Below are 144,179 nucleotides of genomic sequence, written 5' to 3'. Positions count from 1 at the left end.
TTTGGATTCAATGATCTTAGAGGTATTTTCCAATGATTAATGATTAAATGATTATTTATTAGAGTCAGGGAAAGGCTTTTCTGCAGCTTGCAAACACTTTTCTGGAACATAATTTGCAAAAAGCAGCAGTTTTCAAGTTTCCAAGTGCCAAACCTGCATTTTCCTCCCTCCAAGAAAAGATCTTCCCTCCACTGGACAAATTTTGTGGAACAGAGAACATAACAGACAAAGAAACAAAAATCATGATAGACCTAGATCTGACCATTCTGAGATTCACCAATCAAATGGTAACTCCTTTGCTTTTAAAATCTAGACAGTGAACAGAGACCCAAAAGCTGTAAAATCAAAGTAAATGGAAGGTTCTGGAGGGAGAAAGACACTTCATGCTCCCTAATTCTGAGGTGGGTTGTTACCAGGGAATATCCCTTTCTGTCCCACTCCCTCTGGTGTTTTTACAGGCAGTGGTTTAGATACCAAAACCCCCTTGCATTCCCAAAATATTTAAAAACATTCTGAATGAAATGAAATTGGAATACTCCAATAAAGCCACAGCAGAAATGGAACCCCAGATATGTTTGGTTGACAATGAAGGGGTGGTTCCTACCCATTCAAACAGTGATATTTCAGAGCAGTCTTTGGTTGGATTGAAGAGGGAACTGCTTAATTTTATGGGACATTTATATTTTCTGAGCTATATTTTCCTGCCATATTTTTTATATTACTATTTCCAAGCCTCAAATTGCTCTATCAGGCTCATGTTGTGGTACAGAACCAGTCACCACTTAAAACAAAATCCTCAGCCCTCCCATTGCTCCACCAAGGTTAATTTGTTCCTGGGCAGAGCTCAGAGATGGCTCGAGGCTAAAAAGTCTTGATAATAATTTTACATGTAAACTCCTGTAAGTAATTACAGAAAGAGGTTATGGAAGGGGTTTTCCAGGTCACCTCTCCACTACATGAAACCAGGGTCAGTGCAAAGTCCTTTGGGACACCGTGAGAAGGTGATTCCATCTCTGCCTTGCTGTTTCTGGAGAACACCTCGCGTTCTCAGCTGGGTGAGGCATTGCTGGTTTGGGCTCCCTGATCTCCAGCAGCAGCTGCCAGCTACAGGAGAGGGATTATTTTGGTGTGAAAAGCTGATGAAGCCTAAAAATGTCACTGCCCTACCAGACAGCTGTGAGAAAGCAAAGTGTGAGGATCTATGAGAGGAGGCAGGAAAGAAAAAAAATCTGTTTACAAGAGCTTGGTGAGTCACAGCATCCCAATAACTCAGAGATAGACGTAGTTATGCAAATGTCAGGCATCATGTTTGAACAAAAGGTTACTCACTCACATAACCTGAAGCTTTTACTGCTAATGAAGCATTAACTTCCATCTCAATATGGGACCATGAGGAATTTACGACTTTTTATAGCTTGAGTCTTGAATGATTGAGCGATATAAAAATAACAATATCCTGTATCTCACTCATCTGAGACAGAGGCTTTAGTTTCTTCTTTTCTTCCTACCTGGAGCTTCTAATTGACAGGAAAACTTAAATCTTGATTTTTTTGTTTGTCACTTTACATTGTGGGATGAGGCAGCTAGAGAACAGTGACAGCATGAGATGCAGGTTGTGCAAAATGCTGCCAAGCCTGTCTTACACTGGTGAGGAAGCTGGGACATGGGCAATTATAGACCTGTTTTGGGCACAGGAAAAAACGTGTTTTCTAAATGACTTAATTAAAAATGTAGGATAGGATAGGATAGGATAGGATAGGATAGGATAGGATAGGATAGGATAGGATAGGATAGGATAGGGTAGAGTAGACTATTTGGAAGAGTCAAGAATTCTACATCAATCAGCTAGTAAAAATGTCTGACTACTTCAGGGCTGGCCAAAGGATAAATCATGTTATTAAGTGTGACCATGTTCACAAGGGTCTTGGGATGAGGGAAGAGACAAGGATCTGACTCCATGTTTCAGAAGGCTGATTTATTATTTTATGAGATATATTACATTAAAACTATACTAAAAGAATAGAAGAAAAAATTTCACCAGAAGTCTAGCTAAGCTAAGAATAGAAAGGAAAGAATGATAACAAAGGCTCTGTCTCAGACTCCTGTCTGAGCCAGCTGACTGTGATTGGCCATTAATTCGAAACAACCACATGAGACCAATCCCAGATGCACGTGTTGCATTCCACAGCAGCAGATAACCATTGTTTACATTTTGTTATTGAGGCCTCTCAGCTTCTCAGGAGGAAAAATCCTAAGGAAAGGATTTTTCATAAAAAGATGTCTGCGACAATTAAGGGCATTTTCCAAATCCCTCCTTAACACTGACAGGCCTGGGGTGTTGACTGTCCCTCTAGGGAGCCTGTTTCAGTGTTTGACCACACTCTCAGTGAGGAAATGCCTCCTCATGTCCACTTTAAACCTTCCCTGCACAGCTTTGAACCATTCCCACATGTCAACACTGTATTCCAGGGAGAAGGTGTCAGCATCTCCCTCTCCTGTTATTCTCTGCCAAACAGCACCAAAGATCCCTCCCTGCAGGGCTGCTCTCTTCCTCAGTTTACATTTGTGCCTGGTGTTTCTCCATCCCAGGTGCAGAGTCCTGCATTTTGACTTGTACATGGAATAGAGGCAGTTGTTTTCCAGGAGAACTTCACCTGCTAGTCATCACTTCAGTCCAAACCGTGGTCCAGGGGACTGCCCTTTGTGGTCTGAAGCTTTTGTGCAAAACCAAATTAAGCACAGCAATTTGCAGAACTTGTCAGTCCTAATGAGCCTGAACCACAGGGAATTTTGGAGTTCACAGAGATCTGTGGTTGCTCAGAGGTTTGGGAGCCACTGGCACAGGGGATGCACTCACTTCATCCAATGGCAATCAGTGAGGAGGTGCTGATTTGGAAAGGTTTGTTTGTTTGTTTTTGTCAGATTTGAAAATAAGAAATAAGTAACAGAAGCTGTCTTTACACTCATGACTTTTAGAGGATTGAGCCTCACTGCAGGCTCCAAACCTTCCTACCCCTGCAGGGGGATGCAGACAAATGTTCCTGGTCACCTTGTGCAAATAAAAGAGATCAAATCCTACCCCAACACCCCCTCCCCAGCATGGCATCACTGCCTGATGAGAGCTCATATTGCTGAGATATAGAGTTTGCAGGGAAAATATATCTTCTTTAGCACCTCTGCACTGAAGGTGATGTGTTGGCAGAAGGGAAAATGAAGAGGTAGTTTTAAAGGCAAGATATTAAACAGAAACACTTTTGAGGGGGTAATGATGGAAGGAGAAGGGGGGAAAATGAGTTTTGCTCTTAGCAGGATCTACCTGGGTCAGGAGGCTAATGAGATTTTGGGTAAGGCAAGAGGTCTGCACACAAACATATCTGTGTCAGGGCTGTCAACCTGCTCGGCCCGCTGGGCATGGCAAACATTGCGCTCCGAGCTTCACACCAGCCTGGCTCAGCCTGACAATTGGGGGCTGCAAGTTGTCTCGGTGGCAGTGCTCACAGGGGTCTCAGGATGAGGGAAGAGATGAGGATCTGACTCCATGTTTCAGAAGGGCTGATTTATTATTTTATGATATATATTACATTAAAACCATACTAAAAGAATAGAAGGAAAGGTTTCATCTCAGAAGGCTAGCTAAGCTAAGAATAGAAAGAGAAAGAATGATAACAAAGGCAGCTGTCTCAGACTTTCTGTCCGAGCCAGCTGACTTTGATTGGCCATTAATTAGAAACAACCACATGAGACCAATCACAGATGCACCTGTTGCATTCCACAGCAGCAGATAATCAATGTTTGCATTTGTTCTTGAGGCTTCTCAGCTTCTCAAGAAGAAAAAAATCTTTAAAAAAAGATTTTCATAACAATATGTCTGCCACAGTCCCCCTCCCTTCCCTCCTCCAGCTGCCCATTCCTATCCATTCCTTTTGTTCCAGCTCCAGATTTCACCAGGTTCTGCTGCTTTGAGGGAGTGTAGGAGTGCAGGAACAAATCTAGTACCATCTTAAAAAATATTTAAAAAAATAAAGGGGAAATGTTTTTGGAGTGTGAGAATTGTTTTTGGAGCACGAGGTTGTCAGGTAGTCATCCCAGTCTGGTATAAACTCATGCTGAAGCTCAAAAAGTTGTATGACCCTCCAGTTCCTGCCCACTCCTCCCTTAGGTGGATCCTTCTGCCCCTGTAAGCACATAAATTTAAACTTGGAAGCAAATTAGGATTTGTCTGGCCATCCATGCTCATTATTTCTTGGCACATTCCATGGTGGGTTCTTAGCAGAGCCTCAGTTTTAGCAACAGTTTGTAAGTGAAGAAGCCTTGAACTTCATTTGGAGAAGGAGGCAAATTTAATTCTGTTGCTGAGACAGAAATATTCATTGAGATAGAAGTGGCTTAAAAGAGAAATCTCTCAATTTAAAGGTCACTCTCACACACAGAATGTTAGAAAACTTGCACAGGCAGAAGGGAAACCACCTACATTACAGTGATGGTTTCCAGGCTCTTTACAATTTGCACAGAAACTCTAAGAGTTTCTGCAGGAGGTCAATGAAGAGGCACAAAGAAGCAGCCACATTAAACATTTTAAAGGGTCAAACCCCAGCAAGAGTCAGCAGTTCAGCACAGTTTCTTTTAGGTCAACATAAGACAGAACTAATTTGAGCAACACAGAATCAAGCAAGCTTTATAAGATGTTCTATTTCATGATGGTGGGATAGCATGAAAAACATGGAGAGCAGCTTTAGGGAAGATCCAGGGTGACAACAAAGGACAGAGCTGAAGGCATCTTCTTCAGAGAGGTGAAATGTGGGGGTTGTTTCCACCTTTGTCCATAGAAAAATACCCCCAAACTTTAGATAATTTAGGATGCAGCTTCTCAGTATTGGGAGTCTTTGGCCAACTTTTTATTGTTTTTTCTTAATCTGGGTGATAGCATGAATCTGTGACGCGGGGAGCAAGGTGAGGCACATCAGTGCATCTACAGGACATGCATTCTCCCTCACAGAGAGGGAATTAGGCTTTGGAAATAATCTGGTCTCCTCCCAAACTAAAGGGAGATTGGGTAGCTAAACAAAAGCCCAGATTAGATGGGTTAGATGTACAAAGCTAGGTGGGTCCCAGCCCTAGGAGTTAAAATGTTGTGAGTGGAAGCGCTTTTGCTGTGGAAAAAGCGCTTTTGCTGTGTCCAGCCAGGGAAAACAGGACTGGAATGCTGAGGTGATGACAGCATGGTGAGTTCTGGGTCAGGAATGGGGTTTCCATGGTGCACTAACAAAAATAGTAATTGGAATAGGAGATAAGTGCCATAAGGCCTTCAAATAAAAGTCATCTTAGAGCCTGAATGAGCCTAAGAGCTTAAAACCTGCTCTCATCAGGATTTTTTCCTTAAGGTGAATCACTGTGATCCTCTTCAAATCCATGAGAAGTCAAATGTTTTCTTTAGTAGCCCACAGAAAGGCATTAGAGCCTGGCTGTTCTTTAATAGCAATGATGACAGTCACTTAAGGGAAATATTTAGCATTTGGTAAAGACTACAGATGGTCTTTATCTTAGCTAATAGCTAAAACTTGCAAATATTCAAGCAGAGAAAGACCTAAGCTGGTAATTTCTCAGGCTCCTATTGCCTGAAGTCCAGAGCCTTGGTCTGAGTAAAGACAGCTGGAGGCTTCCCTCAGATTTTCTGTATTTCATTAAAAAGTTTTAAAATAGAAGTGGAGAGTCTGTGTAGATCCTCCTTAACATCAACTTTGTGCCAAGGTAAGATATTTAAAAGTAATGGAGTTACTCCTCATTACTTCTAAGAGTAATTTTGAGCTGAGTGATTTTATTCATTTTAACCTTTTGCTGGGTGTTAGGAGGTGCCATTTTTCTAGGTATGACCTTTATCTTGATGAGAGTTATGGAAGTTATGGTAAATACATTTTTATAGTAAATAATTTTAAAATACCTCTTTATTATATCGTGAGAGCCAGAATGTGTAACAGCAACCCAGTGAAATTTTGTCTGCAGTGTCCACTGAGTAATATTCCATGTTTACTTCTCCAGACTGTTCATGATGCACTGAGGGAAGGCAAAACAAGTATTTTGTGCTGTCCTACTACACAAGACACAGATCTATCAAAGGTGCCACTCAAACCATGAGATCTTTATTGGAGATTCTGACTGCTGGCCACCAAAACCACCTGGTAACCACCTGAGCACCTGGCACTGAGTGCCTGGAGTGGCAGCCAGGAAGACATAAATAATAAACTTGGAAGCAAGCTTTGGGTTTCTGTGGTTGAGATGATCTTCAAGGTATTAAAAAGTTTTTTCTTTCCCAGCCCCATGACAGAAGAAGTTGAGATCTGTTGGTTCTGCTTTTCAAGGTTGTTTATTTTCTCTTATCTATTCCATTCTTTCTCTGACCTGCTGAGATCTGTCCAGCAGGTTGGGCTGTGGCACAGTCCCTGCTCTTGGGGTAGTGTTGGCTTTTTATACTAAAATTACATTATTCACAATAATTTTCCAATGCCTATCACCTATGTTAGATAGTCTGTCTCTACTCTAAACCAATCCAGAGGTGCCACCATCACAGCAGCAGATGGAGGACAGAAGAAGAAGAAGAAGAAGAAGAAGCAGAAGAAGCAGAAGAAGCAGAAGAAGCAGAAGAAGCAGAAGAAGAAGAAGAAGAAGGAAAAGAAGAAGACATGTCCAGATTCCTCCATCTTGCATTTTGAACCTCCATTCTAATTCTTCAAAATTCTACTTTTTCTCCTTGTGATAATTTCACTATCGTTCTACTCAAACTCTTGTGGTTTCTAAATCCTCACACAAAGTTGGGAATTGTTTCCATGGGCTAAAATCAAAGGCACAGCTGTTTGTGGCTCTGTGCCAAGGTCTCTGAGACCCTGCCAAGGTCTGGAATCTCCCAGGGCAGCCAGAGCAATGTCCTGGGTCCCGACACCAAGCAAGCTGTGAAAGTCATCCCTGAGACTGTCACATGCCAGACACCACAAGAATCTCTGATGCAAAAATGAGGACCCTGAGTGGGAGGGAAGGCAAGGAGTCAGTTCTGCTCTTCAGGCAGATGCTCAGGCTGAGGAGCACAAAAATAACCCTGGGAGTGTCTCTCTCAGAGCCGCTTGGAGAGGGCAAGCAGCAGCGCTGCTTCCTGAGAAGAGCTGAGTGCCAGGTGTGTAACTTATACATTCTAAAAATTATCCTCATCAAGGCTGTTCTGATTTTTTCTTTCTTTTGAAAACTTCTCCTGTGCTTTGTTGTTGGGAAGAAACTCTAAGAAGTGGCCAGAAGTGAGCACAGTGAGCACTTGGGGTCTTCTGCCTTGCTCCAGTCAAGTGATTCTGATGAGAACACATAAGAAATTATAAAGAAAAAATAAGAAATTACTTATTTTGTCATTATTATTATTACTTATTTTGAGTTATGGCTTAGGAGAGTTTGCCAGCTGATTTATCCTGAGATCTGATAAGAAGATGGGAGCTGGGTGAGCTCCATCACTCGTGGTTTAGCTTGAGATGAACCCTCAAAACACCACAAGACTGGTAGAGGTGAAAAACCAAGGTGTTCTGCCATGGATTTCACCTGGGAGTGTTTTTTCTGACTTGTTCAAGCTTCCTGCTGGACAGAAAGTACAAGAAATTAATCTTTCTTGCACTTTCTGTCCTGTAAAGAGAAAGAATTTAGGGTTCCTTGTCTCTGCAGTACAGAGAAAATAGAGCTGAACTGTTCAACTCTATGACCCAAAAAACACTGACACAATTTTTTGGCCACTTGGAAACTTAATTCAAATTTTGGGCTGAGTTCTGCCCTGTTTATATTGGAGATGTAGTAAAGAGAGGCAGGAAAGCAGTGAAATTTCCCCAGTGATGATTCCTCAGAGTGCACAGGGGTGGCTCACCCACCTGTGGATGCTTTTATATATTGGCTGATATTGCTCAAACTCTGTGCAAAACCTCTGCTCTGAGTGGGAAACCCTTCCCCGTGAGCCGTGCTCAGCTCATGCTTCATCAGGAGTTTTAACACACCCTCCCTGTTACACTTCCTTACCCCACAAAGGATTCAGCTGGAGCATCTGCAGCCAGAATTACCCAGAAGGGCACATTTCACACTCAGGGTTTTAAAAGGAATTCCAAAGTGTGAGCTGGTGCCTCCCAACAGGGGGGAAATTGTCATGCACAGAGGTCCCTCCCTGGCTCTAAATCATCCTGCTGAGATGCAGGGATCCAGCCACAAATCCTGTTAGCTCGGGAGGAATCAATGCCTAATGTTTCTCTACCTTTAAATTGTACACTGCCATGCAGAGCCACATCTTGAGATTGTTTGTAAGTGTATTTATTTGTACATATAATTACACAGATACGTGTAATATATGCATGAATGTATGGGTCATTAAATCATTGATATTTTACACTTATAGAAATACATATATATCTAATATATAGGTATTTTCCCCTCTTTATATATATATATATATATATATATATATATGTAAAAGTATACATATAAAGTATGTATAAATAAAATATATAGTTATATATTAGCATATAAATATATAACATATCACATATGTTATATATAAAATAATGTTAAATACATAATATGTGTATTTTATATATTATATGTACATATTAAAATATATGTGTATGTATAGTAGTATACATACAGTATATATGTACTACAGTAAAATATATAAAATATATATATTTTTTATATATATATATTTCCTGTACTACATGAAAAAATATATAAATAATATATATTATATATATATAATATATATAATTTATAGGCAATCTTGTAGAAATTAGCTTCACTCTTCTGCTTCATAACTTAGTGCTGTTGAATTTCTCAGGTTTGGTTTGTTTGTTTGTGGTTTTTTTTACATAAGGGAGTTTATGGAGAAACTCAAGATCCTTTCGCAGCCGCCCAGATTTAAGTTTTGTATTCTTATGGAGTAGGAAAGTTTGCCAACCCAGGCAGCTTCCCACTAGAAGCACCAGGGAATGGGAATTCTTAATCACGGGGTGCAAAACCAATGGATTTTTGCAATGGATATTATTCTGGGTCTTGGTTTATCATTTCTGAGCCATCCCAATTAAAGATCTTGTCAGCACAAATTATTTGTATTGAGCTGATGTCAGTGGAGAGGGATCTCTGCAGCTGAATTCAGCAGGGAAGGAGGCACAATCCCAATGCAATTCCCTCCTCCAGAAGCCACACAGTGTGGGGACTTTTCTAAAAGAATTGCTAACAAGATTCTTTTTCCTTTAGAAAGTTTTTCTGCTGTATAAAGAAGAAGAGTTTCTTATTCCTGGTGCTCCCCAGGGAAAGGCTGACACAAAAAGGTTCTGCAAATCTGAACTACAATTGTGGCACATCCACCTGGTGTCACAGTGCCAGAAAAAACACCAAAGAGTTTCCTCCTGCTTGAAAACTCCTGTTGACACAGGTTTCTGTCTCAAAAACCTCTTCTGACACCACACCAGTGGTATCTGCACTAAGCAAGCATTAAGGCCCAGAATGCTTCTGAAATACCCAAACCTAAACTAGCTAAGCCATTAGTCTCCAAGCAAAATCCTCTGCAGCTCAGACAGGTGAGACTTAACCTTTCTTACAGGCTTCTAAAGCTAAACCCAATTAAACTCAAAGAATGGACAGCACTTCTGGGACATCAGTTTTCTCACGTAGAAAAGCCTTGAGATATCTGTTCTCTGAGAGAGGAGGGCAGGAAAGAATGTTAAAGTAGCAGAAAATGTTTGAATTTCTGTTAAAGTTTCAAAACCTCACAAGTATTACTCAAAAGTGTAATAATTTCTCTGTCCTTGTGCATTAAAGTTTTGATGTATAAAAACAAATGCCTCTGATTTTTCCTTTTAACCTGTGAGTTTTGCTCTGTGATCCACAGCATTATTCTGATGTGTTAACTGTATAAATAAGGTTTATGAAAGGTTATTAGGAAGATCAGTGTTATATTTAATTGGCCAGAATTTGGTTTAGATGGGATTCTTCCAGTGGGAAAATATCAGGAGCCTATAAATAATGAAAATGAAAGAGATAAAATCTCTACAAATTAGGCAAAAGACCCAGCTTGTGTTTTCTGCAATTCCATCCATAGCAACAGATCACTTCATAAAATCTCCTATTTATGTCTATGGGCAAGAAAGAAAGAAGCAAATTTTAATGACCACAAGGGTCTGCTGAGTACAGTGAAGTAAATGGAATTTCCTTCCACAAAGGCAAACAGAGCTGATGGTGGGAGCAGAGGAGTCATGTGAAGTTGAGCATTTAATAAGCTTGGGATAAGATGATTTCACAGGTCCTTCTCAAGAGCAGTGCCCAGGTTCCTGAGGAGCAATCCTGGGATTTAACCTCAGGCACCTGCAGGTTATGAGGATCATAACTCAGCTCAGCCTTCTGGAGGTCCCTTCAGACCTTCAGGATTAATAATTCTGGATGTCTAAAATTAGTAATTCTCACTGGTTTGGTCATTCTCTGGCTGCTGGGTGCAGCTTCATCCTTTTCCACACAGCACTTCCAACACATCACATCCCTCATTTATTTATTTAATACTAATTTTAAAAAATATTTATTTATTTATTTATTTATTTATTTAATAACATTTTTGTCTGACCCTTTCCAAAACACTGGGAAGTTTTGTTCTGCTAATTGCTTGTCAATTATTTAATTGCTATTTAATACCAGAGCAGTCCTCCTCCTGTTTCTGAACATGTTGGGTCACATGCTCAGCCAGTTTCTATGTTCTGAATAATCCTTCAGGCTGGAAATAGGGATAGTAACCAGAGTAACTGTAGTAACTACACCGCTCTAGCACAGAAATGTCTGAACAATCTTCTGTAGAAAGAAACAAAAAAGAAAATCAAGGGGATAACGAGTGCCTTTGGGTTTTGCAGCTAGTAATCTCCAACAGTTTATATTAAAAATTTTAAATAAGTTTAACACAAATATTTGAAAGACAAAAAAGCCTGTGAGTTTGTCATGCACATTCCCTCATTTATTTATTTAATAACGTTATTTTTAATATTTATTTATTTATTTAATAATATTTTTGTCTGACCCTTTCCAAAACACTGGGAAGTTTTGTTCTGCTAATTGCTTGTCAATTATTTAATTGTTATTTAATACCAGAGCAGTGCTGTCCTCCTCCTGTTTCTGAACATGTTGGTTCACATGCTCAGCCTGTTTCTATGTTCTGCTATTTTTGAATAATCCTTCAGGCTGGAAAAAGGGGTAGTAACCAGAGAAACTGTAGTAACTACATTGCTCTGATGAAGCACAGAAATGTCTGAACAATCTTCTGCAGAAGGAAACAAAGAAGAAAATCAAGGGGATAACGACTGCCTTTGGGTTTTGCAGCTAATAATCTTCAACAGTTTATTTTTTAAATTATTAAAATAAGTTAAACTGGATCATAAATATTTGGAAGACAAGCCTGTGAGTTTATCATGCACATACTGGAAGTTTGTGGGTAGAGGTGCTCACAGGAATGTCTGTCTGCAGGCTCAGTAAAACCAGGAGAAAGCAGAAAACCACCAGTATTGGCATTATCTGATATTTTCTTTATACTCCATGATGATTCTTTATTATGGTGAAAATCGAGCAGTGATGCTGCTTGGTGTAGTAGAAAATGAGTATAGAGTGAGCAAACTTTTCACATCAAGAAATACACAGAAAGAAGAGGAACGGCAAACCAGAAAATTGAAGAGATGAGATGCTGCAGAGATGTTAAACACAGTCTTTGTTTTGTGGAGATTTATTATGCAGTTTAAGTTAATACAGCTTTTCCTACAACTCACGAAATACCATAAATACTTACATTGGCTTCCTGAACAACCCTCTCCAGGTGCAGCTTCTTTTCAGGGATGCCAATTCACCTGACTGAACCTCTTGACTTCAAAGTAGATTATTTAAGTATTCAGAAGAGAAACATCTCCAATATTTAGCACTGAAATGGGGAAAAAACCCAGACTGACCATTAAGGCAAACCCAGAAAACCTCCAGTTCCTTTAAATTCCATCCTCACCTCAGGCTGGGAGTTATTACCCATGACATGTGTCATTATGTCACATGAGGTTGCCTGGAGTTTTTCTGACACTTAAATAATTAGTTATCTGCTATTGCCAGCTATTTATAGTCACTGTAAATGCTGTTTTATTGGGTGTGTGTGCTCTTTGAATGGTGCATGAGCAGCTGCTTCAGATGCTCAGCATTTTATGTCTTTATATCATACCAAGATCACTGTCTCACATGTCACACAAAGCCAGTGAGCAATAAGAGGCTGGAGCAGAATGAGATTAACCCATGGAAAGACAGATTTCCCAGGGATGTGGATGGTGTTTCTGTGATGTCACCTGATGGCAAACATGGTCACTGGTGTGAGGAGGAATACAAGCTCTCCCTTGGGTTTCTCAGCAATATTTCAAAAACAAAATCCATCACCCCCCCCCCAGAAACGAATTTTCAAGATGCTGTGCCAAGGCTGAGCAGTGCTCAAGGAAGATGTGGGTTTTGCTGAAGGGATAAATTGATTGGAGAGATAAGAAAGGATGCTGCCAGGAGAAGAGACTGCATCTCTGTCAGCTTTAATTTACACTCCCCTTGCCGGACTTGATCATTTTGAAAATGCTTCTTAACTCTAGCAAATAAAACAGGCCATGGCTGATTTCTGGGCTTCAGGGGAACACAGTGACAGCTGAACTCTCTTCTTCTGAACCCAGAACGGGCCAAGCTCTTCTGTGCAGTATTCACACCTTCCTGGGTTTGTTGTGAGACCTGGAACAGGAGCAAGTCAGAGCTGAAACATCCAAACAATGGCTCATGTGACAGTGTTCACAGGGGTCTCAGGCTGAGGGAAGAGATGAGGATCTGACTCCATGTTTCAGAAGGCTGATTTATTATTTTATGATATATATTACATTAAAACTATACTAAAAGAATAGAAGAAAGGATTTCATCAGAAGGCTAGCTAAGAATAGAATAGCAAAGAATGATAACAAAGGTTTGTGGCTCGGACAGAGAGTCCAAGCCAGCTCACTTTGATTGGCCATTAGTTAGGAACAACCACATGAGACCAATCCCAGATGCACCTGTTGCATTCCACAGCAGCAGATAATCATTGTTTACATTTTGTTCCTGAGGCCTCCCAGCTTCTCAGGAGGAAAAATCCTAAGGAAAGGATTTTCCATAAAAAATGTCTGTGACAGACTCAGACTGGCCTGAGTAATCTCCTGGACATTTTTAGTTCACTATCAAATGTAGCCTGAGAGACACAGCACTGGAAGGTGATGGATGCTGACCTACAAGTTGCAATCCTTCTCATACCCTTCCCTTAGGACATAAATCCATGTTTGTCACCTCCCTTTTCCCACTGCATCTTCTGTGCAAGCCCCAAAGTCCAGCTCAGGTCTTGCCTTTGCCCTCTGCAGCTACAAAAGAAACAGTTTATTCTCACCAATGGTGAGAAGGTTTTTGGCATTATTCCCCACAGCAGCAGGGTTGTGTATCCTGGAAAAACAAAGAAGGGCCAAGTGGCTTTGCTGAGCTTTATTTAAAATAATAAGTCTGGCCACAAAAAGTTAAAGAGTGATTACACAACACCTTCCTTCTTCCCAAACGCTGCTGCTGCCTCTGGTCCAGTTCCAACAGGGATGGCTGAGTGCCAGGAACATCAAAAAATGCATATTAGAGTTGGTTTATAATGAGATTTTTTCCTTCATAACAAATGCGCAGGGTATTCCACAGCGTTTGTCCAAAATGTGATCCCTCAGGTCCGTGTGGGAAACTGAACTGAAGGCAGCCCATTCCACCCTGCCTTGTGGCCCTAATTAAACAAAAAAATCACTGCACATGACCACATTTTTGCATACTGTTATTGTGGATGAAGACAACCCGGTGCAATGTGGAAGCTTTTTATCATCCCCAAGGCCAGAAGTGGGATCAGACCCTCTCCAACCCAACCCCATCTGTATGATCAGGGCAGGAGCAGTGCTGTAAAACCTTAAACTGCAGCAGTGGAAGCAGGCAGAGCTGCCATTCTCTGAAGGGGAGAACTGACAGAAGTTGCATTTTAATACCTGATTTTACACCACTGCTCCTTGTTTAATCAGATCAGCACAGATCAGGCTGATCATACTGAGGAAGGAAAAAAAAAAAAAGCCCAACCAGCTCAGAACAAACACTTTTGTTGGAAAACATCAGAGTGTTTGGCAGATTATATAATGCTGCAGTAAGTAACTGCATAGCTTAATTTTATGGTTTCCATGGAAACCATCAAAATGAAAGGTAAGAGTTCAGTGTTCTTGGCTCTGAGGAGCAAATCTCTTCGTTGAGATGTGAGTTTGGGGGAGAAGGGATTTCATCTGTCCTGCCTGGCTCTGGAGTGGAGGGAACCTTTTGGAAGCTGTGGAGATGAGGTGGTCTGGGAGGTGCCTGAGCCATTCCCAGCCCCAGCTGGGCTGCACAAGTGCCTGGGATGCACACAGAGCCTCATGAATTTCACATGTGCTGTGGCCTGCTGGAGATCCCAGCCCTGCTCACACAGGCTCCTGGTGTGGCAGTGGGCAGCTTGTTTTCCTGTGGAAACTTCTTACTAATGCTAAAAGCATCCACACTCACCTCATTCAGGGGGGAAAAAAACAAAAAACACCAAAGCTGCCCAGGGTCACTGTAGAAGCAAAGGTTTCTGGCTGTTTTTGTGGCTTTGGGAAAGAGCAGAGCCAGTTTTGCTCTTCTCTTGGCTGGGGCTTCACCCTGCAGATCCCAGTGGTGCTGATCTTGTTGAGGTGTGGATCTGATGCCCTTGGGTGAGATAGTTTAGGTCTATGATTACATTTAATGCAAGATGGAGACAGGGCTGAGAAGGGGCTTGGGCAGGTCAGACCCATCTGTTCTGCCATGGCTTTGTCCCTGACACAGACACAGAGAGAGGCTGGCACGTGGATGGAGAGGCTGTAACACACTGATCCAGCCTCTCCAGGCAACCTGGGCAACAAGAGGCTCTGTTTCCGTCATAAAATCATGTAATTCTTTAGAGTTGGAATGGATTTCTGTGTTGTCTCATTCCACATCCCTGCCAAGGGCAGGGACACCTTCCACTGGACCGAGATGCTCAGAGCCCAATCCACCCTGGCCTTGGACACTTCCAGGGATCCACAACTTCTCTGGACAACCTGTTCCACCAGTTCGTCCCCTTTGTTATGTGATGCTGCACTGCTGCCAGCAAACACTCAAATAAACTGCTTTTCTGGGGCACTGAAACTCATCCAAACCATGCACACAGGTGGATCTGCAAGGAATTTGGGGTCCAGCTGTCCTTGCCTCTGCTGAGCAGTGACAAATGAGTAAAGTAGCTCTCAAGTGCTTCTAGAGCCAAGCCCTAAGGGGTTAATTCCTCACTCCAAATTGCCTCCTCACCGTGCATTCAGCTCATTTCTTGTTCCGCCCTGTTGTCATCAGAGCTGCAAGTGAGCCACCACTTTAACAAGTTTTCTTTTCCAAAGAACAGAATCATGAGGCAATACCAGTTATTAGGCTGTGTTAGTACATATTTTTCATGGGGCCAGAAGAGACAGGCTGGCTGTGTGACAAAAAGCTGGTCTGGGAGCTCCCCAAGACATGCTGAGTCCTTCCTGCATCTGAAACCTTGGGCTGGAGCCTCTTTCCAAGTGAACAGAGAAAAGCAGATGTGTTACATTTGCATTTTTGCCTTGAACTGCTGTGAAGCACCTCACTCCTTGTTAGTGCTGTGCTCTGATATATTTCTTTTGGAGTGTGGAAAGTAGATGCCCAAAACCATCTGAGTGTCTGAGCTGTAATACCTACACTTGCAATTACTATTTTAAAAGGCTGAGAAAATTGGATTGAAGCAGATGTGCAAGTATTTTGACCCTTATTTACATAATATATCTTCCAGTCTATCCCCCAGTGTAACTCTGATGGCTGAGAAGTGCAAATCTTTAAATCTGACACAGGTTTGATCAGGGTTTTTTTGCTCTGAGGCCGTGTCTTGCTTCATCATTCAGTGTTGCTGCAGTCTTGTCTCCTCTTCTGCTGCTAAGTCTCTTTTTGCTCTGTTAATGTGTTAGAAATCCAAAATGCATGATGCTCAAGGTCACAGGACAACCTGGAGTCAAAGCTAGGATCTGAAATTAAGAACAGTTGTGTCCTTTTGCAGCCTTGTGGCACTGCATGGAGCCTCTGCTCCTTCTCCCATACATTCATTTAGGTTGGAAAAGAGCTCCAAGTTCACCAAGTCCAGCCATTAACCCAGCACTGCCACAGCCACCACTAAACCATGTCCCCAAGTGCCACCTCCACACAGCTCTTAAATCTCTCTAGGAATGGTGATTTCAGTGCTTGGACCATCCCTGCAGTGAGGAAATTTTTCCTGCTATCCAACCTGAATCTCGCCTGGTGCAACTTGAACCAGTTTCCTCTTTTTCTGTCCCTTGTTGCCTGGAAGCAAAGCCTGACCCCCACCTGGCTGCACCCTCCTGTCAGGGATTGTGGAGAATGTTTCTGGATGAGTTGGGGGATTCTTTTTATCACCTCTTATTGGGGGGTTAATCAAACTTCCTCTTCCATTCCCAGCAAAACAAGCAAGTCTGGTGTTGGATGTAAGAAATGAAGTTATTTCTAGGGACTGGGCCCTAGCACCAACACATCTGTGTGCCAGAATCAGAAACTGCTTCCCTATTTGCTTAGAAGAAATCAAAATTAATGGAGGGAAAAAAATCTGACAGAAACCTGATAGTTCTGTGTATCTGCAGCAAGTGCACTTTGCAGCCAACACAAAATAAACACTCATAATTAACCTTTATATAGTTTATAGTGCAGGATGGGTTTCAGTAAGAGATGGTCACCCCCTGGTGCTGCTGAGCATTGGGAACTTTTACTGATCTCCAGAAAAACTCTACAAGGCTGAATCTTACAGCAAATTAAACTGGCAGATGCCAGTGGGATCCCAGGAGAGGAGAAATGTGTAAGCTCTTCTCAGAACCTGTACCAAGTCCTGCAATATTTTCCTCGGGAGGATGTGGAAGCCAAAATGTTACATGGGGTCAAAAAAGCAGCAGGAAGAACTTGTGGAAGAAAAAGGCATTGCAGAAAAATGCATTGCAGAAAAAGGCCATCAAGAGTCTGATTCTGGCTTGTAATACTTTGAGGAGCAAGATGTTGGAGGGAAAAAGGAATACCTTTTCCCTGAAATACCACAAGGGATTTGTGCTTGACTTAGTGGTGGAGATGAACTGCTGGCTCAGGACAGAATTAGCTCTGGAAAAGTCATTCCTGCACTACCCTACTTCCTTCAAGAATAGCTTTGAGACCCTCAGAGCATAAAAGGGGCTAAAATGTACCTTAAGCTAGGTGGGTTATCTTAGCCAGGTGGGCTCTTCCACTCACTCCTCACTTCAAAAACTCTCACCCAACTCCAAATACTTCCTATTTAAGAGGTCCCAAAGGAAGGACACAGATGGTAATGCTGGAGGTGAGAGTGTTCCTGTCTCTACCTAGTCTTGTTCACCCATCAGCCTGATTTTATGGATGGGAGGGGTTATTGTCTTCCTTGAGAAATTTCACATGCATGGTGGACTCTTTGCCAGGGAAATTTAGATCATATGTTCACACCATTCTCCAAGGAATACACAGCCCTGTTGCAAAACATTTGTTGCCAGATATTAAAGCAGGAGATCTCTTCTGCCAGTGGCATTATTAAACAGCATGGGGAGAGTTTTGCATCCAAAATCCACCTTAATACTGATGTGTTTGTAGGAACAGATGTCTGCTTGCTTCCTGCACAATGTGTTATCAGATTAGAGATTTTGCAGCAACAGCCTTAATTAGAAGAATGTTATTATTCAGCACTAAAAGCCTCTTTTGGAGGTGTAAATCCCTGCAACACAGGGATCCAAACCTGCCTCCTCTCCAGCCCATCTACTTCGAGCAAGAGACTTTTGTCCAAACATTTTGCACTTCAGAGATACACATATCCTTATTTTCAAGGTGGGTCTGGGATTGAATCTGAGCTTGCCCAGGATGGGGGAGAAAATCAGTGTACAGCAGGGCAAGGAATTCAGATCCATGACCTAGAAGGGCTGGGAATTCTCTGGAAGTTTCCTGCTGTTGAATAAAGTCAACACCGAGTGAGGGAACAGTGCTGCACTATTGGGATGGTAGCAGTGAATTCTTCTTTGAAGGTGGGGCTGCCCTGACTTTATTCTGTCCTTGCTGTGAGTATTAGAAAGCTGCTCCCTATCACCTGTTATTTCAGTCTCTGCAGCTGCTTCTTTGCTTTCTTTCAAGGAACAGTCTCTGGAAGAAAATCTGGCAATGGTGCAAGTGATGGGGAAAGGGCAGAAGGGAGAGGCATTGAACACCAGCTAATTCTGTAAGGTGGGGAATAGTGTATGTGAGCTTGAGTAAGAAGCCTTTTCTGTGTGTGTCCCAACTGAAAATATTTTAAGACAGGAAAAGTAATTTCCTTGGTTTTCCTACAGCATCCACTAGTCGGTAGCTCTAATGCTGTGTAATGCCTCTAGACCAGACCAAAATACAAGCTTCAAGTCTTTTTTGTTTCTCTTTAGAAACATCAACTTGGCACATACAAAGACATGAGGAAAATTGAAGAAATGCATAAGGTGACTTGGCAAACTTCTTTTTTTTTTTGTTCTCTCATTTTTCTGTGGGAAGGTTTGTCAGTTTGTAGCACGGAATTTTGTAAGAAACTGCTTTTAGTTAGAAAGGATTTCAGATGGACATGTGTAAAGAAGAAGGTTTTACTTCTCAAATGGGTTTTTAGTTCAGATTTCTTTCCATTGATCATTTTCTCAAAAATGCCTTTCCATCTAAAAGAAAAATAAATCCTTCTGACCTTAAGGAATTTATTTGCTGTTATAAAATACAGCAGAACTGAACATCAAGATAACAAAACAAATAAAAAACTTAGTTGAGAAAAACCACCAAAAATATCAAGAGAAGAAGTCAGGAGAAATATTTCTGGAGATGTTCTGCAAAATGTTTTGATCAAATTTGATGTCTGAAGCAACCTGGGATCACCAGAAGTTGTCTGAGCATTTACCACTCAAAGCTGGTATCAAGAAAAGAGAGTCCAATCACTGCACTGTTGTCTCTGGGTGAGAAGATGGGGATGTTCCTTGGAGGGAGAAAGATTTTCAGCCCCATGGGAGCAAAGCTTGGTTTGAAGGTGAAAGGTTCCATTAAGTCTGAAGAGGAGAAAAGCCTGGCATGACCTTCAGTAAGAAGGGAAACATCTTCCCAGATATTTCCCACATGGACTTTCCAGTCCCAGCACATAAAGACCAGAAGGAAGTTGCAATGAAGCATGTGAGACCTCCAGCCAAGAATGAGGCAGGATTTGCTGTCTCCAGGTGACTGTGATCCTGCACAAGTCACTTTTTTCCTGGGGCTCCATGGGCTTGGTTCTTCTGGACCTTGATCTGTGCTCCTGGTGTCTATACTGAGGTTCAGGTCCAGGGAATGGCTCCATATGGAACCAGGTGAGCCTGGAAAGGGCTCACAGGGAGGTCTGAAGGCTTCGTGGAAATACATATCCTGATACAAGCCTGAACTGGTAGTGTGGTTTATCTCCACAAGTTATCTCTTGCTGTGATTATCACAGCAATCTAAACTTCATCTCTTCACTGGCAAGTTTCCAAACCCTGCCATGTTTTCCTTGGAAACATTAAGATTCAGTGCTTACACTGGCTGAATCCTTGGAAGAATGTTGTCTCTCCTCTCAAAAACTAAGATGTGCTGTTTATTTGATTTTCTTTTCTTGTTTTTAATCCAAGCTGGTTTCTTGTTTCAAATCTGTAACAACCCTGGTAGCTCCCTTACAAATGCACCAGCACTTTATAAATAGAAACAAAGCTGGGTTCTCTTAGACTTTCAGAAGTAGTTTGTTCATTTGAATAGTACTTAGAATGCATTTGCATTTCCAAAATGTCTTCAAATGATTTGACAGATGCCAGGAAAGCATCAGCTGTTTCAACCTCCTTCTGACTCCTGATCTTCTGTCGCAGACATCTTTTATGGAAAATCCTTTCCTTAGGGTTTTTCCTCCTGAGAAGCTGAGAGGCCTCAGGAACAAAAATGTAAACAATGGTTATCTGCTGCTGTGGAATGCAACAGGTGCATCTGGAATTGGCCCATGTTGGATGTTTCTAATTAATGGCCAATCACAGCCCAGCTGGCTTGGACAAGAGTCTGACACAGAGCCTTTTTTAATCATTCTTATTCTGTTCTTAGTCAGCCTTCTGATGAAATCCTTTCTTCTATTCTTTTAGCATAGTTTTAATGTGATATATATGATAAAATAATAAATCAGCCTTCTGAAACACGGAGTCAGATCCTCGTCTCTTCCCTCAACCTGAGACCCCTGTGAACACGGTCACACTCTTCCCTCAGAAGCTGTGAGAGGAACAGCACCATCACTTCCCATCCTCCTGGAACCAGAGGGAAACTGTAGTTGGTGTTTTCTCTGCTGGCCTCGCACTAAACTCTCCTTTCAGAAGTGCTGGATGGCCTCACCTCCCACCAAAGTCAAGGCAAGGTGAAGATGCTCAGCCCCTTTGCTGGATCCACTCCCTGGTTTCCAAGGCAACTGTTCCTGGGTGAGATTTAATGAGAAAGTGAGGACAACCACCAGGCCCTTTGAACAGGCAGGGGAAGGCAGAGCTCACAGAAATGATTGTGCTTTTCCAGGGAAAAGGACAGGCAGGTGGACGGAATGGACAATAAATTATCTGATATTTTAATGGGTTAACATGATATTGCAGAAAATTACCTGGATAAAGTGGCTCAGTCCCTGTGGAGAAAAGTAAAATAAAAGAGGCATAATGGAAAGAGGGCCCATAAAAGGCTGAAATGGAAGTTTATTCAAACTGTCTGAATGGAAGTGAAAGGAGCAAGTTACAACCCTTGTTACAACCTCTTAGCAGCAGTTGGTCTCAAAATGAATTGGGAAAAAATGTATCTGTGATAACCTGACATAGCAAAGCTGGTAGGGTAAGCTCCATAAAACACAGCCTTTATATCAGCCACAAATCAGAAGCTATTTGCAAGAGATTTTACAGCAGAGGCAACAGGTGCTTCTTGTTCTAATGTCAAGAAGTGTCATCTGTTACAAGAAAAGTGGAATTGTTGCTTGTATCCAAAATGTCTCAGATCATGTTTATGCTGTCTCATGCATTTCTTCACCCTGGAATTTTCCAGGTTTATTATAAGATGAGTAGACTTGCCTAACATCAAGAAAGATCTTGTGAAAATTAAGACCTATCTATCCTGTGTGTGGTGCAGGAGGGTTAAGCAAATATAGACTTTTAATTCTGCAAGAAATACTGACACTTTAATACTTTTACCATTGTAATCATTCACCTTTTTCACTAGGATAAAGTCTGAGCCTTTTCAATTTAGTATTAGAAACCTTCTTTATTTAAAGTCAGTCTTGACATGAAAGCAGCTCTGTCCACCACATCTCAAAAGGTTTGAGCAAACTGTAAGAGTAATTGAGTCTAACCTTAATAATAATGATTTTGTGATTTTGAAAACTCTATTTTTGGGAGATGAAGGGAAGAGATTAAAATAAAATCAACTTAAGGATTAATAAAGCATTTTTTAAAATTAATTAAGAGATGTTCCAAGTCAAAACATTTTTTATGTCTAATGGGGCATTTGTAATGATTTTTGTATTCCTTTTAAATGAAGCACTGGTGTTTTCAGATTGGAAACAATTATTTCACAACTCAAAAGGAAGTATATATACCTTCAGAAATACTGAAATAAAATGTTCTAACTGGTGGATGGCTGGGAAAAAATTTTAAAGGGAATTTTTGACAGAAAGATCTTCATCCATTCCACCCAATCAGAAATAATTATAGCCCTGTTGTCACCCTTTGCTACTCTGGAGTTGGATTTTGATGAATGAAGTGTTTATAGAGCTTTAAATAGAGTCAGGAGCTTCAACCTCATGGCAGAAAGACACGAAGCCACTGTAAGGACAATTAGAGAGCCAGTCTGCCTGGTGATAACCAGAGATTTTGGGGGGAATGGTAAATATATGCCACCCTGAGCCAACAATAGAATTATTCAAGTACAATTTCCACCCAAGAGCCACAGCCCTGCACAGCTTAAATCTCCGGGTGCTGCCAGGGTGAAATAAGAGAAAAGATGGAGATGAAGAAAAAGCTTTTTCTATTGTTTTGGTGGCTGTGGTACCACTGAGCCCAGGTAAGATGAAGGTAAGGTGTCACCAGGTTAGATGTCACCTCCTCTGCTTCACAGGCAGACCCAGAACACCCAAAAAACAAAATGCACACATTGTTGGTCAGAGACTCCTGCAGGCTTCAGTGCTCTGTCTTTCAATTTGCAGGCCAGGCTTTACCTCCTTGTTCCCAATCTGATATTTCATGTATTTTTATGAAGGGCTCCTTGTTACCAGTTCCACAGAGGGGTTGTGCTTTAATGCAGTCACTGCAGGGAGAGAAGCGAGCGAGCAGCTCTCCCTTCAAGCACAATCCTGAAGGTCACAATTTTAGCATCCAGGAAATGTTCTTTTGGCCATGTCAGCACTTTTTTTGCCCATGCTCCTTTATGGATGACTTTAAAACAGTGTCTCCAACCGTAAAATTCCAGCAGTGTTTAATCTCACTGAGTATTTTCTTGGATGCCGTAGCCAAGATCACTTGGCTAATTCAGCTTGCAAAGTACTACTGGGAAGGAGTATTTATGGTAGTCCCAGCAAGGACAACCAAATTAGCTGTAGCAAGCAGCCAGCCTGAAGAAGAAATAAAATGAGGGAGCCAGATAATTTGGAACAAAATGTAAAAGACACACAAATCATTTAATAAAGGTTTTCCCCGGAGGAAACTTTCCAAGCAGCTGAACACCAGGACAGCTGAGAGAAATGAGGTCAATTGTGTTTAGACACAATGTGTACATTTTATTTTTTAATATGATCATCATTTGTCAAACTTTATGGGCCAGGTTCTTTCCTCAGATTAGCTGATACTGGAATTTAAGTCATTACAATAAGGTTTTGTCTTTAGCAGACAGGAAGGTGGAGAGAGTGATTTATTTCAAGGAAACTGTAAAATATTCACTGAGGTGGAATTGCATTGTCTAGAACTGGGAAATAAAAATGGAGTAAAAACAAGGAGCAGGATGAAACAACTCTGCTTTCCCAAGAAGTGCAGCAAACAAACAACAAATACCTGTAATTCTTAAGCAGGAGCCTGGGTTAGACAACTGTCTTGCACATAGGTTCAACATTACATATTTTACATTCTTCTTGTTGAACTCATAAATCCAAGTCCAGACACACATAATAGAAGCATTGGAGTCCAGAAGTACAAGAGGTAAAAGGAACAAATGCCCTCATTCTCAGAGTAAAAATGCCTTTTCCATTTGCACTGGAAAGGGAGCATTTGAAGACTTGCTTTTATACAATGCTTTTATATTGCATTAGCCTAATAATAAACTCTGATTAAGGAAGAAAAAAAAAAAAAAAACGGAGCCAAGAACCAGAGAGAGCTGAAGCTTATTCATCCCCTCTGAAGCTGAGATAACACAATCTTCAGCAGAAAGCACAGTGGTATCCATGAGACAGATCTGCTGCAAAATTCCAGCATGATTTTGTCCTTTCTGGTTTGCATCCTCCTCAATTGCCCCTCCTCTAAAATGAAAGTAAATCAAATTCTTTTTTTTTTTTTTTCATCCAGAAGAGGGGGGATCATATCCACCAACATGGATATGATTGGTGTCCAATCATAGAATGGCTTTAATTGGAAGGGACCTTGAAAATCATCCGGTGCCATCCCCTGCCATGGGCAGGGACACCTTCCACTGTCCCAGGCTGCTCCAAGCCCCATCCAGCCTGGCCTTGGACACTTCCAGGGATCCAGGGGCAGCCACAGCTTCTCTGGGCACCCTGTGCCAGGGCTTTACACCCTCACAGGGAAGAAATTCTTTGGTCTTGGCAAGAGACACTTGAGAAGTTTATGGATACATGGATCTATGGATGGATATATGGATATAGGGATGGAGGGGACTCCACAACACCCACCAGAGGGATCAGGCCATGGAGAATGGGGTCCCTGCACAAGAAGAGACATTTCAGCACGGGAGTCGCCGTGTCCCTGGAAACTGCTCAGCACAGAGATGAAAAGCTGTGAAATACAGAGCAGACAGAGCCAAGGCATGGCTGGGACTCATTTACTGTGAGTTTTTCCTCTTTTCTGGGCCACCAGGAAACAGCCAGTGAGAGTTCTGTTAATTAAAGAGGCTTTGCTGGCCATAAATCACATGGGCATTCCTGGGAAGGGGAAAACTCCTTCAGCAGCCATGGTTTCTCCTGTCTCATGTTGGAGTTAAAGTGGCATCAAGGTGAGTCTGTGTTTGGCATAGAGGGTGAACTCTGATGGAAATCTGTCACAGATATCTTTTATGAAAAATCTTTTTAGGATTTTTCCTCTTGAGAATCTGAGAGGCCTGAGGAACAAAATGTAAATAATGATTACCTGCTGCTGTGGAATGCAACAGGTGCATCTGTGATTGGCCCATGTTGGTTGTTTCTAATTAATGGCTAATCACAGTCAGCTGGCTTGGACAGAGAGTCTAAGCCACAAACCTTTGTTATCATTCTTTCCTTTTCTATTCTTAGCTAGCCTTCTGATGAAATCCTTTCTTCTATTTTTTTAGTATAGTTTTAATATAATATACATCATAAAATAATAAATCAAAGCCTTCTGAAACATGGAGTCAGATCCTCATCTCTTCCCTCACCCTCGGACTCCTGTGAGCACGGTCCCAGAAATCCAGGGAGAAGGGAAGGGTTCTCACAGGGAAGAAACAAAAGCCAACAGCATCACTCCAAATGCACATCCCCCTGTTATCCTCCTGCCCACTGCCTTGTTGAACACATTGTGTGTGTGTTTGCGTTCTCTTTGAGGCCCATTTTTATTTAATGCCACAAAGATGTGCTGCTTGGAGAGAGCACGAATCCTTTGAACGTGTAATTAGGGATGAGGGGGGCACTCTCTGCCTCTGCCCACAGACTCCCAGCTCACATCTGGGTGTGCCAGCTTCCCCAGGCACTGGGGGGAATGAGGATACCCTTGAGACTGGGAAATGAAAGCAAAGCAGCCTCAGATCTGCGCCCGCACCGAGCTGCTGAGGAACAGCAGTTTAGCTATGCTGATTATTTTTTTTCTTCTTTTTAATTGACATAGCCCTACATCCTTTGATCTTTGAAGGGCATGTTTATCCAACATTGTTCAGTGCAGCTATACTGCTTCTGGTTACAAATTGTGGGAGTCGTGTTCTGTTTCAGTGAAACAATAGGATTTAATTATTAGCAGCCTTCAAAGACAAATGCAGGGCTCGGAGTCTTCTCTGATTACAAGGTCAGAGCAGCAGATCAGTGGTTGGGAGCAACAGACTTAACAGTATTGTTTACATTATTCTGGGGGAAAAGACTTCACTTCCTAATTTTACATTCACTTTTCTAATTTTCTGTGTTTGCAAAAAGAAAAAAAAAAAAAAAAACAAACAAGTAATCAACACATAAATCAGAATCTTGATTGGATTTCACTTAAAGGTGAGATTTATTAAAGGTTGGCTGTCCTTATGAAATGCATGTACTGTGTCTGGATGCTAAATACAGGAATAGAGGGGACAGCTGCTGTCAGAAAGTCAAACAAGGTGGGCAAAATATTTATTATGGGCTTTAAAGATGGGGAAAATATTAGTTTAAAACTTTAGAAATACTGCTTAAAGGGGAAGGTACTGACATACTCTATTCAGAGGAGTAATTCACCACAAAATTATTGTAGGCATAGAATTAAGTCACCCACATGTGATGGATTCTCCGTTACTGGAATTTTTAAGAACAGGCAAGGTAAAGATCTTCCAGGAGCAGTTTGTGGATGTGTGGGTACAGTTTCTGAAGTGAAGCTTGACTCAAGTTCCCCGACATAAACACAGCTTTGCTTGTCATGATAACCCAAGGAATATCAGCTTTTACTGCTAATAATTGTAGATCCTAATCATTTAGGCATATGTGTCATTCCAAGCACAAGATGTGCTCAGTTTATGGCCCAGTGAGACATTAAATTAAAGATAAATCATCTCAGACATCAGTCTCTGGAGAAGCGTGTGTTTTCCCTCTGTCTGTGGCTACTAAAGATAGAGGCAGACTAGGCTGAAATCCACTAAAGAAAGTGAAATGAATCTGAAACTTAGCTTGCAAATTGTTGTTTCCAACTAATTTTTGGCTTGAAAGTTTTCATAAATAATCTGCTAATTGTCTTTCATTTATTTTCCTTTTTCTCTTAATAAAACAAGGCCTGAACACACCACACAAGGAGCACAGAGTATGAGACAAAGCACAGAAAACTAAAAAGAACTATAAAAGTTCCTTAACTCAGGGAAAAAAAAGGTTATTTTAGATTAATATTTCATTTAATTGGAGTTATTGGAATAATTCATCTTGTCCTTTGACCATCCTGCTGTGATAATAGCACAGGGTGAGGAGAGAGATGTCCTCTCCAGATGTGAGAATTCATTATCCTCATCAGATAATCCTCATCAACAGAGCCCAGCAAGGATTTTGTCCATTGGCTCAGGGACCCCATTCTAACCTGATTTTCACCACTGAGTGGCACCCAATGCTACTCTATAAAGGATAAGAGAAAAGCAGGACAAGAAGCTTGTCTGGATAAACTTGGTGTAGAGTGTAACCGAAATGGGAAAAATGGGGGAAAAGTGAGCAGAGTTATGGAAATAAAAGAATTTGCACCTCGTGCAAACCTCAGCTTCTGGACTGGTGACACCAAAGGTGTAAAGAATGACAAGCATCAGGGAGAAGAAGCTGATAAAACTTTGGAGTTCCTGTGTGTTTATTATTTCAGACACAGGCCTTCCCTCTATATGCTGAATTGTGTTCTCAGTTTATAAGGTTTGGACTTGATGATGAAGGATGAAGGTTAGACTTCATCGTGGAGTCTGTTCCAACATTAATGATTCAATGGGTCTATGAAGGTTTTGGTTTCGCTGGTTTTGGTTTTTTGGTCGGTTTTTTGTTTGTTTGGTTTGGTTTGGTGTTTTTGGGGTTTTTTTTGTTGTTGTTCATTTGTGAGTTTTGTTTGGGTTTTTTAGTTTGCTTTGGGGTTTTTATGGGGTTTTTTTTTGGTTTTGGTTTTGTTTGTCTTTTTTGTTTGTGTTTCCTAATTTGGTGTATTTGGTTTTTTGTTTGTTTTGGTTTTTTTAATTTCCAGCTGAGAGAAATGAGAAATTGTTGTGCTTGCTGCTTTTTTATCTTGACTGAGAGCAAGAACAGAAGTCTGGGCATGGAAATATTTGGATGGAATGGTAAGTAGCTAACAAAATTTTATTTCTATGTCATCATATTAGGCAGAGGTGTCTAATTTCCACTGAGACAAGCACCTTTCCCCACTTCTTTCCTCATCTCTGGAAACCTTTGGACCTGTTTGAAGACATCACACGGCACAGTGTCTTGTTCTGGGATTAGTCCCACTGACCTGCTGGGTTAGAGGAAATCAGGTTAAAGTAAATCAGGTAATTAAGACCCCAATCCACTGAGATTCTTTATTCATTAGCTGCCCAAAGCCTGGTCCAGCAATTAACATTGTGTTCCCAATACAGCCACCAGAGCAAACCATGCCAGGGATTTTATTTCAACACACTGAGACAGTTCCCATCCTGCTGGCACACCCAACATCCACATTTCTGTTTCAGGAGGTGAAGTCCTCAAATCAGCATTCATGGCTTGGGCTGCAATTCCGTGGCAGAAGGGAGGATAAAACTTGGAGATTAAGCAAAATCCCCAATCATATTTACTGCCCTGAAACCACAGCTGGACAATGTCTGGGTTTTTGCTTGGTCAGGCTTTTCTTTGCTGTGTGTTTTGTCTTAGTGGAGTCCTGTGACACAAACCAGCCTCATTCCACAGAGCATCTCTCATAATCCCAGTCCCCAGAGACATGATCATAGTGGAGATTACAGCAACAGGCAGTGTTGCTGTTTCAAACACTTCAGTCACTTTCCCACCATGACTTTTGATGTTGTTTGTGCTGGGATTGCTCTGTGTGTGTCAGGCTGTGAAATCTCACAGCAGGAATGATGATTCTTAGTTGATTACACCAGTTCACAGATCTGTATTTAGCTCCTGTCACACATTTACCAACAGGATCATGGGCAAGGATCAACTCTGTTGGGTTTTTCTTTTCAAGCACATAGGTTCCTAAATCTCATTAATTTCAGCGCTTGAAAATCTTGTATAATTTGGCTTTTGGGCACAAAGCACCCTATGGAATTTTAAGCACCTACCTGAGGATATTATTTCTGAAAATCCCTCTCTGCTGCTGGAGAAAACAGCTATTTTCAGAGGGCAGTGCAAACTAACCAAGAGATCACTGTCCTCTTGGTCTATAGGTGTGCTTTGCACACCTGATATGCACCTACAGACTCATAAATAAAGCTAAATTGAAGGAAAACATGTTTTTTCTCCCTCAGAATTTATGAATTCATCCTATTTTTAGGTTGCTGAAGGGTCTGGAGCTCCAGGAGTGGCTGAGGGAGCTAGGAAGGGGCTCAGCTTGGACCAAAGGAGGCTCAGGGGGACCTTGTGGCTCTGCACAAGTCCCTGCCAGGAGGGGACAGCCAGGTGGAGTCAGGATCTGCTCCCAGAGAGAAAGGACAAGAAGAAAGGGCCTCAAGTCATGCCAAGGAGGCTGAGATGGAATATTAGGGGAAAATTCTTCACAGAAAGGGTTTCCAAGCATTGGAAAGTGGCTGTTCAGGGAAGTATCATCATGAATATAGGGAAGATATATGTAGGGAAGATGGTGGAGTCACCATCCCTGGAGGGATTTGAACAAGCCATGCAGATGTGGTGCTTAGAGATATGGTCTTGTGGTGGGTTTGGCAGTGCTGGGGGAATGGTTGGACTCAAGGAGGTTGGATTCCTTTTCCAGCCTCAATGATTCTATGATTCTGTGAAATGGGAAGGTTGAGGCATCGCTGACACCTCCTGCAGTCACTGAGAATGTGGAGGGGAGCTCAGCTCAGCTTGGACAGCCATCCCCAACTCCTTGCAGGCAGCTGAAGAGAACTCAAGCACATGGCAATTAGTACTTTAATTAGGATCAGCCTGAGCAAATACTTAGGCAAAATACACTGCTCTTCCTGAAAGGCTTCAATCTGAGCTGGCATCAACGTCAGTGTGCAGAATTGTTTGTGCTGGATCATGGACAAAGTTACCAAGAAGCCAAATTCAAAGGAATGAATGGAGCTGGGCTGGGAGCAGGAAGAAGGCAGTGAGTATTTTTGCAGGCTAAAGACAATTACTTTAATTATATCCACTCACAAAAAATAGAAACGTTGCTGAGAAACACTCTGTTTCAGGCTTCTGTTTTCCAAACCTAAATAATGATTTTCATATTCACTGACAAGCTTCATTAGCTGGAATTAGAGGGTGTTTCTTACACACTCTCCTGTTCCCTCATCCCCAGTACTTTGTCCCTCAAGAAACAAGGGGAGAGAGATGTTTGAGATTCCTGTGTCGGCATCTCAATGGGAAAAATAGAGACGTGTTTTTCCTGGAGAATGAAAACCACAGCAGTAACTTACACACACAAAAAAAGAGCAAACACTCAATAAAATGAACTGGAGAGAAGAAAGGAATATCCTGAGATAATTTGGGGGGGGGGGGGGGGGATGAATTTAGCCCAACAGCAGGAAAAAATTACCAAGACCTTTGTCTTTGTCCCAACAGTGAAATGTGTGCTGTGTCTAATTACAGCAACTTTGGGGTTTTTTATGGGGTTTTTTCCGCCGCCATCCATCCATCCCCTCGTGCTGACGGACAGCTCACACTGTCCCAGATTTGTGTCAGGGAAGGGAATGCGGTGCCAAATGCTGAGTAAATGTCTGCTGCCCTCCTGTGTACATCCTCAAAAAGGCACAGGCGAGGATGTCAGAGCCCTGCATCTCTCTCCCAGCGCGTCCAGCTCCCGGGGGAAGGGCTGGCATGCAGTGTCTGTTGTGTATTTACTCCTGATTTGTGTCGCTGATTCATCCTCGAGTTGATCCAGATTTCTGCTAATGGATCCGGGCCCTTGTTCTGCCGCCATCTGCTTGTTGTGCCCGCTGCTCCCCGTGTGTTTAGATGCCATTTGTTGCTCCATGTGTGCAGTGGGGAAAAAGGGCTGGGACTGGAAGAAAGGCTGCTCTGGATTGTGCTCTGCCACAGTGTCAGAAGCCAGGACATCCCTCTGGCTGTCCTGGATGGCTCAAGCCCCTGCCAGGGGGCTCAGAGACCCTGGCACAGAGCCCAAGACCCCTGTGACTTTGATTTTGACCCATGGAAAAACAATTACCAACCTGTATATGAATAATTGCAAGTCAAGAGAGCTTAAGTAGAATAATAGTTAGTTTGTCACAGGGTGAAAAATAGATTTTTGGGGTTTTTAGAATGGGAGTTTGGGATCCCAAGATGGAGGAATTTGGGCATACCCTGTCCTTCTTCCTTCTTCTTCCCAGCCTCCATCTTCTGGGTGATGGTGGCACTTCTGGATTGGTTTAAGGCAAAAACTCACTGTCTAACATAAGTGATGGGTATTGGGAAGTTATGGTAAATAATGTGCACCTAGTTTTTAGTATAAAAAGACAACACCGCCCTGACGGTGGTCAGTGTGCCTCTGTCTGACCTGCTGAACAGATCTCAGCAGGCCAGAGAAAGAATTTTATAGACAAATAATAAACAACCTTGAGAACAAGAACAGAAAAATTCTGACTCCTTTGACTGCCGGGCTGGGAAGAAGAAGCTCGTACATATCTCAGAGTCACTCTGAGCAGCAGAGATTCTGAGACCACAGCAGACACAATAAGGGTGGGTTTGGAGCCACCACCAGCAGCCCAGAGTTGTCCAGAGGGCTTTTTCCCAAGGGGAATGGGCAGCAGTTTCCATCAGGAGACTGACAAAGCACAGAAATCACCTACCCAAGGCAGTTTTGGCACTTCCACCACTGGAAAAAACACCTCAAGTCATATTTTCAAGAGCCACTTCAACAGAATTCACCAGGTAGTTCCCAGCATCACTGCCCCTCAGCCCTGAGATTTGTCTGTGATTATTTACTTGCAACACAATTGAATGGAAACTGAGTGTTCTGTGTGTTCATTTCTGACTGTGAGAACTCTTGCATGAAGTTCCCTGCTTACCTAAGCTCAGATCAGGGTTTAGGGTGAGTGCCTTGATGGTGACCATTTGGCATATTATTCTCAGCACTGGTTGGCAGTAAGAAAATAACGTGATGCCCAAAAATACTATGCCAGTGAAAATGCCTTTAGACCTTATTATATATTAGCATATATATTCATTTTCTGCATCCTTTCAGTGCTTATGAAAAATAAGGAGAGTGAATTTTCACATGGACAGATAGGGGAAGTAAAAGAGGAGATATTTAGATTAGAAATAGGGAAAAAAATTCTTCCCTGTGAGGGTGATGAGGCCCTGGCACAGGGTGCCCAGAGAAGCTGTGGCTGCCCCATCCCTGGAAGTGTCCAAGGCCAGTTTGGACAGGATTTGGAGCAATGTGGGATAGTGGAAGGTGTCCCCGTCTGTGACAGGGCGTGGAACTGGATGGATTTTAAAGTAATTTCCAACCCAAATTGTTCTATGTTTCCTTGATTTTTCTCAGGATAAACACACATACACACATGCACAAAAAAGTTGCATTACACTATACAAAACAAATTTCTTTCGTCCTTATTGTTTCCCAACCATGGGGCAAATTTATTTTATTTCAGGCACCTCCCTTCTGCATGGTTTTAGCTTTGGAAGGTGAGCAGGTTTTGAAGAGTTAATTATAAAGCTCCTGCTTGAGGAGCATGAGACCAAATCTTGTTCTTAGATGTGCTGCCCCCCTTGGTTTCAGCTGAGTGATTTCAATAGGAAACCCAGTCATGCAGGTGTAATCATGGGAAAGAAAAGCACAGCCTAAGGGTTCAACAGTCCTAAAACATCCTTAAAAATGATGACAGGTAAAAAAAACCAAAACCACTAAGCCTGGGAACCTAGGTTTTCCTGTTTGTTCCTGTGTGGTTGGGATGAATTCAAGTGTTTCATCACAAATACATCTAAAATGAAAATAAAACTAAACTTACACTTTTATTTTATTTTACTTTGGTGTCAAAATTCATGGGTTAGAGGGATTTCTTTTATAGAATAATTGTTTACATGGCAGAGCTCTGCAAAACACCGAGACCTGGCAGTTTGATCCATGAATTTCCTGAGCTGAAAAGCTTCCCTGTGGAATAAGATCAGGACAGAACAGCATGACATTACACAACTGTCGTGTAGAGTTAAATAAACAGTGTGGGGATTAAATGCCATTTCTCAGATAGGAGTGAGCTGTAATGGTGCTGGCTGCTTTCATGTAGGGTTTTTTATGAGTTGTTGGATGGAGAACCCAGCTGACAAGGACAAGTTTCCAGCTCCATCCCATTTCCTATTCAGCTGCTTTGGCTGAGGGAGTTTGCAGGGCTCTGCTGGGGCAGAGTTATGGAGCTGACACTTTCTTGGCTCCACGTCCCTGCAGAGGGAAGGAAAAAAGAAACCAGGAGCTCTGTGCCAAGACTTTGCAATGCTGTCACATCCTCCTGGCACTTCTGCCAAGGGTGACAGGGAGGAGAAGGGTGAATGGAGGGACCAAGGCAGTGCCTGTCTCTCTCCTCCAGGGTCTCAGGTTAGTGTTGATAATTGCTGCCCTGAGATGTGCAGGATGTCTCTGCTTCAGCCTGTGCAACTGAAGAACGAGTCTGGGCTCTTCACTTTTTGGTCTTGAGGTTGTTTATTAATTCTTATCTATAAAATTTTCTTTCTGCCCAGCCAAGATCTGCTCTGCGGGGCAGCCACAGGCACTCTGACCACCCCTGGGGCGGTGTTGTCTTTTTATACTACAAACTACATATAACAAATTTATACTTAATTCCCAATGCCTATCACCTATGTTAGACAGTGCACTTCTACTCTAGACCAATCCCAAAGTGCCAGCATCACTGCAGAGAATGGAGAAGGAGAAGAAGGAGAAGGAGAAGGAGAAGGAGAAGGAGAAGGAGAAGGAGAAGGAGAAGGAGAAGGAGAAGGAGAAGGAGAAGGAGAAGGAGAAGGAGAAGGAGAAGGAGAAGGAGAAGGAGGAGAAGGAGAAGAGAAGGAGGAGAAGGAGAAGAAGAAGAAGAAGGAGGAGGAGGAGGAGGAGAAGAAGGAGGAGGAGAAGGAGGAGGAGGAGAAGGAGGAGGAGATGGAGAAGGAGAAGGAGAAGAACAAGAACAAGAACAAGAACAAGAACAAGAACAAGAACAAGAACAAGAACAAGAACAAGAACAAGAACAAGAACAACAAGAAGAACAAGAACAAGAAGAACAAGAAGGTGGCGGCGGCGGCGGCAACTAGACATGCCCAGATTCCTCCATCTTGTCCCCATAACCCCCATATCAAAAATCCTAAAATATACATTTTCACCCTGTGATAATTTTATCCCACTATTCAAACCTGTGTGACTTTTTTCATGTCCTCATACAAAGCTGGTAACTTGCTCCAAGGGTCACAATCAAATCCCCAGATGCTCTGGGATGCATGCCAGGGTCTCTGAGCCCCCCAATGGGGTCCTTGGCAACTCTGGACACCTGGAGGGATGTGCTGAGCTCCAACACAAGGGCTCACCCAGGGTCTGTGATCTCCATGCCCAAGCTGGGGGGTGAGGATGAGCTGTGAAAAGCCTTGAATAAGCCGCCACAGTTGAGGGCACTGAAAGGGCAGCTCAGCTCCTCACACTGGCAGCAGCACTTGGTCCCTAGAACGTCCTCAGGAGATGAAGTGACTCTGCTTTGGGCTCAGAGAGGCACAGGGATTGCCTCTACCCCAGAAGATCTTTGCCCTGGATTTTTTGGGGGGTTTGGTGGAGCTGGCTGACAAAGTTCAATATATCCTTCCAGCAGTGTCTGCCTGCATTGAGCTTAGAATGCAACGGGGTGAAGCAAGCCTGGAATCTCCAATTTGTTCTTTCATGCAGCAGTGCTCAGAAATTCTGCTCAAAAAGTCAATTCAAATTGAAATTCTGCTTTGAGGGAACCCGTCCTGACATGTAGGAAAACTGTACTGTGGTTGATGTGCAGACTTGTGTAAGGGAAGAATTAAAGTATTGCTTTTCTTCTCCCAAGTACACTAAAATGTCCATAGGGAGTTTCCATGGAAAATAGCAGTAAGTGAACTCTGGAGAGCACAATACTGAATTCAACGGGCCAGCCTATGTCATGAAAACCAGAGTTTTCATCAAGACATTTGATGTGGTGGGACTTGAGGCCTCTTCTCTGTTTGTCAACCAATTTGGGATAATTCTGAATCAGAATGAGGGGAGTCACATGAGGAATTGTAAATGACTCAAAACTGTTGACATGGCTACAGAAATAAGAAGGCTGGTTGGATTTTAGAAGGATTAAATTACATTTATTTATCTCCTGCCTCCCCAGGAAGGAAACATTTTGGTTCTGTCACCTCTTGCTCACTCACATGGTCCTCTCTTTACTAGAAGGACCTTCCTGTTACTATTGGGTGTAGTTTACTACCCAACACATAAAGGACCTCAATCTTTCTCTTTTAAAACGCAATTTCCCCATGAGTAGGACACTCCTTTACTCTCAGACTGGTGTGGGGTTTCTCAACATGACAGGCAAGACTTTTACCACCTTAGAAGTGAAGGAGCAAGACAGGAGAGGCTCTCCCACTCAGGGAAGCAGAAGGAGGAGATGAAAGAAGGAATACAGGCCCAGGATGAATCCTAAATAAATGGGTGGCTTCTCTCCTTGTCATAGACATGATGATTGCTACTGCAGGTGGCCACATTTAATGGTCACCAGCCCAAAAGTCCTGGCTGTGCCTTCAGCAGTGGCTGCTTTCCTACCTACTTCATCCTAAACAAGTCCTCTTGTCACTTCTGGTCGCCTTTATTTCTGTTGGAGCTGGAAATACACATATGGGATTCTATCACATCCCCTGGGAACATCCTGTGGGGGTACAGGAATAGCTGAAGGCAAATCCGGTACTCAGGGGATGGTCCAGTCACATGAAAATAATTCCACACATATGTTCTCGCAGGGTGACTCCTTCCTCTTCTCTCTCTGCTCTGGTTTGAATAAGGAAAACTTGCTGAACAGGCACCCCAGGGGGTTGATGTATCCCATAGCCAAGGAAAGCAATGCTAGCATCTTCCCAACAAATGCTTTTTCCTGCACATGCAGCTCTTTCTTCCAGCAACTGGTTGCAAATAGGCTTTATTGCTCAATGGCTGGCTCAAGTAGACGTTTAACAGGCTTTAATTCTTCATCAGGCTTCAGATTTTCCACCCAGGAAATCTTCCTCCTTTTTATCGCCTCTCTTTTCTTTCCCTTTGTTAAAAGGGGGACATGACAGCCTGCAGGGTGATGTCTATTGTTGTGAGTTGAAAGATCTAGCACACTCCAGAGTCTGAGAGCATGAATGAATTATTAACATCCTTCCCCACTGCTATGGGTAATGTATGCAGCACTTGAAAAGCCTTTTCTTCCCTCTTAAAGCAGCATAGATGTTTAGCAGCTATTCAAAAGAGCCTGGCAGATGCTGTGTTAATATTGCTCAACCAGGGCTTGACAGGGGTGAATTTTGGATCCTTCCAGTTGGACAGGAGAAGGACCTTGGCCCAGGAGTGGAAGCAGCAGCATTCCAGCAGTAATTAAACAGCTTGTCCCGCACTAACAGCCCTGCTAATTAGTGTGAGAGAAGGAAGGGTTGCACTACCCAGTGTTCAACCATGGCTGCTGCTGGCTAACTTCTCCCAGATGACCAGGACAGGCTAAACAAGCACAGGCACCTGTAGATCACTCTGTGGTCAAAGGGGTGCTAATGTACAGAATCACACAAATGGCTTGGGTTGGAAGGGACCTTAAAAATCATCTCATTCCATGGCAGGGATACCTTCCACTATCCCAAGTTGCTCCAAGCCTCATCCAACCTGGCCTTGAACACATCCAGGGGTGTGGCAGCCACAGATCCTCTGGGCACTCTGTGCCAGGCCTCACCCTCCTCTTAGTAAAGAACTTCTTCCTCATATCTAATCTAAATCTACTCTTCCTCAGTTTAAAGCCATTCCCTCTTGTCCAGTCACCCCTTGCTGCTGTGAAAAGTTGTCCTGCCTTCTTGCAAGCCTCCTTTAGGTACTGGAAGGCTAATTAGCTCCCAAAACTGTTTTGCACCATTCTTCAGTTTTATCTGCTGTTCTCCACTGAGTTTATGGAGTCTCATCGTCATAGCCTGTCTCCTTCTCCTCCTCAGTGGCCCGCTTGCACCACATCTCCAGCTTCTGCTCTGCTTCAGCTGTGATGTTCCTCTGCTGAGCCGCCCTGCCTGTGGGGATGGTGATTCCAGGCAGCCTGAGCTGGGAACCTTTCCTGGAAGCAGTGAGATGAAAGCCAGCAGACTCAGTGTTAGGTTGGTTGATGTGCCTTCCATCAGGCTGCCATGCATGATGGCAAAGTTGTCACGTCTCACTTGTTGAGGACAGAGGACTCCAAACACACTTGGAGCACTTTCTAGCATGTTTTGAAACCAAAACATGGCCATTGTCTCATACATCAAGAAAGGGAAATGTTGAAAAGTTTGTATTGCAAGGGATGAACACAATTGTTACTCTGTAGGTAGGAAAAGAAAATACCATGAGAAAAATTGTCACATGGGTTCTTTGTTCCTGAATTTCTAGGTAAATGTGAGATAAAATAACAATCATGATCTCTTCAGGGACAATTATTCTCAATAAGGAAGTCTGATTCCTCGCAGTTTGGTGTCATGGCCTCACATTCTCTATTCCACAGTCAGCCCCACTTACTGTCCAGTCCTCTATAAACCTCATTCTCCAAAAGTTTCTTGCCTATCCTCTGCTACCTTAATTTTCTTCCTGCATCACATTTTTGCCCTGAAACACCTCAGCTCTCCTCATGTCCATGAGCTATTGAGTCATGGGTTGTGGAGAATGGGTGTGATGGTCAGGGGATGCAATGACAGCAGAAAATCCAAAGTTCTTGTGTTCTTCTCTGCCCCCAGCTATGAACACCTGCAGGGCTGCTTGGCAGCACCTCTGAGGCTGCTGTCCTGGTGTTAAGCTCAGTTCCACCTTGCTGGTGGTTCCACGTGTTATCAGGGAATGCTGGAAGCAGATATGTGCTCTGACAGGCACTCTGTGCTCTCAACCACATTTCTGTCAGAAAGAGATGAAAGAAGTTGAATTCCCCTCAGTTTGTCTCTCTGTGAGAGATGCTGTTAGCTGACCTGCTGAACCACAAAGTTTTGTTCCTCAGACCTTCAGCATTTCACTTAGCTGCGTGGTCAGAAATATTTCTGCTCCCTGGGCTTTCCTTGTACGTGGGAATAATGTAAACATTTTCTTGAGAGAAGAGGCTGGAAATGGGAAAAGAAAAATCACAAGCCAGAAACATTGACAATTTTTTCATGCTGTTTTTCATGCTGAAAACCAAATAATCTCTGCAGCAGCTGAGTGTTGGCTTGGTCTGTGATTTCACCTTGAGGGCTGAATTTGTCAAGGCTTCATGAGGCTTTAAACCCCCAGGCTGAAAGTTCTTGTGGTAGTGAAGGAGGATGGTGTCAGACCAGCAGGTGGTATCTGGAAGGTTCCTGAAAGAGAGTCCTGTCTGCACTGCCCTGACCTCTCTGCTATGGCACAATCAGAAAAATCCAGTGTTTCTGGTCACAGACACGTGGTCAGAATGTCACAGTGAGATGCGCCACTCTCCATTTGTCCTGCTCCACACTTGATCCAGATCACAGGTGTGAGAATTACTGAGAGCTTCCCCCAACAAAACTAAAGTGGCCTCTCCAATGGCTCTCAGCAGTGCTTGCTCATGGCCAAGCAGGCAACACCAACACAGATATTCCTACTCAGGGACAGAACTGTTCTTGTCCCTGTTCCAGACTGCAAGGCAAGATGTATTTTATTGCCATCTGTATGGCAGTTGTCTTTTGTCAAGTGGGCAGTTTGCCTTATCTCTCTCTCTCTGAGTGACCACAATCACTCCTCCCTCCAGAGGGGACATCTGCTGATAACAGACTATTGAGTGTCTTTGCATGGCTGATAAGAACTGCAGCATCCCATTGGGAGATGTGACCAGAGGGAGGAGCCAAGCATTCCTGCCTGGATACAATCTGGAGATTTTGGAACACCAGCAAAGCTTCTCCACTGGATTTCCCAGAGGAACAGCAGCTACCTCTTCTTCCACGGGATCTTCAGAGGAAGAATACATCCTTCTCTACAGGATCCCCTTGCTCCAACAGAACCACCCCTGACACTGCAGGAGGGCTGCAGCCACAATTCCAATGGGACTGCCACCAACACCCTGACCCACAGGGTGTCAGGTTGGGTTCTGACTCTGTCAGTGCTGTTCTAGTGTACTGCTTTGTTTATTTTATCCTTTATTTTTTTCTTCCCTATTAAAGAACTACTATTTCCTGCTCCCATATTTTTTTTTTTCCTGAGAGCCCTTTAATTTAAAATTTCTAGCAATTCAGAGGGGTGGGGAAGGTTTACATTCTCCATTTTAGGGGAAACTCCTGCCTTCCTTAGCAGACTCCTGTCTTTCCAAACCAAGACAGTCCCTTGCAATGTCCATGAAGGTGCTGCTGCTTTGTGCTGCAGGAAGGTGACACCAGGTGTCACCAGCTTTGTTGTGTGGGACAGTCTGAAGAAACAAAGACAGGGCTGGTGAATGGGGACCCTGACACACCTCACCCTGGGGACCCTGACACACCTCACCCTGGGGACCCTGACACACCTCACCTTGGGGACCCTGACACACCCCCCTTTGGGGACCCAGACACACCTCACTTTGGGGACCCTCGGCACGCTGTGGAGGTTTGGACTCTCTGTGGTGCCTTGTAGATAGCAGTGCCAAAAGTGTTTCTTTCCCTTTCTATAGAGGACATAAAATACACAGGAAAATGGGGGTTTGTTCTTCAAACACGCTCAGCCTTTAGTCCTTGTTGGAACCTCACATATCCTCCTTCTCTATGCCCTGTGGACTTAAAGCTAATAACACAAATGGGAACTTTGTTAGCAAACATCTCACCCAGACTACACAAATCATCAAGTTTCCTGAAGAAATTTGGATTTTCCCTGCTGCTTCAGGTCAAGGTAAAGCATTTGGTGGACGCAGAGGCTTAAGGAGGCTCCTTGAGGGTGCACAGGCTCTATGAGATGGAGCAGCATGAAACTGCCTGGGATCAGAGTAAAGATCTGCTCAGCCAAGTTCTGCCTCCAGCAATGTCCAACAGAAGATGTGAAAAGAAGACCAAGAATATCCTGGCATCAAGCAGCTCTGAGTCTTCAGCAGCTACCAAGATATTATGTTTTCTTTCCAGAATATGTTCTATCACTTTTTGAGGTGTTCTCATCCCCTTGTCTTTTGGCAAAATGTATCAGAGCTGTACTTCATCCTGCTACAAGAAATACATCTTTTTTTTTTTTCTGAACTAGTCAGATAGCAGTGTTATTTGATGTTCCCCTGGGGTTTAGTGTTAGGAAAATTAGATACAAGTTCCTGTATTCATTTGTATCAGATGCCCCCTCAGCTACCTTTTTTTTTTTCCAGACAAATAAGATCCTAGACTTTGTAATTCCTAATTACAGAGAAATAATCCTAAATTTTAACATTTTGTCACACTGCCACTGTTTCCAGTCCCAGGATATTTTGCTCACAGGTGGGGAGACAGGACAGCAACAATAAATAACATCAGCTGAAGGCCATGGAAAGATTTATATAGTAGTGTAATTATGATTTCTGATATTGTTCTGTTAGCAAATGCTGCATCACAGAACACAAATGGCATTTTCTTGGTCATAAAATTTTTGTCTTAGAACAATTTTAAACCCCAAATTACTCTCACATCCATGCCACAATTAGTGAGCAGGAGTTGTGGTTGCCCATGAATTTCACTGGTCTATTTGAGTGTCCTCAGCAGCCCCAGATGGTTTGTTCTCTGACACAGCAAGAATTCTGGATAAATAGAAGTCCTCAGGTCAGTGCAGCTCTGGAGCCTGTCTTTCCTCTCTCCCAAAGTGAGTAAAAAATCTCTTTTTAACAATTAAAAAAAGGGCATTTTTCATTAAAAAACAAGCATCAAGACAGCAAGCTGAAGAGCACAGAACTAGAAACCCAGAGGACAAATCTCGATACCTAGAAACAGATACAAGACAGTATTGCTGTGACTCTCTATATTTCCTAACTCCCAAGGGCTTCATATTTTTCAGACAGTCCCAAATTGTCCCTTTTGTCTGAAACATCAACCTAGTGTCTCATCAGCTAAAATAGCTTCATTTTCAGAGAAATTGGGGGTAGAATTCATACCACCTAATATCATCTCTGTAGGTGTTAGTCACTCTTTCCCCACTTACAATTTAAGAAAAATATGGTCATTTTTAAGACATGATTCATCTGACCTGATTTCCACGTCTGCGATTGTCTGAGTTTGATGTGTTCTGGAGGGGCCTGTTTCTCTCAGGATAAAAACCCTAAACTACAGTGGATGCTGAGAGCACCCATCAAATTCATGGGCTGGCACCTGCATTCCAAATTTAAACATCTGGATCTCTCAGGGTTCCAAAAGAGAGATGCACCATCTCCTTTTGCTCTCTGTATTATCAGCTTTTCCTGGTGGTTTCATCCAATTTCACCTAGATTTCTGTGTGACAGAAACAGTCTTTCCTGAAGAAAAAAAAAAAAATCAAAAAAACCCCAACTTCCCTGCAATGCACAGACACATTTCCTCAGTGCTAATGCATGTTTTATGTCAGGTAGTAAAACCCTGGTGTGTCACTGTTTACACATCAACACCACGTGCAGGATTAGGCTGTAAAAGGAACGTGCTGATTTTGGTTCCTTTTGCCAACAGGGGTAAATTACTCCATATGTCAAGTGGCAGTGAAGTCTTGGTGTGGAGCATTAGTGGAACTATCCTTTAATACCTGGGGACCATGGCCGGAAGAGGATGAACATTTGTTTCTTGATTGTCGGGCAACAGCTGGGAATTAACAGAGTTAATAGTGCTCAGAGAAAGAAATATTAAAGGAAATCACAGGGATAAAATGAACACAGGGATTTTAATGGTATTTTCAGCTTTTTCTTTTTTTTTTCTTTTTTTTTTTATGGTAGGATATACAATCCAGAACAAATCCAAGCAGGAGGTGACATCAATCCCTCCCTGAGACAGCCTGGAGCCACTGGCTCTTACCCACTGCCATTTATACTCTGGTCTAGTTCTGAGCCAGGACTAGTTAGGAGTGACTCAAACCCTCCCAGTACAAGGGTTTTTCAATAATTGTGAGCTACTGAGGGAAAGACAGATGCATTACTCAGAGAATTTTGATAAACTAACACAAGTTTGCCCTGGTGGAAAATAAGATAAAAGTACAACTTAAACAATCACAGATCCAAAATGTGGTTCTGGCTCCACCATCACCCAGTTTGAAATTGTCTTCTTCCAGTTTGCTGGAACTACAAGTCCTCATCTCAGACTTATTTTCACTAGCCATTGGCTCCCCAACAGCTATTTAATTTATTCTCAGAAATCTAGGAATAACTCTGGGAGCCCCAGCTGGTAGGAAAGTTTATCCATCCATATTGCCATGAAGATGATAACCTAAAGGACAAAAACTTGGAACACAGTGCTCCTCTTGGCCCTCAGGAAAATCAGTCTATTAAGTGAAAGCAAGCCACACACATTATTAGTATTCATTAAAAGTAAAATAAAGCTGGTATGTTTTTGAGAAAATTGGGGACACCTAGGAAAGAACATGTTCTCTTTTTCTCACTCTGAAGACGAGGTGACTTCAGATTTTGATAGCACAATTTTTTGACCTGTGAAATGCAGCACATCAGATCTGTGGCACAGCTTTCCTTTCAAGCTCTCATTTTATAGGATGATCACTAACATTCCATAGGTTTGTTTACACTGAAATGAAATATATGGCAATATAAAGGGCATAACACTAAACTTATCACAGGCCTTGCCTGAAGTGCAGGCCTCCCTAGTTCATGTTATCTACTTTTGCTTTCATTTATAAAAGTGTGCCTTGTGGTGCATCGAGGAATTTACATTATCTTGATAAACACCTTTTTTTTTTTTTTGCTTGATAAACACATTGTCTTGATAAACACCTATTTTTTGTTGTTGTTGCAACCGTGAGTGCCTGCAAGACTCACGGTTGATGAAGGAAACAATGGAGAAAAATCAAGAAGGTGGTCTTAAGAAATAAATGCTCTGTAAGGAGAAAAACTCTGCTAGTGCTCAGTTGAGCTCCACACTGCTGTGCACTTCAAGCCTCCTTTTCTTTGGAGACATCGCCCAGGAGCATTGAAGGTAAGGTGAGGGCACAGTGCCCAGCTCTGGCCCCTCAGCTTGGGAAGGACCTTGGGACACTGAGCACATCCAGAGGCTGGAGAGGGGCTGGGAACACAAACCTGAGGGAGCCCTGAGGGAGCTGGGGGTGCTCAGCCTGCAGGAAAGGAGACTCAGGGTGCCCCCAGCACTCTCACAGCTCCTGAAAGGTGCCTGTGCCCAGCTGCCCCTGGGCTCTGTCTCCAGCAGCACTGGCACACCCAGAGCACACAGCCTGAGCTGTGCCAAGGGAAATTCAGCTTGGAGAGCAGGAAAAAGCTTTTCCATCACGGGGGATAAAGTTCTGGAATGGCTGCTGGGGAGGGGGTGCAGTCACCATCCCTGGGTGTGTTTAACCAGCCTGGATGTGACACTGGGTGCCAGGGGCTGGGCTGGACTCCATGGCCTTGAAGGTCTCTCCCAACCCAGGGATTCTGGGAATTCTGTGAAGTACCAGCTTAGGCAAGACAGAGATGGCCTGCGTGAGGGTAAAAGGAGGTGATTCACTGAATCATGTTCTAAGAATGGGAATCTTGTATCCTGACAGCCAGAGGTGTGGCTCAGACCACCAATTACCCTCCTGCAGACCTTCATCACCTCCTCGTGTATTTTTGGTCAGAGGCTGGACCTGCTTTCTCTGTTCACACCCTGCAGTGATCAATTCACATCCCACTCTGTCCTGGTTCAGGGCAAATTTTGGAGAGAACTCCCAAAGGGGCTCCTCTGGGAAAGAAGATTCAATCGGCCCCTCATCCAACCGGTTTGGGAGAAAATACCTCCTTGGAGAAAAGTGGGAAAAAACTGTTTATTAAACAATAAAACCTAAACAATATTAAACAATAAAACCCCTTGCTGCTCCAAATGAGAGACAAACTCAGAAAAGTTCCCTCCCCGGGTTGCAGTTCAGCTCACTGAGTCTCTTATCAGCCCCTCTGGTGCTGGAAATGTCGCAGGCCTGGCCCAGCCCAGTGGGCCACAGGTGGGAGCTGCCGGTGCTCCCCTGGGTGTTCAGTCCAGAGCAGGTTTGAACAGGTCCAAAGAAAAGGAAAAACAACCCCAAGTCCAGGGAACTTCTTTGCCTCATCTAGCTAAAACTAACTAAAGCAAAGGAGAGCTCTGTCCCACTGTCTGTCCATCCACGGACAACGCAGGCCAGGAGCAGGAATGTGGAGGAGTGAGTGCAGTGTCTGAAAACAAAGTGCTGCTTCTTCTCTCCCCCCTTCACTCTCTGGAACAAGTCTTAAAGGTGCAAAACTTCTTATTCAGCATAAACAGAACAAGATGATTGGGGATAAAAGCATTATATAGTCAACTTAGGACACACTCCCATATCAGCCCAAGTACACAGCCCCTGGGGCCAAAACTGCTTAAGCTGAATTGATTCCTGATGCACCTTTCCTCTGCTCTTGTCTTTGTGCCTCCCTGGCATCTCTGGGAATACAAAGAATACAAATGCTTCCATTTGCCATGATCCTTTCATCTTCCAGCGGGTGAGGCCCTGCTATTACAACCCTCTGCATGTTGTGTAATTATTGTAACAGCTCCCTTCGGGCTCCAGTCATTAGAGCTGTCATTTGATTAGGTTTTTGTCACGGGTCTTTTAAAGAATGGCTGTACCCTTCACACATAACATATGTTAATTTATTTCCACAAACATCCAAGTGTCTCTCCTCAGCTTGACAGTGACTTGCCTAGATTTTGTGTTTCTTTTGCACATATTACTCTCTTTTAACTGCTGACCAGATGGAAAAGACAATTCCATGCTTGATCATATTTTTGCTCATAATCTAGTCTTATCAACAGATCCAACACATGCATTTAACTTACACATATGAATCAGCATGGGTTCTTCAGACAGCTCTGAAATCATAAGATTAACATTTAACAATTAGTAATTTTCCTATAAAATTTTATTTGTAGGAAGAAATTCCTCTTTGTCATTTCTAAGCTATCTCAGTGTGCTTTTACAGGATGTTTAAGTTTCCACTGGCTTCAGTAAGTGTTTAACTCTTTCAGTTTGGCTATCAGCTCTTTGATGGAGCCACACCTGGAACATCTGTAAGGAAAACACACTCAATTCCTACGTTATCTTCTACTATGGATGTTCTTGAAGAGCTTCATATGTTTGAGAAATGCTCATTTCACTTACACCATCTTGGCAATTATTAACCTACTACACTCTGACCACAATACCAGTCACTTAAAAGTTGTATAATATTCCTTTATCTGTGTTTGGACCCTATTTGTTACTAAGATGACAAACCCACCACAGAATTTATGCTGTCCTGACCCGTAAACTCAAGTTATTGACCTGTGAGGAGAAATTGTTCCTATGTTTTGAGCTGTTGTGGTCATTCAATTTTAAATAACATTTTCTATTCAAGCAGCTGTTGCCACAGAACAATCTTGATTAGTTCCCTGGTAGAAGAAAAATCAGAGGAACAGAACTAATTCCCTCCAGCCGTCACAGCTCAGCACCATGACATTGTGACCATCACAGCTTGGTAAGAAGGTAAAAAGCTAAACAGAATGGTTTGGATGTCTGGTATCATTTCCTCCTAAGGAAAATACAGGAACTTGCAAAGTCACTCAGTGCCTCAATAACTGTTCAGCCACTAAGAACCTGATATTCCTGCACAAATAAAATGAATTTGCTATTTTGATGTCCTGCACTGCCAGTGACAACAGCCATCATGCCAAATACTCAGAAGTCAGGTGCATCTGCCTTTGGCTCCATGTTGTGATGCTTTGAGAAGGCTGAGCTAGAACAGAAGCTGGGCAGAGTTCCAGAATAAAGCAGGGATTCATTCACAGGATCTCCTCCATGGCTGCACCTTGGGCAGCACCAGAGCCCAGCCAGGGCTGCGCCCAAGATGAACCAAAACGGCCCCAAAATGCACGAGCGCTGCCGGGGTCTGTCCCTGGGATCAGCTCTGCTCCATTTGCACCTTGCAGTTCATTGTCCCATTGCAGCTTTAGCCCAGGCAGTCCCACCCTGCTTGTTTTTCTCTCTCCAGCCCACGGGGTTTGTGCTCCTGGGCTGAGATTTGGGGCATTTATCCTTGGTGCCCAGCTGGAGCAGGAATTGTTTTGTCTCCCTGCTCTGTGCACAGAGCTCACCATCCCGTAATATGAAGCTCAGAACTGCACACTAAAGCAGTACAGAAAGTGAAAAATATAAAAACTGAAACCTGAGGCATCATCTAAACCAAGCACACTGTATCAGGAACAGGAAAATGCAACAGGAACTTACAAAATGGTCCCTGCTGAATCTTCAGGCCCTCAAAAGGGATGAAGAAAAATTGTTCCTTTAACTTTTCTCACTGATATGGATGGGTGAGGCTGCAGCACTGAGAGTTTTTGTGATCTGTTCAGCTGCAGAACAAAAATTGTGGTGGCTTCCTGTAAAGGAGCCGTCTGCTGAGGCAGAACATGACAATCTGTGCCCACTTCAAACACTGCCTGCTCCCTCCTGCAGTTTTTGTTCCAGACACCCAACAGTAAGTTGGGAGGAAATTTTAGGCAGGTTTTTTTTTTAGAAGTGCTAATTTTATTTTCATTGACATATTTAGGAGCAGACCTTGCTGCATACTCATTATCTCAACCAGTTATCACTCTTTGGTGTTGAAAGAAAACTTGGAGTATAGGAATTGTCCTTTCTTCTGGGTCCTGGGTCATGTAGAGTCCCAATAAGGGAGCCAATTACAGGAAATAATTTAAAAGAGACCCTAGATAGTCAAGACAACATAAAATCAAGGAATTACTAAGGCTGGAAAAGCCCTCTTAGATCATTAAGTCCAACCATTAACCCAGCACTGCCAAGGCCACCACCAAACCATGGTACCAAGTGCCACCCTAAGTGCCATACGTCATTTGAACACTTACAGGAGTGGCAATTCCATCACTTCCCTGGGCAGACTGTTCCAGTGCTCGAACACCTTTTTGATGATAGAAGTTTTCCTGATAGCCAGTCTAAATCTTTCCTGGTGAACTTGACGTCAATTCCTCTTTCCCTGTCTCTGTTCCCTGGGAGCAGAGCCCAACCCTGCAGCTGTCCCCTCCTGTCAGGGAGCTGTGCAGAGCCACAAGGTCCCCTCTGAGCCTCCTTTGCTCCAGGCTGAGCCCCTTCCCAGCCACCTCAGCTCCTTCTGGAGCTCCAGACCCTTCCCCAGCTCTGTTGCCTTCTCTGGACTTGCTCCAGCACCTCTGTGTCTTTCTTGTAGTGAGGGGCCCAGACCTGAACTGAACATACAGCCCTGTACCTGTACAGTGAGATAAATAGGTCAGGACACCTCCTCTGTCTGTTGGCACAGCCTGTCTGCTGTCTATGATGCCTTGAGAAGGCTGAGCTAGAACAGAAGCTGGGCAGAGTTCCAGAATAAAGCAGGGATTCATTCACAGCATCTCCTCCATGGATGCACCTTGGGCAGCACCAGAGCCCAGCCAGGGCTGCACCCAAGATGAACCAAAATGGCCCCAAAATGCACGAGCACTGCTGGGGTCTCTCCCTGGGATCAGCTCTGCTCCATTTGCACCTTGCAGTTCATTGTCCCATTGCAGCTTTAGCCCAGGCAGTCCCACCCTGCTTGTTTTTCTCTCTCCAGCCCACGGGGTTTGTGCTCCTGGGCTGAGATTTGGGGCATTTATCCTTGGTGCCCAGCTGGAGCAGGAATTGTTTTGTCTCCCTGCTCTGTGCACAGAGCTCACCATCCCATAATATGAAGCTCAGACCCACACACTAAAGCAGTACAGAAAGTGAAAAATATAAAAACTGAAACCTGAGGCATCATCTAAACCAAGAACATTAAGTCAGACCAACCCCTCACGTGCTAGGACAGCATGGGGAACATCAATTTGGGATTTTGGGATGGTGAACAGCTCTGCACAGAGCTGGCAGTGGTGGGAAGGATGTTCCTCTGGTCCAGGCTACAAAATAATTACAGACAGTTCATGCTTGTGTAATGTAAAGTGATTGTGTGCCAGACCATGCTTATTTATCTCACCCTGCTTCGGTTTCACACGTTGAAAAAAAAAAAAAAAACCAAAAAAAGAAAGACCAAACACTTCTTTTTCTTAAAAGCACAGTCAGAAAGTCTGATTTTCAGGGAGCTGCTTTGCCCCTGCTGTCTGTCCCACTCCTCCAGCACCATGGGCTGCTCATCAGGGAGGAGAGATGCCTGAAACCCCCAAAGGTGGAAAAGTCTGCAAGTATCCTTCTTCAGGAGGCAAACAGCTGCATTTGGGTGTTACAATTTTCCACCTCAAACCAGCCCTAGGTGGGCCAAGCAGATAAAGCTCCACCACAAGCTACGGTGCAGCTCATGTGACAATTTTTTCTACTGAAGACTCGAAGGCAAACGTTTGACACATGTCTGGTTGTTCTAACCACAGAGACAGTATCTCCTTCCTCTGGGCTCCGCGGGGAGGCACGGGCTGGGGAGTTTCTCACTCTTCCCTCAAGTGCCCTGAATCATTCACCCTCAGAGATACCTGAGCAAGAGGAAGATAAACTCAAGAAGAAACCTCAAGAGCAGTTATTTTGTGGTCTCCCATCCCAATCAGTCCCGGCTAAGTTTTGGGGCCTTGATCCATGGGACTCTGCAGTTTTCCCAGGTGCAGAAGTCCCAGTGAATCCACAGGATGGATCCATCTGCTGGTTTCCATCTTCCCCCTCATGCCTTCACCCCAGGGAAGAGTAATGCAGTGCCCCAGAGGCTGTTGGGGTCTGATAGGTGCTACTGAATCATCGTAAACAGGGTCAAAGAAAAACAATAAAAATGTGCTCCCATACTTCTTTTCTTTTGTTTTTACTTGCCACAGGAAATAGGCATCAAAGGGCTGCGCTGAGGAGGCAGAGTGAGAGCAGAGATGCTCTCATAACAAAGGCCCTTTGTGATTCACCATCTTCTGCTTTTCCTAGAAGGAAAGTCAAATATTATGGTACTTGTTTATGAGGAAGTTAAAGAAGAGCCAGCCTCCTGGATGCCTGCTCAGAGGAAAAGTCTGTGACTCAGAGACTTCATGCCCAAATTTGCCATGGTCACATCATGCTCTTGCATGGTCCCTGCACAAAAACATCAGATCACATAATCTCAGAATATCCTGATTTTGAGGGGACCCACAAGATAATGTTTGAAAACCTGCATGTACCTATAGCTGTCCCCTAAAGCAAGTAAAAAAACACATTTTAGGTTCTGCTACAGTTTCTCTCCTCATTGGAAAAGTTCTCTGCTCAGAGTGGCAGAAGGATGTAAAGACATGGAAACATCTTAATTGAAAAACAGTAAAAATGAGAAGTTATGTAGATCCATTCAGGAAAACAGTGGGAGGTTTTGGAGTTGCTTTTTTACAATATAGGATTTCTTAACCTCTTGCATAGCAAAACAAAGTTTGAATGAAACAAACAAAACAAAGAACATGCACAGGAGCACAGTTTTAAATATTATAATGTCACGAGATTGGCCAACTTTCTGCTCAATTTTGCCTCGTGTCCTCAGCAGTCTCACACTGCCATCCAGTATATTGTAAACTTATTTCTATAAGAAATAAAATAGCTTAGTAAATAGAGCATTACAAAAATAAAGTGAGGAATTTAGAAACTTGGCTCTGGGAATTATACTCCCAAGAGAGTCTTGAAGAGTAAAGAATGGGAGATCATCATCTCAGGAGAAGCCCTGACTCTTGGTCCCTGGACCAGGTCATTCCAACCAGACCTTTGCAGCCCCTAGGCCAGGTGGTGCCAGTTCAGATTCAGGATGAATGGGACAAGAAATGGTGACTGAGACTGCTGGGATGGGTTAGCAAAAGACATGGAAATGGACTCTGACTGATGAGTGGGAGTGTGTGAGGAAGACAACAAAAGGAAAAATTGGCATGGACAAAAGTGCATAGCAACCTGGGCAAAATTCAACAAAGAAAGTCACATCTAAAAAAAAAAGAGGAATTAAAGTGTTAAGGTTTTGTATTTCTGCCTCTCTAAAAATGAAATGTTGGGGCTCTGAGCAACCTGTTTGCTCTGAGAAGCAGAGATAACTGTGAACACAGCTAGGGGGTTAAATAGAGGGGAAATAAAAGAAACCACTGAACCTGACAAGGAACAAAACATTTCAACCTGACTTAAAGAGACCTTCTCTGGGCAGCTTTGTTGATTTTCAAAGAACTCCCCTCAACACCTTTCTTCTATGAAATCTCTCATTCCCCACCTGTATTTTTAAAAATTTATTAATTTCATTTACCGAGCCCAGAAGTTTATGAGTTCTGTCCACTTCTTAATTCAACTTGAATTCCTTTTCTTTGCAGCTGAAGGGGCAGCTGGGAAGTAAAAGCCCTTCTGCACCTCTTCAAAACACAGTCCTGCACTTATTCCTTTCCCAGGCTCAGATGTCCATAATACCAAGAGAAGAATGACAAGAGTACCTATATTCACTATTAACAGAAAGCAGAACTTGAAATGACCTCAGCAGGAGATTCATGATGTCAAGTTCAGCTGTCACAGTTCTGGCTGTGTCTCCCAATTTTTCCTTAATGTGTCCTAGCCACATAGTCAAGGCTTGATTCTCAATCTGCCAATACTTTTCTCTTTCTGATGTTTCAGTTCCTGATTGCCACCACATTCTGAGCTCCTATCAAGGGATCTAGCCTCCCACAAAGCAAGAATTTCTCTTCAATTTTAGATCAGCCATAAAGTCTTCCATGTTTTCAGCTTCTTTTGATAAGAGCTGGTTTAAAGGATCACTCCCACATGTCTTGATGTGGAGGGCAGTACTCCTTCCATCCCTGCTGCACACTGTTGTTGTTAACTCCCTCTGCCTGAGTTAGCTGAAAAGCCTCAAAAGAATGAAATGTTTCATGGCCAGCTGCTGTCAGAAATGTTTTCCTTCCATGGCATGCTTATCTAGATGATGCAAAATGAGGCATTTGCTTTCCTCTCTCCCTAAAGATGTAGTTCCATTAGTGCTTATACCCAGGCTCATATTCCAGGCACCGCATTATTCCCTTACATTACTTTAGTTTACTCTTTACACCATTAAATGTTCACTAATCACTCTCAATGGCTGTGCCAGGGCCCTGCCTTCTCCAGGGTCTGAGTTTCAGTCATTTCTCATTGTGCAACCAGGATGTTTTCACACTTGGGGATTACTGTGAAAACATCCTGTTACCATGCATTAGCTCCTTCTGATCGATTGCTTGTGTTTCCACGTTTTCCAGTTCATGGGAGCTTGCCAAACCAGAGCTTTCCAAAATGTTTCCTTTATTTAGAACCACTGAGGTGTCTCGCTCATACCTGGTGGTTTTCAGTAGTTGTGATGTGGCTACATCTCCGTGCTCATCCTAGAATATTGATTGCAGGATAAAGGTTCTCATTGTTGGGAAAAAAGGTGTAAAACTCGCTTGGTGTATTGATTGGCTCGTTACTGTCTTGCGAAATGAGATTCATGACCCGACTTCTGCTGCTGTGCTCAATACACGTGCTGGAATAATGTTTGAGCTGCCTGCCAGCCCTGTCAGACAATAAATCAAGGCCAGAAGAGATCTCCAAAGTTTGGAAAGCTGAGAAGAGTTTCAGTCCTTCATTCCCAGCTCCTCAGTCCCAGCAGAGTTAATCTTCACAAGAATTTTCCTCCAGCACATCTCCCAAGTTCTGATAAGCTGCCAGTGTTTAGGGAAGCTTCAGTTTTGGGTCCTCAGCAAAGAATTTTAAGAAAGCCTCATTTTCAGGGGTTGACACTCAGCCTTTTTTGAAGATTATTCCCATCATACCCACAAAAATCCATCAGCAGCTTCAAAGTATTTCTGAAAGTCCTATCCTAAGAGGACTGCTTAGGTTCCTACCTTTTGCTTTGACTTCCAGGATTGGAGCTCTGGCTTTCCAGACATGTTCAGAAAGAATGAGTTTGACTCCAAGTGAACAAGTCTCTGACATTTCATGGTCAATCTATTTCAATGACAATTTCAGTGTGACCTCAGTGCTGCTGACCACGTCCCTCAATGCTGCCACTTCCTCTCTAGTGCCCATCTTTCTGAAACAGAACATCACTCATCTTAATAAGATCAAAAAGGAGAAACTCTCCCTCATTGTCAGGAGAGAAACTTTATGAAGTTCAGAAAGAAAATGAGTAATTTACATTCTGCAGTAAGTTTTTCATGCAGTGCTCCTTTGTCTCATTTAACTTTAGACAAGTTAAATATTACCAGTTTTAGGATTTTGAACTCAGGATTTACCACTCACAGGCTAACAGCAAAACTTTGTTACATTAATTGTAATTCAATCTTTCTTAATTCAACATCCAGATGTACAGGCAGTCTGCAAACATATTTTATTTTCTGTGGTGTAGTTTGGTCTGTAACTCAGATGCATAATTTCCACTGAATGTGACGTGGGTTGGAACCTTACGTTGCCCACTGAAACCCACTGAGGTTCCCATCTACAGTAATTTCTCTTGTTCGTGCTGCACACAAATATTTACAGAAAAATAGAAGTCCAAACTCAGAGGTGGTGTGTGTGTTCAGAAAAATCACAGAATCACAGCAAATTGGGATCTTAAGATATCATCTCTTCCATCATCTGTCTCAGAGTAGGATCAACCTTACCTGTTTCAGCTCTTTACACACAGAATCACAGAATGGGTTGGGTTGGAAAGGACCTTAAAGACCCTCCAGTGCTACCCCCTGCCATGGGCAGGGACACCTTCCACTGTCCCAGGCTGCTCCAAGCCCCATCCAACCTGGCCTTGGACACCTCCAGGGATGAGGCAGCCACAGCTTCTCTGGGTAACCTGTGCCAGGGCCTCACCGACCTCACAGGAAGAATTTCTTCATAATATCTAGTCTAAATCTCCCCTTTTCCAGCTTGAGGCCGTCCTACTGTGGTATTTTCGGGGTCCCCCGTCATGGCGAGGAAAGATGAATCTGACTCCATGTTCTTAGAAGGCTAATTTATTATTTTATGTACTTATATCAAAGAATGCTATACTGAACTATAGTAAAGAATAGAGACAGAAGGCTTAACAAGACACTCATTAAAAACTCGTGACTCCTCCAGAGTCTGACACAACTGGACAGTGATTGGTCATTAAGTAAAAACAATTCACATGTTGGATAAACAGTCTCCAAACACATTCCAAAGCAGCAAAACACAGGAGCAGCAAATCAGATAATTGTTGTTTTCATTTTTCTCTGAAGCTTCTCAGCCTCCCAGGAGAAGAATCCTGGGCAAAGAAGATTTTTCAGAAAGCATGACAGTGACAGTCCTATCGCTGACCTTGTTTAATTCCTCATTGAACTCTCCCACAAGTTTTTGTACACGTGCAGGCTAACCTGACTTGTTCTTCAAACCTCAGGTGATGGAGCATCTCCAACCAACCTGCTCAGACTGTCTTGGTCACCTCTGATGAAACAGCCTCGATGTGAGCCCTAATTTCTCCTTGCTGGAATTTAAACCCATTACTGCCAGCCCTGTTCCTGTCATCAGAACCAGTGAATGCACCTCTCAGTAAATGCCCTTTTGGTGTTTTAGGGTAATAATTGCCTTATTGTGACTCTTTTTTACAAAGGAAGAATGTATGATAAGGCACCATTTTTTTTCTCTCAGGCACTTGCTGTCAAAGATAAACAGAAAGTGATACTCTGACAGCCAGGTGATGTGTCATACATTACCCTGTATGACTTCTTATTTAATTAATAGCTCCATCCTGCAAGCATTTGCACAATTTTATTCCAGTAAGCTTGTGGACACATAAATATTGGCAACATTCATTCAAAGAAACATATTTCTTCCATTTTTTAAGATTATGTACTGTTCATGTGCTTCAGGCCTGATTTAGAAGTCCAAACAGCTGAAGTCTGAATTGATCCTCATATTTCTGTAGAAATGTGCTAGAAAACAGCCTTTCCTTGAATTATTGCATTAAAAAAAAAAAAAGAATATGCACATTTATACCAAACTCTACATGAATAATAGCTTACCAGGATGTGCCATTATCCAGTCAGTTTCAGAGCTTGTATCATCTGCTTTATTTTGGCATGTCATGCTGTCAAACAATCTTCAAAATTTCACATTTGAGATCTACCTCAAACATAAATCCTCTTTAAGTGGTTCATTTCAAGAGTCTGTCAAAAAAGCCCCAGGATTCAATGTGTTTTACAGAAATTCAAAAGAAACTACACATCCATACACATGCAAACATATATATGTGTAGGCATATAAATGTGTCTATATATAAATATTTAATTTATGCAGTTTGGAATCCAGATTTAGCCATAAAAACTCAAATCACTGTTTTTCTCTTTGTGTGGGAAAGGATGAGTCAATCTTCAATCCAGTGCTTGGGTCTGAATCTCTCCTCCCCAAATCTGGCACAAACAGAAGTAACACAAATGAATTATTTGGAGTTACACCAACATGAAAGTATAGCAATGGAGAAAAGAATAATAATCCTCTGTGCATGAAGCTGAAGAGGTTTATTTTAGTTTCATTTATTCCCAGGCTTTTCAGCTGGGAGTGCTGGAGTTTTTCTAACTTCATATGGTGTAACTTGAGTCTGCTGTAAAGACTCCTTTATTCTTTTAAATTTCCTTTGTGTCATCTGTAACCCTTGACTCTCTCATGGAAAATGTGTCCCTCAAAGACTTCTCACAAGAGGGATTGATTGGTTTCATCTTGATTGCATTTTGTAGGACAGGAAATATAAGCAACATTGACCTAATCCTATGACCTGAGGTATGAAAAAACAAATAAATTAAAGGGAAAGATTTGCATTTGGCTGTTTGCCCATGGGGTCAGCTTTAAGGACTTGATGGCCCCACATCCTGCAGGACCTGGGAGCAATATCTACATGGCTTTTGCATAAGCCCAGGTCTGATTTATCCAGTTTGGATCCACTGCACCCAGTGCAGATATCCAGAGCTCAGCTCACTCAGTACCCTGCTCTTAGCTGGTTCATTGGCAAGTCTCCCAAAAATTACCCATGTCACCTTCCTCCAGTTACATCCCAGTGTTGTTTAAGGCCATTTCTGCAATTTCAGGCCAAAATGTCTTGTCCCCAGGAGACACAGAAGAGAAATATATCTCTTTGCTTCTATTTACTAATTTGAAAGAAGTTGGTGTATTATGCTTTGCTGCTCACTTCTCTTGACCTGAACATCCTCCATGGCTTCCATCTATTTCCATGGCCATGGTCCCTACACCCTAATCCCTGTTATCATCCTCTGGCCTCCTCAAAAATCACATTGCAGCCCACCTGGCACTCACTGCAGTCAAAATAAAGCTGAAACCTAAATGGTCCAGCCTTTTAATACAGGTTTCCCAGTCTGCATTAAACCAGCAGTTTTTCCTTTCCATGAAACCTGTTTCAGTGGGATTTGTCCATTACATTCAGTCTGGCTGGATTTTCATTGTTCAAACTGCAAACTAAGGTTTGGTTGAAAGTATTTCCCCAATATTTTGCTTTCCTCTTCCGTTCCTGACTCCCTTGTTTATTTTGCTTAATTTAATATCTCAGGATGATTCAGGAACTCACAGGAGCCCAAGGGAATTCCAGCCACCAGGACTGATCTGTGTCAGCAGCCCTGGAGGCAGCACAGAGCACCAGGCTGAGAGCTGTGCTGTGTTGCAGATCCTGCCCTCTCTTCCTGCCTGTTGCTCTCTTTCCACCAGATATTCCCATCCCTGGAGCAGAGCTGGGGGAATGAATGGCAGGATGGGTCCTGATCCTGTGAAATCACACTCTGCAGTGATGTCATCTAGTCTAAAAATCTCTGTAGAGAAAGCTGTGGGGTAGAGTGGTAAAACCAGATGGAATTTTTAGCTTTTGAAAGATTTATAATCATAAAATCAAAGGAGGGTTTGGGACCTTACATGCCATCTAGCTCCAAGCCCCTGCCATGGGCAGGGACAGCTTCCACTAGACCAGGTTGCTTCAAGTTGGTTTGATATAGCATACAATAATAACTCATCACAAACATCAGAAAAAAAAAACCAAAATGGAATCTCATTACCACAAAAAAAAACCCAAAATCTCATCTCATTCTTTATAAAGAAGGTTCACTTTAAGCGGATTTATACACTGTGGATCTTTTTACTTTATTTTATTTTAAAATACCATTAATTTTATTTGCTTATCTTCTGACATGACATTCTTAGAGTATGACATGCATTTATCTCATCACCACTTAATACCATCAGTGCAGATCCACAGGTCCAAATTACTCAGCATGAGGATGCCACTGTGACACTGCTGAAGGTGCAAAGCGGAATCAACAGAGCAAGATCAGTACAAATTTTGTAAAGGACGCTTATTTTGATGCAGGTAATCTTCCCTGGCAGAGTAAATCCATGAGAAGAGGTTAATGGCAACCCAAAATACATCAGCCTGTCATTGAAAGACATGCACCATCCCAGCAGTTTGCACTGACAGGAGTGTGAGGTTAATTAGCTTGGTAGCCAACAGCATTGCACAGCTTCTGACCTTTGCATTGAGCACCTTTTCTCTGGGAAAAAAAATAAAAAAGGAAAAAGCAATGCTGGGGAAAGATGTCAAATCTTGTATGACTCCAGCTAGCAACTGGAATACAGATGAGTTCATACTCACAAAAACCATTCTCAAAAGGGTTTTAAGTTGGGCTTCTTTGTTGGTGTGGTTTAACTTGGCAGGGTGAGTGAGCTGAGCTGCTCACTCACTCCCAGAGGGATGGGGGAGAAAATCAGAAAAAGGGTAAAATTAATGGTTAAGATAAAGACAGTTTAATACAAAGAAAAGGGAGGAAAATAAGAATAAGAATAAGAATAAGAATAAGAATAAGAATAAGAATAAGAATAAGAATAAGAATAAGAATAAGAATAAGAATAAGAATAAGAATAAGAATAAGAATAAGAATAAAGATAAGGATAAAAATAAATACAAAACAAGTGGTGCACATTGCAATTGTCACCTCTTACTGACCCAGCAAGGGTTGGAGCAGCAGCTGCCACCCCCTGGACCATTCCCCCTGTTCAGTTTTCCTGTTCTGAGATGCTGTATGGTCTGGAACATCCCTTCTCCAGTTTGGGTCTCCTGGCTCTGTTCCCTCCCAATTCCTTGTGCCCCCAGGCTCCTCCCTGCCAGGACAGAATGAGAAGCTGAAAAGTCCTTGACTTAGTGGAAGCACAGCAACAACTAAAACATCAGTATGTCATTAACTCATCTCATCCTAAATCCAAAATCCAGCCCTGTACCAGCCACTAGAAAGAAAAACAGCTCTATCCCACCCAAACCCAAGAAATACTCAGTGTTTTTTTTACCTCTTTAAATCTATCCATTGCTCTAATAAAAACATTACCTCTCTCTACAAAACCTCTTGTTACTGATATCCTCAGGACATCAGGGCTACAGAAACACTTCTAGTAAAAAGTCAAATGAATAATACATTAAGGAGAATTTCTCTGTAAATATGTCTTTCAGGTCTTGTGTTTACTCACTTGTAAAAAAACATGAAAGAGAGAGCTTTGCTTTACAGCTCAAGAAAGGTGCAAAGAAAGATGACAAAGATGATAAAAAAATAACCTTGGACTCACTTCCAGGCTGAGGAGGTGGCTGAGGAGTACAAGAAGGGTCTATCACACTTATACCCCTCTCCTAAATGTTTTTCCCTTGTTTGACATCAGACTGATACTCTGCAAGAACCCCCAGAGCATCTCCCCTGGCCATGCAGATGTTGTAAAAATGAAAAAAGCACGGGGAATAAGCTCAAGAATGAGCTGCTGCTTGCCAGCTTCATGCCCACCAATAAATCCCCATGCCACATCCCAAGGGATAAAACACTCGTTATGGACAGGTTCCTGCTGTGGAGCACAAGTATATCAGACCCCAATGCAGGCTGATTGTTGTGACCTTGGCCTGAAAATAAGACCCTAAAGGGACATCTGAGAACCACAGGAACATAAGACATGTCATGGAGAAGAGCCAGGCCCAAGGGCAATGTGGTGCGGACATAGCCAGGAACATTCCCAGGACAGGCAAACAGTGGGCACAAGGGTTGCAGGTGAAGAGAGAGGAGAGAATGTTGACCTCATGTTCAGAAGGCTTGATTTATTATTTTATGATATATATTACATTATGACTATACTAAAAGAATAGAAAGTTCTCGGAAGGCTTGCTAAGCTAAGAATAGAAAAGAAATGAATAACAAAGGAGCTCTCTCCGACTCTGTCCCAGAGAGAACTCGGTCCTTGATTGGCCATTAATTGTACACATCCAACATGGGCCAATCACAGGTGCACCTGTTGCATTCCACAGCAGCAGATAACCATTGCTTACATTCTTTTTCTGGGGCCTCAGCTTCCCAGAAGGGAAAATCCTAAAGAAAGGATTTTTATGAAAAGATGTCTGCGACAAAACAATGCCTGGTTTGGTTAGGTATTAACATTTTTAGGTGTTTCTCCACAGAGCAACAATCTCAAATGTTGTCTGGGAGAGACCAGATTCTGGTAAAAAAAAATAAAAAAAAAAACTTAGTGAGGGCACTCTACAGCCCTCACTATTTTATTTCCCCTACCTGTGGTCTGAAGACTCTGTCAGGTGCTGAAGTTGACTCCCAGCTCCCCCTTCCAAGCCACTGCTATTTTTTAAATGTTACTCTCCTGTGTTTCCAAACACTTCTATATGTGCTACCTTTTGGCCATGCAAACATTTTGCTTCCTCAAGACAGACCCATGGTCCTGGGCATCTGGTTTTAATTTCAGCCTCACAAGGGGGCCTGTGATACTGCAACAGTGGAAACAATTCATTATCACAATTAAACCTCTGTTTCATCTCTCAGTTTAATCTGATTTTTCCTGGCCTGCAAAGGCACCTCTGGGATTTATTTCAGTGTTGGGCATGGCTGAGGAACTTTCTTTTGCTGTGTGCCTGACTTACAGGCAATAATTCCTCTGGAGCACATGCTTGGAGCCACATTTCAGCCTCATTCCATATAAAAATGGGGCTTGTGGAGCCATATCTTGTGTGCATCCCTTGCTGCACACCTTTGGGTCAGTTTGAAGGTCAACCAGGTCTAAGAATTTCACATTTCCCAGAAATGCAGAAGATGGGGATCCATCCCCACCTACAAAGGTTGTAGCTGCAAACACAACCTTTATCAGACCTTGGAGAATCCACAACAGGCAAAACCCCTGTGCTGCTCCTTGCACCTTGCAAGTGGGTGAGAGAAACAAGTTCCCCACAGCAAGTCCACAGGTAAATCATGGAATGACTTCTTTCCTCCACAAACTGTCAGCTCTGAAATCACCCAGCCCACCACACTCTGCTTCTGTGGGAAAGAAAGGGGGAAATGGGAAAGGGGGAAATGGGAAAGGGGGAATGGGATAGGGGGAAATGGGAAAGGGGGAAATTGGAAGGGGAAATGGGAAAGGGGAAATGGGAAAGGGGGAAATGGGAAAGAGGAAAATGGGAAAAGGGGGAAATGGGAAAGGGGGAAATGGGAAAGAGGGAAATGGGAAAGAGGAAAGGGGGAAATGGAAAAGGGGGAAATGGGAAAGGGGGAAATGGGAAAGGGGGAAAGGGGAAAATGGGAAAGGGGAAAGGGGGAAATGGGAAAGGGGGAAATGGGAAAGGGGAAATGGGAAAGGGGAAAATGGGAAAGGGGAAAATGGGAAAGGGGGAAATGAGAAAGGGGGAAATGGGAAAGGGGAAATGGCAAAGGGGAAAGGGGGAAATGGGAAAGGTGGAAATGAGAAAGGGGGAAATGAGAAAGAGGGAAATGGGAAAAGGGGGAAATGGGAAAGGTGGAAATGGGAAAGGGGGAAAGGGGAAAGAGGAAATGAGAAAGGGGGAAATGGGAAAGGGGGAAATGGGAAAAGGGGAACTGAGGCAGGGATGTTCCTCTGTGCTGTTGAAGGGAAGAAGACCCCAGATTTCCTGAGCTGTGTGCTTTATCACCTGATCTCACTGTGCCACACCTCGAGCTGTAAATTGCCATCTCTGTTTTCATGGGACACTGGTGTAGGGGGTGCTTACAGAGAACAGCCCCAAAAACCCCTTTTGGCAGCTCTGCTGTCATCTGCCAGCACCAGGACAGCCCACAGCTTCCCCTGTCTGGAACAATTCCCCCACCAACATCAAACACTCATTTCCTTCTGCTGGGGGGAGGCCATTGACTTTTGTGGAGAGGAGGAAGGCAGTGCTTGGCTCGAATGTGGGAGGAGGCCACATTTCTACAATGGTAGAAATTGTGGTGAAAACCCAGAAGAAGACAGGATGTTATCTACACCAGACATGGGTAAGAGCTTTATTTGGATGTCAAAGAATTGGTCAATCAATTTTTTTTTTTTTTTTTGCCTTCCAGGAAAATTGTGTCGCAGGATTTCGGTTCATACCTGAGAAAACAAAGTTATTTCTAACTGCTGGTGTAAGACTGAGAGGTGTGACGGACATTTGAACCCAAGTGATATCCTGCATGTTCATGGAGTACCAGGGAGCCTTTGTGCAAGGGAGTTTGTGTCATTCCAAGACTCTCTGAAGATTAGCGATGACTGGCTAGAGTCAAAAAGTGTGGGGAAACATCTGGAGATTATAATTTCAATGAAGAAGATAGATCATGCTTTAATTGCCTGTTTCATTTCTATATTTCAGTGGAATGCTCCTAAAGCAATCATTAACAAATTGAATTCTCATGAGAAAAAGGCAGGGCTTCTCTCACTGAGCTAAACTGAGATGTCTGGAACCATCTAAGGATACCTGAGACACTCAGGTGAGGCTGGCTATGTAGGACCTGTGCCTTTCTGGACATGTGGCACTCAGAAACATCTAAAATTGCACTAGACACCCAGAGAACAGCAGTCTGGCACCCTCAGAGTCCAGGCTCCACAAAATCATCTCCATTTTCTGCTGAGGGTGTGACATTTCAGTGCAATGCTGAGCCTCTAAATGCCGAGGAAAGTTAAAGAGCAGTCTGGCACTTCACAGCCAGCCATCAAATCCCTAAAGCAAAGTATTTTACTAACTTTTATTTTAAGCTTTCCTTTAGCAAACATAGCATGTCTGAATACAAATTATCACAAAGATCAAGATGTTCAGATCTGAAAATACCTCAAAACAACTGTCTGCTTTAACCTTTGCATATTTTACATCTTTTTTCCTGATAATCAGATTCCACCCACTAAAGGATTTCAGAAGGCAATGCTTCTATAGAGGGTATTTGGAACATAATGTCTCCTATAAAATGTAGCTGGGAATTATTAAATACCATCCTGAAATAGATGTTCCTCATTAGACCTATGCTAATTCAGAGGATCCTGCCATTTTTAAACAAGATGGTACATGCATGTAACATCTGTCTCATTTCTAGAAAATGGTCCCAAGCTTAAAAATTTGAGTCTGGATCTAGATCTTACACCTCGTGAACTCTCAAGAGCTCCAGGCTTGGGATCTTGATGAATAAAAGAAATAAAGAAATAGAAATAATATTAACACAGAGGTCCCAGCACCCAAGCTCTCTGATGAGCCCAGAAAGCAAGACAGGTGTGGAGTCACAGGTACCAGATAAATTCAGTGATCAGGAGTCCATTCATGGAGCCTTTCTCAGCTGCAGGAATTAACTGCAGATGTGCTGGACCTCTCTGCTGGGTTTTTCACCATATAAGTGACATTTCTTCCCAGATTTACCAGAAATGAGGTGATATGGGGTGAGGAGAGCTGGATGACTACACCTTCCCAGGAATGAAAAAACAGAAACATGGTAAATTCACAGGACTTCAAATCCCTCTATTTTTTCCCCCCCATCAGCCTTAAAAAATCCTAAGGTGAGATAAACGTCTTGTTTGTGGTATTTTCTTGGTACCCATGAGGGTGAGGTCCAGCCTGGAGCCTGCTCTTTTAGAAAGGTATGGAAAAGGAAAGGATGGCAAAAACACCTCAGAGGCTAAGAAAGCATCACCTACAAGAAAAATTAGAATGAGTTGGAGCAATTTAGTGTTAAGAGAAGACAACTTCAGTGCAGGCAAGATGGTTTCCACTCTGTGAGAGTTACTAATGCCCAAAGAACTAAGAAAAATTATAATAAGCCAAACACACACGTTTCCTGTGATATTTCCCACCTCCAGGAACTTGCATTTCCAGGATTTCCTACACTAGAGAGTCTACAGATTCTACACTAAAAATCTACAGATTTTTATCTGTGCATTTGTCTAAGTGCTTTTTGAACCTGCCTAAGATTTCCGTGGTCACAACATCCTCCAGTGAGAGGTTTCATTACTTATTTACAGGCCTTGCATGCTGCAAGAAGAATTGTATCTGCACATTGGTCTGAACCTGTTTATTTCATATAATTTGATGTCAATTTGGTGTTCTTGTGCTAGAAAAGACTGTGGGCAATCATCTCTTACATGTTGTCTCAATGGCACTCGTGGTTTTTAGAGGTCTGCATCACAGGATGAGAAGTCAGAGGCTTATCATGATGGATTTGGATTGCACGTTAATGATAAATTGTCTTTCTAGTGGTGAAGGGAATGAGGTGCTGAAACAGATTACATGGTAGGAGGATAAGCTTGATTGCATGTGTCAAGAAGGCAGACAATCAATGCTGTTCATGATGCAGTTTATCCCATTCTGAAGTAAATGTCCACATTCAGTCAATTAAATTGCACTTTAAATTCCACTGACTATTGACTGGGTCTTCAGTGACAACCATGAAGCTCCAGAAGCCTTACCTACAGAGAGAGATAACTAAAGTTAGAGGAGAAAAACACCACCCCTTTAGGTCCACCCATGCAAAGCAGGACTGACAAACTTTCATCTTTAGCAATGCTAAACTGTAGAATCATTGGAAGCTACAAAAATGCCATGAGGATTATCTGAGTTATTGCTACAAGGACCAGCTTTTCCTGTGTGTTCTTTGATGCTAGGCTCACAGCACCAGGCCAACTCCCATATATTTTGATTGCACAATTTGTGCAGGGCAGCAGAGCTCTGCCAGGTCATGGAATGGAAGTGAAGACAAGAAACTGAACTGTGGCAGGAAAAGATGGAATCACTTGGGTTCCTTGCTCTCAGCAAGGCTTGTAACAGGTATTTTTCCCATTGAGAGCCCAGTGCTGTGGGTCTGCACTCCTTCCTTTCCCAAACCTCCAGACTTGAGGGACCAACAGCTGAGCTTCCCTCACAAGGGCAGGCATTGACTTTGGGTGGGCTTAGCTCACCCAAAATTATTTCCATTTAGTGGAAATTACTAAAAGATGACCTTGGCTTTGAGAGGCACCACCATCTGAACTGTGACACAGCCACGGAGATCAGCACCAAGGCCTGCCCTGGACTCCACAGCCCACATCCACATGAGTACTCAGGTTTCTGAATCACAGAATCACAGAATGATGAGGTTGGAAGATGCCTCTCAGATCATCGAGTCCAACCCATGTCCTAACACCTCAACTAGACTGTAGCACCAAGGCCCATGTCCAGTCTTTTTTTAAACACAACCAGAGATGGTGATTCTACCACCTCCCTGGGAAGAGCATTCCAGTACTTTATTATTCTTTCGATGAAAAATTTCTTCCTAATATCCCACCTGTACCTTCCCTGCCATAGCCTGACACTGTGTCCTCTGGTTCTGTCAATGCTGCCTGGTGGAACAGACCGACCCCACCTGTCTGCAGCCTCCCTTCAGGAAGGTGTAAAGAGCAATGAGGGCACCTCTGAGTCTCCTCTTCTCCAGGAGAAGATGCTGCATTCACAGCAGCACAAGGGTGAAGCCTCAACAGGTGAAGCCTTGGACCGTTCCATGCCCAAGGTGCCCCATGAGGCTGATTGCTCATCCAGTGCCATCACTGTGGCTAATTCCATGCCAGCTGGTTATTTCACCTCCTTTCCACTCCTTCCTGGTGCATCTCATTATCCCTACATCTAATTAGCCAGATCTAAAGAAATGCCAATTTTTTAATCTCTTTTTTTTTAATTTTTTGGTGAATAATGTCCACTCTTAAATCCATGTACCATAATAATGGCAAGTAATATGAGCAGCATTTAACAGTCATTGAGCTCAGCACAAGCCCAATTGACATGCAGGAGCCTTTTATAACCAGGTGCTCTCTGCACTATCATCAATTATCTCCTAATTAAACAACAAAATTCCCCTGAAATGCCCTGGTTAGACATCATTACTAAACATTTTGCCATCACTTAGTGGATTAATGTGTCTAATTAAATAACTTGCAGCGTGGAGGCAGGATCATGGCATGATACTTGAAATGAGGTGTGCAAACCTCCATAAATTGTTTGAAGTCAAAACCTGCTTGGTCTTGTATTGACAGAAAGGATTACTTTAAAAATCAATATCTTTCTTCTGTTATTTTTTTTTTCCCATCTGGGTGAATGAAAACAAAGAAACTGCACAAACTCCAATGACAAATTGCCCCTGGAAATGTTGGATTTTCCATGCTCAGAGGAGAGACAGCTCATTTGCTCAGTGTTCTCGGGGGTGGGAGTCTGAAGATTTTACAGCAAGGATTTGATAAAATTTTCCAGTTAATTTTCCATCAGTGATGAAATCTGAATCCTTTATACACCTTCTGGGGTGTCACTCCATACTGGAGCCTAACTTCACCTGTGAGAGGGAAATCCTGCACTGTTCATATGATACTAATTACACCAGAAAGAATTTGGGGATGATCTTCTCCTGGGAGTGACCAAACCCAGGTTACTGGGTTATTTCTAGTTCCAATCTACTTCCAGGAAGCTTGCTGGTTTTCAGGTCCAGCTTCAGCAGTTGCCAGCTTTCCAGTTAGTGATGCAGGCTGTAAAAAAGCTTTTTTAGGATGAGATTCCCCTTTGGAGCTGGAGGGGCTATTCATATGTCACAGTGACCCTGATGACAATGTTGACTCTCAAATCCATGTCAGCAAAGGGCAAACCCAAATCACCCTTCCTCTATCCTAGGAAATAATAAACCAAGAGTCTGTCAGTGAAGAAAAAAAAAATAATCTGAGAAAAACATGATTAGGTGGTAAGTTATGTTTGTGTCCTGAGGATGTACAGAGGGTTCAGATTTGTATTCAGATAAAGTGATCACAGTGAAACTGAAACTCCCTGCATGGTAACTACTTCTGAATAATGGCAAGGATGCTGCCTGAATTATTATAAACTCTGAGGCACCTACCAGAAGCAAATGTGCCCCAGATGCTGTTTGGTTGGATGGGGTCCTGAGCTCTCTGCTCTCGTGGAAGGTGTCCCTGCCCAAAGCAGAAAGCTGGAACCAGGTGATCTTTAAGGTCCCTTCAAACCCAAAGCATTCTGTGATTATGTTGTTGGCTGGCACTCCAAAACTGCTGATGTCATGGCTGACACACTCTCCACCAGGAGGCAGACATTAAATCCCTTCATTTTGCAGCTGATGATCTTGAGTTTTCACTTGATCTGCCCTGCTTGGTTGAGCAGTCTTGCCTGTTCTTCTCTTTCTGCCAAATTGAGAGCAGAAGGATTCAAAGTGAAAGTCACACACACATATATGAAAATGATCCCTTTGGCTTTCCTGTGGTCTGCATTTTGATCACTGCATTGCTTTGGAAGATTGATTGTGCATCTCTGGCAGGTTGGACAGAGATATCCAGGTTATCCCTCACTGTTCTGCTGTGGTTTTCATTGTGCTCACTGCCCCAGGGTGCCACTGCCTGCCGTCATGCCAACGTGGTCATGGTCACATGAGTTAGAATCAAACCTACTCATCTCCAAACAAGCACTTCCTGCCTTCCCTTCAGCCTCACATGTGTCATCATCTTCTGCTTATTTTACTGCCCAGTGCCTGTCACAGTGATCAGTTCCCCTTCCTCCCCTGCACTGCACATACCACACCAAGAAAAAAACAGAGGGGACAAACCCCTGCCCACAGGGGACAAACTGCTCACAGGGAGGTGGCATTTCATTTGGGGTAAAAGGGGTAAAAGCCCTTGCTAGTGGGGTTAGCACAGCAGCCTGATGAAAAGCAGGCAAACAAACCCGTGCAATAACCAAAGGGATGCCTCGGGGTTCAGGCTGGAGGAGGGAGGTCACATCCAGGCTGTGGCTGCTGAAAGGTGTGACAGGGTAAGTCAGTGGCACAACTCCCTCAATGTGTAGGTGACAGCCCTCTCTTCAGTCAGCTGGAGAGCAGGAAACCTGGAGAACAGAGTGTGGAAGAAAACTGGAAAGCGACTTTTGTACAAGGGCTTGTAGTGATAGAACAAGGCACAGTGGCTTCAAACTTCAAAGAGGAGACATTTATATCAGATATTAGGAAGAAATCCTCAACTCTGTGAGGTTGGGGAGGCCCTGACACAGGGTGCCCAGAGAAGCTGTGGCTGCCCCATCTCTGGGAGTGTCCAAAGTCAAGTTGGATGAGGCTTGGAGCAACCTGGGATAGTGGAAGGTGTCTCTGTCCATGGGAAACAGAATGGTGTTTAAGGTCTCTTCCAACCCAAACCATTCTATGTTTGAGGACACTTGGCCAGGTTAGACAGGAGCAGCCACCTCCTCCACAGCTCCACAGACCACAGCAGGAACAGCAAAAGCAAAATTACATCAACCCTGTTCAAGTGGGAAGGAAATAGCTCTGCAACTCCAACCTGGAATAGAGCTATAGTTGTTGGTCCTCTTCACCTCCTGCTCCACATCTTCTAGGTTATCTCCTCAAAATCAGACTCTCACCTTCTGAAATGTCTCCTACATCATCTCTGGCTGCACATGGCTGTGCCCATCTCTGCATTTTGTCTCATTTTCCCTTGTGGCCATCAGACTCCTCAGCTGAGGGACTGGAGCTGACTCAGACCCTGAGCTGAGGTACCAGAGCAAGGACTGCAGGTTCAGGCATGGAAGATCGATCAGTCCATCCATTTCCGCAGTTCTTTCATGTTAGAGAGGGGGAAGTGTCTGTAAAGGAATAAGCGCCTGGAACAGCTCCCCTGGCTCTGTGTCACTGCCATGGCACAGCACATCCCCCCTGGCTTCCAATGTCTGGGCAAATGCATTGAGAACATTTGCAAAATTAATAGTGAGACTGGTGGGGAATACAAATAAACACATGCACAGATACTCACACGGGCAGATGGGACACAAGACTGTTCTGTTCCTGCAATTCTCTTCTATTATCTGGGCATCTCTAACTTGTTGTCACCTCCTGCTTGCCCTGCTGCTGGGGGTGACCAGGTCCTCTCCCTGGTTTTAGATGTGGTCACACCCTGAGGTGTCTGGGGCTGTACATCTGTAGGACCTTCTGATATCCTGGGTAGATTACGACCCTGCTACATCCCTGCATGTGAACATTTCTGCAGAGTGCATACGGATGTGGCTTGGCAGGGTTAGGGTTACAGTTGGACTCAATGATTTAAAAACTGTTTCTCCAACCTAAGTGACTTCATGTATGAATATGGATTTGCATGCATAAATACCTTGGGGTTTGTTACTTGTATGCCTCCAGATTAATGAGCAATGGTTTCAGCATTCAGTTTTCTGGCTCTTAAAAGCATGTTTTTACTCTTAAATTAAGCTCTTGACCTTAAGTCTTAAATTAACATATCACTCTTAAATTAAGCTCTTAACTTGCTCTTCCAGCAAACCTCAAATACAAACCAGTCCATGTAACTTCTTGTTCCAGCACATTCCTTCTGTCCCCTGACTCAAACAAAACAAAACCTTCCAGTGACACTGAAGTAAACCCATACCAGTATTCCTCTTGATCCAGACTTCTAAAATGATTGGAGATGTTAATGCTGTGGTTTAAATGAGCACAAAGCTCCTCAAGTCAATGAACTTTTTCTGATTTGCAAGGAGCTGCCTTTTTGACTTCACTTTCTCAACAATATGGATCTGAATCTGACTGGAATCCACGCTGGAATCTACACTGACTGGAATCTACACTTCATGGAAATGAAATTCTACATTAATTTCAGAAGGAAAAGACATGATTCCTGAAGAGAATATATACTGTCTTAGCATCACAGTTATTATTTAGCATTCATATTTCACCAGCACCTTGGTTAAAAACCCTCATGCTAGGATGAGTCCAGACCTGTAGAAGTGAAAATTGCTGCTCCAAAGAGCTCAGAGATCCAGATCAAAAGAACTGGGGGAAGAAAGGCACTCCACTGGAATGAAATTTCAAAGATAGATGCATAGTCTGCATACCCAGTGCTAAGTGTAGTGACATTACCAAAAGTCAAGGCCCCCTGCACCTCATGACCTTCCAATTGCAGCACAGAGCTGATTCCCCATTACTGAACGTGCAAGGGCATAAGAAATAACAGGAATTAGGAGTTTGTGCAGTGACATTTTTAAACAGTCACTGACTTTTAGGGAAAGCCCACAATGAATATTAAACAAGCCCCTGCCTTTCCTAGGGCTGGTGGGTAAGACCTGACTTTCTCAGTTATGTGAGGTGACCTTTCAAAATCATTTTTGTCGCTGCACCATTCCCCTGTTCCCCTGGTTCTGCAGCCTTATACACTCTGGGACTTCAAAGAATTAAGTCTCTTTTGCTGTTAATAAATGGAGCCCTGCATTCCCTCACCTGGAAAAGGACTTTTGACAAATGCTACTGTGCACAGAAGAGTGCTCACAAATTATAAGAGCATTTGAGTGGAAAGCAGAGGCACCAATATAAAGAATTGCTGGTTTCAATTGTTACTTTTAGTGCTACAGCACCTTGATGCCTTACACAACACCCAGATTAAGTCCAAATCTGCAAGGCTGTACTGGAAGATAAAACACAAAGCCTTCTTATCACCAAAGTCCCACTTGAGCCTTCAAAATAGATTTCAGGTGCAACTGGAGTGCTGCACTTAGCTCCTGTGTGGAGGACCCTCTATAATGCAGTCATTTAATTTCAGGGCATGTTTGAGCTTTTTCTAATGCATCCTGAAGGAAATCATAGGATCAACCACTTGGGATGAGAAAGCAAGAAACAGATTGTAGTTTTGTTTTTGCTCTCCATCTTTTGTTTCTCCTCTCATTAGCAGGCAGTGCCAAGCAGCCTTCCAGCCAACTAATCCTCTCTGAGAGCTCTCTCTAAGAATCAGACAAAGCTGGAGGTTAAAAAATGATTCATATAGGGATGTGTTTGTCATTGTCTGGAAAGCAAAATGTTCAAATCCACCAGTGACAAAACAGCCCGAGCTGACACCCTCATGACCCACTTTTAATAATAAATGAAAATTCCAGGACTGTGTGTCTGGGGTAAATGTGTGAGGACCCTAGAGCCCAGCTAGGAGAGATCCTACAGGAAGGATGCTCTGGGATATTTTCACCCTTCATGTCCTGACCTTCTCCAGAAAGAGAAGATAATGCAGCAATACCATGGTTTTCACTTGTTACCAACATACAACAAGAGCACTGAGGGGCAGAGAATCATTAAGACTAGAAAATACCTCCAAGACCATCAAGTCCAATTTTCAGTGAAGCAGCCCAGGATGTTTTTCATGCCAGATGTCCAGAATAGTTGCAGCCAATTGTTAGGTTATCCCAAAGTTGCATTTCCATGGCTGTAGTGTCAAGGACAGTATATGTTATGAGTAGAAAAGTTGTCCATTTTCTTTTAAAGGCTGCAGAGTTCACAAGTTAAACCACTTGCTGCCAAGTTGGAGTTCTAACTATTTGCTGTTAATAATTTCATGTTGTATTAAAGGAAAACTATTAACTTGTTAGTAATAGTTTTCCTTTAATTACCTGTTGTTGATAGTTAAAAATCCCCTTTATCGAGTATCCCCCTGCTGCTTCCTGGAAGATGGCACCTGGGACTGTAAGGAGGTGACATCAGGGTTGACATGCAAATGAGGAAACCCCTCACCAAATCTATCAAGAAAAACCCCTAAAAACAATGAGCTAACACAAAATTGAGGGATTGAAGCGATGTCTAGACATGAGTAACAGAATCCAGTATCTGCCAAGACCCTTTGTACCCCTCACCCTAACCAAAAAGACGTTGGCTAGAAAGAGGACCTCGAGTGTCAAACCAAAAAATTGGGGAATCTCCTGATGCTCTCGTGAGGATGGAACCTCCAGCTCTGCCTACAGACCAGTGGACACAGCTGCACTCTTCCTCCTCCTCCAAGTCACTCCTGGGAGCAGCCGTGGTGTGAGCGTGGACCCGTCGGTTCTCCCCCACCTGAGCTGATCACTTTTAATAAAGGCATTAAAAAGGAGAAAGATTTCCTGCCCTGTTTATTTCAGTATACAAAGATTGTGAGGCAATGCACAGATACCAGTGATCAACCAGCCCTTCCTCCACATCTGTCGTGTCACAGAGCAGCTCCCTGAGCTGGTTTCAGCCGAGCTCAGGGATTTCTGCACTGCACTGAGGGCAGCAGCACCGGCATCCCCAAAACCACTCTGAGCGAGGTGACATCCTCTGTGTTCACACAGTGTCCCCACTGTGTGGTGCCCCAAACCCTCACCTCCTGACAAGAGCTCTGCCTGTGCCTCCCTCACAGCCCTCTGCTCTTCCCATGGCTTACACAGGGCGCTGGAGGTCACCTACAGCAATAATCTGTCCTTAATTTCTTCCCCTTTTTTCTCCCCCTGGTGTCCTAGCAGGACTGTGGAGGTTTCAGTGCTTCTGTCCCTCCTTGGGCAATGTGGACATGAGTGTCACTCCATGTTGATGGAGTGGCCTTCAGCCATTTTTAGGAAACAGAAACAGTGAGCACCACGGCCCTGAAATGCCCGGAGATCTTGCATTTATTTTTACCTCTGCCAAAATCCCATTTCTACTGCAGCCAGCAATGCTGCAGACACTTGGGCACCTAGGCGGGTTACAATCAGCTGTGGACAGTGACAGAGTGAGAGGATCATGGCTTATTTTAACTTCAGGTACCTTCCTAAAGCTGGAATTGCTCAGGACATTGCCCCAAGTGTCTCCTCCTGAGCCTGAGAACTCTGGAGCCTCTACCTCTGCTGGTCTGAGGGCACTTGGTTTTCAGAGAGAAGGCGACACATTTGACACCATCTTATTTTGTTCTTTCCCATACTGCTAAAAATTGAGTCCATTTTGTTTCTTTCTGTGTGTCCCACAGCTGAGATCATTGATGGAAAAAGTATCCTGCACATCCAGTGTCTGGTGTGAACTGAGGTTACTGTGGTGTGACAGTGTTCACAGGGGTCTCAGGTTGAGGGAAGAGATGAGGATTTGACTCAATGTTTCAGAAGGCTGATTTATTAATTTATGATATTTATTATATTAAAACTATACTAAAAGAATAGAAGAAAGGATTTCATCAGAAGGCTAGGTAAGAATAGAATAGCAAAGAATGATAACAAAGGTTTGTGGCTCGGACAGGGAGTCTGAGCCAGCTGAGTGTGATTGGCCATTAATTAGAAACAACCACATGAGACCAATCACAGATGCACCTGTTGCATTCCACAGCAGCAGATAACCATTGTTTACATTTTGTTCCTGAGGCCTCTCAGCTTCTCAGGAGGAAAAATCCTAAGGAAAGGATTTTTCATAAAAGATGTCTGCAACACTGTGTCAAGTCATAATTTAGAGAATTTTATGGACGTAATAGAAAGGATCACAGAATCACAGAACCACAGAATCACTTAGGTTGCAAAAGACCTCTGAGATCATCAAGTCCAACCTATGACCACCAATCAGCACCTTGTCAACACAGAATCCCAGAATCAATTAATGCAGGGTCACAGAATCGATTAAAATGTGTGGCAGTGATGTGACAATGGTTGCCTTAACCATTGTTCCCTGATGTGTTTCCACCAGCCAGCCCTGATGGTAAATGCGCTCACTTCAGAAATTTTCATAGCACCGAGAAAACGTTTTGACCTTTCACCTTAACCACTAAGAAAAAGCAAGCCAGCAAACCCACTCCTCACCCAAAATATTCACCACACAGAGGTCAGGTCTGAAATGTTCCCGTCAGCAGCCTCTGCTCGCCCTGACTTACATTAACCCTGCAGCAGAGGGGGATGATTTCTGGGAAACTCAGAAGGAGCGTGCAGACAACAGCACCCAGCCAAACAACTCATTATTAGCACAATTTCACTGGGAAACAACAACCTGGCAGCACCTTTGTTTCTTGTGAACGGGGCACTTCACAAGAATTAATAAACGAGCTCACATGAGAAACAGAGAGAGAATTCGGAGAAGTCAAACAAGCGCCCTCACAGATCCTCTGTGGCTCCCAGCTGCCTGCAGTGGGTCACAGAGGAGAGGTGAAGCTCACAGGAGGGGCTGGGGTTTGGGGAGCTGGTCCTGGCTGAGGGGTGGCACTGGCAAAGCAAGCAGAAGGGGCAGATCCAAGCTCATTTTGCAGCACACAGGGGGGAGCGGGATGCGAGTGGAGCAAGGGGCTGCTCAGCACCCTGGGTTGGGTTGGGGGAGGCAGAATGGGCTGAGTCAGGGTTAGCACCTTCCAAACCCTGTCTCAGTTTCAGGGACCCATTTCCTAAACTGCTGATGACTTGTCTCAAAGCCTTTCTTGGAAAAAGCACTACTGAGTGTGAAGGCCTCTAAAGCGCCTGATGCTGTTTTGGTGAAGGGTTTGGTGCTTACATCTTCATCAGTGCTGTGCGCACATCTACTACCTCCTGATACATCTCCTCAAGCTTTTCCCTTGCTAAATCAGCTCTTCCTTTGCCTAAACCTTCACCATCTGCAGCAGTTTCCCTCATTCTTTAAGCAGAGGGTGCTGAGGCCCTGGCACAAGTTCCCAGAGAAGCTGTCCCATCCCTGAAAGTGTTCAAGGCCAGGCTGGACAGGGCTTGGAGTAACCTGGGATAGTGGAAGGTGTCCCTGTCCATGGCAGAGGGGTTGGAAAGATCTCTAAGGTCCTTTCCAACCCAAACCATTCTGGGATTCTGTCATTAACTTACGCCACACCTCAGGAAAGACTCTCCAGTGGGACAAGTCTCCCTTTCTCCTGTCAGGCCTGACTGTCAGTTCTCACCATGTGCCTTACGGATGTGCCCAAGTGCAAAAGACACCTGGGAATAAAATTTAGCAATATACAACAAATAATGTAGCAAAAATACAGCACTAATCTGTCCTTAATTTCTTTTCCTTTTTTCCTCCTCCTGGTCTCCTAACAGGAGTGTGGAGATTTCAGTGCTTCTGTCCACACTTCACTAAATTTTTCGCTGTATATTGCTAAATTTTATTTCCAGGTGTCTTTTGCACTGGGACATGCCTGCAAGGCACGTGGTGACAACTGACAGGCCAGGCCTGACAGGAGAAAGGTGGAACTTGTCCCACTGGAGAGTCTTTCCTGGGGTGTGGTGTAAGTTAATGACAGAATCCCAGAATGGTTTGGATTGGAAAGGACCTTAAAGATCTTTCCAACCCCTCTGCCATGGACAGGGACATCTTCCACTATTCCAGGTTGCTCCAAGCCCTGTCCCACCTGGCCTTGAACACTTTCAGGGATGGAACAGCTTCTCTGGGAACTTGTGCCAGGGCCTCACTGCTTAAAGAATGAGAGAAACTGCTGCAGATGGTGAAGATTTAGGCAAAGGAAGAGCTGATTTCGCAAGGGAAAAGCTTGAGGAAATGTATCAGGAGGTAGTAGATGTGCATACAGCACTGATGAAGATGTAAGCACCAAACCCTTCACCAAAATGGCATCAGGTGCTTTAGAGGCCTTCACACTCAGTAGTGCTTTTTCCAAGAAAGGCTTTGAGACAAGTCATCAGCAGTTTAGGAAATGGTAGCTGTGCACACAGCACTGATGAAGATGTAAGCACCAAACTGACCTCTTCACCAAATTGTGCTGTCAGTTCTCACCACGTGCTTTACAGATGTGTCCAAGTTCAAAAGACACCTGGGAATAAAATGTCCTGGGATTTTTATGTAATGTGCCTGATTGCCCGAGAGCCAGAGATTGCCCTTCTGTTTCCCAAGGCTTTGATCTCTTATCTATAAAGGAGGGGAAGGTGATCCTTTTCAGGAGAAGTAAGGATAAATGCATTAAAAACTAGGAGATAGTAATATAGTGGATGTGAAAACCTTTGGTCCTGCCTTAAACATCTTGTTCTCTCTGGCTTTCCCCATCCAGATTTTTTGCTGTCAGAAGAAAACAGCAATAACAAGTGTCCCTTTTAGGACCCAGTACAAGAGGTTTCTGTATTGGACACAGCATTTCCCAATTAATGAGTGATAAACTGCTTTGATTTACTACAGTGTATAGCCCAGAATCAAAGTTATCAGGCAAAGCCTCCCACCTCCTCACCATTACATGAGATGGGCAGCCATCTAAGATCCAAATTTGGTGTCTTACTGCTCTTTCTGGCAAACTCTTTCAACTGTGTGCCTACTGAAATTGTACAGATTAAACAAAATAAATTTGATTCCCGGGAGGAGTTTTCAAACCTGCTGTGAGTGCACACTCACTACATCAAATGCAAGAGCCTTTAACAGCTTTTCTTTTGAAGGAGGTGACTCCAAGAACCTCTGTCCCACCTCTGCAAGCATCAGCAGCATCTTCCAGCCACGATGTCCATTTCAGATTCCACTTATGCTGCAGATTCAATCTTAATACAGACCTCAGACATGGGAGGACACAATGGTGAGGGCTGTTGGCAGAAAGAAACAAAATTCAGACATCCAAATCTCAAACTGAAAATTAAAAAAAAAAGTCAGCCTCACAGTCATCTTGCCTTTAGAGTACCCTCTAGAGGAGTGAAAAGGATAACAAAGATAAATGCAAGCATACTGGAAACCCTGGTGATCTCTTAACTTCTGTGACCTCCCTGGGCAGTGCCTTCTACTGATTACAAATGAAACCAACCAAAAAGTCTTTCAATTGGCAAGACAGAAGATGTATAAATACACAACAAAAAGATCCCAATGTCATTGAGATGGATTCTCCATCCTTGGAACCATTCAGAAGCTGCCTGGACATGGTGCTGGGCACTCGGGTCTCTGTGGCCCTGCTTGTGCAAAGAGTTTGGACAAGGTGACTTCCAGAGGTGCCTTCCCAGCTCAGAGGTTCTGTGTCTCTGTGATTTCTAAGCTGATTTTTGTCTGCTGATTTTGCTTCAGGTTTTCCCTGTGCTATTAATTAATGTCACCAAAAGGGACAGAAGTGGTCCTGCAGCCCTCCAGGAGCAGGCACTTTGTCTCCAGTTGTGGTTAAGAATAATTGGAGTGGCTTTGGAGTGGCTTTCCATGGTCCCCATTTCAGGGGGAATTATCAGGGGTGGTGTCTCTGCAGGAGTCAGAGGGGGGATATTGATTTCACACAAACAATGGGAGACTGTTCTCCAGGACAGCAGAGGAGCTTCCAATCACAAGGGACTTTGCATTTTCCCAGCAGTTCCAAAGCAGCTCACCTCTCATGCAGTGTCACCTGGAGGCATGCTCACACACCACGAACCTTTTGTGGATGTCTTCACCCACTCCCACCCCTCAACCTCTTTGCCCCCATCACTCTGATCACTCAGCCCTTCACAGGGCCATTTCTATGAAAATGATTCCTCTTAGAGGCAAAGGGCAGCCCTATTTTTTTTTTTGTTGTCTTTTCATTTGTTGGTTTGTTTTTTTTTTTCCTTTTCAGTTTTGCTTTGCTTGTGTTTCTTACATGCAGGCTGTTGTGCTGCTCTGGCTGAGAGCGCTGAGGTGATGGGTTGAGTCAGCAAAGTGAGGAAACCATAGCCTGGAGTGACAGGCAGAGGGTACCTTTTCTGGGCAAAATAAGCCCGAAAAAGGACCCACATTAACAGAGGATTAACCCTTAAAAACCAATAACCTGTTGCATATTCATACACCTCATACATGATGCATAAATGCCATTCACACACAGGATTCTGTCTGGTCAGTGTCAGCTTCTTCCTCCTAATCCTGACAGTGTCTTCAGAGCTGAGCAAGGTGGGAAGAAGTTAATTTCTGATAATGGAGCAATAAATTCCCTTTCTCTGAAAGAGTCAGGTGTCCTGTGACTGCTATCTCAGAGACAGGAGACAGGCAGAGGGTGGAAACCAGCAGGTGAAGGCAGGCAGAGGCTTTGCCTCCCTCAACCTGTGCCCTAAAATGCATTTTATACACATGCTTAAATTAATTATCTTGAGTGCTGCTGACAAACCAGAGTATTGAGCCCAAAATGACACATAAAAAACGTTGAAACTTTATAAAATCAGAGATGAGCAAACTTAATGGGCTGGGAACACATTTGACATCATATATTCAGCTGATCCTCAACATGAGACGAACAGCCTGAAGGATTTTTTAACACCATCGCCACAGCTTATTTATTTCTCTTTATGGCTTGAAAGGGACAACACAAATCTCCAGTCAAGGAGTTCCCAGGAAGTCAAGTCAGGCTGGACCCTGTGGAAAGATTTACTCAACGTTTTCTGGTGAAGCCTGGCAGATGGGCATCGTCACACGGCATTTTGCAAGCGGTTTGATTTGCTCACTGCATTTCCTGTCCTCTTCTGGGCATTGTGTAACCTCCAGCTGGGCAGACATCTCATGGGAACAGAGATTTGGGAGTGCTGGACCTGCTCTATGGTAAAAGGGATGAAGTGCTCTCCGCTCCTTTCTAAGCAGTTTTGTTTTTTATCACTGCTAGAAGAGACTGAAGTGTAAATTAAACCTCATGGTAACATGCAGTGCACTCTTGTGGAAGAAGTAGAAACCTTTGAGGATAGAACCAAAAAAAAACCCCAAAATACAAAAATCTCTGAAAATAACTTGACCTGCTATATTTTTTCTTTATTCTTCAAACACATTAATTAATTCATTTCAATTAATTCATTTCAATGAATTCAAAGCACAGACCAAGAAGAATATTATATCTGCTTTCACAGCAGTTATTAATTATGTTCCCTTATTATTTCCCCCACCACCTCCTCTAAATTAAGAATAAATTACAAACAACTACCCTTAAAAAACAAAAAACAGAGCCCAAATATTTTGAGAATGAAACTCTTCAGAAAGGCCCACTGCCCAGGCAAAATGCTCAATCAGTTTTGGATTTTTTTTTTTCTTACTGCACATGTGGGTGGTTTTCAAATACAGGAAAGAAAACACGATGGCTTGTGGTGATATTTTCCACCAGAAAGATGCAGCTTTAAGGGCTTTTGGTTTCCAGATACCTCCACCCACAGGAGTGGCCTCACCTACTGTAGAACCTGATTAGTTGTAGAGTCGAGTTAAATGACAATAACAATGCTCAGCAGTCGTGGTGTGGTTCAGTGGAAGCTCTGTGTCAGCTGGGTAATTATCCTGAGTCTGGGTAATTAATATGGCAGCTGCCTCCCAGACCACAGAGCTTTTAAATATGATAAAATGATATGCTGTGGGAAAAAAAGAAAAAAAAAAAAGGAGTGGAAAGAAGTGGAGAATCTGTTCTCTGTATCCCTGGTGGACTGGATGGAGTTGAAGATGTCCCTGCTCATTGCAGGGGGTGTGGACTTTACAGCCTTAAAAGATCCTTTCCACATCCAACCCATGCTCTGGTTCTGTGATCCCATAAGGAGAAATGGGTTTAAATCCCACCAGGGAAAGTTTAGGCTACACACAAAGGGCAGTGAGGGGCAACTTTGGGACAGACAGGTGTGGACCTCACCAGAGGTCTGCAGTGACAAGATGGGTGAATGTCCCTTCAGAAAGCGCTCCTGCTGATTTATTTTCCCTTGCAGCAGGTGTTGGAATCCTTGGCTTGTCTTGCCAACAATTTTCCCTGATCTGAGATCTTGTTCTTGCACAGTCAGATGTTTTGCTGGGGGAGGATGCAGGATCAAACCTTCTGCCAGATTGGAGGTGTGAAAAATGCGTATTTTATGATTGGCTTTTCACAAATATTAAAATGAATGTTATATGTGTTGTGTTAGAAAGTAATGCTGTATTAATTCTCTTAAGTAGTCTGTTAAATATAGTTTTAGGTAATAACAAAATGTTAAAATAGAAACTATGCTATGTAGGATACTTTTTTTCTAAAGAAAGGACTCACAGTGAGACAGCAGCCACAGGACACCTGAATCTTTCAGAGGAAGAGAATTTATTGCTCCATTATCAGAAGAAATGAACTTCTTCTCGCCTTGCTCAGCTCTGAAGATGCTGTTAGGATTAAGAGGAAGAAGTTGACACTGCCCAAACAGAATCCTGTGTTTGAATGGAATTTATGCATCATGTATGAGGTGTATGAATATACAACAGGTTATTGTTTTTAAAGGTTAATCCTCTGTTAACGTGGGTCCTTTTTGGGCTTATGCTGCCCAGAAAAAGGTACCCGGATGTCCATAACTCTTTGTTTCTATTGTCTCATATTGTCCTAATCCAAATTGTCCAAATTATTATTACTCTAATTATATTACTATTGTTATAACCATTTTATTACTATTAAACTTTAAAAATTTTATGAACAAGTGATTGGCATTTTTCACAGAGATAAGTGGCCTGGTGCACTGTCTTGTGTGTGATGCATGGACAGTATCTCTGAGCCTCAATATTTGCACAGCTGCCAAGTTGCTAAAGGCAAAGGGATCCTCATGGAGCCACCTGCTGCGTCGTGTTCTGACCCCCAGATCATGGAATCACAGAATCCCAGAATGGTTTGGGTTGGAAAGGACCTTAAAAACCATCTCATTCCAACCCCCTGCCATGGTCAGGGACACTTTCCACTAGACCAGGTTACTCAGAGCCCCATCCAGCCTGGTCCTCAGCGTTTCCAGGGATGGGATGTGACCCATGTGAGAGAAGCAATGGGGTCAGGGAATGGGGGACAGACCGTGGGGCTGCATCCCAGCTGGGGATGTGCCAGTACAGCACCCAAAGCTTGCACCCAGCCCAAGGGCAGGAGATATGCTCCTCTAAACATCAGATTCCTGTGCAAATTTCATCAACTGCATCAGCAACCAGCAGAGCTGAAAACTGAAGCTTGGGATGGGAATACATGGAGTTTTGATTATCTACAACTTGCCTTCAGCTGGGGTGAAAGAACCTATTATTTTTGTATACTTTTGGTATCAACAGCCCAATATAATGGACTCTGATGCAGACAGGAAGGATGATGTGTAAGTTAATGGGGTGTGAGCAATTAAAATGCAAAATCATCTGCCTCACTAAATGTCTTTTTCTCTCCTGCCAGTGACAGGAATAGGTGTTACAGACTAATTGTCTCAGAAAATAGGAAAGAACCATGCTTTGAAAGCAATTAATTTCCCCTGATTTCCAAAATCCCAACAGGCTTTCCCTTTGCCTCACCTCCCTTTTCTTTATTTTAATGCATAATTTACATTTTAGAGACCAGCATCAAGGGCAAAATAATCACAATTATACTCAAAGGGCCATCCCAGCCTGCTCAACGTGAACACTTACAGACCCTTAAGTTTCTAAGTACCTCATTTGGGTGATCTCAGACAAAACATCTTTCACAGAACCGGCATGTGTGGTGTTCTGTACATCAGCCTTGTAGAGAAACACTATTTGAGATTCTTCACTGAAGCCTTTGGAGCCACAGAAGGTGGCTGAACACGGCCTCATGTTTTCTGTGGGTACACCAGGGAGCTGAAGGACATTTTTAGGTCTCCTTGCTATAGCTGTGATCAAATTGATCTGTCTCTCAGCAAAGCCCACGGGTCTCACAGAGCTGGTGTGGCCTGTAGGATAGGGGAATTTCCCACTCTCTTCTCCAGAATCCCTTGCCGCCACATTTCTGGGGTTTCCTTTCCTTCCTGTGGCTCCTCTCCCATGTTCCTGGGCCCGTTTCCTGCTCCAGATCCGCCCATCCATGACCTCCAGCATCCCACCTTTTCTGACAGCACAGGAGGACACCAGGATTCCTGGGGAGCTCAGAAGGTCTCCTAGGGAACATCTTGAGCAAAACTCACTTTTGACACCCTCAGCCCCTGAAAGGGATGCACCAAACAGGTACCACCCATCCTTCTTCCACACAGCAGCCTGGTCTGAGGTTCCTAACAGAGCCAAGGACACAACACAGTGGGAGAGATGAATGAGGAAAGGACTTCTCTGCAGACACTCCCTCTGCACCCCTGTGGAAAACGCCAATCACTTGTTTTTAAAATTTTAAAAGTTTAATTGTAATAAAATGGTTATAACAATAGTAATATAATTAGAGTAATAACAATTTGGACAATTTGAATTAGGACAATATGAGACAATAGAGACAAAGAGTTATGGACAGTCCAAGTACCTTTTCTGGGCAGCATAAGCCCAAAAAGGACCAAATTAACAAAGGATTAACCCTTAAAACCAATAACCTGTTGCATATTCCTACACCTCATACATGATGAATAAATTCCATTCAAACACAGGATTCTGTCTGGGCAGTGTCAGCTTCTTCCTCTGAATCCTAATGGTGTTGTCCTGGCTGAGCCAGGCAGGAAGAAGTTCATTTCTCCTGATAATGGGGCAACAAATTCTCTTTCTCTGAAAGATTCAGGTGTCCTGTGGCTGCTATCTCGCTGTAAGTCCTTTCTTTAGGAAAAAAATTATCCTACATAGCATAGCTTCTATTATAATATTTTGTTATAACCTAAAACTACATTTACCACACTACTTAAGAGAATTAATACAGCATAACTTCCTAACACAACTCATATAACATTCATTTTAATATTTGCGAAAAGCCAATCATAAAATACGCGCATTTTTCACACAACCCCCTCAGCCAGCCACGACAACAACGCTTTGCAGCCTGGACAAAAAAAAAAAAAAAAAAAAAAAAAAAAAAAATCAGATTGTCCTGTTTGATTATTTTGGGAGAGATCACTGCAGGCAACAGGGACCCCAGCCCTAAGGGACATCGCGCCCAAACAGAGTGGACACCGGGGGCGTGGAGGGGGTGGTGCCGAGGAGGAGGAGGAGGAGGAGAGGAAGGGCAGCCAGGGCAGCCCCCGTGGTGGCTGCGGGCGGCCCGGAGAGCGCTGCTTCCTTGCGGGGGCGGCGGGAGCGCTGAGCCGGGCTGGGCTGAACCGAGCCGAGCCGAGCCGGGCCAGGCCGGGCTGGGCTGAGCCGGGCCGGGCTGGGCTGGGCTGTGCTGGGCTGGGCTGTGCTGGGCTGGGCTCTGCTGGGCTGGGCTCTGCTGGGCTGGGCTGTGCTGAGCCGGGCTGGGCTGGGCTGGGCTGAGCCGGGCTGGGCTGGGCTGGGCTGAGCCGGGCTGGGCTGGGCTGGGCTGGGCTGGGCTGGGCTGAGCCGTGCCGGGCCGGGCGGAGCTCTGCAGAGCCGGGCTGGGCTGTGCTGAGCTGGGCTGGGCTAGGCTGGGCTGTGCCGGGCGGAGCTCTGCAGAGCCGGGCTGGGCTGGGCTGTGCCGAGCTAAGTTTGTCTGTGCCGGGCTGAGCCGAGCCGGGCTGTGCGGGCAGGACTGGGTTCAAGCCAAGCCAAGCCAAGCAGAACTGAGCCGAACAGGACTGATCCGAGCCGAGCCGAGCCGCGCTGCGCGGGCAGCAGGTACCGCGGGCGGAGCGGAGCGGGATGCGCGGGGGATGCAGGGCCGGGCCGGGCCGGGCAGGGTGTCCCGCTGCAGGGCGATGTGCCAGGGCCGAGAGCACATCTCCGAGAACAGCAGAACCTGTGCAGCAGCAGCACCGGGAAAGTTGAGGGCGCTGCTTGGTGCATTTCAGCGTCCCTTGCTCCGCTGCAGCCATGGGCGCTGCTGTTTCGGGGTTTTAAAGGTGCTAACTTGGCGTTTGTCCGGAGAGCTGTGTTTTATTTATCATTTTACCTTTAAATAAGAGTTTAAGTTGCTTTCGGCTTCTCCACCTGGTGCCTCTTGCGAGTGTTTGTGGTTTCGCCATCGCATTTTCCTGCCTTTAAAAGAGAGCGTTGTTTTCTCCCGTGTAGCTTCGTGTAACAGAGAGAAGGGGAAAGTGAGAAACATAGTGAAACAACTACAATGAAACAACGAGTACAAACAGCTTTAGTCAACAGAGTGAACCAACTGGGGAAGATATAGAGGGAAAACCCTTTCTCCTGCTGGGCTCAGCGATGATTTGTAGGTGTTTCACGGTTACAGCAGTGTGTGATAGGACAGACAGACAGAAAAGTAGTTTTAGAGGCTTTGCTGCAGTTCAGCGGCTGGGTATGTATCACTTCGGGGTCGAGTTTGTAATGTTCTTGCGATAAGTTTGAGGGCAGATTTGGGCAGTTTAAGAGGAATGAAGCCTCCATCCCTCCGGCACCGCTCGGGCTGCGTTTCCTTTCGGAGGAGGGACTGAAACCCAGCCCGACTGAATTCTCTGCTACACACTGAACTCGAGCACAGCTAAACTCTTGGGTGTAATCAGAGCCTTTCTACCAGCAAGTAATCAACTTCTCAGCTGCACTTTAATCTCCAGGAGTGTGATACTTTTCAGAGAAGAAAGCTTTTTTTTTTTTTTTTTTTTTTTCCATTTGTGCAGATGAAAGAACAGTAGCAAAAAAAAAAAAAAAAAAAAAAAACCAAACCGACTTCAGCAGCTGAAAGCCACTCAATTGAGTCATGCTAACAGCAGATTATTTAGTAGGGTTACTAGGACAGGAAGAGATAAAGTTTCACTGAACTTGTTATTAAAAAAAAAAAAACCAACAAAGGCGGGGGGAGCAGCAGAACTATTTGCAGTGAAAAGGGCAATGTTCAAACTTTTGTGTTCTTGAACAGCCAAGTCCTTGAGGCCCTGCATATGTGGGGTTCTTTTGCATTTCTCTTTTTATCCTTCTTTCTAATTGAAGAAAGGACTTCACATCCCTGTTGAGGCCACCAGGCACTGTGAGTTTCTGGGCAATGAGCTTTAGGAGCAGAGTTGAGGGAGTAGCAAGGAGCTCCTGCTCCAAGGAGGTTCTTGTCCCACCTGGATGTGGTGGAGCAGGACTGAATCCAGCTGGAGGTACCAGGATGCTCCTAGGATGCTGCTTTCCTGGAGTTCACCAGGGAGCTGCCCTTTCTGAACTCCTGACATCAGAATTGAATCTGAATCCCAGCATTGGTGCCTCTGCCTCTTTTTTGCTGTCTCGGCTGGACATGAGACTTTGGTGTCTGCCAGACACCACTTTGGTGTCTCTTTACTTTCCAAGGCCCCCTGAGCCCTGCTGGACCCCTCATTTCCTTCACATGCCTCTTTACCCAAGCCCTGCGTGGACATGAGGTGAATTAAGCAAGTGATGCTCAGCCTGTGCAGAGGTTTTGACCTGGAAGGAGAATCCCTGCCTTAAAATGATGCCACAGTTGCACTGGCACAGGCAACACAGAGTTTACTTAGGCTTTCCCCTCACTTTTACATGTATTTTATTATTTATTTTTTAAGGCCCTATTGAAGATTCAGATCTCCCTCCTGAACCTCTACCCTGCAGTTCAGCAGCCCCCTGTGCCCAGGCTGGTTTTGTGCTCATGTTGCTACACTGGGGAAACCTTTTCATTTTCTTTTTCCACCTCGAGGTTATTACACTGCCAGGGTGGAGCTAACTAAGCTCTTTTGTCCCTGCCTCGAGTGTGTTTCCTCTCAAAGAAGGTTACTTGCTTGACTCTCAGAGCTTCTCACAGGAGCAACATGTGCCTCAGAATCCCGTCAGAGATGGAGAGCTCAAAGGAAAGAGGGAGAGGCAGGGAAGGAGGGATGGAGGGAACAAGAGAAGCAGCTTAGCTTTCCCAACCTGCCAAATTTTTCTTTTTCTTCATTGGGATATTTTGCAGCTTAGTCTCTTTTTCCACGTGCTCTGAAGGAAGTGATGTGGTGAATATAACTTCTGATGGCAACTTTTTTGGTTTCTTCTCTTATTACCTGAGTTTAATAGCAGAGAGCTCTGCAACAGCTTAGGAGGGAGGTGAAGGATGAAGCATTTTCCAGGGTTTGGCCAGGAGAGCTGTTCTGCTCTTGGCTTTTTTAATGCATGTGTTTGTGGATCCAAGTTATAACACTTGGCTGCAAGTTCTGCTGTTGCTTCCCATTTTGCTGAAGCCAGTATTTGTGTAAACAGAGTGTTGTTCTTTGCTCAAGCTTTGAGAAAGTGACTCCTAAACTGGAAAAGGAAGAGAAAGTCAATACAGGAATATGAACATCCTAAACCTGTGTGTGTGAAACCATGGAAAGGATTAATCAGAGCCTTGTGCCTGTGGTCACAGGTACCAGGAGCTCTGCACAGCTCCCTCCCAGGGCTGCTCACGGGCCTGTTCTCACACAGAAACGTTCCCCAGGTCACTCTGGTGATTGACATTGGAAGCAGCCAGCAAACACTCACTGACAGTGTGTTTCCATCCCGTGCTGTTGTTCTCTCTTTGCCTCCTTGCCTTGCATCCAGCTCCTGCTTGGGAGGAAAACATTGGCAAAGGCAGCCCAAGCAGCAAACCCTTCTCTGTAGCCAACTGCACAGTTTTTATTGTATCATGGCTTGTTTGTGTCAGTTTTGTGATTTATCTGCATCGTTGCTTCCTTGTGTTAATATTGTTATTTATCGGGCCTGTTGGAGATTTTTCATCTCTCCCCACCAGCCAGATCACACCCAACAGAGATAACATTTATTAACTGTGATGGTGAGGGTGGAAGGGACCCAAATTACTTTGGAAATCACACCCAGCTGTGTTAGCAATGGACAATTCCTCTGGTTGCTATCATACCTTTTAGCAACACCATTGCTTAGGAGTGGTTTTCTGGGCAGAGTGGTGAAATCCCTTTTGGGGGTGTTTTTATTTCTACCTATGTGTAAGAACATGTGCTGTGTTTGGGGCAGAAATGCTGAGTGGAGTAAATGTGCAGTTTTAAAGGATGTACCCAGGGTGAGATGAAAAGAAGCTGGTGCAGCTTTCACTAAACTGTGCCCCGTCTCTGTCACCACATGTGTAGTGAGGATGTAGGGCTCAATTATCTCTCCAGTGAATTTCCTGGTATTTATATGAACTGTAAAGACCCATGAGATGTCCAGGGGATGAGCTCAATGTGACATATTTCTGGTTTGTTTCTTTTTTTAATGGTCATTTCCACCTCACATTTGACCCATTTTGGGCTGGATTATTTCTCAGTAATCAGCTGCATCAATTGTTACAGCATTTCATTTGCTTGGCATTCATTGTGGAACAGGTTATCCTCCTTTCCTGATCATCCCACTTAGTCTGCAGGAAATAAAAATAGCCAGAGCATTTGTGTAGGAAATACCAGTGCTAAAAGACAAAAATGTTTCTGGTTGATAAACAAGTGAGGAGAGGGAGGTGATGGATCTTGGGCCATCACGATCATGGATGATATTCAGCCTGGTTCTGTTAGAATCATAGATCACAGAATGGTTTGGGTCAGAAGGGTCCTTAAGTTCATCCAGTTTTCCCCCTGCCATGGGCAGGGACACCTCCCACTATCCCAGGTTTTCCAAACCCTGCTCAACCTGGCCTTGGACACCTCCAGACGTTCTTAATGAGAAATCTGCATCCATTTACCAAAATATCACCTCCTGACATAGGCAGGGAACCCACAGACATGAAAAAATCAGTTTTCATCCAAGGTTACCAGACCATGGAGAGTTAAAGGAAAGTATTTGATGTGACATCTAGAGGAGGAAGTTAGAACATCTTCCATGATACTTAAAGAAATCAAAAAATGGCATTTAAAAAGTTTTTGTACTTTTCACGTGATAATTATCAATACATTTGTCAGTGGGAGGACTGTTCCTAGAATTAAAACTGCCCTGAGAGGAGAGAGGGGTGAGATCACACATGAATCCATAAAAATAATTCTATATACATCCACATTCTTACCTACAATGTGTATGAGTGAAAGCAAACTTAGCACAGATAATGGTACATATAGAAGTAGAAAAGGTGAAAGGAGGAGTTGGGAAGAAGGAGGAGGTGTTGCAGCCTTGTGTGTAGCCAAATTCCAGCTCTTCTTGGGCACACTGAGCTGCTCCCTGGTGAAGTGTTACAGCAGCAGGATCTAAGCTGGAAGCATCAGGGTTTACAGACTCAGATGGCTTTGGAGGACAAGAGAAATTGAGGAGTTTTCCTTTCCAAAACACTGAAGATGGTCAGTTTTGGGGGTTTTTTTTAGGTTTTTTAATGGAAAATATTTTGTTCCACAACAAAGATGTTTTGATTCTGAGCTGTTACTGTGTCTTGTAGGAATTTAGTTAAAGATGATGGGTGCATTTCCATTCCGTTGTTTCCTGCAAAGTGCAAGGTGACATCTTCATGTGGTGCAGAAAGGTGTTGGCTCTGTCTCCAGTGTCCATGGCAATAGTGATCAGGGAAGATGTGGATCTGTGGATAAATCTGGTTGGCAGAAAGAATGAGGATATGTGGGAATCTTAGGGATGAGTCATTATGATTAATTTGCTTTGTCAAAATATTCAGACCCTACAGCAAAACCCATCATTTTCCTTCAGAAAATACCCATATTTTTAGTTGGAAAAAGGAAAGTCCTTATGCTTGCCAGAATTTTCTATGGCAACAAAAAGCACTTCTCACCACCTGCTGCCCATGGGTTTCACCATTTAGAAAGGCAGGAAAATGACGTTTGGAAAGGTGATCCCAGACATTGGTAGTAACTTGGGAGAAGGTGTGAGTGTGCCTGCAGAAGTGAACCCTGAGCTGAGGAGGTGATCTAGACCTCACACTCATCAGGAATGCAATCAGAGGCAGGAAAACATCTGAGTGGAAAAAAAAAAAAAAAAAAAAACAACTGAGAAAAAGGTGTAAGGAGGTGGGTATAAGATAAGTCTGTGGTGAGAGGAGTGTGTGGGGCTGGAACAGCTTGTACAGGCCTCCCTCCTGCAGAAACATGAAGGTTTAAGGTATAGATTCAGCTGTGTTTATGTTGGAATTCAAGACATCCCTCTGGCTGTCCTGGACTGCCAAAACCCTGCCAGGGGGCTCAGAGACCCTGGCACAGAGCCCAGCATGCCGGTGGTTTTTATTATGACCCACGGAGCAAATTACCAACCTTAGATGAAGATCTGCAGGCCACGACAGTTTAAGTAGAATGATTGTGAATTTATCATGGGGTGAAAAATAGATTTTTTGGCACTTTTAGAATGAGGGTTCAGGAGGCAAGATGGAGGAATCTCAGCGTGTCCAGCCTTTCTCCTTCTTCTTCTTGGCCTCCATCTTCTGGGTGATGTTGGCACTTTTGGATTGGTTTAAGGTAGAAGCTCACTGTCTAACATAGTTGATAGGTATTGGGAAATTATTGTAAATAATGTACACATAGTTTTTAGTATAAAAAGATAACACCACCCCAAGGCAGGCAGAATGCCTCTGTCTGTCTTGCTGAGTGGACCTTATCTGGACAGGAGCAAGAATTTTATAGATAAGATACAATAAACAACCTTGAGACTGAGAAATTAAGAGCTCTGACTCCTTCTTCGACCATTGGGCTGGGAAAAGAGACTTTCTAACACATCTTGGGGTCACTCTGAGCAGCAGAAGCCCCAGGATGTTTGGGTCTGGCACATGTTACTGAAGGGCTTTGGTGGTAAAGATATGGCTGGTGAAGCAGTGGAGGATCAGAGCAATGTACAGGAGCAACCTGCTCTACTCCAAAGTGTCCCTGCCCATGGCAAGTGATCTTTAAGATCCTTTCCAATCCAAACCATTCTATGATTCTGTGATGTGTGAGGCATTTGGAAGATCCAGGAAGAGTACAGCAGACAGCTCAAACCCTGAAGATCATCACTAAACCAAGCACAGATTCCTCCTCTGTCATCACACTGGGGTGTTTTACTGCAGAGCAGCCACCCACCCAGGCCAGGAAGTGCAATTCCTGCCTCAAATGTCATTGCACCACGTATTTCTGGACAAGCAAATAAACCCAGTCCATCCCAACAAGCAGAAGGGCTGTCCCACCACTGCCAATGCCCCCATTTATGGATATGTGTATGGATTTGGTGTAGCTCATCTCAGGGATGCAGGGATGGAGCGTGGAAGGGGATTCTCAAAGCAGACTAGTCATAGGGCTTTGGCTGAGTGAGTTGTTTTGTGAAGTTGTTCTGGGGTTTTCTGTGAGTGAGGAACCCTTCTGACAAATGTTCTTGCAGCTCTGGGCTGACAGCAAGGTTTTTCTTGGGTTTAGTAGGGGGATATTTCATCTCTGTCTGTCCTCATTGGTGCAGTAACTCATCACTTTGTACTCAGTCCTTTGGGATCAAACACACAACAGCAGTTGCCTCATTTGGGCTAAATGACTGTTGGAGAGGCCCTAATCTATACAAACTGCCCAGATATGTGGCCTTAATTTTATTTTTTAACCCAAAAAAAACCCCCAAAAAAGTAAAACAGAGAGAATTGCTAGAGCGTGGCAGCATAACTGTCATAGAATCATTGAATCACAGAATGGTTTGGGTTGGAAGGCTTCTTCAGGACTGTTCCAACCCCCCTGCCATGGTCAAGGACACCCTCCAGTAGACCAGGTTGCTCAGATCCTGGCCTGGAACCCTTCCAGGGATGGGGAAGGAGATCACACCCTCTCACGTAATTTCCTGAGCCATGCAGGTGTGTCAAGGCTTTGTCTTAGTACAAGTGAAGACCTGATTCAGCTGAGTGTTTTAATGGCCTTTTTAATGATTTTGTAAATAGCAGATATATATATTTTATATATATATATATATATAAAAAAAAAATTAAAAATATATTTGTATATATAAATATATATATAATATATAAATAATATGACTATATATATAACTATATATATAATTATATATAACTATATATATAACTGTATATATAAAACTATATATAACTATATATATAACTATATATATACACACACACACACACACATATATATATATATATAAATAATATAACAATCCCCAGGGATACTCAGGGACACCAGACCCAGCAGCAGGATGGGTGTCACCTTCCCATAAGGGCCAAAATTTGGGATCACCCAGTGCCATAAATCCCCAGGAACCTGACTCTAGATTGTTCTGGGAGCAGAAGTTTAACTTCTATTTTGTTTCAAATCTAAACTTATACATGATTAATTTTACACTTGGATCTGAGCATTTTCTTCTGAGGAGGTTTTTGATGTGGTGGTTTCACTTTGCTGTGCAGTTTCTGTGCGCTGGTGAGGCTGCTCCTCTTCCTCACTAAATCAGGAGCAAAATCAGGGACAGCTGAGGTGGGAGGAGAGCCTGGGTGAGAGGGGAGGCATTCTGGGGCTATGTCCAGAACAGAAAGAGCAGCTGAGGCTTGTGGAGATCTGCTCTGACTTGTGAATGGGATTTGAACAAGGTTATCCATGGAAAACAGAGGCAAGTGCAGCTGTGGGAGTCCCTGCTGCTTGTCTTGAAGGATTTTGCATGTGCTGAGGGCTGAATTTACCCAGGTTTTCCCCTCCCACCCTTACAGTAACACTTGCTATTTATGTTTTGATTTACAGCATGGGTGAAATAGTAAAAATGTGCATCCTCCAGCTTCCGTTTTCAGCTGCCCTGTCCCTCCTCCCCCTCATGCCAGGGGAGGGTGTCAGCTACAGACATTGTTATTAAAACAATTAAAACACTGGTTGAGCCAATAAAATTCCAGAGAACAGCCCTTTTTCTCCCTGTCCCCCTCCATCAAAATGAGGTGATTCTCTGCAATGTATTTTGCAGTGAAATTGGAAAGGATGGTGCTTTTACCAAATATCTTCATTAGAAAATTCAATTATACAGCTTCTGTCAGTTTTCCCAGTTCCTGGTCATTAGCATTGTCCTTCTGCCTTATTTATAGACCAGATTCAAACCCCATGGAAAGCAAATAAAGAGCATTTTGGTTGTACTTAGGGAGAACTGTAAACCATCCTGTTGTTTTTTTTTTTTTAGCTCCTGGGGGTTTCAATGCAGAAAAAACAGCCACGAGCTGATCCCTGAATTAACTGAGCTTATTGCAGGTGAGAGCCATCCCCTCTGGTGTCAGGAGTGGGATTCTGTGTGAGGACACACACCTCCACCTGAACCAGGCTTCCCCCAGCCCTGGGGGAAGGAGGCATTTGAAGTCACCAGGTATTTGACCCATTTCTTCATTAGAAAATTCAATTATCCAGCTTCTGTCAGTTTTCATAGTTCCTGGTCATTAGCATTGTCCTCCTGCCTTATTTATAGACCAGATTCAAACCCCGTGGAAAGTAAATAAAGTTTTCAGTGCATTTTGGTTGTACTTTGGGAGAGCTGTAAACCATCCTGTCCTCAGCTTTTTTTTTTTTTTTTTCTTTTTTTTTTTTTTTTTTTTTTTTTTTTTGTCTCTGTTTGCAATACCTGGGAGTTTCAATGCAGAAAAAAACACCCATAAACTGATCCCTGAATTAACCGAGCTTGTGGCAGGTGAGAGCCATCCCCTCTGGTGTCAGAAGCTGGGGTATCAGATCCACACCTCCACCTGAACCAGGCCTCCCCCAACCCTGGGGAAGGAGGCATCTGAGGTCACCAGGCATCTGACCCATTTCAGTCAGCGAGATGGGGACAATGGAAACTGAAAACCCAGCAGATCTCTTTCTTTCTGCTGTTTGTGGAGGGGCCTGGGGTGAACAGAACTCATGCAAACGTGCGTGGAGGAGGTGGGAGGGTGAATGTCCAAAGCTGGGGGTCAGGAATTGGTTTGTTTGGGTGAAGAGCAGAGGGAAGGGACCTCCAGTGTGTCCCAGTTTGGGATTTTGTGAGTGCAGCTGGATGTCTGGGTGTGTGACTGAGCTTTTGAGGAGGAGCAGCACATTCCTGTGCTCTGCACTGCTGAGGTGAAGCAGATATTGTCTGCGTGTCCATGATTTCCCTTTCCTCACAGCGTGAAGATGAACTCACAAAGGTTTGCTTAAGCAGCCATATGGTGATATAAAAAAAAACCAAAAAAATAAAAACAAAACAAAACCCCCAGAAACTAAATTAGAAACTAAAACAACAGCAACAAAACAGCCCCAAAACCTGATTCTCGCCACTTTGGTCTAAAATTAATTTTCTCTGTGTTTTATATTTCCTTCTTCATCCCACTGTGTGTGCTGTGTCCCTCCCAGTCAGGGAGATAGCTAAGGGCAGAAGCACAGAAAGAAACTGGTGGGTAAATGATAAAGTTGATGTGAGTTAAATGGTGAGTGGAGTGGGAAGATATGGAGAGCTGGAAAGTCTCCCAGGAACTGATCTGGAGCTCTGACACCGAGAATAGGACACCAAAATATAAATGGGGAGAGGACTTTCAGCATAACCGGAGCCAGAGCTTCTTTATTTAAGTAGAAGTGCTGTTTTAAATTTAAATTTAAATTGAATGTGACTGAAGAAGAGGAAATGATATATCAGAGTTTATTAAAGGAGGTGGAGGCTGGAGTCCAGAGGCATTGGAGGGAGTGGGAAGAACACAGGAGGTGGAGTTGGGATGGTGCTGACAAGAGATGGCACAGATGTGGCACCTGAAATTGATGGGAGCAACACCAACAACAAATTGGGGGTGATTGTGGTGAAGCCATGGCAGCAAAAATTGGTGGAGCAGAGAATAAAGGCAGACACTGTAGCTCTACAAACATCTGCTATGCAAAAGAAAGATTTCCGATTCTGATATATATTTATTTATATATACTTTCTAGATAATCTTTTTGCAGTTTCTATCTGCTGAACTTGCTAAAAAAGCATCCACTGCTGCAGAGGAGTGAGGAGGAAACAGTGATTTTCTTTAAATAATGGTGAGAACTCTGGAGAAACATGGGACAATCCTAGATCAAAATTAGTTTCCTAAAATACATACAATTATAGAATGGTTTGGCTTGGGAGGGACCTTAAAGATCATCTCATTCCAAACCCCTGCCATGAGCAGGGACACCTTCCATGGTGAAAAATGCCAATCACTTGTTTTTAAAATTTTTAAAGTTTAATAGTAATAAAATGGTGATAAAAATAGTAATGCAATTAGAGTAATAATAATTTGGACAATTTGGATTAGGACAATATGAGACAATAAAGAGGAAGAGTTATGGACAGTCTGAGTACCTTTTCTGGGCAAAATAAGCCCAAAAAAGGACCCACATTAACAGAGGATTAACCCTTAAAAGCAATAACCTGTTGCATATTCATACACCTCATACATGATGCATAAATTTCATTCAAACACAGGATTCTGTCTAGGCAGTGTCAGCTTCTTCCTCTCAATCCTAACAGCATCTTTGAGGCAGGAAGAAGTTCGTTTCTTCTGATAATGGGGCAATAAATTCTCTTTCTCTGAAAGATTCAGGTGTCCTGTGGCTGCTATCTCACTGCGAGTCCTTTCTTTAAAAAAAGTATCCTACATAGCATAGTTTCTATTATAATATTTTGTTATAACCTAGAACTATATTTAACACACTACTTGAGAAAATTAATACAGCATCACTTTCTAACACAATACATATAATATTCATTTTAATATTTGCAAAAAGCAAATCATAAAATATGCATTTTTCACATACTATCCCAGGGTGCTCCAAGCCCCATCCAGCCTGGCCTACATCTCCAAATTGCATTTTGTCACACAGAAATCAGGTATGCATGTCCAGTGTGAACTCCAGTTAGGATCTGAGTCTCCTGTGACAAATTTGCCCATTTTTTGAGGAGTGTGTGGTAACACCAAGCACAGGGGAAGCTTCACTGCTGACAGATACCTCAGGGATGAGGTGGACTCAGTCTGCTGGGTGGCAGAGGAGTGAATGAAATGCTCTTTTCCAGCCCAACATTTCTGTAATCCAGGGTCCAAACACCCTGAGCAGATTTCTGGATTAAAGAAAGACCTTAAATGCCTCAACTGCTGAACTAGGTTCATCACAGCATGAAACTGTGCCTGCACAAGGAAGGATGTTCATAAGTCTGTACCCCTCTTTGGGATTTTTTAAATTTGTTTTTAAGAGAAAGAAAATAAAAAATAGGTGCAGATGCTGGCACTGGCAGGAAGTCAGTGCATTAAAAAACATCCTGGTACAAGATGGTGAGGTATTTAAGGAACACTCCACCTGTTAAAAAAGCATTTAAAAAAAACACCAAAAAACACCCAAAAGGCCAAAGAAATCTGTGAACCAGTGCCAAAATTATGCAGAAATAGAGAAATTGCTGTGCTAATGAACAAGAGGAACAAAAGGAAAGGACATTGTAGCTACATCTCAGTTTGGGATGTTTTTATTTCCCTGATTACATTGAAAATCTCTTGAAAGAATTTTGTGTTCAGTGTTTTTAAACAGTGCTCTGCCACTTCTGGTTTGTTCTGTGTTAGCAGACAATTAAAACCTGAAAATATAGTAATAAAAATTATAGATAAGTATAATAGGGATAATAACTTTGAAAACATTTCTTTTGAGCTTGTGTGGTCCAGATGTTACAGAAATCAAGTGACACAGGAAAATAAATTAACCATAAGTTTTCCAGGAAAATAAGGAAGCAAAATTGACAAGTTGCTCTTAATACACTGGACCCCAAAAATGCACAAAAAAAAAGATAAAAGTTTTACAAAGGAGAATAAAATAAATAGCTGGGAATTTTTCCAAGAGTACAAGTGACAAAGATTGTTTTGTTTCAGGACCACACATGACAAAAATTCATTAAATGTGAGGAAAGAAAAGAGATCTGACCTGGCTTGAGGGACAGGACCTGGAAGGGTTTAATGCAAATAAAGATTTGGTGTGTCTGCTCTGCTTCTCTTTCCAGTTTGCACAAATAACAAGGGTTTCAGCTTTAAACACCCTGCCAAGGTAGACAAATTCACATTGTCTGCTGGAAAACAAAAGGCACGTCTGAGAGAGATTCTCCTTCTGGCGTGAGAATTTGTGTCCTCTGAGCAAATCAAAAAGTACTCAGGGCTGTTCCTGTGCCTTGGACCCTTTTTCCATTTCTAAGCACATTCCAGAGTGGATGGTTTTGGTGTGGGGTCCTCCCCCAGATGTTTTTCACTGTCTCTCCAAGCTGTCATCGCTGTTAGACAGGAATGCACCCAGAAAAATCTGGATCCTTTTACCCTGGGCAGCTGAACACCAGTGCTGGGATTGACCTTGTCCATCTTTGTGTAACCATGGGGCAGAAACAGCAATTCCAGGGTGGGTTTGGGTTTGTTTGAAATACCTTCTTTAGGATGGGAAGATGCACCCCTAGAGAGGTTTATATCTCTGTCCTGGCTGTTCTGGGAGCTGGGCTGGCAGCCCATGTGTGCAGGGCAGTTGTCTCTGTACATTCCTGTGAATCCACCTTTAATCTCTCCACAGGCAGCCAGGCCATGATTTCCCAGCCTCTTTATCCCAAACAAAAGGCAGTTGCTGCACACCATCCCCCCATCATCATCATCATCATCCTCATCCTCATCATCATCACCACTCCTGCTTAGGACAGGCCTCACATCCTGCAGGGGCAGTCAGAACAGGGGGTGGATGATGCAGCTGCAAACTGGCTGGTCAAGCTGAGAAAAGAGAGGTTCCTTTAGAGAAATCTGCTCTGGAGGGACCTCAGGCTGTGCTGGAGGAGATTGGGAAGCTGCAGAGTGGCAGGGGTTGAAAAGCTGAACAAAATCCTTGGGCACAGCCTGTGTATAGGTCAGGCTGAAGGAATTGTTGTGTGGAGACCCAAGGGATAGCAAAGCACAAATTCCCTGGTTTTAAGGCCCATGTGTCCCCAGAAAGGTTGAGGATTCCATCCTTGAGTCCATGGATGAGTGTAGTGACCACTGGCATTGCCAGCAGCTATTCCTGCCATTCCCCAGTGGGATGGACACCAACCCTTCTGCAGCTGTAAATCTGTTCACATGTGTTAACTCCACTGTGGTTTAATCATGTTTAAGATCTGAAGATAGACCTGAGGTTCCATTCTTGCCTTGTGCACCACAAAAGCAACAAAAGAAAACCCCTGAGCTCAGCAGAGCCCAGACAGAGTTTGCAGGGTGTATATAGGAGATAGATCCTGTCACCAATTCACACCACTCCCTCCAAACACAGCTCCACAAGACATCCCAGGGGGTTTTAAACAGAAATGTCCATCCCTGTGCCTGACACTGGCCTAGAAAAGCCTGCAAGCCTCATTTCCAGAGGGGAAAGAAATGCTTTGCCCAGGTCCTCTGTGTCTGCAAGTGATGGAAAGGGTTTATGTGGGGAGCATCAGCTCTGTTTGGAAATCAAGTGGTCCCAGGAAGTTTTGGGAAGTTTGGGAGTCTGATATTGTACCAATCTCATCAGAGACTTCAGTTCCTGCCTTGCCTCACTCTCTCCCTCCTCTGCCTTTGTTGAAGATGGGGTGGCTGAGAACAGAGAGAGGGAAAATCAAAGGGCTCTGCATCTTCCCTCCTTTCCTTCCTCTGATCCACATCCTTGCCAAAGGAAAGTGTGAGAAATGTTGGCTGGCACCCAGAGGGGTTCTGAACTTCCTCCTTCATGGGCAGGCTGGTGTGAGGTCCTTTGGAATAGCAGCTGATAGGGGCACCCAAAATGAGTCTCTCAGGGGAGTTATTTAGATCCCCATTCCCTCCTGTTTGCTCTGTGGGATGTGAAGAGTCAGGGGATGGAGAAAGGGATTTCAGCCATCCCTGCTGGTGTTCAGGGCTGCCCTTGAAATCTGCAGGAAGGCCTTGAGGTGGGTAATGCTCATGTGCAGGTCTCCACCAGCCTTACAAACAGATCCCTGCAGGGTCAGGACCTGCCTTTTGCTGGGAGATTCCTTGGAAAGGGGGTGAAAGAAAGTTCGTACCCTCTAGCTATAACTCCTGGATCCTTTCCCTCTTAGTGATGCTGATCTGGAGATTATGAACTCGTTTTGCAAGCAGTTTTGCCTTAAAAAAAAAAAAAAAAGAGAGAGAGCTGGGAATGTTCCCTCTGACCCTGAGAAAATGAGAGTTTGATGACATTAAAAAGAAGCATCTCAAATCCAGAAATATTTCCCTTTTCAGCTGGGCCTTGTTCAGTAAATTGCCATCTTTACTGTGTCATACATGCATCCATTTTCAGTCAGGGAAAGGCAGAAGCACAGATCCCGTCCCAGGCAGCTGTCCTCCATCCAGATCTGCTGCTGACTGGGAGCAGGAACTCATTTCTTCCTCTCTACTTAGCCACAATTAATTAAGGATGTTAAAAGAGTTTATTGCTTCCTAATATCATCTGGGAATGGTTTCCATATGTTGTACTATTCTCCAGAGTGGGCAGAGCTCCTCAGCAAAGTGGGGTGCAGCATTGCTGAACCCCAGTTAGGTTGTGTTTAAGGAGAGGTTGCAGGTGGCCTCTCACAGAAAGCTGCATCTCATCCTTGGTTCCCAGACACCTCACAGGATCCTTTCCACGGGGAAATTAAGCAGACACTCTCCACATCCAGTGCAGCTGTTTGTGGTGTTAAATTAAAGCGCTGCAATTGCAGAGAGCCATTCTGGAGCTGAGCTGTTGCTTAATTGTTTATGGCCATGGATGCCAGGCAAGCAGCAGTCCTGGAGTGGCAAACACTGCAAATCTGACCTGAAAAACAGATGTTTGGGCCAAAGCCAAGGTGGTTTCAGGAAAGACAGTGGGAGGAATGAGAGAAAAGCAGGAAACCAGTTATCTGTCCGATTTATTGGGCAGGGTAAAGAAATCCAGCCCAGAGCAGAGTGCTCACACGAGGCTGGGACAGCAGTAAACTCTGGTTTTAGCAAGCTAGAGCCAGCCTTTGCAAGGCTTAGGAGGGCAGCTGTTGGTTTATCTGTGCTGATTCTTGCTGTGCCAAACTGTTTGCTCTGCAGCTGGTGGAAAGTTCTCACCTGTTTGCTGGAGGCTGCAGAGCATCTCCTGCAATAAATTGGTTTTTGTGAAGTGTGACGGTGTTCACAGGGATTCTTGGATGAGGGAAGAGACAAGGATCTGACTCCATGTTTCAGAAGGCTGATTTATTGTTTTATAATGTATATTACATTAAAACTATACTAAAAGAATAGAAGAAAAGGTTCTCAGCAGAAGGCTAGCTAAGAATAGAATAGCAAAGAATGATAAAAGATTTGTGTCTCGGACAGGGAGTCTGAGCCAGCTGACTGTGATTGGCCATTAATTAGAAACAACTCTATGAGACCAATCCCAGATGCACCTGTTGCATTCCACAGCAGCAGATAACTATTGTTTACATTTTGTTCCTGAGGCCTCTCAGCTTCTCAGGAGGAAAAATCCTAAGGAAAGGATTTTTCATAAAAGATGTCTGCGACAGTGAAGTCCCAGCACAAGTCTCTCAAATTTGATACATTGAAAGGATCCATTGAAATGTTAATGGTTTGGGGAATCTGATCAAAACTAAATCTTGCCGTGAAAGTGCTTCATGTAAATAGATCATTCCCAGGTATTCACATTGGCTCTCACAGGAGGGAAATCTCACATTGGTGGTTCCAGTTCAGGAGCTGAGGGTTTTCCCTCTGTTCTTCTCTCAGGAGCCCAGGGGACTGCCTGACATGGGGATGCAGATGTTGCAGACATCTGGGTCATGGTGAGATCTATCCCCCTGTGTCTCCACAGAACCTCTTGGGCTTCAAAACTCAAGAGGTCACTTGACCTTTGAAATGACATCTTCTTGTCCCCTTCTTGTCCCCCTGCTTGAGCTTTGAAGTGACTTCTTCTTGCCCAAGCAGGGACACCAGGAGCTGCCCTGGATCATGCCCAGATGGATTTTGAATATTTCAAGAGTGAAGATTCCACAACATCTCTGGGATACCTGATCAGGAGGTGCTTGATTGCAGAGAGCCAAAATGAAGAGTTGCACTGGAGGGGAGGGAGGGAACATCCAGCATTTAGGATGAAGGAAAGTTTTAAATGCCACTGCTCAGGGAGCTGATCCACAGATCTGAGCAGTAGCACATCCAAGCTGTGATTTTTGGAGCAGTGACAGGAGTATTTAGCAGGACAAGATGCTTTCACAGTTTTACCTATGTTGTGAATACATTGATTTAATTGAAGTGTGACGAATTGCAGCTCAAACGTTTAGTCCTAATTTTATTTCTTTTATACCTGAGTCCATAGTCACCAGATTTTATTGCTGAGGAGCCATCAAAAGATCTTTGGATTCTTTTAGCAGCATGTTCTTAGATGCCCAACACACTGACTAATAATTCTGACTGCCACTCTGAGCTTTTAAAGGGGAATTTGGAAAGTTCTGGTAAGGGAATGCTTATCCCCTAGCCCTTCCTCCTGCTCCTGCTTGTGGAACAAGAGGTTCCTAAAGCCAAATGTGTAGGAATTAGGGATTTGGAAGAGGATCATAATTTTCTCTTGCCCAGCAGTGAGCAGAATTGGTGGAATATGGTAAGAAAGGACATTTCTGTTCACACACAGAGATTCAATGAGGATGTTTTCGCTGTTGATTTTAGTCTTTGCCCATCTTTAGCTTTCCACACTGATGCTACAGAATATGCAGCTCCTTGGATTTCACCTCTGCTGCCAGACACCCTTTGATTTGTTTTTCCTGTTGTCTTTAGACTTCATAGGCGTCTTGCTTTTTGAAACAAAGGAAATGTCTAAGTAATACTACATGTCTGCATCGCACACAGAGGGGGAAAAAATAGCTTTCTTATTTAATAATATATTTATATATAATATATATTAAATATATATTATATATATAATATATATTTAATAATATATAATATATAAAATATATAACATATTTATATTTCTATATAATATATAATATGTAAAATGTATATAATATATATTATATATATAATATATATAATATATATTATATAATATATAATATATATTTTATATATTATATATATTATATACATTATATATATAATATATTATATGTAATATATTATATAATATATAATATATATTTTATATATTATATATATTATATATATTATATATATATATTATATTATATATATATTATATATATGTTATATACGTATATATGTATTTCCACTGAAGAGATTTTTTTTTTCCTTTCTTAGTTTGATCAGGTTTCTCTGCTTCTGACAGTTGAGGCAGAACTTTTAGCCTTTTCTTGCCGTGGAGCACTCACAAACCACTCACTGCACTTCTCTGCAGTGCCACAGGTCTAGCTGTGCTTGAGGATCTTTCTAAATGCAAGTGGCTCTCCAAAGCAGCTTCATCAGGCACTTGGCTAATGTGAAACCTCCTTCAGAGATGCTGCCCTCATCCAGAGGAGAACAGGATTGTCTTGACTGCCTGCATCCAGCCTGACCTGGTGCTTTGCCTTTCCCAGCTTTTGGGACTTTGCAGAAGCTCTGATGTTTTCCTGGTTGAGGGCAATGCCATGTGCAGAGATCCATGGTCTCTGCATTTCTGGAGATACACAACAGACATGAGTCACAGGACATTTTTCCCTTTCTCTGCCCCAGACACCTGATGGTTTTCTTCTCTTTTAAGTGCACTATCCAAGAGAGTTTGTGACTTTTTTGCTGTTTTCCTGAAAACTCAGCCTGGTTGTTGGCTAACACAGCCAGGAGCTCAAATGGGAACGAGAGTCTTCAGATGCAGTTTATTGTATAAATTGGCCTGATGTAGAGTAGTAAATTTAGGGAAACCTTCTGGGAAGGCAAATTCTTTGTCAGAGAACACGGACAGTTGGCTTCATGAGCCATCTGTGTCGGAAAATGTTGGAATGTGGGTGCTCAGTGCTTGTGAGTGCTCAGCCAGAAGATTTGGTGTTCCAGTCCCAGCAATAACTGCAGCACTTTGTCTTTGTTTTATAAAACAGGAGGAAGGAGAAGATCCCATCAGATACAGGATAAAAGTGGAATAACAACCTGCAAGCTGGCCATGTGCTGATGAAAAGTTGTTCTGGGTTTTGTAGCAGCCCCAGACTTTTGTACGAGGGGCTGATGGAAACTCATCGCTCCACACTGCTGGGGAAGAGAGAGGACCCTCAAGCAAAGGGCTACATCTTGGTTCCTCAAGTTCTCCTCTCTCCTTGATGGTCTTGCCTCCTGTGTCTTTGAACAGAGAGGCAGGTTTTGAAATCAGCCTGGCCAGAGGAGCAAGTATTCATTCTGCTGAAATAAACCTTTCCATGTTGTCCGCAATAGTGATGAAAAGAGAAGCACCTCTCAGAGACTGAACTCATCTGTCAGGAAAATACCATTTGCAGGTAAGAAAATGCTATTCCCAGCAAAACACATGGAACTTCTTCCAAGTGAGGCTAGAGAAGCTTCCCTTCGCAAAGATCATTTTTTATGTGTAAAATGCAGAAGTGACTTGGCTGCATCCCACACCACAAGTCGTTCATCCTTTTGCTGTTGTGCTTGAACAATGTGTCCTTGTCAATATATTTGACAGATAGCAGCTGGTGATAGCACTGATGGCTTTTAACTCTGGTGGTCCAAGACAGACATCTGCAGCTGAGTTCAGAGTGCCTCTTGCTCCACATTGACTGGAGGAGAAGCCAGGAATGACAGGCTCAGATGATGAGACAAAAGTTTGAGTGGTAAATCCCAGTTTTGGGCCCAGATGGTAAAATGATGGGCACTAGCTACAGCAGTTAGTAATTTCTGGTTTTACTAAATCTTCTCTCTGAAGGCTTTGGAAGACCTTGCAGAGGAATTTTTGTAGATTTTCAACCCAAAGGTTTTGTAATGTTTCAACCCAGAGGTTTTGTAGTGTTTCCTGGCACCTTGATTGTATTTGTTTCTGTTTTCAGCTGCTTAAAATAAACCCTGAGGTGCTGCTTTTTCTGGTGGGGTATTTTGTTTCCCTGTCTATACAGTGTGGTTCATATGAGCTGAACTTTCTCTTTATAGCTTCACTTGTGAATATGGTTCAGCACCCAGGAATGCCTGAGCTCCTTCCCATGCCGTATATAAATAGTGCACAGTTATTTCACAGTTTCACATTCAGCTTGCAGGCTTCCAACAGTATTCCCAAACCCCTCTCTACACCCATAGCGTTCAGGTTCTTGATGTGACTCAACATCCATTACAGCAGAGGTTCACCCCAGGCCAGGCAAGCTCTGATTTGTGACTCCTGTGCATTGTCATCCTCGTTCCCGGCGGCCGGCGTGGAGTCAGCAGCGCTCAGGGCTGCTCCTGTGGGTTTTCCCAGCCCTGTGATGAGTTCAGCTCTGTGGTTAAGCCAAGAGCTGAGTTCCAGTACCTTGGGCACGTCCAGCAGTGCTGGCTCAGTCCGTGCAGGGAAGTCAGAGAGGCTCCAGCTGGATGGATAACTAGCGGCCGCTGCCCGACGGAGATAAGGGGCTGCTCAAACCCAGGGGAAGTTTCAGACTCTGTCCCAAGCGTTGCCTGTCTCTTGTTTGGCACAGGACTTGTCATGTCTCCCTTCCTGAGGATTGGTTTGTCCAACTATGACAGTGGCCCTTACCTGCCATCCCAGGGGGAGGTGATTAACCCCTACTGCGCCGTGATGGTCAAAGAAGCCGTGGAGTCAGGTGAGTGGGGAGGGCTTGGGGGCTTCTGTAATTCATGTCTGTGCTTTTCTGGGTCATTTCCTGTGTGTGGGTAACTAGAATGAGCCATAAAATAGGTTGGCTTGGAAGAGACCTCAAAATCATCCATTTCCAACCCCACTTTGTAAAGATTTGTGAAGCCCTTTATGTGTCCCAGCACAGCACAAATAAATTTGGTTTGGCGTGGTCTGCAAGGCAATCTGATTTTAAGATGGTGCCAGACAAATCTGTATCTCCAGTTTGATGAAATTATCAGCTGCATTACAAGCCCCAGCATGTGACAGAGCAGATGAGCCGAGCTGGATTTGGTTTCACCCTTCTATGGCCAGTTGTTGGTGTGTCAGTGGGACTCCAGACAGGTGAAATCTGAGTGCGCTAAAATATTCTGGCAGGGCCATCATTGTTAATCACTTTTTGGGGGGAGACTGACAGACCCAGCCACTTCCATAATTAAAAAATAAAAGGTACTCAAAGAGCCCAGTCTCTGCAGAAATAGTTAATTTATCTGTGTAATTGCTGTGCTGTGTAAAAGGTTCAAAAATGAAATCTCTTGAGAAGCTGTTTGCTGTGTCTGGATCTATGGATTGTTGCACATTTATCCTGGTTGAGCAACACTGATGAGTCCTCCTTCAGAAAACATTTATTCTATGTCTTATGCATGAAAATAATTCCAGTGAAAGGATAAAAAGTTCTCCAGTTGTGCTTTCAAAGGATCATGAAGAGCAAGACCTTCAGTGTTAGGAAGTTACTCATATTGGCTGATATTTGGCTTAAATCTTTGATAAATTTCTAATTTGACTGCTGTGATTCTTTGAAAAATAAAATCCACTCAGAAATCCCTATTTATTGAGAATCCCCGTGACTGTAATCCCCAGAGGATGTTAAAGTGGTTTTTAAAAAATGAGAATTTTAAAATAATTCAGTATTTCACTGGGGTTCCTTTTTTATTCGAGTCAGCATTTAGCACATTGAACTTTGTCTTGCCTTAAATGATACTTCAAATAATAATGGAAGATATGGTGAAGTAAATTCAAAAGGAAAGAAAATACTGCATGACAAGATATCCCTAAAATCTTACTTTTATCAGAAAATGCATTCTATTTTAGCTCTGTGCAGAGCCTGGCTGTTTGCTTTAATGAGACTTTTGAAAGCCATAACTCAAATTGAAATCTGTGTCAGTTTAAAAGTGAATAAAATCAATTTGGTCAGAACAGACCTATATTTATTTGTCTGACACAGAGCTGAAAGTGTTTTCTGGTATCCAACAAACACAAAAGTGTTTTCTAAGGGATATAATTTTTGTGCTCCTCAGAGTCAATAATCATTATAGTAATTATATTTATTTTAATTATTAGTGTAATAATTATAATTATTTTAATTATTATTATAATAAATCCTCCACCAACAAAAAAAATTGTGTTTGAGGGAACTTTTCTCCATTAGTAAGGGCTGAGTGTAGGAAAGTGACTTTTTGATATTGGGAGATTTCTGTTTGCTGGGATGAAATTTCATCTGGTGATGGCTCAGAGCATGGTGGGACAGGATCTCCTGGGGCTGATCCACCTCACCCTCCCCTCCTAGGGTGGGCTGAAGCACCTGTGGGAGGTGTTAACCTGCTGGAGGGTGTTTAAATGTGTGGATGGACAACTTTACCTTAAAGGCACTGAGGAAAGCGAGGCCACCACGGAATCCATCCACCCTGCAATTCCCAGGTAGTGCTGTGTGAGCAATCCCAGCCTGAGGGACACATCCACGAGGGGTGTGGTGAATCACACCCTGGGAAAGCTCCCCCTGACCACACAGAGCACTCAGAGGTCTCTGTCTGACGTGCGGGGAGCTGAGCCTGACTCCAAATCCCAGGAATGCTCTCCGTCACCATCCCAAGGAGCTGTCATGCTCTGGCAGGCTTCAAGAAGGCAAAAGGTCTCCAGACAAACATTAACTAAATATATTTGAGGTAGAATCATGGAATCATTAAGATTGGGAAAGACCTCCAATAACGTCAAGTCCAGCTGTGAATCCAACGCTTCTAGTTCCACCACTAAACTGTGCCTTATCCCTGCTTCGTGATCATTTTTCTTTTGGTCATAATTTGCTCTCCAGCTCCCTGATTTGACAAAGAATTACTACTCAGTTGTAATTGGATGAAAAAAAAATTTAAAATTTTAAATATATATATATATATATATATCACTGATATACAAATTTTGGCTAAAATTTTGGCTTGACCAAGGAGTAGGAGTGGATCAGCTGCACAGCTGGTGAGAGATGCAAATCACCCTGGCCTTGTGCACTGACACTTGGCCATGAAGGAGTTTTTTAGGGCAGAAATGATTGCTGAGCAGGGCAGGACATGCCTACATGTTCAAGGCCAAGGAACAACCTGGTCTAGTGGAAGTTGTCCCTGCCCATGGCAGGGGGATGGAACTGGATGGTTTTTTAAGGTCCCTTCCAACCTGAACCATTCTGTGGTTCTATGTTAGCACTGGCAAATTGTGGGGTTTTTTTGGTTTTGTTTTTGTTTGTTTGGTTGGTTGGCCGGGTTTTTACAAACACAACAGTGGTAGATGATAAATGTGTTTCCAAAACCAGGGAGTTTGACTTTGGGTTCATGCCAAAGGCTGTCCCTTGTCAACCAGCCATAAGGAAAAGGTCATTGGTCCCCAGGGATCTGGGAGTGTTGAACATCCTCTGTGGACACAGGGATGTCACAGCAAGACCACAGTGAACAATTTCAGAAGTTGTGGATAGATCTCGGGCAGCCTTTTACATTTTCCCACTTGCTTATTTCATAAAAGAAACCCTGTCACATTATAATGCAATCTGAAAAAAAAAAAAAAAAACCACACCTCCATACAGTTGGAGGTGTTACAGCAATTTATAACTGATGACAAAATATTTCAGAAATTATGTGTGCCTCTGAGATATAAAAAGAGTCTGCCCTTTAAAAGTGGCTTCTGCCTTCACAAGCCACCTGGCCGGGTGCCATTTTGCCACCTGCCTTGGTGACATTTGCTTCATGAAGGCTCCTGCTTCATGTTTGAACTCAGCAAAGCCTCCAGGAAAAGCTCTCCCAGCCACAGTGGAAGCTGCTCCCCGGGAAAGACAGTTGCAATTTCATTTTTCAGGAGCCTGGGGTTGGATTAATCCCTGGCAGAATTCCACAGCCGTCAGCGGGATGCACCAGGGGTGGCTGTCTGATCCCGTATGTTGGGCAGTTCATTCACATTCCAGGGCTTGTTTATTTAAGCCTGGTGTCCTGGAGTGCAACACAAATGAAATCACTTGTTTTGCAAGTGCTGTGTTTCACATCTGTGGCTTTTTCACTGATGCAGCAGAGAAATGATGGTCCTTTACTGAGATTTCTGCTTTCCGGGATGCTGGAAAGTTTATGCCTCATTTTTGTCTCGGATTTTTTGTGAATTAGTCCTCTCATTTAGGGAAATTTTTTTTTTCAGCATGTGTTTCCTTCCAGCTGCATGTTCTTTTCCATCTGGGATTATTGGAAATAGCAGCAGGGCCTTTAGATAGGGGTCACAGGTCTGCTGCTCTTTTTCTCTTATTCCTTCAGCTTCAGCATTTGATGGGTTGAATATTTGCAGAGGGTGTGATATTAGAACTTACCTTGAATAAGCATCCAAGACTTTTACAGGGCTGTATGAAGTAAAACTGGCTCTGTGACATAAATAAATCTGGCTGAGATTCTTTTCAGAGAGACCCAGTTAGAGAGAAACCTCTGCAAACCTCAGAGATATCCATTTTTTTACCCATCACCATATTAAGATGCTGTGAAAGAACAGGAATTAAAGAATTAGGGAAAGTTTGTTTCATTGAAAACTCTACATCCCTTTGGGATAGTTACAGATCTGCAAGACAGTTCATGTTTTAACATCCCTTAGCTGGCTACTGGGCTGGACATTAATCCCAAAGTGCACCTAGCTTTTGGGGGGCTTGAAGCAAACCTGTCTCATTTTGCAGTGCTTTGGGACAGGTGATAAACAAGGTGGGATGGGATTCACCTGATTAGAAGTGGGTGTTTATGGTGCTGGAGTCAGCATTAGAGATCTCCTCAACAGAACTGATGGGGTCAAGGGTGGAAATTACATTTTTAGGGTAAATGTCTGTATTTGGTCTCATGAGCAGCCCTCACTGGATCAATCTGTGTTCTCCTCTCAACAGAGAATGGCCAAGTGTACGTGCAGAAGAAGCCCACCATGTACCCACCCTGGAACAGCACTTTTGATGCCCACATCAACAATGGCCGGGTCATGCACATCGTGGTCAAGGACAAAAGTGCTGAAATGGTCTCAGAGACCACAGTGGAGCTGAAGGTGCTGGCAGAGAGGTGCAAGAAGAGCAATGGGAAGACAGAGATATGGGTGAGCATCACTCTCTCCTCCTGCAACATGTGCTGGGGAGCTCCTGTAGGGTAAGGGGAGGTGTCCTTGTGTCCATGCCAGGCTGGGTGTCACCAGCAGCACAGGGGGACTGGCTGGAATAATGTTTGGGGACTACTTGGGCATGACTTGAGGGAGAGACTTGTCAGAAGAGAAGAGCTTGGCACTTTTATTTTAATTGAAACCTGCCCTGTGCTAGTGAGGATCCTGCTTCAGGTGAGCTGTGCCCACGTATTAATCTTTGCTGAGGAAACCCAGTGGGAACAAATGTTAGTATGACTGGCTGAACATGAGTTATTTTATGTTCTCTGGGGAAACAGCTTTAAAAAATTTTATCTGATATCAAGTAGCTGATTCACAGCTGCCTGAGTTCAGAGTTATGTCAGAGTAACTCCTTAAAAATCACTGAAGTTATGGTGGTGTAAATTTGAGCAGTCTTCACTGGAATGCTGAATGTGAGGTTGTGTTCCGTGTTAGTCCAAGCAAGAAAGATCCTGGCAGAAATATTTAAATGCAGAATCCAGCTAATATGAATCCAGTGGATTCAGATTTCCAAAGGCACTTATGGATGATGAGTCAGGTAGGTGGGAATTGCCAAGTCCACGGGGGAGGCCCCAAAAAAATGCCTGAATCACACAGAATGACTGGGTTGGAAGAGACCTTCAGGATCATCGAGTCCAACCCAGCCCCAACACCTCAAATGGACCATGGCACCCCAATAATGAGCTTGCAGCATCCCTCAGGTTGACTCTAAAGATGTTAGACTTGCAGAACTGAGTGCCTAAAAGATTTCAGCATCACCAGTCTGAAGCTGGCTGGGTTTTTTGAACTGCTCCCACTTTCCCCTTGCAGGATCCATTGGGAAAAAGTTTTTTCTGTAGAAAGTGGTGCTCCTAATTTGGTGTCTAAAAAGCTGCCCACATCTTCTGTGCTTTAATCACATTCATCTCTCCTATCATGCTGCTCTGAGTGTTTGATATGATGAGATCAACCCTCCTCTCTCTGTAGCTGCTCCTACCCTGCTTGTTGCCTCACATGGGTATGAGAAACCTGAAAATTAGCATTCATTGCTATTCATCAGTTCCCACCGGGAAAAGGAGATCACTTGCAAGTCATCTGAAAAGATTTTCCCTTCTCTGAGTGACTGTTTAATGGACTTTTTTTCTTGTTTTTCACTTATCTCAACCAGCTAGAACTGAAGCCTCAAGGGCGAATGCTGATGAATGCAAGATACTTCCTGGAAATCAGTGGCAAGTGATTCTGTTTGTTAATTTATGGCTGTGATTTCTGGGCTGTGGGGCAGACATGGTGTCTTCACTAAAAGCAATGCCTATGTTATTACTGACTGATCCATAACAACAAACATAACTGCTTGAAAGAAAAACTCCAGAAAAGTGATTTTTATTGTGTGGTTACCATTCTTCTGTGATTTGCAAGGCAGATTTGTTTTGGCCGGTTTACCACTAAATGGCAGATATTCCCATTATGCTAAACAAGACAGAACAGATACGTAAGGAGGCAGCTCCCTCTGAAATAATTCGGCTTTATGTACTGCAGGAAATTCATGGAGGGGCTGGAGCATGTCCAGAGAAGGGAATGGAGCTGGGAAGGGTCTGGAGAGGCTGAGGGAGCTGGGGAAGGGTCTGGAGAACCAGGAGGGGCTGAGGGAGCTGGGGAAGGGTCTGGAGAACCAGGAGGGGCTGAGGGAGCTGGGAAGGGCCTGGAGAACCAGGAGGGGCTGAGGGAGCTGGGAAGGGCCTGGAGAACCAGGAGAGGCTGAGGGAGCTGGGAAGGGTCTGGAGAACCAGGAGGGGCTGAGGGAGCTGGGCAGGGGCTGAGCCTGGAGCAAAGGAGGCTCAGGGGGGACCTTGTGGCTCTGCACAAGTCCCTGCCAGGAGGGCACAGCCGGGGAACAGGGACAGGAGCAGAGGGAACAGCCTCAGGGAACAGCCTCAGGTTGGCTATTAGGGAAAAATTCTTGTAGAAAGGGCTGCATTCTCTTTTGTTGAGGGAAATGGGTTTAATTTAAATGCTTGTTTTTACTCTCCCATCTTTGTTGCCAGAATTCTCATACCCTCAGGTGCAAGGTGTAGCTGTGAGGTGCAGATATCTGGAAGGCTTTTCCATTCACAGAAACAGAGAAGCACTGAAAGCAGCCATGGCCATGCTGATATTCTCTTAACCATCCCTACCTTTAATATAGATTGGGCTGCTGTTTGTGTGTTAAAAGGGGTTAGGGAGGCCAAAGCATAGAAAATGCAAGCTGTGCTTGTATAACAAATATCAAGATCAGCATCAGATCACACAGGGAGCCAGTTCTTACAGGTTACCTGAGTGACTCACTGTGCAGTGCAGGAGTGAAACTAAGCAGAGATTGATTTTCTGTGTGAATTTTAGATTTGTAGGCACAAGCTCATGTAGAAGTGTGTGTGAAGTAAGAATTGGTTTGTTTGCTGTCCCAAAAAGTTTAAATAACTATGAATTACAACAAGGGCACAGCAAACAGCAAGGCAAATGTTGGCATGGAAAAATAAGAAAAATATCCTGGGACATAAATATCTGCTTAATGACACATGTATATGCACACAGAAAGGATTCTGTTAAATACCCACCAATAAAAACAATTTTTTATATATATATATACATGTATATATATATATATGTATGTATATATATATACATGTATGTATATATATGTATGTATGTGTATATATATATAATATATATATACATATGTATATATATATATATACATGTATGTATATATATATATATATATATACACACATGTAAGTTTGTGTCCATATATCAGTAATTATTAATTTTTATGGAATTTCATCCTTTTTAGGACATGTTTCTTCAGCCATATAGAGTTTTATGATTAAATTACCTCTCCTTGGGAAATTTTTGTTCTAGGTTTCAAGAGCAATGTTATGAATAGCCAAGAGAGCTCAGTGCCCCAAGTCTAAAGTCATTTCAGGGTAGGAATGGCGGATAAAAACCATCCAAATGAGACTTTTCATAAAATGGGTTTAATAAAATGGTATTTCTTTGAGTATTCATTACCATCAGTGAATCATCAGCTTCAGTCACATAGTACTCGGGCAATTTGCATTTTCTGAAGGTACCTGATCAGGACAGGGTACACCCAAATACCTTTCCTCTCCTCCCAGATGCGAAGGACCTGGCTGACTGTGAGACTGAAAGCTTCTTCTCCCTGCACCAGCGCAGGGGAGCCATCAAACAGGCCAAAATCCACAACGTCAAGTGCCACGAGTTCACAGCCACCTTCTTCCCACAGCCCACCTTCTGCTCTGTGTGCCACGAGTTTGTCTGGTAAATGCAAAAGGATCTGGGCTTCTGCTCCTTTGGACCCCAGGAACCCTTTCTGGTGTCACTGTGGCGCTTGGGAACGTGGCTTGGTGTTGGACATGGAAATGGGCAACATTGGGGCAACGTGGGCGAGATCTGGGTTAATGGTTGGGCTGGAGGATTTTTAAAGGTCTTTTCTGGATGATTTTAAAGGTCTTTTCAAGCCTAAAATATTCCATGATTCCCTGTTAAATATCTGTGCTCCTCCTGTAAGACCCTAGGCATTTTACGTGTAGAGTTATCGCATCGCTTTAAGGATGTGGTTTGCAGTTGTAATTCCATAATTCCAACTGTGAAAAATTCCCCTCATTTTTAAATTTACTTTTTACAAATATTTTTGGGTTTGGCAAAATGCACAGGTATTTCTCATTGGTCCACTTTGCTGTTGGGATTTCCTGAAATTCAGGATGTGAATGCATGCTGAAAAGGCTGTGAGAACCATAGAGAATCACTGCACCATCAGATTAAATGAGGATAATGAAATTAAATAATCTCTACAATGAGTGATAAAAAGCAAAGCAGTTTTGTTCTCCTTCTTTGATAATTATTGCTCTTCTTTCTTCTACTGAGCCTTTCAGACAACTCAGCATTAACCACCGCTCTGTTCATTTCAGGGGTCTGAATAAACAAGGCTATCAATGCAGACGTAAGAAACTTTCTTTTGTTTTCTTATTGGCATTATTTACTTAATATTTTCTTAAGGAATTTCTTTATTAACACCATGACACCCTTGCTGTTGCAGAATGTAACGCTGCCATTCATAAGAAGTGCATTGATAAAGTAATAGCCAAGTGTACAGGATCAGCAATCAATAGCAGAGAAACAATGGTAGGTAGTATTACTATTATTGTTGTTTTATTTTATTTTATTTTATTTTATTTTGATTCCCTTTAAAAAGTCTTGAGTGTCACTCAGATCTCTCCTACACCACTGCAAAGCAACTTGTGATGAAGCAAAAGGACCTACTGAGCTAAGGACTCTGTGACCTCATCTGTGCCCTTTGCTTTTTATGTTCCCAGTGATTTCATTACCTCCTACTTAAGATTTACTCAAATGCAGCTGTAGAATAAGCAGTTGCTGAGTCAGAACTGACATTTTTCTAATGCATAAAGTATAACTCAGAGGGAAGTAATGGACATGAGGTGGAGATTTACTGGAGAAAACTCTTCACTATCCAATGTTAAGCTGGACATCAGGCTGAATTTTCAGTTTTGTGCTTGAACAAATCTGTGCTTGCATGTTGTTTGAAACAGTCAGTGGGAGATCTGATATCTCTGCTGTTATTTGCTTTATTTTTCTCATGTCAGTTTATTCTAAAATTTTCTTTTTGGTAGGCAAACCCAGATCTTAAACTCCTGGTAGCACTATTCCCTTTACCTTGTGTCCTACAACTTCTGTTCACTCTCAGTCCCACCCTGGCTACTGTTCTCCTTCTACAGTTTTTATAGATGAGATTGCTCTCCCTTCTCTTCTGACATCTCCAGGGTAGATGTAACCAACTTTGTCATCACCTTTCACACTAAAAGAATTACAACAGGCTCTTCCAAGGAGTGATTCATGACAACAAATGTAGGCATCTATTTCAGGATGAGGTGAATGATTTTTAAAAGTACCAATGTTTTCCCACTGAGAATTAGCGGAGCCTGGGTACGTTAATGAGGCACAAGCTGTTTTTTGGTCAAGGCCAGGGATGAAATGACCCAATTCCCTCTGAACTGCAGTCACTATGTATCAAAATTTGGGTTTGTGAGCCTGATAAGCAATTTCTGCTTGGCAGTCATACCCAAGAATAAAAGAGCAGTAGAGAAAGCAACTTCTGTGGTACGGGTTTGTTTTTTCCCCACGGCGCCGAGGTGGAAATGAGGAGTGGATTTTCAGCCTGGCTTTTGTCTTGCAGTTCCACAAGGAGAGGTTCAAGATCGACATGCCCCACCGCTTCAAAGTGTACAACTACAAGAGCCCCACGTTCTGTGAGCACTGTGGCACCCTGCTCTGGGGGCTGGCACGGCAGGGGCTCAAGTGTGACGGTGAGTCCTGGCCAGGGTGGCACCAGCTGGGCCACCAGTGGGAGGGGTCGTCGTCTTTGGAGGGTGGCAGTCTGAAAATCCAAACCACATTTATCGCCTTTCTCTGTAAAATCACTATGAGGTGGCACCCAGGGGGGTTTCTGTGGTTGAGATGACCCCTGAGGTATTAAAAGTCTTTTTTGCCAGCCTCATGACCAAAAAAAAAAGTCGAGATTCCTCGGTTCTGCTATTATTTTTTTTTTTTTGTTTATTTGCTCTTATCTATTCCATTCTTTCTCTGACCTGCTGAGATCTGTCCAGCAGGTTGGGTTGTGGCCCAGTCCCTGCCCTTGGGGTCGTGTAGGCTTTGTATACCAACAACTACCTGTACTTTATTTACAATAATTTTCCAGTACCTATCACCTATGTTAGACAGTCTGTCTCTACTCTAAACCAATCCAGAAGTGTCACCATCACAGCAGAAGATGGAGGACAAGAAGTAGGAGAAGGACAGGACACACCCAGATTCCTCTCTCTTGCCTCTTGAACCCCCATTCTAAAACCCCAAAATTGCTCTTTTTCTTTTTTCTTTTTCACCCTGTGACAAATTCACTGTCATTCTACTCAAACTCTTGTGGCTTGTAACTCATCACACAATGTTGGTAATTTTTTCCATGGGCTAAAATCAAAGGCACAGGTGTTTGTGACTCTGTGCCAGGGTCTCTGAGCCCCCTGCCAGGGTCTGGAATCACCCAGGGCAGCCAGAGCAATGTGCTGGGTTCTGACAGCACCCAGGAGGGTGAAGGAGTGGTCTACAGGACTGTTCTTCAGGGAGGATTGTTCTTCAAGAATGAGGACAACTGTCCACAAGCTGAGAGATGTTTGATCCAGCAGGATGATGAGTTGCTTCCCAAAGGGACAAAGAGCACCACAGTGACCCTGTTCATCTCCCAAGTCACCCCCAGTATGAACTGGCAAGCTCTATTTCCATTGTCAGACCCAAGACATTTCACTGTCTTCATAATTTCAAACTAATGGCAGGATCCTCTTCTGTGATTACAGTTTATCTCTGAGATGGTGCCTTGTAATTTTAGTAGCCTGTACCTGCAGAGGCTGATGGATGTGGAAATGCAACTTCTAGCCAGGAGAAAATACAAAAATAGTCTCCATAGGGAACCAAAAAACTCCCTGAGTGCCATCTCAGGAGCTCTTTAGGTGGCTGATCTCTGTCCCTGGCCAACAGCTGCTCCTGCCCAGCCCTTCATTGTCCTCGTGTTCTCTCTTTCAGCCTGTGGCATGAACGTCCACCACAAGTGCCAGGCAAAAGTAGCAAATCTTTGTGGAGTGAACCAGAAACTGATGGCTGAAGCTCTGGCAATGATAGAGAGCACCCAGCAGGTAAATAGTTGAAGTATTGTTAGATGCTCTTCTAGATTTTGGCTTTTTTGAGTCACACTCAAGAAGTCATGGTGTTGTTCATAAGCTTGGCATGTGATTTTGGCTCAAAAATTTGCTGGTTTCTGTGCCCCAGGCTCGCTGCCAACGTGACAGTGAGCAGATCTCCAGGGATGGACCTCTGGAAATTGGCTTCCCTGTTCCTGTGAAGGATGTGACACCACTTCAGGCCCTGCCAGCATCAGGGAAAAAAGGTAATTACTCCTGGTGATACAGGGCAGAGCTTTTTGTTGTTTGGTTGGTAACTGGTGAGTTGGGGGTGACATGAGTGGGGAATTTATTGCCAAGCTCTAAACAGGATATCCTTCTGATCACCATGGCCAATTTTCTTTCTGATTTCATATTTTTGGGTGGAGGTTGAATTCCAATAGCTTTGAAAACCACTGGTAGGCCTCCACTTCACTCACCCAGGAGCTGATCTAGGTGTCACAGCCCTCTATCATACAAGGACAGATGTTTAGGAGGGTAAATGGGAGACTGTGCCCTTTGGACCCCAAGGAAAAATAAATTGTGTCCCCATCTGTGTTTATTTGTGTTCTGTTCAAGTAGAACTGGCTGTGCTGATGTGAAACAGTGAAGCCTCAGGTGGTTTCACAGCTGTTTCACATGTGGGTGAGTTTGCTGAGTAGTGTTCAGCATTTTAGAGCAGTTACAGCAACGGGATAAATCCAGCGAGGGACAAAATCTCTTACAAGTTCTTATAAATCCAGGTTAGTGGAGTATTGGAAAAATCTCAGAGTGATTCCACTCCAGGCTGGCTGGAATGGTTGATCTGGAATGCTTCACATCCAGAGCAGGAGCACAGTGTGAAAATGCCATCCCAGCTTTTCACCCAGCTTTGCCTAGGGTTTTGAAAAGACCTTGAAAAATGAAACTGCACCATAATGGCAAGCAGCAAGAAGGACTGGAGAAGACAAGTGGCCAGAAATTAGGGATTTGGTGCTATAAAACAGAAAGACGAAGGAGTTTGTAAAGTGGTTTGTGAATTTTAAAAAAAGCTACTGAAGAAGATGCAGCTTCCACTGGAGTAAAGTTTCCTCTGGAGAGAAAGCAGTGTGGGAGCAGATCTACTCAGAGATGGCCACCACACTTCCATTTGTCTAAAATACCCTTTTAAACCTCTAAGCAGAATACCTGTGAGTGTTCTGGGGATTTTCTGCTCCTGTCCAGAGGTTTATTCGGGTGCTTTGATGTGTGTTGCAGAGCCACAAGGCATCTCCTGGGAGACCCCAGTGGAGGGCACAGTGAAGGGAGAATCCCTCATAGAGTCAGACTTGGGAGAGCAGTCCCAGGAGCAGCAGGAGCACCAAGGGCAGTTAAAACTGACCATTGAAGATTTTGTCCTGCACAAGATGCTGGGGAAGGGCAGTTTTGGCAAGGTAAGAACTGGGACTGGGACACCACTGTGGGCATTTGCACGTTGCTTTGTGTGGCATTAAATAGATCTGGTTTGAAGGGACACTTAGGGAAAAATATGGAATGGAATCATTTAGGTTGGAATGAATGGAATCATTTAGGTGGGAAAAGACCTCCAAGGTTTTTCCATCCAACTGCTAACCCAGCACTGCTAAGTCCACCACTAACTGTGTCCCCAAGTGCCACATCCACGTGTTTTTTGAGCACTTTCAGGGATGGTGACCCCACCACTTCCTTGGGCAGCCCCTTTAATGCCTGACCACTCTTCCAGTGAAGAAAATTTTTTTGAATATCCCATCTCAGCCTCCCCTGGAACAACTTGAGGCCATTTCCTCTTGTTCTGTCCCTGTTCCCTGGAGCAGAGCCTGACTGCCCCTGTCTGTCCCCTCCTGTCAGCAGTTGTGCACAAGGTCCCCCCTGAGCCTCCTTTGCTCCAGGCTGAGCCCTTTCCCAGCTCCTTCTGGTGTTCCAGCCCCTTCCCCAGCTCCATTCCCTTCTCTGGACATGCTCCAGCCCCTCAGTGCCTTCCTTGTAGTGATGGACCCAGAACTGAATACAGGATTTGAGTTGTGGCCTCACCAGTGCCCAGTACAGGTCACTGCCCTGGTCCTGCTGCCACACAATGGCTGATAAATCTCAAAATTTTCAAAATCTTCAAAATCTCAAAATCTTCAAAGAATCCTTCTCTGGCATGGCTGAATCCTGAACTCCATCTTCTCCTCACCTTGTCCTTCTCCCTGTCCCATTAGCTGCTCTCTCATGACAGGACAGGGATGCCCCAGGCAGGGTTTCAATTTCCCCTTCTGTGCAGGTTGATGGATCCTGGATGTTGCAGACGTCTTTTTGTGAAAATCCTTTCTTAGGATTTTTCCTGCTGAAGCTGGGAATTTTCAGCAACAAAATGTAAACAATGATTATCTGCTGCTGTAGAATGCAACAAGTTCATCTGTGATTGGCCCATCTTAGATGTTTATAATTAATGGCCAATCAAGGACCGAGCTATCTCAGACAGAGTCAGAGAGAGCTGCCTTTTGTTATCATTCATTCTTTTCTATTCTTAGCTTAGCTAGCTTCTGAAGAAACCTTTCCTTCTATTTCTTTTTAGTATAGTTATAATGTAATATATATATATATATATATCATAAAATAATAAATCAAGCCTTCTGAACACAGAGTCAACATTCTCATCCCTTGCCTCATCCAAGAACCCCTGTGAACGCTGTCACACCAGGATATCCCCAGAGAGCTGGTGGGAAAGGTCTCTGTGCTCTCCCTCTTCACAGGGAGGTGGAAGCATGAGCTGAGGAGCTGAGTGTGGATCAGCTCTGCTCTCAGAGTAGCAGGTCCCAGCTGGGAGCAGAAACTGCTCTTTCCAGCTCTGATCCGTGCTGCAGCCCAAAGCAAATTCTGCAGCAGCCAAGGATTTGTGCTTTTGAAACAAGAACCACCTGTTTTCAGTGGATTCTTTAATCCTGGTGAATTGTGGATTGTTCTTCCCCACTGCAGGGGACTCGTGTTACTCAGTGCCAGCACAGAGCTGAGAGAAGCAATTTCAGAGGGACTCCCCATTGTGTTTTCACAGCCAATAAGGAGAAGGAATATGGATCACATTGCCCGCATCCCACTTCTTTCCAAGGGGGAAACTGTGCCTTGACAAAGGGCTGCTTTTTGTCTGCTAAATGATCTGGAGCAATTGCTGCAGCCAGTTCCTCCACTGGTAAAATATTTCCTGTGTTGGCCTTTCATACTAGAAAGTAACAGAATCATAGAATGGTTTGGGCTGAAAGGGACCTTAAAGACCATCTATTTCCAGCTCAATGCACAGGGAAATTTTCCACTAGAAAGTGTTGCGTCCACTTGTCATGTCCTCAGTTTGCATGGGAGCCAGAGCTGAAGCATCTCACAGCTAAACCAGAGTACCCCAAACCAATATTCCAGACTAACCTGCAATCAAGAGTGTGGATATAATATATAAACATTTTTATTGGAAGTAAAGGATCTCTGGAGGTCTTCTTATCTAAACCACTCCTCAAAAGAGATCTCATGAGAGGTGAGAGGTGTTCATCTCTTCAAGTCCTGAGTGCCTCCATTGAAGCACATTCTGTACCTTGTTTTAGCCCTCATGCTGACATGGACTCTGCAGGTTTCTGCATCTCTCTGAAGTGCACATCTCTCTGTGGGTGTGGAGAGGATGGGCCATTTTGTGCCTTTCTGCAACAAAAACTCACCCACGAGTTTCCTGTGCTGGTGTCACTCCTGGTGCCCTCATTTGCTTGGAGAGAGATTCACTTCCCCATAGAGGGGACAGGGTGTCACATCTCAGTGCCTGTGTGATCCTGGGGGGCTGAGGGGCAGATCCTTGGGGATATCTCCCACCACCCCCTCTGGATGTGCTCTGGCATTGCCTCCCCTGCTCCTTGGGAGCCACAGCACAGGTCACAAATGCAGCACATTCATTCCCCAGCTTCCCCAGGAGAGCAGTGCCCAGCACAAACATGAGGGTAAAAAGGGAGCCTGCAGCATCAGCACTGTGAGCATTTCTGGTCATTCAGTGCAGAGACAGAGGGAGGCTCTGCTCTCTGTCTGGTGCTACAAAGTGAAATGCAGCAGTAGTCAAAAGGATAAATAAAACTTTTGTCAGGGCTAAAATGTGTCTGAGCTTACTCAGTAAATAGTGTCTGGCAGAGAACTTCAAAGACCTCTTTGAAGAGGTCTTAAAATAAATCGTACACATTTATTCAGTCTATAGAAACAGGGTCAGCAGGCTGTTAGGGTGAAGATCAGGACTGTCACTGCCTTCCAGGAGAGACCTCTTTGCTCTGTGGTCTCTAGAAACCCTTCTCTGCTGCTCTGGGTTTCATTTTCCCTGCCTATAAAAATAGACAGAGGTTGTAACTCCTCTGGGAGGTGTTTTCCCATTCTCAGAGAAGAGCCAGGGACCCAGCCTGTGTGCTCAGACCTGAAAACTGAGAGGAAGGAGGGAAAGACATCTGATATAAAACCAGTCCAGCTACTGGTGGACATCATTTTCCACCTGCTTAAGAGCTGGTGCAGGGTATTTGCATTTCAAATGCTGACAAAGCATTATTCTGTGTTTTATTATTTGAAGTCAGAAAACAGGAAATGTATCTGAGGAGCATTTGCATGGGGATGGTTTCTGTTATCAGAGGTGTTTGGCTCTCTGGCATGTCCTTTCCATCCAGGCATGTACCCTTCTCCTGTAATTGCCAAGATTTTCACATCCTTCTCCAGGGCACAACTTCATAAAACTCTTCTGGGTGTGGTGAGCAAACTCAAAGTCCTTAATGGCAGAATGGGGCCTTAAGCATCGAGGTTTTTAAGGTGTACCCCAGTGAATTCCCAGGAGCTCAGTTCCCACCCTCACATGGCTGTTCTGAGAGAAGATAATCCCTCTCTCTGAGCAGCTGTTTCCATTCCAGGTGTTCCTGGCCGAGCTGAAGAGCACAGACCAGTATTTTGCTGTGAAAGCCCTGAAGAAGGACGTGGTGCTGATGGACGATGACGTTGAGTGCACGATGGTGGAGAAGAGAGTCCTCTCCTTGGCTTGGGAGCACCCGTTCCTCACTCATGTCTTCTGCACGTTCCAGACCAAGGTGAGACAAGCATCTGCCACCTTCTTCCACAGGCTGAGAATGCTTTACTGAAATACAGATGCTTGGTGAAGGGCTTCAGCCTGCTGGGGTCTACTTGGGACGTGAAAGGGTTCTTCAGATTAAGCACTCAGAAAATAGCTCCAGAAATTTAATTTACTTTCCCCACATCAATCTGGGGATGGGATGGTGTATTTGAGGATTATGGCATCCAAGAGTCATTGAGGTAAAATCTGCTGTTAAAATCTGCATCTGGTACCCTGGGCCAAGGATGTGCCAAGGCCACAGCCAGGGTAAGGATGACATTGACTCCTCATGGAGTTATCTGAACCTCTTGGACCATGGAGCATTGTGCTGCAGCTAGCCTGGATCAAAGCCAACCCAAGAAACCCTGGTTTTGGAGGATAAACATGATGTCATTCACTTCTTTGCCTCCAGTTATTGTTAAATGGCATCAGACACTGGTGGTTCTGCAGCTCAGAGCTCCTGAAACCTTGCTTGTGACTCCAAACCAAAACTGAAGTGACATTTAAGTAATCCACATATTTCCATGGTCCTACATGCCAACAACTGCTCAGCTTCCCAGAGCCACCACCAATAGCCTTAACACCAAAGCACACACAAGGCATAGAAAGAAACCACGGAAGTTTGAGGGTTTGTCTTTGTCCAACCTACTCAAACCATTCCTGAGAGATGGTTGATATCTCTTAGCTCAATTTCAGAGCAGCACTGTCTCATGGCTGCTTGTTCAGGGGTTTGTTTGGATGCTCCCAGTCCCTGCTCAGCCTCAGGGTTTGGTGGCACAAGGCTTTGCTCAGTGTAGGATCTGACCAGTGGGAGGTTCTTCTGCAGGCTCAGGAGAAACAAATACGACCTCTGTGCTACATCCCAGTCATCTGTGGATGGCACCTGTTTAAAGACAGGTTAAATTTATAACAGGGAACATCTGGGAACTGCTGTAGGTGATGTGACATTGAGCCCAGGCATTCATGTTTAACCCCTTTGGGACTGACAGTGGGGATAATGTGTGCTGGGAATGAATCCTTTTAACTCCCTACTTGAGGAGGGCTGGTTTTCAGAGGAAAATATAAATGCCACAACTCCAAAAGCAAAGAAGATCAAGATTTAATTGAAGAGATAAAATTTGACAGCAGTCACAGCTCTATGAGGGAGATTTTACTCCAGGGATTGCTGCCTGTATCTCCAGAGGGATGCTGACTGAAGCCAGCAGCAGAGCCATGCTGTCTGTGCTCCAGCCTGCTCTGGGAGCTGTAGGTTGTGATGATGTTCATAAAAGTCTTAGGATGAGGGAAGAGATGATAATGTTTCAGAAGGCTGATTTATTATTTTATTATATATATTGTATTAAAACTATACTAAAAGAATAGTTATATACTATATATATATAGTATATATATACTAGTATATATATATATACTAGTACTATATACTAGTACTATATACTATATACTAAATATACTATATACTATATACTATATACTTTATATATACACTAGTACTATATATATTTAAAATATTATATATATACTACACTATATACTTTTATAATAGTATATATATATATACTATATATATATACACACTAGTATAAAACTATACTAAAAGAATAGTAGTATACTAAAACTATACTAAAGTAATATATTATATTAAAACTATACTAAAGACCTCCATGTTTCAGAAGGCTGATTTAATATTTTATGATATATATTATATTAAAACTATACTAAAAGAATAGAAGAAAAGATTTCATCAGAAGGCTGGCTAAGAATAGAAAAAGAATGATGACAAAGGCGTGTGACTGTCCAAGAAAGTCCAGACCGCTGGGCTGTGATTGGCCATTAATTAGAAACAACCACATGAGCCCAATCCCAGATGCACCTGTTGCATTCCACAGCAGCAGATAACCATTGTTTACATTTTGTTCCTGAGGCCTCTCGGCTTCTCAGGAGAAAAAACCCTAAGGAAAGGATTTTTCATAAAACGTGTCTGTGACAGTAGGTCAGGGTCAGGATGGTGCAGCAGGGACATTCTGGAGTCTGGGTTCAGGCAGTGCAGGCATGCGAGTGTCCCCTTCCCTCACGAGACCACAGCAAAAAGAGGAGAGGCCAAATGGGGTGGTGTCAGGATCCAGGTGGGATTTACTGACTGTTTAAGGGGAAAAACTGAAGGATGGAAAAGCAATGAGTGCCTGAAAAATTCATGGGTGCCAGGCTCAAAAAACCAGATGATTTTTTTTCAGCACTTCAGGGCAGCAGCACAGAATTGCCCTCCTGTCATGGAGAAAGAATTCCCATCCATCTCATCCCAAGCCATCCCTGCCTCTTTAAATCTGTGTGATCTCTCCGTCTTGGCTCCACAGAGAGGAGCTGGGATGGGGCTGCCCTGGCCAAAGCTGCTCTGGGCTCTGGTTGATTTTCTCCCCTGTATTTTCTCCCCTGACCTTTGCAAGCCAGCAGAGATCACTCAGGGCAGGAAAGTCACCCAGAGCTGGGAGCTGTGACAACCTTGGATGGTCCTCCAGGGCTCAAAGCACTGTGGCTGTCAGAATGTCTTTTATGGCAATAGTTTTAGGATCATGGAATGGTTTGGGTTGGAAGGAACCTTAAAAATCACCTGTTCCCATCCCCCTGCCATGGGCAGAAGCCACAGCACTGCTGTGTAGAGTCCCTCTATGGATTTTAATATTGAAAATATGACATTTTTTTGTTTCTTGGAGTTTCACTGGATAGATAAGTAAACAGAAACACATGCGCCAATGCCTTTCTGAATGCCTCATGCTTTGGCTTCCTGAGCTGCTCCAGGTGCTGTGTCTCTGCAAAGGACAGTAAAAACAGGAATATTCCTGCACCAAAGCAAGGACCTCAATAGTCCACATGTTTCCAGAGGGGGAAAAACTCCTTTAATCTGTTGGCAGCTCTCTGAGCTCTGGGATGAGTTTCTTCCTCACCTCCACCCAGGTAATGAGTGACTGCTCAATTACATAAATCTGGATGGCCCTTCAGACAGGTTTTTGGAGTCTGAATGATCGATGCTTTCAAAACTCTGAATACTTTTCTTGTTTTATTGCATGAGAATAAATACAAGCCCACAGTGTTTGTGTGGGGTTTTTTTGGTCCAATCTTTTTTTGAATTTTTCTGTTTTATTTTACTGCAGTCATCTTTGTATCCAGATATTCAGCTGGCATAATTACATACTCTGAATTTTAACAATAAGCTCAAAGAGCTATTCTGCTATTCTGCTGTATTAGATTTAAAGGGATGCTGTTATGTTAAAGAGGAGGAAAAATATGCTTATAATTCTGTGAAATCCCAAAATCAGTAATGCCAAAAGAGTGACTAGGCATCCCAGAGCTTATGTTTTATTCTTTTTTGCATTACACTGATCTTCTGCCATAAAAATAGGCTTCCCCTTTTTGAAAGTCACTTTTATTTCTGTTTCTTTACCTCATTGACCAAGTTTTATTAACACCCTTTACCTAAATGCAAATTAAATCTTGAGGCATTTTGACTTGCAGCACAAAATAGCATCAGAGAAGATTATCTCAACCCAAAAGAGAAGTAATGGTTACTGCAATTTAAAAGAAAATATTACAGAAATGTTTATTTTCTGCTCAGTGTTGTATTACGTGTTTTTTTCTGGTGGTGGGCCTTTTTCTCATCCTCTGTTGCCCTTGTGTGCTTAATACTGACTGAAAAATCTCTTACACCGGCAAGAAGGAGAAAAGAATTGTAAAAGAAGTGTGGTCGTAATTTGAAAATTCTTTGTTTTCCATGGGTATTTTCAGATTTTTCATTAGAATATCTCCTCAGAGGTTACTTAAATTCCTGAAATTATTTTTTTTTTCCAAGCATGATTTCAGTTTTCTTCTCTCTCTGACTGCCTCTTGAGGGGCAGGGCTGATTTCTTTGCCCTGAATCAGAGCATGGGGTTGGCATGGGGGCATTTCACACCCTTGGCATGTTCAGCTCCTCTGCCTGGTGGTGCCAGGGACCTCCTGAACATCCCTAGCTCCATCCTCCTACTTTTTCTTGGAAATATCTGTCCATCCCTGTAGTATTCTGAGTACTTTGTGCTTGGAAAAAAAATCTGATTCAAGGCCAAATTTGAAGCGGCTGATGGGAAATTTTAGGAAAGCTCTGAGGATTTTGTCTCTTGCAAGCAACAGGCAGGAAGGCTGGCAAGGTCTTGTTGGATCCTGGCCAAAATTTCAACGTGGTTTAGCAGAAATAGCAACGCCTCAACAGAGCTTTGGGATTTCTACAGGGCTGTGCCAGAGGAGGTGTGAGCAGCTGTAATTAAAATATCAAATATGTGAAGTTTTTGTAAGACACTTCTAGGTGATGTCAGCCCATGTGATGTGAACTGGGGGAAGGAACTGGCCAGGAAAAGAGGAGGATAGCTCAGAAGTGGGGGTTTTTTAAAGTAAAAGATGATTGCCATATTCAATACACATATTGTCATTGCCTCCCCATTGTCCAGCCTGAGGAAAATCAGCCCAAAATGCAGTCAGCTTTGCCTGAGATTTCTAAAAATCTGTAGTCTAGCTGCAGTTTATCCTGAAAAAAAATTACTTCCTAAAATAAAAACATTTAAATTTTTTTCTGTTTTTCAACGGCTAAAATATTTACGTTTCATGGATTTGGCTAGTTTTTGTTTCGTTTTTGGTCTAGTGATTTTATTTTTTTTTTTAAATCCACAAAACTTCAGACAAATCTTTCTCTAGCCTTGAGGAAATCAGTCTCTCTCCAAGATTCTGCTGGACACTGATAGGGAGAACCACTTCTCTTGCAAGACCTGGGCTGATGGTGCCTCAGTTTATCAGTGAGTGATGGGCTCTGTCTGCTCTGAGTGTGAGGAAAGGTCTTGGGATCTCAGAGCTCGAGTGGAAGCCAAGTCTGCACCTTCCTCTCTGCAAATGTATTTTATTTATGTGTATAAATATATATTTATATGTATAAGTATATATTTATATGTATAAATATATTCCTGTGCTTTGTACCAAGCAGATGGGCACATCATGCTGAGCATCCCAAATGAGCAGCTCAAAGAGCCAGGAATGCTGAGAGTGCAAGGATTAGAACAAGGAATAAACACTGAGAGAAAAGGCTGGGCTGGATTATTGGGCAGCTGTAAGAAATGCTGCCATCTCCAGAAGACTGGCTGATATTACACAAGAGGGTGGGGAAAAGTATTTAAACCAAAAAACAGAATTAAAGCTTGGATTGCTCTGGTGCAAATTCCAGCAGAGGTGAAGGAGTAACCTTGTGTTAACTGTTCCTTGTGACAGTGGACACAGAGAGGACTGCATTGCCCTCTTTCCCACTGGGATGCTCTGATGGGATTGCAGCACTCAGTGATGTGGTGGGAAAGGCTGGAGAAGCTTTTGGCTGCCAGCTATCCCATGAAATAAAACAGATCCAAGGTGTGCATCAGCATTCAGGCTGTGCTGAGCTGCACGAAAAGGTGAGAGCAGAGCCAGCTGCAGGAATTGCATCATGTCCAGCCTTTCCCTTAACTGGGGACAGCCTATTTCAATGGGAATGCAGCAGGATTGATCTAGAGCCCTCTCCACATGGAGACATTTGTTAGGGTAACTGATCTAAACACAGGTAAATCCACACTGTCCTGCAGCATTAATTATTCTGACATCCATCCTCCTGGAATCCCTGGGAAGAAGAATTTTTGCTCCTCAGTAAATGGTGTTAAATTGTGTATTTGTATGTATGCAAGTGCTTTCAAAATGCAAAGAAAACAAAAATCTGAAAATCTCTGCAGAAAAGTGCTCTGGAGGGCTTCCAGCTGGTTAAAGGACTTTAAGAGCCTATTAAAGGATGTACCTTCAAAAGATCCATTTAAATGCTGCCTGCTTTATACTCATTGTTTATAAAGTTGAAAGCATCTCTGATAGTGCCTATTCATTCTCCCAGCAGTGCAGCAGAGCAGGTTGGTTTAACCCCATCCCTGCCATGTCCTGGAGAGGGAGCAGGTGGCTCTGTGGGGAGGAGTTCAGCACAGGCACTGAGGGATTGAAAGGGCAGGGAAATGAGTTCCTGCAGCAATCCAAGGCTTTCAGCACTGGCAGGACTGGGGAGCAGTGTTATTTTGTGAACAGGAGCTGTGTTATGCTGTGCAGGACACTGCTGCCATGTCTGTGTGTTGTACAACCTCATGTTGTAGGGCTCTGTCTGCTGCAGGACCAGCACTTCACCCTCCCACAGAAGGGTTTGTCCTGTTCCCAGTGCTGCAATGGAGAAAGCCCCTGGGAGATGGTCTAGAAGTAGAGAATGGCTGATTGTCTTGGTTTGGAAAGACAGGAGTCTGCTAAGGAAGGCAGAAGCCTCCCCTGACTGAACTTGAGAACGTAAACCCTCCCCACCCCTCCAAATTGCTATAAGTTTTAATTTAAAGGGCTCTCGGGCAAAAATATGGGAGCAGGAAAATAACAGTTCTTTAATAGGAAAGGAAAAATAAAAGAATAAAATAAACAATGCAGTACACTAGAACAACACTGACAGAGTCAGAACCCAACCTGACACCGTGTGGGTCAGGATGTTGGTGGCAGTCCCATTGGAATTGTGGCTGCAGCCCTCCTGCAGTGTCAGAGGTGGTTCTGCTGGAGCAGGGATCCTGTAGAGAAGGATGTATTCTTCCTCTGAAGATCCAGTGGGAGAAGAGGCAGCTTCTGTTCCTCTGGGGAATCCAGTGGAGAAGCCGTGCTGGTGTTCCAGAATCTCCAGATTATATCCAGGTAGGAATGCTTGGCTCCTCCCTCTGGGCTCACATCTCCCCACGGGATGCTGTAGTTCTTATCAGCCATGCAGTGACATTCAATAGCTGTTATCTGCAGATGTCCCCTCCCAAGGGAGGAGTGATTGTGAGCACTCAGAGAGAGAGAGATAAGGCAAAATGGCCACTTGACAAAGGTAATCTGTCATACAGATGGCAATAGAATACATCTTGCATTGCAATCTGGAACACTGATATATGGATATTTGTTGTCATCTTACTGCAGGGGTTCCATACTGTCATCTCCTATCACAAAAGTGTCACACCTTCTTGGTGTTTCTCATGGGCACCTCCTCCTAGCACTGACTCTTTTTCCTTCACAAAGCCCCCAACTGACTCCAGTTCCCTTCTTACTCAGCCACCCCACTCTTTTATAGCATCTTCTGCTCATTTGTTACAGCTGTGGCCTGTTAAAGTCAGGCCTGTTCCTGATCTTTGATAATTGGCCCAGCTGCAGCTCCTTAGGGGTGAGATTACTTTCTACACTATCTTTATTTTCTTATATTCTATCCCCCTACAGATATTCTTAAGTCAATTGGTGTTAAATACATCAGGAAGTGTTTGGACAATGCTCCCAGGCACCTGGTGTGATTCTCAGGGGTGTCCTGTGGCCAGGAGTTGGACTGTGATGATCCTTGTTGGTCCCTTCCAGCTCAGAATTTCTATGATTTTATAACTACCCTGGTGCAGTGTCCATCTCTGAGTGCAGGAAGGGCCTTTACAATCCTCCTTGAGCTCTGTGGTCACAAAAGATGGTCATGAGGTCTGTCATGGCACCAAACTTTTTCTGTTGTGTGAGTCCAGAACCATGACCAGAAGTTTAGCTTGAGCATTTGCTACCCAGGGATGCTCCCACAGGTGGTCAGCACTCTGTCTGTCACCTGCCTGCAGGGCAGAGGGACAGGACACTCTTTCCAAGCCTTCTGCAGAGCTGTGTGGGTCTCACATTGAGCAACAACATTCCTGTTGTTTGCTCAACATCCACAGGCAGGACTGCTGAATTTGCAGGCAACTCCAACATGGGAAGAGATGAGAATCTTTCATGTTTCAGAAGGCTGATTTATTATTTTATTATATATATTAATGTTAAAAGAAAATGAGATATTAAAACTATACTTAAAGAATAGAAGAAAGGATTTCATCAGAAAGCTGGAATGGAATGGAATGGAATGGAATGGAATGGTAATAAAATCTTGTGACTGACCAGAGAGTCTGAGACAGCTGGACTGCGATTGGCCATTAATTAAAAACAATCACATGAGATCAATCACAGATGCACCTGTTGCATTCCACAGCAGCAGATAACCATTGTTTACATTTAGTTTCTGAAGCCTCTCAGCTTCTCAGGAGAAAGGATCCTAACAAAAGGATTTTTCATAAAACATGTCTGTGACACAGGACCGCTGCAGGGGATAAGGGCATGGCAGAACCTTGAGAATCAGGGAGTGGTTTGGGTTAGAAAAGACCTTTAAAGGTCATCTAGTCCAGCTGCCCTGCAGTGAGCAGGGACATTTTCAACCAGATAAAACCCCCCTGGCTGCTCCAAGTGCTGACAGGCTCCAGAGCCTCCCAGGACAGGCAGGAGCCATCAGCCAACTTTCCCAGGACAAGGGGCAGTGAAGTGGAGCCTGTGTGCAAGAACGTCCCCCCCGCCACTCCGACCCTTTGACCTCAGCTCTCTCTTGAATTTTTGGTGGTTTCTAGAACGGGTTTTGCCACTTCCCATATTTAATGTGCTCTGCAGATCTCAGACCTAGGAAGCTGACTGCAGCAAGTTGTTGCACTAGGCCTTTCTTGGTTACACCTCACCACTCATAATGACGTAGGGCTGATCTCAACCAGTTCTCTTCCATGAGCTGTTCCAGGAATCTGCACTTCTTAAGAAGCAAGGGGAACTTCCAAACCCCTTCCAAGAGCAGGAAAGTCAGGGTGATCCTGTCTGTCTTTTCAATAGAGTTTTCTATAGCACCTGATATATCATAAACTTCAGTACTAAACATTCCTGAGTAAAGTTTGTATTCTCCAGCTCCATGACTTAAGGAGCAACAGGGTTTGTATATGTGGATGTAAATTATTCTGAGGGATTGCTCCACCTTTTCTTCCCTCAAGGATGCTGCCAGAGTCCCCAGTTTCAAGACAGAGTCCCTGGGTTCATTTAAACAAGTACATCAGATGTTGCTCAATCCATGAACAAGCAGAGCATGACTGCTCATTCTACTGGATAAACAAGGATTTCAGGCTACAATTAGAGATGTGTGATGAGGTGCAGCCAAAATCAGTGGACTTTACAGGGGAACTGAGGGGGATTTTTCCTTCCCAGCCCCCTAAAGCTGAGTCTGGCCCATTTCAAGCCCCATGAGGTTTCTTCAGTCCCAGCAGGACACACATGGTTGCTGGTGTGTTGTTGGCTAAACCCCATCACCTCCCTGTGCACCTTCCCAAAGAGCATCTGTTCACGTATTTTCCTGAGCTCACATTGCTTCCAGCATTTATACATTTCTTCACTAAATTTCCCACCTTCCTCTGGCCTTTTTTGCTTGCTGAAACTCATTTATGTGCACAGCCCCCTGCAGGTGCAAGAAACACTGAAAACCTGCACCCATTTGGTTGAGTGATGGAATTTGTATTCTTTCCCCAGGAGGCCAGATCTGGCTTTGAGCTTGTTGGATAACAGGTGGGGTTTCCAGTGAGTCCATTTAAATTAGAGTGCTGTAATTAAGAGGATCTGGCTAAAGAAATTGCACAAATTAGAGCAGACAGCTGTTGTTTGAAAGGAACAAGCACTTTTGTGGTTTTTGAACATAGCCAGCTCTTGGCTTGCTGCCAGAGATACTTACATTAGATTTTATGGATAAAAACCTTCAACTGTTAAAAATATAAGTGAAAATAACTCTATTTCCCCCCCAGAAAAAGTGCAATGGGCAATAGGCAACACAAGGAAGATATTCATAAACTTTATAGCATAGCCTAGAGATGACTGACTTCAGGTGTGTACAGAACAGAGAGAGGCTTTGAGGGGGAAAAATACCACATCCATTTTGTTTTATTCCTGCACTTATGCACAAAAGGTGAGATTCCCAAAACAAAAGTTTAAACTGGGACCATAGCTCAGTGTGCAGATCCGTTCCTTCAGAAAAAGGTGCCTTTTCTGCTTTGTAGAGACAATTCAGAGGGGAAGGCATCAATCCAAACCAGCTTCTGCAGGGTTCTGGTGGTGAGTTTTGGCTCTTGCAGCTGTGAGTGGATCAGTGTCATGGACATGAGCAACCTGGCCTAGTGGGAGGTGTCCCTGCCCAGGGCAGGGGGTTGGAACCTCAGGGGTCTTTAAGGTCCCTTCCCACCCAAACCATGCAGTGATTCCATGATTCTGTATCAAGGATTGGAAAAGAAACCTCAGTGATCAGTTCTGCTCATTATATATAGAGAGATTCCATCATTTCTGCGTGCCAGGAGGAGAGTTTTTCACTGCCCTGGCTGAACAACTGATGGTTCCTTGTAACTGGGGACAACAACTCGACCATGCAGGTGCTCAATGGGTATCTAGAAACATGATTAATTCATTACTTTCCCCACCAGCAAGTTACATAGAGCAGCTTTCAGGCTTAAAATCAAGCATGTGCTTGGAACAAATGGCTGTGTCTGGCTGGTGTCTCTGATGACTTGAGAGAGTCAGCCCCAGGTGCCTCCATGGAAGCTGTGCAGGAATGCAGGTGACACCAGCTTGAAGTGACTCCACTGGATGGGTACTGAACTGGGATGGGGACCAGAGGAGAGCTGGGAGTGATTTTTGCCTTTTCCACTAGAAGCTTGTCCATCTGTCCTTCTGCTGTACGGGCACTGTAAAGTCACTGACCCCTTTCTGTGAGCCTGGAGCTCTGCTGGTAAAAATCCACGGCCCCAGCTGGTTATGAAGGGGCTTTGCAGTGTTTGCTAGTGGTGTTTATAGTAATCAGAGCAGGGAATGTGAGTTTGGGCTTAGGGAACCAAGAGGAGAAATGAGGAATCTAAAAAAAAAAAGCTGTTTTCTTTCCAAAACCCTCACAGTAACACTTTCCTTCCTCTTTTTGAGTGCTTTCTGAGCAGTTTGATTTTATTATTTATTATTTATTATCTCCTTGTCTCATTCTCTAGGAAAACCTCTTTTTTGTGATGGAATACCTCAATGGAGGAGACCTCATGTTCCACATCCAGAGCTGCCACAAGTTCGACCTCCCCAGAGCAACGTAAGACATTTACCATTGCCTTTGGGCCTGATTTCATTCCCTGCTCTGCCCCTGCCCCACAGAGGAAATCTTGGGCAGATTATTTCACCTCTCTCCACCTTGCCCAGCTGAAAAGTGGGGATGATGCTTGTGCTGGAAGCCTCTCTGTCCCAGCTGTCCCCAAACTCAATAGAACAATACAGGACATTCTCCCAGCTCAGGGGACTGGAGTGAGTCACTTCCCATCCTCTTCCCCCTCCCACAGAAGACTTTTAGTCTTGGTTTCACTCAGACATGACCTTGCTTCTTTTCAACACCCTGTAGCCAAGCTGCAGGACCTGCTTAAGCTGAGGTTCCCAGCCCAGTGGTCAGAGGTGAAGCTGTTGTTTGTCAGAAGTAATGGGATTTTCCCTTTTTTCCCCACTTAAAGTTCAAGGGGGTGGGGTGAAAACCTATCAAAAGCACAAAAGGTAAATTTAAACAAAAAATTAATATACCAGCAGAGAATTAAATATGTATTTAGCTTTGATTAAAGCAAATAGAAGAATTAGAATAAATGAAAGGTGCTTTTGATCCTTCTGCAAGCAAAAGGTATTTTGAACGTCAACATTGAAACCACTATAGGAATTGCGTTTATTTAATAATTTAATAATAAAAAACCCACACCATCTTTTAAATCAGTGTTTGGTGATATTTTTCAAATGAATTTGAACATCCAGAGTTAAGGGCCAATGCATTGAAGACTGAGGGAGCAGAGCTGTGCCACACTGGAGTGGGATATGATCCTGTGGTTTTATTCACTTCTGGGACAGCACTTTCATTCTTCACAATGATGGCCTCTTTGACCTTTGGGTCAAAATGTGCTGAGAACAATGACTTCAAGCTCAAAAAACAACTCCAGAGAAAGGCCACCAGCCTGCTGGATAGCCCATATTATGGATAAGCTTTCAAAACCAGAAAACAATTTCTTTACTGAAAGTGTACTCAGTCATTGGAACAGGCTGTCCAGGGAAGTGGTGGGATCACTGTCCCTGGAAGTGTTCAAAAAATGTGGATGTGGCACTTGGGGATGTGGTTTTTTAGTGGTGGTTTTGGCAGTGCTGGGTTAATGGCTGGACTCGATGCTAGAGGGGTTTTCCAGCCTAAATAATTCCAGAATTCCAGGATTCTTTGAAAAGCAGGTCATAAATCTGGGCAGGGAGCCTGTCTGTGCTCCCCATCTCAGATTCCCCCTGCTTTTGGGAATCTCACATCACCCATCAGGAAAACACAGTCACCCCAAGCCTTCTGGAGACACTCCAAACCTTCTGGAACCTAAAGAAATTTTGGCTCTTGTGGGGACAAGGTTTTTCTCTTTTTGGGTCTAATTGAAAAAACCTTTGGGAAGAAGCTCCTGTTCTGACCTGTGCCTTCTGTCATTCAGGTTTTATGCTGCTGAAATCATTTGTGGGCTCCAGTTCCTCCACTCCAAGGGCATCATATACAGGTAATTTTACTCTTTAGTGTAATAAATATGTTAAATGCTAAACCTTTTCTGCTTTTTCCTGCAATGGCAGCAGAGAGGCTGTTCCTTGGCTGTACTTACTGGCATTGCAATTCCCTGCACATTTCCCTTCTACATAGTTTGGGTGTTTTATTTTGAAGAGAGACTGTAGAAAAGGCAGTTTTGATCCTTCTTTCAGAACCCACTTCTATTTCAGTTAACAGTAAAACAAATGGATTTATTGGGATGTGGTTTTTACATTTTGCATTTACACAGAGCCATTCACACAGCACCCAGTGCAGGCACCTGGTTTAAGCTTTCAACATATCAAGGTATATTAGGGTCGAGTCAGAAACAAGAAATTTGGTACATCTGCTGTGCTGGTTACCTTGGGACAGTGGTGACAAGCTCAACCCTAGTAACAAAAACAGTGAGACAGTGATATATCTTAATTTTGGATTAATTTTGTGCACAGTGGGGAGATGGGATTCGTCTCATCATCATGAATCTGAGTTGTCTGTTAAGTTCTTCTTGTAATAAGCAGAGAGTAGAGGGCATTTTTAGGTTCATCAAGCCTGTGTTAAAATGTGTATGGGAAATGTCCAGTTCTACCAGAAATTAGGCCACAGTCTGATTTCCCATGGCCAAAAGGAGGATCTAAATTTCTGGGGAGCTCTGGTTAAGCTCAACCTCATGGCAAAATTCAGTTATTACACTGCAGCCTTCTTTAAAAGCAGAAAACAAATAACTTGTCACAAATAAATGAGCAAGCTCCCTACAGCAATGATGTTTGCAGAGCCCAAAATGAGCTTATTTTAGTGTTTGTCATGTAGCATGAACATTAGAGCAAATGCTGAAAGTGGATGACTTGCTCACAATCCATTCTCCCTTTAAAACACGAGTTTTGATTCTTATTAGTACTCATGTGGGAGCCATTTATAGTCTTTATTGACCAGTGATGGTGATTGCATAAACATGAGATCAATATCAGTGGCATTAAGCTAAGATGATCTCTGGGGCCTCAGCAACTTTTCTGTCTCTAATTCTTATTCTCCATGAGTGAAGGGAAAAATTTTCTGAAGTGCACAAATCACTTGGCCATGTCTGTTATTTTTAGTCAGTCTTCTCAAAAAATCTGATTAAATATATCTGCAGGACATGGTGACTTTATGGCAGAGCTCCTAACGCTGACATTTTATCTATAATTCACATTTTTACTTGGAATCACTGTGCCAGTGCTGTGCTGGGGTTTGGGACCCATTTCCTCCTGAAAGGAGAGGGGTGCTTAGAGTCTGGAACCTTGGGAATTGAGGGCACTGGGTAGCATGTGGATAGGAAGAAATATCTCATTCCCAGAAGTTGGTGATATTGCTTTGGGTATCAAGCATTGAGAGAAAAGATTTAACCAGTCCTACTCTCTTTTCCCTTTTTCACTGAAAACAATGACAACAAGGTCAGCTGAGAACACAGAGTCATCAGTATATCTGTCAGAGCAAACTAAGCACTTAGGAAAGTGAATAGAAATAATTTTTGAAGCTGCATCTCTTGTGATGTTGTAAGAATAATGAATCCAGCTGTTCTGTCTCATGCACCCACGTTTGGAAACATTGCCTTAAATTTTAACGAATGAGCCGAGGTGTTTTTTGGCAGAAACTCCAATCCCTGGAGCCAATGAGTTTGAGACTCATCAAAATAATGAAAGGGAACTGTAGGTGATGGTTTTTTTTGTTTTGCTTCGATCTACCAGATGAATAAAAGCAGTGCTGGCAGCCCGAGATTGATCTCAACGTTGTAACTAAAATAAGTCATTCCAGCTGGAAATTGTGACAACATGAGTGTCTGCCACTTGGAAGGCAAATGTTTCTCAGTTTTCTCTGTATTTCTCTTTGATTGATGACTCCCATTTTGTCTGGGGCCATATTCTTGCAGCACACAACAATTTAGTGTGTAAACACTGCAGTGTCTCCCACCCTGATGGGGACCTGGCCCGAGCAGGACAAGGAGCTTTGCACAGGCCATTATCCCAAGAGCATCAAGCACTAGAAATACCTTCCTTGAGGAACATTTCTGAAAAAAACCCCGCATTGTAAAGCAGTTGTCAGAGGGAGGGCGTCCCTGCAGTAGCCTCGTTGTTGGGCCTCTTGCCTGAAATGTGGAAAATCACAGAATCACAGATTCACAGAGTGGTTTGGGTTGGAAGGAGCCCTGAAGATCACCAGCCCCCTCACCATGGGCAGGGATGACATCCACAGGATCAACTCCCATCCAACTTGGCCTGTTGGCCAAAATATGTGTAGGCCCTGAATTAGTGTGAAAAATAACAATTACACCCTCAGCTGTGGGTGTAATTGTTATTTTTATTTATTATTTTTCTATATTATATTAATATATAATAATTTTTAAAATATATATATTAAGACACACAAATGTGTCTGGGTGCTTTGGGAGAAGGAGCAGTGATTGCCAGCACAAACCAGGCAGTGCAGGAATGTCTGTGCTCAAAGACCAAGTGAACCAAATTCTACCCACATCCCCAGCTGAGTGCAGCATCACTGATCCAAACATTTTACCTGGGTCACTATCTCAAATCAAAACAAAACCTTTAGGAAAGATCTAAGAAAATTAACATGGAATCCATGCCACTCTTCCTTTCTTTCTGCTTTTTCTACTTTACAAGTTTTTCTCTCCTTTCACAGTTAGTTCCCACTTGAGGACCTCTTTGTTCTCCACCAATGGTCATGATTCATCAGCTCCTTTGCTTTTATTTCCTTCTCTGTCCATTTCTCTTTTCTTCCTCTCTCTGGGCTCTTTGTTTCCCAGAGAAGCTGAGAGCCTGAAAACTGAGACAGCAGCCTGGCAGCTGAGTGTGAAAGGCTTTCTAAATCCTGGGATTCAGATGGTGCAGCCCAGCAGTGGTGGGAACTCTAAGATTATTCTGGGATTATTCTGAAGTTATTCTGGGATTATTCTGGGATTATTCTGGGGTTATTCTGACCCTCTGCAGGGCTTGTGGGTCCTTACCTCTTGTGGCATTTGTAGAGTCTGCTCTACAAGGGAGATCTGGCAGCAGCTTCAGAGAAAATATTGAGATTCCCAGGGGAGGAGAGAGTGAGAATTACCTGCTCTCATTCTCCAAACTGTGTTAGGGAAGAAGCACCAGCTGGCACAAAACCCTTCTTAGCTTCATTATTGTGCATCCTTGAAGGAAACAGCTTTTGGAAGATGTCTTGGGTGATGTGATCCTTGGAAGTATCCAAGACCAGGTTGGAGGGGGTTTGGAGCAATATGGGATAGTGGAAGCTGTCCCTGCCCATGGCAGGGGATTGGAACTGGGGAATCTTTAAGGTCCCTTCCAAGTCAAACCACTCTGTGATTCCATGATTCTGTGTCCTCTCCAGCAGATAAATCAGATAAATCAGTGCTGCAACAAGAGAAATGCAGGAGGGGAATGCTGAAGCCCAAGAGAGCAGTTCCTCATTTGTCCCTCAGCCTTCCTTTGTATTTCCAGCATGGAGGCAATACACAGAGGCAGAGAATGAGTGTAATAAGTGTAACCTGCTGAAATAACTTGTGCGCTTCACACTTTGAAGAAATTGTTTTCTTCTCTTCCTCCACAGAGACCTGAAGCTGGACAATGTCCTCCTGGACAACGAGGGGCACATCAAAATTGCCGACTTTGGGATGTGCAAGGAGAACATGTTTGGAGATGCAAAGACAAGCACTTTCTGTGGCACTCCCGACTATATTGCCCCTGAGGTAGGTGTGGGGCACAGGGAGTGCTGTGGGACAGGGAACATCTCCAGACATGACTGCTGTGCAGTGGTGGAGGTTGCAACGAGCAGTAACCTGGTTAGGAGCAGTTCCAGGCCAGAAACTGGATTTCAGCATGGCTCAATCTGTGTTACTGTTTGGCATTGCTTATTTTTTTGTGGCTAATTCATTTTTTGGTGCAAGTGGAACTTGGCTTAAACCAAGGAAGAGAATGCTCAATGGAAATTCTTTTTGGACCATGGCAGAAGAAACTCCAAGAGGTCCTGAAATTGAGGGACAGACACAGCCTGAGGAATGCTGACTGTGCCCTTTCCCTTATTTCAATTTTTACCCAGACATAAACTTGTTCTTTATTTAAGCTAGAAAATTTAGGTGTTTTGGACTAGATCTCTCCAGAAAAGAGAAAGTTTCCTTAACTTGATGGCTTCACACAATGATTGATCCTACTATAGAGAGGCTTTGACTAATTAGGTGGCCACAGAAAATATTTTTTTAGCTCAGAGAAAAACCTACAAGTCATCCATGCATCATGTCTGACGTTGGTCTGAAATCCATTTATTTACCTTTCAAGATCCCATTTTGTAATTTCCGTGTTTTCATGATGGATATTGGTATTTTCCAAAGAGTTGTCAAAACCTTTAGGGTTTTTTTCCCCTCTGCTGTAATTCATTGGTCCTTCACTCGAGTCTGGCTGAGGTTACACCACTGCTGGCTTAAGGGTCTCTTCAAATCAATTGGATTTCTATTGCCTAAGAATGGGTGTAAGTGTGCTCTGCAATCAAGCTGCAATTGTCTTTTATTCCACTTCAGTATGCCTTTATTTAAGAAAAAAAATGCTATCTTTTGCTCCTAAAAAAAAAAAAAAAAGCCAAGAGTTGATCCATTATATGTGATTTTATTTTATAGAAAAGAGAAAAACTGAAATAGCTCAGAGTTTTATTTCTACGCTATGTTTATTTTAGGGATTCAATGAGTGCCTATAAAACATTTTATCTCCAAATTGAAAGCACTTCTGGAGTTTATGGATCATCTCTCCTGCCACAGGCGGGAGCACTGGACTCTGTCAGTATTTCACTGCAGCTGCTGCCACTGTAAATTTTTACAGACCCAGCACCTTGGCCACAGCCATGCAAATAAGGGGGGTATGGGTCAGTAGACAAGCAATTTTTTTTCTTTTCAAAAAAATCTGACCAGAAAAAAAGACAGCCTGAAATTAAATTAATGAGTTTATTTTTGTCCCAGAGAATTTCAAACAAAATAAACCCTTTTATTTCTGAGTGCCATAAAACACTTCAATTTCAATTTCCAGATACTTAAGACTTTTAAAGACGAAGTCTTATAAAAATAATTTCTCTTTTCAGAAGGAAAGGTTGGGATGATTTTGTTTGTAAGTGATCCAGAAAAAAATATATTAAGGGGTCTTGGTGATTTTTATTTTTTTTGGCTCTGAGTAGAATTGTATATATTACAGCATATTGTATATAGTACAGCTCATTGTATATATTACAGCATATATTCAAATCTATTTTTTGTACCTTTGGCCTCTCCTCTTCTGGAGACAGATGGAGCATAGAGCATCCCACTGCAACCAAGATGTGGGCTCAAGAGTAAAGATTGTGGCCCAAAATTAAATTTTCCCCTCTACAGCTCTAAAATTCTGATAAGAATCCTACGCACCACAGTCATCACGTGAACCTTTAGATATCTGCAATGTAAAAATCTATATATGAGCAGGTTTTTGAGGCTCTTTGAGAACCAAAGGAGACACACAGGGGTTGTATTTTACAGCAGGTAGATATTTAATTAGATGCTTAAAACCGGATGAATTCCCTTCCTTGGCTATAAAAGGAGCTAGTGATAAGTGGTCCAGCTCTAGATATCTCCACAACAGATACTTAAAAGCAGGTGAGATTAATTTTGCTTCTCCAGAGAGGAAGTTTGAGAACTTGGTGATGGTCCTTTAGACCCTGGGGAGGTCATCATTCCAGCTGGATGTCACTTTATAGGTGACACTGAAATGCACAAACCAAGGAACTGACTGAGGACAAATTCCCATTCCTCCATTTAAAGACATCTCAAGAGGACAGATCACCAACCCCTTTCATGTTTTTCCTGAGGAAGATTTTGCTGGGGTAGAGTCACACCCTTTTAAGTGACTGATAGTCCCCAAGTACCTTTAAGCTGCCACATTTGTAATTTAAAACTCAGTTTGTGTCACTGGAATCAATTCCAAGATGCTGATTCCTGACCATTTGTCCTCTTGGACTTCACAAGCCTGATTTGAACCCTTGGAGAGCAGGCTAAAGATGACTCGTCTCATCTTTTACATTTGAGATCTCATTGGTAGCCAAGGATTTGTTCAAGTAATGGAAGAATTACATGCAGCTTGTTGTCTGTAGTGCCAGGGACTGTTTTGGCACCCAGGTGTGGCTCCAAGTTTCCAGTGGCAGAATTCTGGCTCCTGCTGCAGGCAGGGGGAAGCACCTCTGACAGAGCAGCTGTTGCAAGGCCATGGTCTGCCCGCCCTCCTGAAGTTGAAAAACTCATGTCAGACATTTGATTTCTGCCTTTGTGGCTCCTCTTTCTGGGCAGATACTGCTGGGGCAGAAGTACAACACCTCTGTGGACTGGTGGTCCTTTGGTGTCCTCCTGTATGAGATGCTCATTGGCCAATCCCCTTTCCATGGCCAAGACGAGGAGGAGCTTTTCCAGTCCATCCGCATGGACAACCCCTTCTACCCTCGCTGGCTGGACAAGGATGCAAAGGACATTTTGGTGAAGGTAAGAGTCAACACCCATCAAATGAAAGCCTTTCTGCCAGAATTATTGCTTTGTCTTCAATTAGTTTATCCTCAGCTGTTGTAGAGAGGAACAGATGTAGTTTAGTCATTGTCTTTCCTGTACCACACCTCTCCCACAAGGAGATTTGGGTGTATTCCTTCTCCTGATATCTCCTCACAGACACCAGCAGAGATCAGTTTATTTGCAGAGCAATCCCTAAGGTTTTAATGAGCAAAGCTCATTAACTCCTGGGAAAAATACTTCAAACTAAGGGTTACATGAGTCTGAGATGTTGAACAACTCTTTGGGGGGCACATGCTTCCATCTTTCTGCCCAAACATCCTGTACTGGTGTAATCTGTCAGGATTAGAGGTAAGAATCATCTAAATACCAATCAGTAAACTTCCTTGTTTAGGAAAAGAAAATCCTAACATTTTCTCGATTATGGCCTCCTCTCTGGATAATTACACATTCCACCCTGCTTTATGCCTGTGTTATCATCAGAGAATTTAACCTATGGGATCAACATTCCAGCTTTTTGTAAGAGAGCCCGAGAGGAGGCTGGGGGCGAGAGGGAACATCCGCCAGCACGCCTTCTTCAGGGAAATCAACTGGGAGGCTTTGGAAGAGAGAAGGATGGAGCCTCCTTTCAAACCAAGAGTGGTAAGGATGGATCTTCTTTCACTTCCACCCATCTCAGGTCTTCTAAACCGTGCATTTCTACTGGCTGCTCCTCACAGCTCTGCTTGGTGGTGGCTGCAAGCCCAGGTCTGGCACACCCACACCTGGGAAACCATAAATTACTCACTGCTTTCCCAGTTACTGCAGCAGGGTAACACCTTCCCTTCACCTCAGAACTGCAGCCCATTCTGAAGGGATTGCCTTTCATTGCACTGCAGAAAGTAAAGCAGCTCAGGAACCAAGTGTTTGGCTATATCAGAATAATCCTGACTATTAATAACAGTCTTGTTAAATTATTAAAGTCCTGTTAATAACAATAATAGAATTTAATTTGACAAGCACATAATATTTTCATTTTACAGTCTTCCACAACTGTTATGCAATTGGTGAGTTCAGTCTGCCATGTTACAAAGCTGTAACATCCCTGCCTGGCAGAATTCCTGGATCACAGGTTCAGTGCCTCCTTTATAATATTTATATTTACTGGCTCCCAGCTGAAGGTTGAGCTGGGCCCATAGGAATGAGCCTGACAGAGCCAGTACCATGGTAATAAAGATCTGACTATTAGTGGTTTAACTTTTTTTTTTTTTCTTTTCTTGAAGAAATCTCCAAGTGACTGTAGCAACTTCGACAAGGAATTCCTAAATGAAAAACCCAGACTGTCCTGTGCTGACAGAGCACTGATTAACAGCATGGACCAAAATATGTTCAGCAACTTCTCTTTTGTGAACCCTAAAATGGAGAAAATATTTTCCTGAGATCTGCCTTACTGAAGGAATTCTCTGTAATGATTTGAGTAGCACTTTGTCAGCTGAAGACTGTGCATGGTTGTTTTTATCAAGAACCCTCCAGAAAGAAAGCACCTCAGAGAAAGTTTATACCATGCCTGGAGGCTTCTGACTTTCTCCAGTCCATGGCAGATGCCAGCCCACTCTTCATTGATGATAAAGTTTCTTTGTGGTATCTTTTGGTCTCTCTTCTCTCTCTTCCCAATGTTCTTGAAGTAGAAAGTGTCTGAAAATGAGGAGGTGCCAAAACCTGTTCCCCACTATTGTACACTCAGCCAACAGGTTTCTCTGTAAGAAAATATTAATATATTTGAGCATTCTGGTGATGTCAGTGCCCATTTCTGCAACTCTGACTCAGACCCACCTTCTTCTGAAGGAAAAGTGGTTTGCTCAAGGCCTGAGGGTATCAGGGAAGACTCAGGTTGGATGCTTTGGTAACCTCCACTTGTACATGTGCAGAATTGCCAAAGTGTGCACAGCTTTGAAGAAAGAAATTTGCTCCCTACATCCTTTAGAAATGCTGTTCACACGTGTTAGGATTCAGTTTTTCTCCACGGGACAAAGAGACTTTTTTCAGGTGTCCATTCCACATCTCAATGGATCATTACCAAAGAGAGTGCCAAGATTGGTACAGAAAACCAGAGGTTTACACTTAGTGCCTGAGCAGGAAGGATGGGAAGTTGTAGAATGTTTCAAGAACCCTGTTCTAAAGCTTTAAGTGTCTTCTGACACACCAGACTCAGGGCAAGATCTCAATGGGGCTTTCTGACATTTTACCCTAAAACCACATGAGAAAAAGGCAACATTTCCTCAAACCATTGTTTAAGCATTGCAAAAGTGCCTTGCACTCACAGAATTGGGGTATTTAAGTTTAAAGGTGCTAACTGGTCCTGCAAAGGCTGATTTACTTATTTCTGTAAATGATGTCCCAGCTCACAGGTCAATGAGCTGCACACAATGGTCACAGGGCAGGAGGCACCTCAGGTGAGGGTGGCCCTCACCCCCACCTTGTGACATTTTGCTGTGTGTTCTATCCAGTCTGTGGGAATGTGGGTGGGTTTAAAAAAATGTCTTTTCCATGATCCTTTCATCATGGGATCCTTTTAAATAAAGGTGCACTGTTTTCTGAGATTGGAGATGCGTGAAACCACTTGTCACTGAGATACCCATGAAAAGCTGCGTCAAAATCAAGTCAGAGTCTAAAAAGAAGATTTTGTAACAACTTGGCTTAGCCAGTCTCTCAGGCTGGTGTTGGGATTTATTTGAAGAACATACATTTGGAGCTTTGTTGCATCAGCCTCCAGTCCATGGAGAAGAAAAGCTCTGGCAGGTGAGTTATCCCAAAATCTGGTTCCCTTTCAGAGGTGCCTTCCTGGTTCTGCTGGTCCAGGCTGTCAATTTGGAGCTCCCAACAGGATGAGTGCAGCCTTGCAGGCAGTGCTGGGATATCACTGGCAGTGGCTGCAGGCACAGAATCCAGCAGGAGCAAGGCTTGAAGCCAACAAGAAGAGCAGAACACCCTGAGAGAGGTTTCAGTTCAGTGATTCTGATGAAATCCTTGTTTGTGCTGTGTGAAATGCAGGAGGGGGCAGCTGTTCTCACAGTTTGTGGAGCTGGTCATCATGTTTAATTAGAACAGTTGACATGAATTTTTTAAATGCCAGTGCTGTTTGTACAGTTAATAAAATGTTGTGTATAATTGGGAAATGGGCATTGAAGTGATTCAATAGGGACAAAGAACAGAGGTGTTTAGAAAAGCTATTAAAATGGCTCTGTGCTGTCTGGGGAACATTCTCCAGGGGAATTTTGATCCATAAATACACAGCAGCAGCAAGCACTTGAACAACTACTACTCCACAGGGCAACATCTAGACCAAGGATTTGATGCTGTGCAAAGGTACCCAGGAAGAGAGTGAAATGTTCCTTTTCACTACCAGAAGGTGACACAGCGCTCAGTGGGGTCTGGTATCTCTGAGGGGTTGCAAAGGAGATGTGCAGAGGTATTTATTAAAAGAGGGTGACTTAGGACATGGTCCTTTGACACCCAGATGAGGGTGAGCCAAGTCACATGAGGGCCTGAGTGTGTCCATGACTCTGATGGCGTCTGGCCAGCCTCATCCAGACTAGAAACTGCATTTCTAAGCATTTGAAGACTGGCAGTATCCCTGGAGGACTTTTAGGGATGTTCTCTTTGCAGTGGAAGAGCATTTTGGTCTTGACTCCAATTCAGGGACAACCCAAGAGCACAGACCAAGGGAGGAGGGTGCTGGCTCACCTCTTGTGGTTAAGTCACTGAAGAGAAACAGGTTTTAACACCTCTGTGATCAGAAGGAGGGCTCTCTGCACTCCAGCTGTGGTCCCATAGAACCACAAGCATGACTTGTGAAGGAGCTGCCTGAGTAGCTGCTAGAGCAGGCACAGCGTGAGGATTAGTGTGAAGCTTTTGATGCAAACCACAAGAAGCAGCACCTGCTTCTCTCTGTGAGGCACCTCCAGCTTGAAAACCCCACAAACCCACTGGGGATGGGGGCAGGGAGAGGGGGAGGTGGGTACGATGCACCACAAACGTGCTCACTGTGTGTCCCAGCTGTGCCTGGGGGTGTGAAGGGTGACGTGGGAAGCAGCAAACGCTTTCCTGTGGTGACAGTGATTGAGAGATATCAGCCTGGGAGGGCTGAAAGCACCCACACAGAAATGAGCCCAGGTACCCACAGAGATGCTCCTCTGCCTTAGCTGAACCTGGCACCTCCATTTCCACCTTATTTCTCTTTCTTTCTCTCCCCTCCTCCATGAAATATTCATTTTATGGCATAGTAGATTGTCACAGACATGTTTTATGAAAAATCCTTTCCTTAGGATTTTTCCTCCTGAGAAGCTGAGAGGCCTCAGGAACAAAATGTAAACAATGATTATCTGCTGCTGTGGAATGCAACAGGTGCATCTGGGATTGGTCTCATGAGGTTGTTTCTAATTAATGGCCAATCACAGTCAGCTGGCTCAGACTCTCTGTCCGACCCACAAGCTTTTGTTATCATTCCTTCTTTTCCTATTCTTAGCATAGCTAGCCTTCTGATGAAATCCTTTCTTCTATTCTTTTAGTATAGTTTTAATATAATATATATCATAAAATAATAAATCAAGCCTTCTGAAACATGGAGTCAGATCCTCATCTCTTCCCTCATCCTCGGACCCCTGTGAACACCATCACAGTAGATGGGGCCTGACAGGTTTGGTTATTTGTTTGCTGAAGGCTCCATCCTGTTCTGGAGCCCTGTGGGATCACAGCACTGCTGCAGGACCATGGCACCAGCAAACATCTGGGCCTGACCTCCAGCACCACCTGCTTCAGCTCAGGTTTTGGGAGTCCCAAGTGCTCCTTTCTCAGTCTTGCTGCCTCACCTGGTGGTGAGGATTGGATGTATGGATTCCTACTTGTTGGCATCCACCAGATCAGGATGAGTGGGAGTCACCTGTCAATGACAGCCCTGATTCCAGCACTCCTGCAAAGACCTCCAAGAGGAGCTGGGTTGGTCTCACAGTTCCTCAGCATTCAGAAGAGAAAACCAAGCTCTGTTCTGCACCCCACCACGCTCTTTGCAGCCTGTGCTGAAAGGAAAGACAACTTTGCCCAGTTACTACAAGACACTCTTGCAGTACAAAGGTGTCACCAGAATTCCCTGTCTGACAACACAACTCCCAAGAGGGGGTCCTGGCACTTGAAATGCTCTTCCTTTTGTAGTTATATTTGTACCTTGGACATATAAAACCCACATTAGAGATCCCAGCTGGGACCTTACCTGCTCCCGCACTCCAGGGATGCCACATCACCTGCAGCCACCACATCATCATCAGTGTGTGGCTCAAAGTGTGTCTTGTGGTGTGAGGCCAGCAGAGGTCTCAGTGCAGAGCCCAGGAAGCTTTTCTACCTTCCTTGCTTACACAGAAATTTTATCTCTGCTCCATCACAGCACAAGCAGAGCTGGTGAAATACAGGAAGTAAATGTAATTTTAGCTCTTCTGTAACTGGCACTGAGTGCAGCCCAGTGACTGTACCTGCTGTAGTGGGGTCCATTCCACTGTTGGTAACAGGAAATTTGGAGTCCTTTATCTTCTACATCATCTCAATATTTATGTACACGAAGATAGAATTGGAAAATAGATGAGATGTGAAACAAAGGAGAAAACAGCATCGAGCTGTGGAAGGTGAAGCAAGCACAGAAAAGGCAAGTAAGGAAGAAAAGAGGGACACAGGTTGGTGTAATGTTATGTAACACTTCCCTCATCCATTGGTCTCAATTAGAACTCTGCTGTTTTCCTTCAAAGCCATCAGCACCATCCTAGAGTTGCTTTTGTTGGCAAAGCACAGAACTTTTGGAGATTTCAGAGGATGGGACAGCCTCAGACCAGAATGGCTCTGATCTGGCCTCCCAGGCAGCACAGAGCTGCCACTCCTGCTCTGACATCTCCCCTAGAAATCCAGATATTTCTGCTTTGAATCTGGATTCAGGTCCCAATTCAAGTATTTTAATTAGGCTCTCTATAGCAGAGGAATGCAGTTTAACTGTTTGCTTTTAGTCAGGCAGCACCTCTGAGACACCCTGGGTTATCCTGGAGGACTTTTCCTAAATATGGGTCTGCCCTACAACCTGTGACTTACCCCACAGCCCTATTTCCCCCAAATACCCCCAACAGCCATGGACACCTCTCTGTGAGCAGAGTCAGGCCTGGAGTTCACCCTCCAGCAGGCACCTGCGCTCATCCAGGCAAGTCTTGTCAGAAGAAACATCAAAAATTAGTTATCAACTTGTTTTCTGCAGTTGCTAAAGAAACTTCATGAAGGAAATCCTCCATCCTCCTGGTACATCCTCATTAAGAGGGACCAGAGGGCATTGCATTCCCATTTTCACTGCCAAGCATGTTCCCTGCTCCCACACTAAAGCAGTGATAATGAGAGAGGCACCAAGCTCAGTAGTTATGGTTTTTCGAGAACTCTTTGCTCTTGAAGGGGAACACTTTTAAGCTGAAAGAAGGTAGGTTTAGATCAGATGGTAAGAAATTTTTTTTTTTTTTTAAGATGGTGGTGAGGCCCTGGTACAGGGTGCCCAGAGAAGCTGTGGCTGCCCCTGGATCCCTGGAAGTGCCCATGGCCAGGCTGGATGGGGCTTGGAGCAGCCTGGGACACTGGAGGGTGTCCCTGCCCATGGCAGGGGGTGGAATGAAATGGGCTTTAAGGTCCTTTCCAACCCAAACCATTCTGTGATTCAATCACAGGAGATACATCACAGGGGGTGCTCAGTTACAATTAAGCTCAAGGGCATCAGTTCTTTCTCATCATTCTGCATTTTCACATGTTGAATTAAAAAAAAAAAAAAAAAAACAACCCTTAACCTCTCTTCCAAGAGTCAACTGGATTCTGCCTGTCTGGGACCCAGCAATTTCCCAACTCATGCTGCTCCTCTGCCTAAACAAAAACCTGCCAGTGCACAGCAGCTGGGGAGGTGAATCATTATTTTAATAATCACCTAGAGGAAAACATGCTGCTTGAGTGGAGACAAAATAAAAATTAGGTACCACATTTAATTTATGATGTGGCCTTTTATTTTAAAGGAACATAAACTGAAAATATTCAGACATCAAAGGAAGAATCTCAGCTTTCACTTCTAAATTCTATTTTATTATTGCTGTTAGCCTCCCAGTAGCAAAGGAAATGAGTTCTTTGGTAATCATTTCCATTTAATTTTCAGCTCCCTTCTGTTGATAGCATCGTGTGTAACCTTTTTTCTAACAGTTACTTTAAATTGTGTATTTTGATATTCCATTCAGCTGGTGGAGAAAGAAAAATCAGTTCTAAAAAAGCCGTTTTATCTCTGCTGTACATGAGCTCAGCAGGGTAATGTGATATCTCAGTGAGCATATTTATTTTAAGTTATTGGTATTTTCCACCAGGGTGAAATTGTTCAAGATATAACCTCCCATTGCCGCCCCTCTTCCTGCCCAAAAAATGTCGCGGGGCCAAAGCTGTGGAGAAAAAGGAACAAAATAACAATGCTCATTGAAAAGGAACAATAATCCACCCAGCAAATCAACTCAGTTCTGGTCATTCTGGGCAGGATGAAAAGAGTGAAAAAAACCTGAGAAAATGGGGGAAATGGAGCACACAATCATCATAGGGATAATAAATGCCTGGGCACAGTTTTTGAGTAGTGAGGGAGAGGTCAGCAGTGCCACTGAGCCACCTTTCTCATAAAGATGTTAAAGCTCAACAGTGTGGTTTGGGTCTTCAGGAGATCCACCAACACTGGAATTCAGGTGGAAAGAGGAATGCTGGTTTTCCTTTATGCTGGGCTGTCTCTGCACCAAATCTCAAACTTGCTTCTTTTTCTTTGGGTGTACTGAAAAGAAAGGAATAAATAGAAAGCCTCCACAAAAGACCACAGCAGCTTTGGCTGAAAACCAGCCAAAAGCAGGGCTTGAACCTTCTGCAATGAGGACTAAGTGCCTTAATATTCCAATTAAATTCCTTGTTGAGAATCAGCAACACTTTCACAGACTTATGTGGAATAACCACTGAAGAGAGGCAGCTGTAACAGCTCAAACCTCTGCTTTAGGCAGCAGATTTACCTTGCAGCACTTCCCATGTTCCAAATGGAGGGTCTCCAGTGGAGCTCTGGGGAGCTGTGATGTGGTTCTTTATCAG

General features: G+C 43.6%; 1 protein-coding gene across 1 annotated transcript; it reads left to right on the top strand.

Annotated features, from left to right (window-relative positions):
• The first annotated feature begins 80,755 nt into the window (after window positions 1-80,755).
• On the top strand, window positions 80,756-139,189 carry PRKCQ (protein kinase C theta). The gene is made up of 19 exons (XM_063153686.1): window positions 80,756-80,866; window positions 99,011-99,400; window positions 100,568-100,693; window positions 104,891-105,090; window positions 106,298-106,358; window positions 108,282-108,444; window positions 109,095-109,126; window positions 109,223-109,308; window positions 110,378-110,507; window positions 111,775-111,884; window positions 112,018-112,135; window positions 113,145-113,320; window positions 116,798-116,971; window positions 127,908-127,999; window positions 129,402-129,464; window positions 133,079-133,217; window positions 135,825-136,013; window positions 136,548-136,676; window positions 137,297-139,189. The coding sequence occupies exons 3-19, from the start codon at window positions 100,576-100,578 to the stop codon at window positions 137,450-137,452; spliced, it is 2,136 nt and encodes a 711-aa protein (XP_063009756.1). The 5' UTR covers window positions 80,756-80,866; window positions 99,011-99,400; window positions 100,568-100,575; the 3' UTR covers window positions 137,453-139,189.
• The last annotated feature ends 4,990 nt before the right edge of the window (window positions 139,190-144,179 follow it).

Source organism: Melospiza melodia, chromosome 4 (assembly GCF_035770615.1).
Source record: "Melospiza melodia melodia isolate bMelMel2 chromosome 4, bMelMel2.pri, whole genome shotgun sequence".
Taxonomy (NCBI): domain Eukaryota; kingdom Metazoa; phylum Chordata; class Aves; order Passeriformes; family Passerellidae; genus Melospiza; species Melospiza melodia.
Note: the sequence above shows the minus strand (reverse complement) of the source record. Positions and strands in the feature narration are given on the sequence as shown.

What these genes read in the sequence shown, in the direction of transcription:
- PRKCQ (XM_063153686.1), top strand. Translation starts at nt 100,576, where the DNA reads ATGTCTCCCTTCCTGAGGATTGGTTTGTCCAACTATGACAGTGGCCCT. An exon ending in GCAGGGGCTCAAGTGTGACG is followed by an intron (nt 110,508 to 111,774) that starts GTGAGTCCTGGC and finishes TCTCTCTTTCAG; the next exon opens with CCTGTGGCATGAACGTCCAC. An exon ending in GGAAGGGCAGTTTTGGCAAG is followed by an intron (nt 113,321 to 116,797) that starts GTAAGAACTGGG and finishes TTTCCATTCCAG; the next exon opens with GTGTTCCTGGCCGAGCTGAA.